Genomic DNA, 118161 nt, shown 5'->3' on the forward strand with positions numbered 1-118161 from the left:
TGTTCGCCATGTTCGAATCGCTCCACACCAGTCTCCATTCAGGTCCGACCTTAGACTCCGCCTCCTCCAGCAGAGCCAGCGCTGATTGGCCGAATTCCGTACTCTGGCCAATCAGCACTGGCTAATGCATTGTATTGGCGTGATGAAGCAGTGCTGAATGTGTGTGCTTAGCACACACATTCAGCTCTACTTCATCGGGCTAATAGAATGCATTGGCCAGCGCTGATTGGCCAGAGTACGGAATTCGGCCAATCAGCGCTGGCTCTGCTGGAGGAGGCGGAGTCTAAGGTCGGACCTGAATGGAGACTGGTGTGGAGCGATCTTAGACTCCGCCTCCTCCAGCAGAGCCAGCGCTGATTGGTCGAGTTCCGTACTCTGGCCAATCAGCACTGGCCAATGCATTTCTATGGGGAAAAGTTAGCTTGCGAAAATCGCAAACTGACAGACATGCTTCCCCTGCTGTCCCAGTGTCATTCCAGGGTGTTGGTATCATTTCCTGGGGTGTCATAGTGGACTTGGTGACCCTCCAGACACGAATTTGGGTTTCCCCCTTAACGAGTTTATGTTCCCCATAGACTATAATGGGGTTCGAAACCCATTCGAACACTCGAACAGTGAGCGGCTGTTCGAATCGAATTTCGAACCTCGAACATTTTAGTGTTCGCTCATCTCTAGTAATAACACATATGGAGTGTAATACAAGGAGAAACACTTCAAAAAGTTCTTCAGAAAATACAAATCTTTATTGAGATCAGCTGAGAAAGAACAGTTAATAAATGTAATCCTGTATTTAACCCAAATATTTCCAGCGTGTTAAACGTGACCTTGTGCCTCTCCTGACATTAGAGATGAGCAAGTACTATTCGAAAAAGCAGTTTCGAATAGCACGCACCCATAGCAATGAATGGAGCCGGCCCACAAGCCAGCGTCCTGCCGCTTAACCCCCTGCGTGCTGGCTGCATCCATTCATTCCTATGGGTGCGTGCTATTCGAAACTGCCGTTTCAAATAGTACTCGCTCATCTCTACCTGACATGTCTGTTGTAATAAATATTTCTGCTTTCTATAAAATTATTCTGGAGCAACTTTACTTTTAACCCTGTGTTGTGCCATTTCTCAGTTATTCCTGCTAGAAATGTAGGTGTTACCCAGTGGAGTAAGTAGGAATGGCTGGGCACCAAGGCAAACATTTCACATGGCCCCCCTTCCCCCCTGGGCACACACAAATCACATTCCTGCACACACTATGCCCCAGAGTGGCCCCTGCACGCACAGTGTTATGCCCCATAGTGTCCCCTTCACAAGTAGTAAGATAAAATAAGATAAGATTAATAGTCCCACCACGGGGAAATTCAGTATGATACAGCAGCATGGATAATCATACTAATATTATAAGGGCTCGTTCACATGGGGCAAGAGGGGGCGGATTTTGACACCAAATCCACCTCAAAATCCGCCCCTTGACAATAGAGGTCTATGTAGACCATTTGTCGTCCTTTTGTCCGTGAGCAGTTTGTTCCCGCTCACAGAAAAAAGAAGCGAGCTGCCCTTTCCACAAGCGAATTCCATGGCTGGAAGCTGCAACAGTCGCGGCAGGCACATTTTGGTCCTATTCTGACGCGGCTTCCCGACACTAGCCCTGTGTGAACTAGCCCTTAGGGTAAGTTCACACAGGGTTTTTTGGTCAGGAATCTGCCTCAAAATTCTGACCAAAAAACACCTCACCATACAGTCCTATGTAATCTTTTTTTTTTCCACTAGCGGAAAAAATAAGCGACATGTCCATTCTTCAGGTGGATTCCGCCTCAGGAAATCAATAGGAGGCGGAAAAACTGCCTTAAAAAATGCCAGGCGGATTTTCCACCTCCCATTGACTTGCATTAATTTTTTTCAGGCAGAAAAACGCCTCAAAAAAATGCCTCGAAAAACTCCTTCAAAAACGCCTCATGAATTTTCCTGAAGCGGATTTTTCCTGACCAAAAAACTCTGTGTGAACTTACCCTTAGGTGAAAGTTTGTGTGTTTGGATGTTTGTGTGTTTGTTCCTCCATCATGCAAAAACGGCTGAATGGATTTGAATAAAATTTGCCACATAGATAGTTTGTAATGTCGATTAACACATAGGCTACTTTTTATCCCGGTAAATGACATGGCTTCATGACTGTTATAAATTTATTTTCACATACTATATTACACTGCTATTGCAGCAGCTTATCTCAGGTTCTGATAAAGGTAGGTCTGTTATCTCTCTATGTAAACACAGAGCTAACCTCAGTTCATTCTGTACATGCATTTGCATATTATCTGATCTGCTCCAGGCAACATGCTGACACACTGGATGGAAAAACACCTTTAATCCAAATTGGCAGTTTGCTACTTTTAAACATGCCGGAAAATAAAAAATTAAATTTGTTGCAAAATTCTAAAACAACAACAGCTATGAATGTAGGCAGAAGTCAACAGAAACACTGGAGCAGGCAAACTATCGACAGCAGCAATTTGCTGACTATAGGCAGGTCATCGAGGCCAACAACACGCAGATGAAGTCACGGGCAGAGATTAGTACAGTAATATAATTAAAAAAAGAACACATACAAGCTCATAGTAGATAGAAAATATACGAGGAGTCAGAGCAACTAAGAAGAAAAAAGAAAGACTCAGGATCATTTAGTTCTCTGTGTGGAGTGATCTCCGCTTAACCTGATGTAGATTATACATCCTGACCGCAGTTGGAAGAAAGGATCTCCGATAGCGCTCCTTCTCACACTTGGGGTGAAGCAGTCGGTCACTGACAGTATTGCCAAGGGCTATCATGGTCTCCTACATGGGATGAGAGTTGTTTTCCAACATGGAGCTCATCACGGACAGTATCCTTCTGTCACCGACCACCTGTACTGAGGCCAAGAGGCTCCCAGGACAGAGCTGGCCCTTCTAACCAGCCTGTCAAGTCTGTTTCTGTCCCTGGCTGGTATGCTACTTCCCCAGCAGGCCACTCCAAGGAAGATGGCTGATGCTACCACAGGATTGAAAAAGGTCCTAAGAAGTACACCCTGAACTCCAAAGGCCCTCAGCCTCCTGAGCAGGTAGAGTCTGCCGTGACCCTTTCTGTGCAGCACATCCAGGTGATCAGCCCAGTCCAGCTTATTATTGAGAAGCACACCCAGGTACTAATGGTTCTTGCGTATTTCAATGCCTGTCCACTGGATGTCCACCGTATTCGGGGCACTCCTCCGCTTACTAAAGTCCACCACCATCTCCTTGGTCTTCCCAGCATTAATCCTGAGGTGGTTCCACTGGTTCCACAAAGTCCCGGTAAAGTCCCTGTACTCCCTGTCGTCTCCGTCAGTATGAAGCCTACTGCTGCAGTCATCGGAGTACTTCTGTAAGTAACAGCTAGATGGGTTGTGCCTAAAGTCACAAGGGGGGGGAGGGGGGGAGAGAGTGTGTGTGATCAAATCTGTTGAAGAATAGATTTAGTTTATTAAGCCATTTGGTGTTTCTTACGCCCCATAGTGGCCTTGCACACATTATTATGCCTCATAGTAGCCCCTGGACACAGTATTATGCCTCTTAGTGGCCTCTTTGCACAGTATTATGCCCCATTGTGGACCACCCATGAACAATTATTATACTCTGGGTGCTTTCCAGACCCCAGAGTATAATGATAGGTGACTCAGGGGAGGATACAAACATAAAAAACACTGTTAATTACCTCTCCCGGGCTCCCCACTGATTTCGGCCATCTTCAGTGATGGACCAGATATCACGTGAGCCGGACTTGCATCGCGACGCATAATGACGCAGGCCCAGCCCACGTGATATCTGGGACATCACCAAGTAGGTCCAAAGTCCTTTGGCAGGAGAGGAAAGCAACAGTGTTTTTTATGTTCCCTCACCTCTCACTCCCTATACTCAGGAGTCTGAAAAGACCACCGGGTATAATGATAGCAGTGTTTGTGGGTTTTGCGGACCCACGGCCTCATGTACCAATTCCGAGTCCTGCTCATAGTCGCCTCCAGAGACGGGGAAGTGTCGGTAGCTGTGAGCACAAGTGTGGATCGGTAAGTAAACAGGGCCTGTTACCTGCTGGCGTTACTCCAGCAGGTAGCAGACTATTAAAAAAAAAAAAAAAAAAGCACCAGGGGTCCACCGGACCACCTAATGTCCCGGGCCCTGTGGCAGCTGCTACTGCTCCTCACCGTGATAGTTACGCCGCCCCTGGTGTTACCAGTTGTGGGTATGTCCCTCCATACAGTGAAACTCTTCAATCATTATTGACACTACCAGAGGAATAGCTTGACATAGAGGTATTGTTATTTCACAAACAATAGAAGTATTTACTAAAAGACATGTCACATGTCAGAAAAGCACTTGTAAGCCATCGACATAGTTTTACCATATTTAAAAGGTTTTCCAGTGTATATTGATAATTGTTCCTTTGAACAGGTCAATATCAGATCAATTGGGGTCCAACATTTGTTACCCTCACGATATCAAGAGCTGCAGCCACCAGCACTAGCACAGCTCAAAACACCAAGTAGTGGTTGTGACTGGTTATTGCCGCTCAGCACCTATACATTTGAATGTAAGAAGGAAAGGCTGCAGTAACTATGAACAGCCACTATACATTTATAAAGATGCTTGCTTCAGCTGGCTGTGGCTTCTGACATCAGCTGATCAGCGAGCGTGCTGAATTTCAGAATCCACCAATCTAATAATGATAGGCTATGCCAAGGTCTATCCCCTGTTAAAGTAGTATTCCCAAAACAACGATTATGTATTATAGAAGTGCGTAGCATTAACTCTTAAATATTACAAGGCAAAGCAATACTTCCCTTAGTTTCAATACTTGCAGCTGAATGTATCTCGATGATGTAACAATGATAAAAAAAAAATGTGCAAAAAAGAAGAAAAAAAGAGACAGGAATGCAAAAACAGCAGCACATTGCACAATGAAGCATTTTCCTACATATTCAAATCCTATGTCAAGGGTGGCCTTTGGCAACAGATCAGCTTTCTATGTTCCTGTCAAGTCAGCTAATAAGAAAATGTGTTTGGAACGTTAATGGCAGATATTAGAGCAGGAAACACATTGCCTGGTGTGAGAAAACATGATATTATATCTGGTACATCATATGCGCACTAGATGAAGGGGTCAAATCTCCTTCTAATATAGAAAGCATTGGGCACCTTATTGCACGTCTGTGTGCTGCCATAGCAATTATCTGCTGCCCACGAGATTACCTTTGTTTGGGACATGAAATAGCAGTTATTAACCTACTGTTCTTACTGCATTTCTTAATCTACATTATGTGTGAACTATTACTGAGATACATTGAACTCTCTTTCTAAACTTACCTGTGCATTCTATCGCTAGGCTCACACCTGCTATCAGGTTCCCGTTTGTGGGCTCTACTTGGGGACTCCAAACCGAAACCTAATCCACTTAAAAAAGCAGTTACCCGCGGAAAGCCACAGACTCGAACCTCATAGACTATAATGCGGAGGGAAAAGCGCTATTTGCAGGACTTTTCTCTCACTATTTTTAAAGTGGAATGAGGAACAGAATCCCCAGGCGGAAAGCAGGCGCAAGTGTGAACCTAGCCTATTATCTTCTTTTATTTTAAAATTTATTGAAGCCAATGGCAAATTTGGAGCCTTTCTCTAATAACATTGCATTGTGCTGTTCCTCTTGTTACTTCTACTAGAAATTTGTGAATAAATTGACAACTAAGTGCAACCATTCCCCTTGTCAAAATGTTAGACTGTTTAGAGACACACCTTCACCTGGTATCACCAATTTATTCACATATTTCTGGGAGGAATAACAGAAATGTCACAATGTAGAAATTTAAAATATATTTCAGAATTGGTATATCAGAAGGAACAAGAGATTATGAAGATAATCTTGTTTCCCTTAGTACTAACAGCGGCACAACTGGGGGATTTTCTGCCCCTGTGTGCTGGTAGGACAGGCGGATTTTAATAAGCCAGTATCAAATTCACGTGGCTGACTCCTTAAGAGGGCACAACTTCCTCCCCCCTGCGTGTAAATACAAAAGTAATGAAAACAGCCAATAATATAAAATAGGGTGGGAAGTCTTGTGCTGCTGTTAGGACTAAAGGAAACAAGATTATCTTCATAATCTCTTCTTCCCTGATGTCTGTATCAGTGGCACAATTGTGGAGATAACAAGTAATCTTTCTAGGGCGGGACATCAGTGCAGACTGAACTTAACACTGTTCTACCGAAAGCAGTCGCTTCGGCGGAACGGGAGCCCAAGCGGTAGTGATTTACAAAGGTGGACTCCAATGACCAGGAGGCCGCTGCACAAATTTGCTCCACAGATTTAGCTCTATTCTTCGCCCAGGTGGTAGACACAGCCCTGATTGAATGAGCCCTCAGAAGGGCCGGAGGGGACAGTACTTGAACAGAAAAGGAAGCCTTTATGGTTTCTTTCACCCAGCAGGCTATAGACCCTTTAGAGGCCTTGAGGCCTTTACGAACGCCCATATAGTTGACCAGAAGATTTTCAGATCTTCTGAAGGGTCGGGTTCGACGCAAATAAATGTGGAGGCACCTGACTAATTCCAGGGTGTGAAATCTTTCTTCCTCCGGGGAGGAAGGAGAGGGGAAAAAAGGTGGATAAACAAATCAACTGATTCATGTTGGTGCAAGATGGGACCTTGGGCCTGAAGCCCGGGAGAAACCTGAGTTGCACCTGATCCTTAAAAAAGGAGAGATACGGAGCTTCCGAGGAAAGTGCTTGAGGTTCACTTACTCTCTTTGCAGATGTTATTGCAAGAAAAAAAGGTCACCTTGTGAGTCAGATCCCTCAAACTTACCTCTTCCAGAGGTTCAAAGGGAGCAGAGCAAAGTGCCGAAAGGACCGTAATAAGGTCCCATTGGTGGACAGCAGTTGAAACTGCCGGTCTCAGCCTAGTTGCCCCTTTAATAAAGGTGCTCACTAAAGGATCCTGAGACAACCGCCTCCAAAGATAAGCGGACAAGGCGGCTACATGCACCTTGAAGGTGGAAGCGGTGAGCCCCTTGTCTAGGCCGTCCTGAAGAAAATCCAGGATCACCCTCACAGGGGGATCGGAGGAGTCCACCTCATGGTCAAGACACCAGGCTTGTAATATTTACCGATTCTGCGGTAGTTCCTGTTTGTTGAGTCCGCTCTGGTGCTTGCGAGAGTCTTCAGGACACCTTGAGACAGTCCTCTATTCCTCAATAGGGACTGATCAACCTCCAGGCTGTCAGATTGAGTCTCCTTAGATCCTGGCATCTCAGCTCTCCTTGGGTCACCAGATCTGGAAGGGGGGGAAGCCTCCAATACACACCTTAACTCATCCACATGAGTTGGCCAAACCTTTTTGGCCAGAACAGGATTATGGCGATTCCCGAGACTTGGTCCTGTCTTATTTTCATCAGTACCCTTGGTATGATGGGAATTGGAGGGAAGATGTATATCAGCCTGAACCTCCATGGGATGGACAGGGCATCCACTGCTAAGGGGTTGTCCTCCTGATAGAAAGAGCAGAAGGTCCTTACCTTGGCGTTGAGTCGGGTTGCCATAAGATCGACCTCCGGGAGACCCCCATCTCTGGACGATCTGTTGAAATATGTCTTGATTGAGAGACCATTCTCCTGATACAGGGATACCCCGACTCAACTGATCTGCTACTATGTTCAGGGAGACCTTGATGTTAACAGCGGATAAATGGGATTTTCTCATGGGTTCTTCTCTGCCCATGAGAAAATCAAATTCGCCTCTCTCAGTAGGGCCGGAGATCTGGTGCCTCCCTGCTTGTTTATATAAATCACTGTGGTCATGTTGTCCAACTGCACCTTGACTGCCTTCCCATTGAGGAAGGGCACGAAGTGAAGAAGTGCCAGATAGACTGCTCTTAGCTCTCTCCAATTGGATGTTCCCTCCTCCAAATTCCTCCACCGACCCTGAACGGTTCTGTTGTCCAGGTGGGCTCCCCATCCCGTATGGGATGCATCTGTTGTCAACAGGGTCCAACGAGGTTGAACCGAGAACCTTCTGTCTTTCAGGTGTCTCCACCATCTGAGGGAGAGACAGGTATTGGGAGAAAGGCAGATCTTCTTGTGCAGTCCCTGTGGAGACTTGTTCCAGGCGCTCAACACTTCCATCTGTAGGGGACACAAATGCCATAAAGCCCACGGGACCGCCTAGGCCGAGGATGCCATCAGGCCGAGGACTCGCATGGGGGTGCGAATTGTGACCCGCCGGGTCTAAAGAAGAAATAGTGCGGCAGCCTCTATCCTGGGTTTCCTGGGGCTGGTGAGAAAGATCTGCATCTTTTGTGAATCTATGATGAAACCCAGGAACTTCTTCTGGGTGGATGGCACGATTTCCGATTTCTCCCAGTTGATTAGCCAGCCTAACTTCTGAAGGAAGGAGATGGCTATTTGGAGGTGATGATGAAGAGCTGAAATAGACTGAGCTTTTATGAGACAGTCGTCGAGGTAGGGAACAACAAATAGGCCTTGCAGTCTGAGGGTGGCAGCAACCGGTGCAACGATCTTGGTGAAGACGTACGGGGCTGAAGATATGCCAAAGGGGAGGGCTGTAAACTGAAGATGCTCTCTGTGGCCAGCTATGAGTTCGGCTATCCGAAGGTATTTTCTGTAAGGTTGATATATTGGGATATGCAGGTAGGCGTCCTTGAGGTCCAAGGTGACCATGGCTTTGTCCTGCAGAAGGAAGATTGTCACTGAATCTATGGATTCCATCCTGAAGGGCTTCCGCTTGATGTAACGATTGAGATATCTCAGGTCGATTATCATGCGCCAGCCTCCTGTAGATTTTGGGACGAGAAAAAACGGCGAATAAACCCCCCGACCTACTTCTGAGGGGGGAACTCTTTCCAGGGCCCCTTTGAGATGTATTCTGCCACAGATCTTTCTAGGCAGGCCTGTTGTGAAGCCGATAGGGACCAGGTGGTGATGAACCGGTCGCATGGAGGCTGGAAGAATTTGATAGCGTAGCCTTGGTAGATAATCTGGAGGACCCATGGATCCATGATGTTTTGACACCAATTCACAGAAAAACGAGACAGCCGACCTCCTACTGGAGGGTGAGCCACAGAGAGCCGCAACCCGTCAAAAGTTGGTCTTCCTTTTGGGCTCCTCCTTAGGGCCCCCACGACCAACTCCCCTCGGATGATACCTGCGATGCCTCTGGCTCTGCTGGGATCTATAGTAAGAGGTAGAGCCTTGACCTCTAGACCAGAGAGGTCTCCTGCCTCTGGAAGCTTACGGGAGCGAATTCCCTCTACCCTCGGCTAGCCCCTCCATAAGGTCATCCAGCCCTCGGCCAAAAACCTTCCCAGGTTCAAAGGGAAAGGAGCATAGTGCAAACTTTGAGGCGACATCCGCTCTTCAAGGCTTAAGCCATAGGGGTCTCCTGGCGGTGGTGCTTAGGGCCATTGACTTAGAAGCCAGCTTGAGCTGCTGTCTTGAAGCCTCCTTTAGGTAGTCGTAGGCTAGATGTAAATCGCCCATGGAGGCAATGATGTCGTTGCGGTTTACCCCAGCATCAATATCCCGTTCCAGTCGCTCCAGCCAGGCTCGAATGTTGTCAGCCACCTCCATAGTGGCGATGGAAACTGAAGCTTGGGCGGAGGCAGAGGCGTAAGCCTTCTTAAGGATGGAGTCGACTCTCCTGTCCAGGAGATCCTGGAGGTTAGACCCATCGTCCAGCAGAACTACGGTTTGGCGGGACAATTTAGAGACCGCTAGGTCCACCTCCGGCGGGGGCCCCCAGCGCTCCAGTTGTTCAGTGTTGATTGGATACAATGATCTAAAGGCCCTTGTGGTGACATATGCTTTTTCAGGATGTTTCCACTCCTGTTCCATTAAACTGACCATGGAGGCGTCCACATGAAAAGCCCTCTGCCCTCCAGAGGTGGACACGGAGGCCTCCCCTTCAACATCCTGGTCCCACGACCGGATTGACCTCAGCAGCCTGCGGGTCTTATCCCGATGAAACGGGTCTGCTGGAATCTGAGGATCTTTGTTCCTCTGAAGGAATGGAGTCATCTTCAACTTGGAGTCTCTCCATAGAGGGCAAGGAGACAGAGCGTCTCTTCAGCCGTTGTCTCTTACTTGCAAGCTGAGATAAGGTTGTACGTATGTCTTTTAGTGAAACCATCCTAAAAGAGAAAGGATGCATAAAGCCGAGTGAAAATACCTTCCCACGTTCAAGGCTATCGTACTCACCAAATAGTCCTTGACCCATGCCAGAACGTCTCTTGTGGAGGACCTCTACACTGTCGACAGCGCGACCAATCATAGTCTGCAAAAAACGCAATTAGAGTCCTTACTAGGAACTCCTCAGATAGGACTTGGGAGGACTAAGTCTACCACCTACCCTCAGGGAGTGGTATGTTACAGGCTAAGCAAGATGGGAGTCGCGGCGTTTTGAAGGTCTCCTCCTTCTGCCACCGTCACCCAGAGGTATAGTGGAAGATGTCATCTCCAGGCTTGAGACAATGGTTATTAACCTATAGTAGAGAATGGCATGGGTAAGGGAACCAAACAGCTGGAATAAATAATACGCTTAGTTGTATGGGCACCTAGTACTAGGTCTTTTGGAACCTGCCGCACGAATGACATGGAAGGCAAGGAGCCCAGAAGGCAGGCTCTCTTAAGGTTCCCGCCCGGAAGGGGCAGGGCTAATCCACACAGCGCCAGCGGCTTAAAATCTCCCAATAGGGAGAAAAAGCTGTTTACCCTTGAGAGGACTCTGAAATTACCCCAACCTGGGGAAAAATACTCCCTCTCATTCCGAAAGTGTGTACCCAGAGGTGGGTCCGACCGGAAACCGGCTGGAGAAGAAAAGCGGAGGAGGTGCGCCCGGCGCACATGAGAACGGAAGGCTACCGATCTGCCTGGGTAATCGACAACCTCTTGGGAGATAATCTCTTAACTGCTGTTCTCCCCCCAGAAGAAGCTTGTGAGAAGGCACAGCAATCGTCGGCGACACTGGCATGCTAGGAAGGAGCCGGGATTCAGGTAGGCTGAATCTAACCCCTAAGAGGACGCAACGTCCTCTCCACCTGTCCTGGTCCACACAGGACAGAAAAAAAACGTGCAGGGATGAGGAAGTTGTGCCCTCTTAAGGGGTCAGCCACGTGAATTTGATACTGGCTAATTAAAATCCACCTGTCCTACCAGCACACAGGGGCAGAAAAAACCCCAATTGTGCTGCTGGTACGGACGTCAGTGAATACAATGATTTACTAAAACGAACAAATTTGCGAAACACGTTACCCTTTGTTCACATCTGTGTTAAGTATTTCGTTCGGGTAGTCCACATGGGGACGCCCCGAACGGAATACCAAACGCAACTGCAAGCAGTGTGCAGTAAAAGCCCACGGACCCCATAGACTATATTGGGGTCCATGTGCTTGCCGCGCGCTGCTTGCACGAATCATGCAGGCAGGAAAGTAGATTGTGAACTACATTCCTGTCCGGATGATCCGTGCGAAGATCTGGCGGCAAGCACACGGACCCCATTATAGTCTATGGGGTCCATGTGCTTTCACTGGCACACCGCTTGCAGTTGCGTTTGGTATTCCGTTCGGGGGAGGGGGGGAACCTCATGCAGACTCCCCCAGACAGAATACCAACGCAGATGTGAACGAGGCCTTAGGCATGCAAATGACCTCTTGGTTGGCTTGTACCAAAATTGTGGTGTACATCATTAATAAAATTTGGAGCATTTTAGAACTCCTCTTAGCCTCTTATAAGGCATAATTGTCTCAAACACATAATATAGCGCAAAGCATGTATGCCAGTTATTAGTGCAACTTGCTCCAGAAATCTGCCTCACTGTTTATTGTTGAGGAATACCCTGCGGTATACAGTACATCAATGGCCTCCGTGGTATATTGGTTTTCAGTTTTATGCAGGACCAGGAATGGAAATGGAATTTGGAACAGAAGTTCACCTCAAATTTCTCTTCCATTTCCACCATGTGAACATTGCCTATCTGTATGGCGTTACATCACACCAATGTCTTGCTACAAACTTGGTGTATTGAATAAATGTGCAGTTATGGAGGTAAAAGGAAAAGGATTGTACAAACCCCTGTGATTTTTTTCTGACTACTTGCCACTGCAAAAGAAAAAATCTCCAGTAGTTTAATCCTCAGAAGCCAGCACAAACCCAAGTAAGTATATAATGACAGTAATAAAAACACGCTAATTGTTATTATTAACTACCCTGATATAGCCCTTCTTGATGTAAATATTATAATACCCACATAGTAATTTCCGTATGTATTTCATATGTTTACTTTTTATATTGGAAATTCCAATAAAAACTATAATAATACATGAATAATTGTTAATAGACAAAAGATTATATTAAAATCACTTTCAATTAAATTATTTTTTTCACGGCAGTTCTGTAAATTATTATTTTACTGCCAAGACTAAAAATCTGCTGCACAAGTTTCCCATTTCTACGTGGAGAGCAGCGCTACACAATCCATTAACATTGTGCATTTAAGGGAAATTATAAGGTTTTAAAAACTGCAGATTTGCATATTAGACTACGCTTTAGGCAAAGCTGCGCAAACATATTATACGATGCATCAGATAAGGTTTCCTATATTAAGATGGGACACTACAATTGGAACAAAACGTCAGATTGGAGCGAAAAAATTATTCCATGGAAAAGAATAAATGTATCAATACATTGGATATGATACAGATATGAAAATGATAACATCTTTTGTTTCTGCACTTTGTTCCCTGAAAGAACATACTAGAAAGATCATTCATCCTTCTCCCTTCCCACTGTCATTCACAATGTATGGCTGCTTTGAATGAAGGACGGGTTAAAAACTGTTGTGTTTTATACTCTCTGCAAAATGGATTGGATTCTGGCTAGTCTCATCCACACATTGCAGAATATAATACAAAGCAGACATGCTGCAAATTCAAAAACCATTGCATTGCTGTAAATCGCGGCAAGTCAATTATACCTAAGGAAAGTGATGCAGAAAGTCCACAAAGGCTTCTGTGAAAAGTGATGCAGGAAAAACCGCGAGTTCAGTATGATCACGCGCATTTCAGGCAAAAATTTTTAAAAAAATAAAAAATGGCCCGTATCTTTAACAATGCAGGCCAGCTCCTGCACGGCAAGATTGCAGGAGCTGATCTGTTTTTCTGACAGTTGGGAGCCTTCTGAAGGTTCCCAGGCATGCCTTAGAAATATAACTATTGTTGTGACGAAACGTGTAGGGAAGGGTTTATCTATATGTCCTATTTTGAGCCTGCTGATTCCTAACATGACTTCAGGTAAATAATTGGTTATAGTTCACTTTGACCACATTTTAGTTACTCTTTATTAGAGACTGGTTTACTTTGTAACTATTGAGTAACTTGCTCACTCTATATATTTGGAATCTGTGATCATTTGGGGCATGTGAAGAAAGCCTAAGTTTTGTGTCAAAACAACATGTGCATCCTTCTGCATGTAGTGTCCTCCTTTATGTACAAATAAAATGGCAACTCTCGGATGTGCCACAGAAAGAAACATTTTTTTTTTATATTTGCAGTTTTTACAGCCAAACACACATACATTTTTTTTACTAAAAACTCTACTTTCACTATGAAAATTCCAGCTATATCCATGTTGAGATGGACTGCAGATTAGACATGATTAAAACTGCATGTCTATAGAAGTCTGTGAAGAGGGAAGGAGTCAGTAGGAACAGAGAGACACAGTGTTTTGCAAAGTCCATTGAAGTCAATGGAAGAGACTAGAGATGAGCGAGTACTGTTCGGATCAGCCGATCCGAACAGCACGCTCGCATAGAAATGAATGGACGTAGCCGGCACGCGGGGGGGGTTAAGCGGGCGGCCGCCGTCAAAGCAGAAGTACCAGGTGCATCCATTCATTTCTATGGAGCGTGCTGTTCGGATCGGCTGATCCGAACAGTACTCGCTCATCTCTAGAAGAGACACATGGCTTAGGCTATGTTTTTAAAACACATACGTTTTAATTGTACTATTCACATGTCCTATTTTTGGCTTTCTTTCACTGATCCTTCATTGACTCAAGCCCATGAGCGATCGGTAAAAACAGAAGTTCAACTGATGCAAAATGCCTTAGAAAAATGGACCGTTTTTTCATGTTTCGATAGCACATTTTTTGTCTACATAGTTGTGTTAATATACCCGTAGTCTAATACTAGAGCTAAATATGAGCTTTCAATCACAACCAGTGTGCAATATTCACATCAAAGCAGATCAGTACTCTTCTATCCCCTTCCGCTACAATAGTATTGTAAAGTAAGGGGCAAGGGATTGTACCTAGAAGTAATACCATATCAATCAGATAAGAGATGGTATCATAATCAGTTCTGAGTGGTAAGAGCAACATCTATAGTAAAAAGAGACACCTTAAGCCACTACTGTAGCACACGTGTCTTCCTGCTCCTTTCTGACAGCACCAGAGATAGCGGAGCATTTTACTTGATTACTGTATCTTGTGTGCTCACATAGAAAATAAATGAAGCAGCATGGTACATGATCAAGTAATTGTTACCACATTTATCATGAATTTATTCATATATTCACTTGTCAAGTTTGCACCTGATGTCACAAAACAAGGTTAAGATTTCACATAACCTAGTTGTAATCTCGGCCTTGTATTCCACCAGCCCTATAATCTATGCCTGGTCATAGCTGTCTTATATTTTTTTGATGAAAAGGTTAATATTTACATGTCAGTATAAGATTATTACATTTTTATCACCAGAAAACAATTATACACAGTGGGGCAGATTTATTATGCCTTGTACAGCAGTTTTCTCACCAACTCCAGGTTTATGAAGACTGGCGTTCATAACACTAGTCTTCATAATTGTGCCTTAAGTGTGTCTTACTATCACATTTTCACACTGCTATTTCCATACACCAGTCTCTAGCATACATGGAAAAGTAAATTCACAAAATACATCCCCAAATCTACTTTTCTTATAAACTAAATTGAAAAAATTCAATAGGGGGTCCTAAGTAAATACATATTAGGTCCCACGCTGCGGAATCATTGGAGCCTTATCAGTGAGGAAAGGCCATGGAAGAAAGCCAGAGGTCCTGAAAATGAAGAGAAACCTCAGGCAGATGCCAATGTCGATCAGAAAACGCATTGATGTTATTTATTAAAAATAAATAAAAAACACAAAAAGAACAAAACAAATTAAAAAAAAAAAAAAAAAGTCCAGTGTGAGTTATTTTGAGGGCCAGAATGTGAAATGATGTTGATTGTGTGGGGGAAAATGGCCTATAGGAAGCAGTGTCAAGGAGTGGTGGACAGGTTTAATGGTCATATGAGCTTGAAGTAGGTGGACCGTAGGAAGGGCAATATACAATTTTGCTTGACTATAAATGCTTTGTGATGGCTCTAAATAGGTACGCTTTGAGAAGGTGAGCCATGACTAGTATGGTTATGTCCAAAAATCCTGTCGTCATTCTCCATTTGACATAAATTAAACGCCCTGAGTAAGGATGAGGAATTATTTGGAGGTATGGCAGCCTACACCATGGAATAGATCTCCCCACATATAATCAGGCGACAATTCTCAGGGATCTTGAGAAGGTACACAGCAAGACATTTGAAGAAGGCCTCGTCTGGACCTTTTTTCTGAATCTCTATTCAAATGGTCTGGTACCTTTGCATCATTTAAAGATTTTGTAGATGTCTTTTCTGAAAAATGGACTGTTCTTTTCCTTAAGAGAAAGCACCTTGTGCTCTGAATTGACTGATGATGGCCCAGGGTCTTCTGAAACTAGAGGTAAAGTTATTTCTGTGGAGCCTTCAATGATGTCTATAACGTCCAAGCCATCATCATAATTATCAGCAAGTTTCTTATTGGTGATGTATTGGGAAGAAAACCAATAATAAATAAAACAAAATTACTAAAATAATTTACATGAAGCCAAACAGGGTCTTTTGGTGGGTGGGATATGACCACTTCTACCCTTCTCATTCAGTAGGTATTTAACTGTGGTGGAATTTTTTTTTATTAGCTTAGGAGCATAACGTTAAAATGAATTTGAAGCAGTCTTCCACCTCAGAATTTACTCTACTTCCAGGTCTTGTGCATCCTATGGCTCTGCTTCAGCTTTTTACTGTGGGTTTGCTCACTGAGTAGCCCTTGACATAATGGCGCTGCAGGGATGGAGTGACATACTAAGTTCTGCTGACAGACTCAATTTCAGGTCTAACACATATGATATATTGAGAGTTTAAAAGAAATAAAACTACAAATTTTAGTCTATGAAGGTAGTATCAAATAAATTTATTACTTTATAAACAGATAATTTTCTGAAACAAGAGCATATAACATACTTTTTTTTTCTTAAACTAGATTGATCCTATAGACCAACATTTTATTAAACATAAAAAAATAAAGTTGATAGAATATTGGACACTAGAGGATTCATTTTGCTCTCACACCCCTACTTAACTTTAGAAGGAAAGCAGCGGGAAATTTCAGCTAAAGATGTGATGACCTAATGCATCAAAATGTGGACCAACACCAGGCAAAAAGTCAGGTCATATACTGGAGCATGGTAGCCGAAATATTAAGCATGTCTAACAGAGAGAGTTAAACCTGTACGGGGCGAGGAAGCAACAGGTTTCTAGAGTGACCCACAGGCAGAACACTCGATTTTTTTTTAGTCCTTTTAGGGAAGATTGTAAAATAAGGTGAAGTCTTTCACTGAGCGACTGCAGCTACTCTTCGACGTCTTCTGTGAAATGCTTTCAGATTCCATCTTGTGGGCTCTAGCATGTAAGGACCATTGTAGACAAACAAAACAGTCATTTTATCAGCATATGTTAGATTGTGGAGCAACTGCAGAAAAAAAAAGAAGCATTATTCTACTTTATCAATATTATATACATGGGACATACAGTACATCAATGCTAATTTATTATGAGACTCAAGTTAGCTGAATGATACATGAATGTGCTGAGTTTTCCAAGGTAATAGCTGAGGGTACTGAATAGATTGAGAGTTCAAAATTGAGTTTCTAAACCAGACAAGTGCCTTATGTTGGCCATACAGCTAGGAAATATAAAATCTAGCACTTATATATTTATCTTTTTTTTTTTTGTTTTCACTTGGACAGTTTTGCTTCATTTGCACGGTTTACATGTGGCAACTGTTAAAGTGTACCTGAGTTTTCATCAGAGGATAAATATGTGCAGGGTCCTGCTGGTAGGACTATTTACTTGAGCCTAATAAGCGGATGAGAGCAGTGACGGATGCTGAAAGGGCGGAATTGAAAGAGGAATTTGAGGCCGAAATTCCCTTTTTATTTCCACCATGTGGACTCAGAAGTACACAGAAGTAAACAGAAGCACACAGACACTGTGTGGGCAGTGGGAAACTCCAGAATGCCTTGTGCAATGTAAAGGAAAGCTGTGTTTAGACATATACAGGCTATGAAGAGAGCTCTGTACCCCCTATTATTGTATTCCCGTCTTGAGACTCCTGGTTACTAATAACAGAACTTCCCTATCGACAGGGAACAGCGAATTAGCAAGAAAGGAGACACCTAGTGGCAGGAAATTTAGAGAGGTTTTACAGGCAGAAAACAACATTTTTAAATAAAGTGCATTACATTTTGGTCAAGAATCACATGCTCTATTAAACAGGACTAAGTCTTTGTCTGAAAAGGTAGTGGCCATTTGACAAGCAGGTTAAAGGGAGCTTGTCATGTTTAAAGATGTTTTTCATTATGCACTTTCCTCTATGGAGGTTTCCAATCTGTAGGGCCTGCTTTATTTTGAACGTAACGGATCATTGGACACCACCTTGGATGACACACTCAGACGTATGCATGGAGCCTTTGACCTGGTTAATGGAGGTGTGTTACTGACAGACTCACTTTCATTTCTTTAGGGGCAAAAGATCAATCTTCATTTTTAAGGTAGACTTTTCACTAAGTCTGAAAATCCCAAAGATATACATGGCTGTCACTGTGAGCATGTTGGTGTTTTGTTCATCTACATCCGTTCATTCATTAATTCAAAAGATATAAGCCCTTTACCTTTTAGCGCTGTGAAGCAAATTAGGGTATACTATCTAAGCAGGTACTATCACGGAGGCTTTTCTGGGGTTGGGATCCCTGTATGCTGTATGTCATGCAATGATACCGCCTACTTGGCTAGTAGACCGTAACTTACATCAACACTAAAAGGGCTTATATATTTTAAACAGCTTAACAGATTTGGATAAACAAAACATCAAAATGCTCACTCCTATGAAGTGCACTCTAACCCCTTACTGTACTGTATTCTGTAAGAAGTAGCATCTATTTTTGCATTCGTTTTACTATTTGAAGTCTTGTTTTTTGTGAGACAATCTAGACATTTTTTCATGAATTATTTTTGGAGATATATATATATCCTATTAATATATTAATATATTATAAATGTGAAAGTTTGGATGTTTCTGTGATTGGATATTTGTGTGTTTCTTAGTCAATCACGCAAAAACAGCTGAACGGATCTGGATGAAATTTGGCATAGATAGTTTGTAACCTCAATTAAAACATAGGCTACTTTTTATCCTGGTAAATGACATGGCTTCACGACTATTATGACTTTATGTTCACAAACTATATTATACTGCTCTTGCAGCAGGTTATCTCAGCTTCTGATAAAGCGAGCTGCTGAGATGCCGGAACAATCATAGGCACAGTGCGAGGAACAAGTTCAGCGGCAGACCAGCTTGAGAGCTGCCGAAACGCTGGAGCATGCGGATCATCGATGTCAACAACACGCTCATTATATGGCTTCCCAGCGAGCTGCTGAAATGTCGGAACAATCACGGGCACAGCGGATACCGTACAAACGCTTATCCCAGCATTCACAATGATCAATTATGTTAAGGGTAGCCAATTTACCTACTTGGCATGTTGGAGGAAACTGGAGTGTATGTGGAAACACACACAAACACGGGGAGAGCACACAAATTCCATGCAGATGTTGCCCTTGATTCAAAAGATAATTCCAGCAAACAACCCCGTACTTAAAACTTAGCCTTTATTTTGAAGTCATCCAGAATATGGTACAATCAATCAGTTAAAAAATGTTCATGATGGCAATGACAAAAGAAAGCGTCTGGCTGACGCGTTTTGGAGCTTATCAGTAAGGGGCTATTACAAGCTCCGAAACGCGCCAGCCAGCCGCTTTCTTTTGTCATTGCCATCATGAACATTTTTTAACTGATTGATTGTACCGTATTCCGGATGACTTCACAATAAAGGCTAAGTTTTAAGTACAGGATTGTTTGTTGAAATTATCTTTTGGATGCAGTGGATTGCTATCCTCAGGCTGAGAGGTTGTTTTTTCCATGCAAACTCCCTTCCTGCCAGCAACTGCAAAATCAAGAGTACATTTATGCCCCTTCAGGACACGTGAGTGAGCTGACACACAATTGCTATTTTCTTTGGTTAGATGTTGCCCTTGGTCGGATTTGAATACAGGACCCCAGAACTGCATGGCAACAGTGCCAACCACTGAACCATTTAGTGCTTGTAGAAGGTGTCAATGTGTGACAGGAAGAGGTTATATTTACTTAAATGCAGCCCGTATCCCTAAGATATTAAAAATATATATATTTCTTTTTTTAAAAAAAAATTACAATAATTACCTTAGGTGTAATAAAAAAATACTGGGAAGTGTTTTCTCTGCATGCAGTCTTCACCACCATTTCAAATACCCTCCTTTCATTCACAGGATCCATGCCCTTAAAGCAAAATCACACAGATTATCAGTAAATCTCACAACGTAAAATATCATTATCTTAGGATAAATGACACACAGTCAGTTCTTTGTTTTTTTTTATTTAATGTGGTTTATGAAGATAAAACCAGAACTGCATAATAAAGGCAGAGAACATCTAAAGGACAGATAGTATGTCTCTCTATTTTTTTTATTTCATTAAATCCACTCCTGTTTTGGCTTCCAAAATCACATAAAAAAAAAACCTGAATTGTGTGTCCTTACCAGTAGAAAGCTTCTTATTCCATTACCTGATTGATTTCATCCACCACACGAAAAGGGCACCTGTTGAGTTCCTGAAGAGCCATTAAATAAAGCATGGTGGAAACACTTCGCTCGCCTCCACTCTGATGATGTGGGGTCAGCTCATGAAGTTGTGTGCTGCTTCTAAACTTCACGCGGATTCTTATTCCATACTTGTCATAGTCTTCCTACCAAAAGAACATAGGCGGAAATTTAGCTCAGCACTCCATATTTGCAATGTAAAACAAAAAGCAAACATACAAAAGGTGCAAAGCAGAGATTTGTGACTAATTGAGCCAATTTACACAAATATTTAGCAATATTTTTATTTCTGAAACACTCACTCCACTTTTCAAAAGTGGGTGGGAAGTTGGGTGTGGTTAGACTGTCTAGCTGTCCATACAGACTGTCTAGCTCCAGCAAAACTGATCTTTTTTCCCTAATGATAAATCTCCCCTATAAGATGTAAATAGAATTAGCTATAAAATATTTTCAGTAAATAAGGTATCTCAGCTGAGCGGTTTTTGCTTTAATGTTTTATGTGTAAAGTACTGTACATCCAATGAATTCTATTCTATAATGTCACTGCTAAATGTTCAAATGACGGTGCTATCAAACAAAATCTACTGTCCGTTTCCAACCACAGAGTAATTAAGCTATAAAGCTTTAGGCTGAGGCCACACGTTGCAGCAGCTTTTTTTTTTTGTTGCTTTTTTTTGAGCCAAAGCCAGGAGTGCATTTGGCAGAAAGTAGATTTATAAGTACTTCCTATATATTTCCCATTCCTTTTGTAGAAATTCTTGGCTCAAAAAACCATAACAAAAAAGCTGCATTTCTGCAACGTAGGGCCTTAGGTTTACAGGCAGTCTTGAAACACTAACTAATCCTTGTTGTCGACATTTATGCAAAAGTCTACAAGAAGATCAATTATATTTCTATAGGGGCATGAGATAAGAAATATAAAGTGACATCTAACCATTCACAGCCCTATTACCGTGTTTCCCCGAAAATAAGACAGTGTCTTATTTAAAATTGTCGTCCTAAATATAGGACCTGTCTTATTTCCGAGGGGTGTCTTATGACAACAGGCAGTCATGCCGTCACTTCCTTAGCGGAGCGTCAGCATGACTGCTGGTTGTAGGTAGGGGAGGGGAGGGAGGGAATCATACTTACCTTTCCATCTTCCTAGCAGCACTGGTGCTGCTGTTCGTTCCGGCAGTGGTGGGCGGGGCTTAGCGAGGCTTTGGGGGCAGGGCTTAGCGAAGCTTTCATGGGCGGGGCTTAGCAATCCCCACTTCACTGACACAGCAGGATGCCGTGCTCTGTGCTCCGTGTGCACAGCAAAGCTGGCTGCTGCCTCTGGGATGAGCTGGCAGAGTTCATCCTACATCAGCAGGGACGGTGGACACAACACCCCCCCCCCCCCCATGCCTTACTTTCGGGGGTGTCCTACTTTCGGGGAAACACGGTAGCTATGTCTGTTAATAATCTTTCTCACTTCCAAATGGTACAGGTAATATTGAATCATAATTCAGAGCTGAAACACATAGGTCATCTTAAGAGAAAGTATTTTCTTCACTTCAAAAAGTATCGACACAGTAAAGGTGGCTATATACCTTAGAAAGCTTATTTGCACGACAGCTGTCTTTCCCAACCTTCCCATACCGGTGCATACTCTAAGTGTGCAAATGTTCACAACAGAGAGAGGGGAATAATTCTCCCTTGAGAACAAAGGATTAGATATGTTGAATCTGTGGCAGTCAGAACACCCCTGTACATATTAGATGATTGCAGTGGCATAATGATCGCGGTTGCAGGGGTGTGATCGCGAACCCGGACAAGTATGATAGTAGTCGGGAAAGCCTGGTTCCCCAACCGCTATACATATTGTTAATGGAAAGGGGCCCTGGCATATCATTGGGCCCAATTCCAATAGATGCCAGCCCAGGAGAGGTGAATAAAAATAAATACTTATACTCACTTCTCCTGGGCTCAGCATGCTTTCCAGGGCCCTTTTGTCATGTGACTGAGGCCATGCTGAGGCCTGTGATCAAGCCCCTGCAGTCACATGGGGTGCGGCGGTGTAATGACATCAGCGTTCCCTATGTGACCGCTGAGGCCCATTCACAGGCCTCAGCAATAACATCTGAAGCCAAAGATGCTGAAAGCAAGGATGCCCAGGAAAGGTGAGTCAAGGTGAATATGATTGTTTGTTATTTTTAATCACCTTCCCTGGGCCTCCAATTATTATATTTTGGGAGTATAATAATAACACTGAAATGGAGGGGGGGCTGTTGGGACCATATAATACTAGGTGGGGGTCACTGTGGAGCATAAAATACTAAGAGGGGGCCAGTGTGGAGCATACAATACTGAGAGGGAGTCACTGTGGAGTATATAATACTGGGTGGGGCCCACGGTGGGAAGCATATAATACTGTGTTGGGGCCTCAGTGGGGAGCATATAATGCCGTGTGGGGGACACTGTGGGGAGCATATAATGCTGTGTGGGGGACACTGTGGGGAGCATAAAATGCTGTGTAGGGGCGACTGTAGGGAGCATATAATGCTGTGTAGGGGCCACAGTGGGGAGCATATAATGCTGTGTGGGGAGAATATAATGCTGTGTGGGGACTACTGTCGGGAGCATATAATGCTGTGTGTGGGCCATTGTGGGGAGCATATAATGCTGTGTGTGGACCACTGAGGGGAGCATATAATGCTGTGTGTGGGCCACTGTAGGAAGCATATAACACAATGTGGGGGCCACTGTGGGTACCATATAATTCTGTGTGATGGCCACTGTGGGGAGCATATAATGCTGTGTGGGGAGCATATAATGCTGTGTGGGGAGCATATAATGCTGTGTGGGGAGCATATAATGCTGTGTGGGGAGCATATAATGCTGTGTGGGGGCCACTGTGGAGCATATTTTATTGTGTAGAGCCCCAGTATCAAGAATTTACTGAAGGTAGGGGGTAGGGTGTCCCAGACAAAAGTTTGCAGCAGGACACCCACAAGACTTTACTTACCCCAATGTATGATTGGCTAGTCCCTCCAAAATCGAAGGGTAAGCCAACGATCATCTAATGTGTATGATATCAAACAAATCACAGAATAAGTTTTAGAACATAACCCAAATTATTAATTAGACAGCTTCCTGGGAACAGAACAACACAATGGTTATGGATGTCTATAAACTTAATACAGGAAAACCTGTGATTGAACCACATATATTTATTAACAGGACACAACATTTTGGAGATCTACTGTGTTAGACTTCGCTCTATACCAATATGAGCATTACCTTACCAATAACTTACCTCATTTTCAGTGTGTAGATCAACTTCACCTACACACTGCATTGATCTGAAGAAACCACTGAACTGCTCATTAATTTTTTCTACCAACTGCTTCAAAGGAATAAGCCAGTCTTCTTTAACCTAAAAAACATTCAGGCCAAGCTGTTATCACACACAAGCTTTATGGAGAGAAGATTTATTCTAATATTGTACAGTATCATTTGTTATTCTTTGCCAACATTTTGATTCTAATTTTCCAACCAAACACTTTCTATTCTGCTTTTTTTTTTTTCTTTAGCTCCCATTTCCCATAAGGCCAATAAAACGCAGGAATAACCCCCATAAACTGATCCCACCAGTGTTTGTGACCTAAAAAGATTTTTCTGATGTTATATCAACTCCAGTGCCATATGCTAAAGAACATTCAAGTGATTTCCAAGCATATCTAGACCATCAGATGCTGTCTAATCTTCACTAAGCTGACAATTGGCAGAAAAAGAGTTTCCTCTTGTGTGGGCAGGCTAGTTGTATTCACAGACCAAAATGAATTACTCTACCCATACAAAAGGCAAATAGTCTGTACATGCACCAGTTATAACTTCCAGTACCATGCATGAACCAGATTTCATGAAGCCTGTGGTTTACACTACAAAGACCAGAGGCAGGCTTAGTGAAGACTAAGACACTTCGCCGATTTAGATACACCAACGGTCACTTATGCTTTCCATCTGCAAACATCACAAAAAATTTTCAAAGTTTTTTTTAAATTATTATAAACTATGCACTGCTACAAATGACTAATGGACATAACTGTAAAAAGACCTTTCCTGGTCAAACTGGAACTAGTGGTTTACACGGGTAAATTCTGTTGACAGGTTCCCTTTAAATATGGATGGAGAAGTGCATTATGACTTATTGAGAACACAAAGAAGGCTCGGGAGACACTGGATATTGGTGGTCACTGCTAGATTCTTTTGTTCTCTATCGTGGTTAAAGTTGTTGTACACTTTCAGACCAATATTAAGACACAAATGTTATGATTTGTACAATAAAAAATAAAATTTTCTAATATACTTTCTGTATCAATTCCTCACGGTTTTCTAGATCTCTGCTTGCTGTCATTCATTCTGTTACTTCTAGTGGATTAAAGTCTGACCATGGTCATGTGATTTACGGTCCAAGGTCATGTGATGAGCACACAGGTGCCGCTCGTTACAGTCACAGCACAGTAATCAGACATCTGCCTGGTAATCAGCTGTGCACCTGTGTCCTCATCACATGATCATGGACCGTAAGTCACATGACCATGGTCAGAGTTTTCTCTTCTAGAAGTAACAGAATGAATGACAGCAAGCAGAAATCTAGAAAACCGTGAGGAATTGATGCAGAAAGTATATTGGAAAATTGTATATCTTTTTAATGTACAAACAATAACATTTGTTTCTCAATATTGGTCTGTAAGTGGCCAACCCCTTTAACAGCTATGAAAATTCTTATTGCTAATCTTATTGCCCATCTTAACACTTTGTGCACATTTACTTACCTGTAATATGTTTTGCCTAAAACTTTCCAGCTCGGTTTTCTTCCGGTGAAGCTCCTTTGTCATTACTTCTATTTCTCTTGTTCGTTTGGTGTAATCTTCTACAACCTGACATTACAAATACAGAGACGGAACAATTCAGAAAAGAAAGCTATCTAAAAGAACAAGACCCCTAGATGCATATCCAAGCACACTGCTTACTCCTATTTTCTCGTTTGCCTTTAGAAGCAAATGCAAGATGAAATGACACATGGCAACACAAACAAATGACAGTTGCCAGGTTAAGCACAGTATTTTTTGGTGCAAGGGAACAGTATGTTCTGTTCTTTCTTAAAGACTCTACTTAAAATTCTAATAGATTCAAATTCTGGCATTTCAAACATATTGTTCCTGCTGCCTAGCTTATTATTACTGAGCTTTAATACAGCGTGGGAGGGTAAGTACTATCAGAAAAACTAGACAACATACAGAAGAATTTAAGCCTATGAAGCAGGCGGCTCTGGACCGTTCTTCATTTAGCATAGCATCTATTTCATCCAGTGTAGCTGGAAGGGACTGGAAAGCCTAAAGAAAGAAAAAAAGAAACATACTTTACAACGAGCATAAAATCATCCCTAAACTTGCAAGTAATGATAACATAAGTACAGAGAACAATGTGACAGTATGTTCCATACAAACTGAGGAAATAAGTACATTCAAAAAACATGCTGCCAGCAACTATCGAGAGAAATACACGGTTCTCTAAAGGCGTACGGTACATGAATGGAGTGGCCATTAAAATTCAGTGTCGGAACAATTAATCTTTCACATTTATGACTATTTCTATTTCAATGGAAATGTGTAAAGCAAAGCATCTTTTGCTTGCATGTCCTGCATACACATTTACATGCTAAAATATTAGCATCTACTTCTGAGGCATTGTGTTTCAAAATGGCAGACATGAGCATTACATGCATTTATGAATTGTATTTTTTGTCTCGTTCACAACAGAAGTGTGTCTTACAAAGAAAAGGAAACCTCTGAATAACATCCATAATCCATAGTGAATTGTCATAGAAATTCTAAAAAAATAACACTGTCAATCAGTAAAAGCGAACAAGTAAATTGAAAGACTTCTTTTACATAGAGTTCATCAAGCAACAGAATGGAACAATAGATTTAAGACACTAAAACATTCACTGGCTTGATAGGATCCTCGTGTCCCATAATGTTCTGGAAGCTGCAGTACAAGCTGTGCTCCATAAAGTACAGACACACCCATAATAAACATACTGTACACCAAACTTGTTTGTTAAATTATGTTTAGCAAGTTTCCCTTCCAGGAAGGAAGGCATGCTAGAACGTACTCTGTTGTCATATTCAATCCTTGAAAATCCAAAAGGTAGAGTCTCTGCAGATAAAAGAATGGTTAGTCCTTATTTCCTGGACTTCTTAGCATAAAGACTACACAAAATGTAAGGCAAACAAAAAGGAAAACTACAGTCTAACTCTAGGTTCACACTAACGTATGGCTTTTCGTTTTTAACTCACTTAAAAAAACCCGTTTTCTGTGAAAACCCATGAACCCCATAGACTGAAATGGGGTCTGCCGTGGCACCGACTGAAAAAAGTGAAGAGAAAAGTCCTGCCAACATCAATTCCTGCAGTCTTGCATACGTCTATTTTTACATACATCAAGGTGGTTCAGGAATAACTCTCCAAGCTGTAAAGCTAGGAGTAATGCTCAAGATCTAACAACTTCTACAGCAACTTTACATGATGCTGTCTCGAAATCACCTGAAGATGTAATAACTGATGGTGGTAGGGATTACTAAATGTGCAAATCACCGAGAAAACCCTAACATAAAACGTAACTTACCGTATATATCGAGTATAAGCCGAGTTTTTCAGCACAGTTTTTGTGCTGAAAAAGCCCCCCCCCCCCCTCGGCTTATACTCGAGTCGCAATAGTAATGTATAGAATCTCCCATAATATGGTGAAAAAAAAAAAAGATTTAAAAAAATATAATAAAAAAATAAAAGTTCTAAATCCCTCCTTTCCATACAATACATATAAAAGTAGAAAATTACAGTGAAACACATACACATTAGGTATCTCTCTGTCTGAAAGTGCCCGGTCTACTGAATATAGGGGATCTGCAGTGCTCCTGTTCCGTCGGGAAGGGGTTAATAGGAGCACTGCAGATACCCTATATTCAGCCAGGCTGAATTCCAAGTGGGGGAGAAAAATCCCAGTTCTCAAGCTCAGGGAAGGGGCAGACAGACAACCAAAACACCCCCTCCCCTTCCCCAGCACCTACTGCATCCAAAAACTCTGACCATTTTAATTTCTGAAATTTTCCAGTAGCTGCTGCATTTCCCCCCTAGGCTTATACTCAAGTCAATAAGTTTTCCCAGTTTTTTGTGGTAAAATTAGGGGCCTCGGCTTATATTCGGGTTGGCTTATACTTGAGTATATACGGTAATTGGAATAGAAAACAATAAAGAGGTGTAACTAACTATGTGATACAAAAGCTCCTAGTAGCAGTATCATCTGGCTATTACAGCTCTTATTTTATGTGCTAGGGGACTATATAGTTGTGCCACAACTTAACATCATCCCCTTTATAGTTATGGTTTTCTTCTTACATATGAGGGAATGATTATCTACCAGCTTCTCCACCATATACACTGCTCAAAAAAATAAAGGGAACCCTCAAATAGCACATCCTAGATCTGAATGAATGAAATATTCTCATTGAATACTTTGTTCTGTACAAAGTTGAATGTAATGACAACAAAATCACAAAAAATTCACATCGTCAATGGAAATCATATTTATTAACCAATGAAGGCCTGGATTTGGAGTCCCCCAAAATTAAAAGTGGAAAAACACACTACAGGCTGATCCAACTTTGATGTAATGTCCTTAAAACATGTCAAAATGAGGCTCAGTAGTGTGTGTGGCCTCCACATGCCTGTATGACCTCCCTACAATGCCTGGGCATGTTCCTGATGAGGTTGCGGATGGTCTCCTGAGGGATCTCCTCCCAGATCTGGACTAAAGCATCTGCCAACTCCTGGACAGTCTGTGGTGCAACGTGATGTTGGATGGAGCGAGACATGATGTCCCAGATGAGCTCATTTGGATTTAGGTCTAGGGGACGGTTGGGCCAGTCCACAGCATCTGCAGACTCTGTCATGTCTGGAGATGCCATGGAGAGCAATATGCTGCCTGCAACATCCTTCAGCATGATCAGTTTGGCAGTGGGTCAGTAATGGTGTGGGGTGGCATTTCTTTGGAGGGCCGCACAGCCCTCCATGTGCTTGCCAGAGGTAGCCTTGACTGCCATTAGGTACTGAGATGAGATCCTCAGACCCCTTGTGAGACCATATGCTAGTGCGGTTGGCCCTGGGTTCCTCCTAATGCAGGACAATGCCAGACCTCATGTGGCTGGAGTGTGTATCAGCAGTTCCTGCAAGATGAAGGCATTGAAGCTATGGACTGGCCAAACCGTTCCCCAGACCTGAATCCGAATGAGCACATCTGGGACATCATGTCTCGCTCCATCCACCAATTTTGTTGTCATCACATTCAACTTTGTACAGAACAAAGTATTCAATGAGAATATTTCATTCATTCAGATCTAGGATGTGTTATTTGAGTGTTCCCTTTATTTTATTGAGCAGTGTATTTTGTTATGTACAGTCACAACTAAGTCCCATTTAGTGATTGTGGATCAGTAACTCTACTGGGTTAGGATTACTTATTTGGGTGTGTTTTTTGTATCATGCTGAGACAGTTATGGCTGTGTTTTTACCCTTGGCATCAGGGTTTTGTTCTATATTTGGCAGGGTGGGACAACGAGTACATTTCTATATGTCTGAGATTGATGCCTAGTTACAGACAGGGGTTCCACTTTTGTATTTTTCTATTCCAATAAAAGTTACGTTTTATGTTAGGGTTTTCTCAGTGATTCACTTAAAAATGCCACTAATATAACAAAGTGCCTTAGAGCAACAGTTCAGCTACTAACCCTAACTGTTGCAAATGCCTACAGTAACATTTCCTGCTCCTTTCCTACAGCTCCTTTGTGTTAGTGCTGTCCAGAGGGTAGTATCAACCAATTTACTGTAACTAGTTAAACACAGCTTAACTTCAATTGTATACATCGCTGCTGTTCTCAGATGAAACACTTTACACACAAGTGAATAGGTCCCATTTTTTGATAAAACTTTTTCTTTGTCTAGCCAGTCTAAAAGAACCTGCAATTCCAGCTGTAAGGCTTCTAAGTATGGTTTATATAGTGCCTTTTTTTATATTGTGTTTCTTTTACAACCTATTGTAAAACTCTAAGCCTAGTATGTTTCTATATAGAAATATAAATTTGGCTTAAACTTATTTTGCAAATCCCAGTGGAGGAAAGAAATGATGTACATAAATATTTTAAAAGAAGTAAAATATTTATCAGACACTTAAAGACAAAGATTTCCAAAATGTATGCTTTACGTAGAAGGTAGGAGGAGCTTGCACTGCACAGCAAACTTGTCAAATACGCTTTAAAGAAGCAGTCCAGCTTATTTTATTTTTTTCAATTGCTCCCCTTGTTTCTACGTTGGTGGTTCAGTGAGGTGGTATAAAGGATAAACTTATTAGCTGTGTTATTCAGCAAATATATTGTTGCACCCTACCTGTTTCTGCGCTGCCAGGAGTCACTGACTTATTCACGGAAGTGGAACTCTGGCATCTCAATGCATTCCTATGAAAACCCAGTTTTGAGTTACATAGAAATACAATGAAACCCAATGTACCAGTTCAGAGAATAAGACAGTAACCTTCAGCAAGAGAAGCAAGTCATGTGGGGCAGTGTGGGTCAATACATCTGTCAACAAAAGCCCAGTTCACATCTGCATTTGGTATTCAGTTTGGGGAGTCCGCTTGGGGACCCCCCAAACAGAACACTGAATGCATTAAAAAAGCGGTGCGCTAAGACTCCATATGGACCCCATAGACCAGACCCGGGTAATGTATGGCCCGCGGGCCATATCTGGCCCTCTGACTGCTTCTGTCTGGCCCGCATAGCTTGTGGGATAAAAGCATAGCTCCGAAGTGTCCTGCTTTTATACTCTGGTCCTGCGCAGCTTGCTGCATGTCCCCTTATATCTCATTAGTCTTTTAATTAAGAAACTTTTCTCCCAATCACCCCCGCCCTTAAAACAGCAGGGAGTGACCAGGAAAAACTTGTACTACTGTACTGAAAGGACCTGTGTGTGACGTCAGATGTCACGTGACTAGGGAGGCGTGTTTTAGTGCCAGCAGAACAGTGCAAGAAGATGGGGACGTGTGTCCTAAGGTACTGAGAGGGGAGGGGAATGTGAGATGCAGGATGAAGAGTGTGTGACTCTCTGTCTGTCTCTGTGTGTGTCTGTCTCTGTGTGTGTGTGTCTGTTTCTCTCAGTAACCTAGGGGCAGAGATGGAAGGGGAATGTTATACTGGGGCAGAGATGGAGGGGGAATGTTATACTGGGGGCAGAGATGGAAGGGGAATGTTATGCTGGGGCAGAGATGAAAGGGGAACATGAAACTGGGGGCAGATGGAGGGGGAGGGGACATGAAACTGGGGGCAGATGGAGGGAGGGGACATGAAACTGGGTGTAGATAAAAGGGGCATTTAAACTGGGGGGAAATTAAGCTGGGAACAACTGGAGGGGGCATTAAACTGTGGAGGTAGCTGGAGGGGGACCTGTCTGCCTCTAGTTGCCCCCAGTTTAATGTCACCATCCAGCTACCCCTACGGTTTAATGTCTGCTTCCAGCTGTCCAAGTTTAATGTCCCCCTCTAGTTGCCCCCAGTTTAATGCCCCAGTTTATCTGCCATTAATTTATTGCTCCAACTACCCCTACTGCTAACGTCCCCCTCCAGCTGCTCCAGTTCCAGTCCCTCTAGTATATACCACTTTAAACTGGGGCACCAGGAGAAGGACTTAATACTGTGGGGCAGTTGGAAGGGAACATTATAATGTGGGGACATATAATGTACGGGTGACTGTAGGAGGATTATACTTTGTGGGGGCACATGGAAAGATGATTGAGAATGGTTGGAGTCAACATAGAAGTGGGTGGAGCTAAATTTGCCATGGCGCTGCCCTCTAGAATAGTTTGAATTTCTTATGCGGCCCCATGGGAAAATTAATTGCCCACCCCTGCCATAGACTATAATGTTGTCCGTGTGGTTTCCGCTCGGTGTCCGCATGAATCATGTGGAGAGAAAACTGCTGGAAGCACTTTGTCACACTTTCCTCTTTTTGGGATAGTTATCTAGCGTGGACAGTGAAGCCTCAGCGGAAGAAATTCCCCAAAAGTTTACTCAAATGAGTCCAGCACTTTAAATCATTTAATAGGTGCTACTCCTGTGCAGTTATAATTTTTTTCAGTAACCCACCCTTACAGAGCAAACAGTGCATTTAGTTTTGATTCCCTATTTAGGCTCTGTACCATCAAGTGGGCAGTTTCTGCAACATGGGGCCACGGCCTAATTCTATAATATTAGCTTGTTCTAGACCTGATAGATCCTGCCATTTGTACAACAGCGGTGACAGGGAGTACAGTTTGTGTGGACATCTCATCCATCTCACCAATTAAAGTTATATAGCTATAGTATGCAGTAACCTATAGAAAGACTGTTGAATTGACTCAAGCTGTGATACTTCAACAGGCAATCTGTCACATAAACAGTCACTACCTGCCCTCATATGTAAAACCAGTAACAAACATAGGAAAACATTTCAAATAGATGTAGAAGCTGAGAAATGACAGTACCAGCATTGCAATGCCACTGCAAGTCGCAAAAGATTAGCTGATGTCACTCGACCTATTGCAGTTAGTTTCTATGTGATGCTTCATAATCTGGTCCTGAGGACATCAGCAATACAGAATATGTAATCTGCTACTGTGTCAAATATGTCAAGGAGAATAGCAGCAGCAAGATGAAAAAAAGTGACTAAGGCTTTATTACCAGGGACAACTACCCACTGATCTGATTAACAGAACCGATCTTGATTTTCTATACATATACTTTTGTTAAAGAGGACCTTTCACCATCTGAGGCACATGCGGTTTCATACACTGCTAGAAAGCTGACAGTGCACTGAATTCAGAGCACTGTCAGCTTTCCTGTTCTGTGCACCCAGTGAAGAGCTATTGGTGCCGGTACTGTAGCTCTTCACCGTCAGAAGGGCGTTTCTGACAGTCAGTCAGGAATGCCCTTCCTCACAGCAGCGTCTATAGCGCTGTACTGTGAGAGGGGGCATTGACGCTGAATCCCCCCCCCCCCCCCCCCCCCGTACTGGTCTATGGACGAGTACTATCAGGAGAGGAAGGGGGTGTTCCTCACCACTCTCACGGTACAGCGCTATAGACGCTGCTGTGAGGAATGCCGTTCCTGACTGACTGTCAGAAACGCCCTATTGACAGTGAAGAGCTACAGAATCGGCAACGTCGGCTTTCTAACGGTGTATTAAGCCGCATGTGCCAACAGATGGTAAAAGGTCATCTTTAAATTTTACAGTAGCATACTGTTTGTTTAAATCCTATGGTTTGTCAGGGTACATTACACACTGATAATCCATTACAATTTACAGTACAGTATATGCAGATGGGTTTTCAAAACCAGATGAACATTTTCCAAAAAAGATTAATGTGGAAACCATTCGAAAAAAAAAGCTTCATATAACGTACACAGAGTCCAATATGGATTTGTGCCCCCCAAAAAAGTAGCTATATTTGGATTACTTCAATTTAGTTTTGGTTTTCTTTTTGCTCTAATAAATACCAAATTGAAATATTAAAAGCCAAAAAACAAAAACAAACGATAAAAGGAAGGAGGATTTCCACCAAAAAATATTTTCACATAGAATAGAATGGAGTCAATCCAAATGTCACCTAATGTAATAGTGGGACTGGCCGTCATGCAATGACTTCTGTAATTTGGCATGGATTACAAGGATTATATAATGACAGTAGACTTTAGTGGCATTGCAGTAAACACAAGACATACAACTGCCTGACAAATACCTTACAGTCATCATTATTTGATTGGACAGACAGCAATTTAGCCAAAATTTCCAATCTGAAAGCCTGCAGAAGAAAGGAAAAGAAGAACACCCAGGAGAAGTTAGAGGAATTTATTCTCTCACACGTGCCACTAAGAAAATTATTTCATGGATTAATGCACCACAGCCCCCCAGCCCCCTCATACTTGTACTGAATCTTAGGTGACCACAGAGCCTTTCAATAACTGAAATATGGCTCAGTATAACTATATATATATATATATATATATATATATATATATATATATATATATATATATATATATATATATATATATATTTGCCAGTGTTGAACATTTAAGTGGACTTGTTTCTATAGGGAACAAGTAAAGGTCCTTAGTGGATGCAATTTTATCCTAATGTGCATTTGTCAATCAAGTATGAATCCACCATAAAGTAATGGCTGACTGCGGCCAAGCTTCTTTTCTGTTAAAATAGCACCAATGTAGATTTAGTCTAAAGCCACTGTTTGTGAAAGAGCAGTGGCGAAAAAACATTTTATTTCTGAATGAAAATGCTGCCCAAAACACAGCAGTTTGGTTTTTAGAAATGCATGTTAATTTTACCTGTGGAAATGTTTTTCCCCCATTGATTTCTATAGAGTAATAAACAAAAAATTGAGTTTATTAATCCATTGGAAAAGCGCTGTGGAAAATGGCAAAAAATAAACCAAGGAAACACATGTACTGTACAAGTGTGTTTTTTATGCAGCATTTTTGCAACAAGCAGCCTTAAATGGGGTTCCCCAGTTTCAGACTAATATATGTTTGTTGATGTCATTCATGGATTACTTACAGTCCACAAATCAGTCCATGGTCATGTGATGGCTCATTTCTGTGCTATGGCTGAGTGCCTATTTGTGTGCCCATCACATGACCATGGACTGACTTTTACTCATTTGAAGTAACTATAGATGAAAAAAAAAACAGATTTAGAAAACTCTGAGGACTAAAACCAGAAAATATAATGGAAAAATGAATAAGTTTTCACTATAAAAGCAATAACATTTGTCTTTCAATAACTGTCTGAATCTGGACAACCTATTTAAGATAAAAATTTTAAAATGGTTGGATATCTAGTAATATACTACTCGAGAGTTATCATCTTAATGGGGGTTTCTAAGACATCATTCACACGGGGCACAGGACCGCGTATTTTGGTCCTGATTTTGATTTGGGAAGCCACGTCAGAATAGGACCAAAATGCGCCTGCCGCGACTGTCACGGCTTCCCGTTCTGGAGTAGGCCCAAATGAATGGGCCTAGTCCGGAGGATGCTGTCACGAGGCAGACGCTGGGGCTGACTGAGCTGCGGAATCCACCTGAACAAAGGGCAGCTCACTCTCTTTTTTTTCCGTGAGCCGGAACATACCGCTCACGGAAAAAAGGAAGCTAGCAGTCTACATAGACCTCCAGTGTGAGGGCGCGGATTCTGAGGTGGATTCGGCATCAGAATCCGACCCCTCTTGTCCCATGTGAACGAGCCCTGAGACCACTTTTTATTCCCAACCCTGTATTAAGCATGGAAAATGCATGCACTTGGTAGTTTACTAGCCATTTCATATGTGGCTCTGAGCAGATGTTTGATCATGAGATATGATCACTGTAGCTTTGTGCATCTTTTGTAGTGATTTTCTGTTGCACATTGGTCACATGGTACTTTTCTTGCTATCCATGCCATGCGACTTCAGTGATACGGTTGAATCATCTACTGAGCATGCATTATTTGATCACCCATGTGGTATTCCAAGCATACTAGGTCTGAGACGCTGGAAAATATAGTTATCAGTGCCTTGCGGAAACTACTAACGTGCCCTACTTTAGGTATAAAGATGTTATTTGAGAGCCAGAAAACCTCTTAAAGGGATTCTACCATTGAAATGAATTTTTTGGCGATCACACGTCGGAATAGCCTTTAGAAAGGCTATTCGTCTCTTACCTTTAGACGTAGTCTCCGCCGCGCCGTTCCTTAGAAATACTGTTTTTACCAGTATGCAAATTAGTTCTCTCGCAGCAATGGGGGCAGTCCCCAGTGCTGAAAATGCGGTGGGGGCGTCCCCACTGCTGCTCGAGAAGACGCTCCAGCGCAGCGGAGACCACGTCTAAAGGTAAGAGACGAATAGCCTTTCTAAAGGCTATTCGACGTGTGATCGCCCAAAAAATTCATTTCAATGGTAGAATCCCTTTAATGTGTAGCAGCTAGTTTCTTTCCAGATATCGATGTTCATAGCCTTACAGCTACTGATCTGAGGTCAAAGAATAGGTAATATGGCTTGGCAAAATTTAAATCTGCAAGTTACATATTTCTTACAATTAGTTAAAGGGATTCTATCATTAAAATGTTTTTTTTTCTGACTAACATGTAGGAATAGCCTTAAGAAAGGCTATTCTTCTCCTACCTTTAGATGTCTTCTCCGTGCTGCCATTCCGTAGAAATCCCATTTTTTTTCGTTATGCAAACGAGTTCTCTCGCAGCACTGGGGGCGTTCATAAATCTCCCAGTGTCTGCACCAATCTGGCCGTATGATACGTATTAAAGGGATTCAATCATTTGAATACCATTTTTTCTCCCTAACGTAGGAATAGCCTTAAGAAAGGCTATTCTTCTCCTACCTTTAGAAGTCTACTCTGTGCCGCTGTTCCATAGATATCCTGGTTTTATTCGACATGTAAATGAGTGCCAGAAGAAGATAGAGGCTGGCGCTGGAGACTTTTCTTTTCGCAAGAAAGCTCATTTACATATCGAAGAAAACCAGGATATCTACGGAACAGCGGCACGGAGAAGACTTCTAAAGATAGGAGAACAATAGCCTTTCTTAAGGCTATTCCTACGTGTTAGGGAGAAAAATGGCCACAAGAAAATGGCCGCTTTATAAAGTAATATAAGGCAGAGTCAGGGTGGAATCTGCTGCTGATTTTGGATCAGAATCCATCACAAAATCAGTAACAGGTTTAGTCTTGTGAGTTAGGCCCCAAGTACATAGAGGAAACCAAACAAGAAAGTCTTGTCCATGCAGTGGCTGGATTTTCTTGCCGAAACTCAGTTCAGAGACCAGGACTCCCTGCGTCATAGTCAGTATAGGATTGTAGAATCATGGGGAGGCAGGGACTATCATATCATAAACTTGGACAAAATTATCGAAGCCACAAAGCAGGTGCTAGAACTCAAAACACAAAAGTAAAACTGCAACCCGTCTAGAGATCAAAGTGATATTACGCAGAATGTATGCAATCCAGTAAGCAAAGTTGATGTGGAAAAGCAGTGTTAAACCTTACAGAATCCATGATAGACCAGAGAAATGACTTTACAAAGAGTAAAGAAATAAATTAAATATTATATATTTCTGCTACACAAAACTAGCGATTTTCAAACAAAGGTTATTAAAAGAGAACCTTTCACTACTTCCACCAACTCCAGTATTTAACATCTGTGAGTAGACGCTGCTCCACTGATTCCAGCAAAGTCAGAATTTTTTCTCTAGCCCCCACCAAAAGCAATAAATGCTGTAATTATGGGTACATGATATGCTACATGCTCTGTACTGTCAGGTGGGCAGTGTCAGGCATGAACAGGCAAGGACGCATGATTCAGAGTTCCAATTAGAAGTCGACAATGTCAGATCTCAGAATCATACCCCATGCCTTCATCTGCCTGATACCTGACATTACAAAGCAGAACATAACTCTGCATTCACACAACCGAGTTTCACCCATGAAACTAGGTCTGTGTGTGCCAGATTTACTGGCCTGAACAGTGTGCAGGGAGAGGAACTCCTAGCATAATAGTCATCTATGCTAGTAGGAGTCCCTGCCTCGCAGCAACATACTGTCCCGTAGTAATTATAGCACAGGGCAGTATGGCGCTAGGAGGCAGGGACTCCTAGCAGCATAGATAACTATTATGCTAGGAGTTCCTCTTCCTGCCATGATGTTCAGGTCAGTGAATTCGGTGCAAAAACGGATCAAGCAGTTACACAAGGAGCCCAGTAGGCGCCATTGACTATAATGGCGTCCATTGGGTGTCCTTTGTGTTTGGACTGAAAGTGGCAGACGAAAAAGCTTTGTTTGCAGAACTTTTTCAACTGCCGACTTCAGACGGGCCAGTCTCTACTCTTCTCTATGCAAATGTGAGGGTAGGATGGTGTTCCTCATTGCTCTCACAGTATAGCGCTATAGATGCTGCTGTGAGGAAACGCCCTTCTGACAGTGAAGAGCTACAGTACCGGCACCGATAGCTCTTCACCAGGGGCACAGAACGGGAAAGCCAATAGTGCTCTGAGTTCAGCGCACTGTTGGCTTTCTAGCAGTGTATTAAACCGCATGTGCCCCAGGAGGTGAAAGGTTCTCTTTAAGATCAAAAAGTGAAAAGTGAAAGTGCACATAAATGTACCAATATATGTGTTCATGTTCCATAGACATCTATAATACCATTTTCTTTTAAACACAAAAGTGGTTAACCAGTGTTTCCAAAACTGAGGGGTCTAACTACCAGTATCTGGCAGATCAACTAGTTCTTCATGGTAGCGAAAGAACTCACTGGTCATATTTTTAATAGTAACTGTAGTGAGTATTGAAGCTGTTATCCCACAGAATAAAGACTCTGGGAAAAATAATAAAGTGAACTTGATACTGCTTGTATTCCATAGGTGAGCAAAATTGCTCATCCGGAATATACATTTTAATGCTGAAATCTAAAGGGTCTGGTCTACCTTATGGAATAACCAAACCTCTCTACAGTCTACAGTAGCCCAGTTTGCTTGGATTAACACTGATAGTACTGATTATTAGTACAATCGGGTTGTTCCAAAATCACAATACTGAAGAACTATGCCTTTTACAAGTAAATCTGGAATGCAATTTCCAAAATAAAATGTTATAAACATTCATTCAACAAGAATACATTCAGTTATATGAATAGTATGAGATTACTTTTACTGCCTAAAAGAAAATTGGCTAGAGTTAGTGTTTCTATTACAAGAGAAAACCACAACAGATTTCCTGAACAAAAGGACTCTGCAAACTGAGCCTGCAACCAGGGTAAAGAATATTAAACCAGCAACAAAGCTAAACAGGTCAGGCTCACCTTCATGACTCTGTTGCCGAGATATTCAAAATATGTTATAATATGCAAATAGGCAATTTGGAGCACCAATGATGACTCTGTTGCTCCAAAATGCCCCTTCCCCATCCCTTCTTTGAGCGACAGGGCCAGAGAGCTATTCTGAAATCTTGCCTGGCTCTGAGTTAGCACCGGGGTATTACAGCAATGCGAAACATAGCAGTTTAGAGCAATAGAGCTACCTTCGGTGCTCCAGACTGCTCTTTTTTATGTTGTATATCTCAGCAACAAAGCCAAGAGTTTTTATGGGAAAAAGGCGTTATATACTGTAAGTCAGGCTCACCTGAAAATAAATCAGGGGCTATGTGCACGGGAGCGAGCCTGGAGGGGGGGGGTAGTTTACCCTTTGGGGGGAAGGGGCCGCCAATACAAACCCTGCATCCGCTGTAATAGAGAGGCAGATGCCGGGGAAGGTTAGACGCCAGCACAGATGCCTGCAACATCGCTATGCTGCTATTCCATTCACTCACAGCAACCAGAAAACTTAAAACATAGTCATGACTTATTATAAATAAATTATAAATGACAAATTATATATGAAACTTCCCCAACGTCTATTATACGATGAGCAAATTTTATGTACATAAATCTAGAAGACACCTAAACTAGCTGTCGGAACATAGATACTTACAGTATGAAAGTCTTGAGGGACATCATCCTTTGGTCCAAGGTTACACGCTTGTCTCGCCTTACTCAGAAGACCTTTACAAGTTTCATATAAATAACGTTTCTTTTCTTTTGCAGCAGCAGTCTCGCTCTAAATAAAAAGTAACCAAAAGTTAACGGTACCTTTATCTAGTTTGTAGAAGTAATGAAATAAATATTTCTAATCCAGTCTTGAACATGAAGTATTTGTGTAGTTTATGGATAAGTACAAGGCAGACACTGGATACAGAATAAGAGCAATGTTGAAACGGTAAGAAATAACAGTAGACAAAAATAATAAGTGTTTATGTTTAAGACAATCTGACATAATCTACATCAGACAAATAGTGAAGATTACATATGAAGGAACACTCCAGTCAGGCATTCTCTGTACAGTGCCATCTTCGGGGTAAGGACACTCAGAACTAAAATGCTGCAGATTTTCTGCAGCAGAAAAAAAACAATGCACCAAGTGGGAGGTATTTTTGTTGTTTCAGATTTTAGACAGGAAATGTAGCACATTTTCTGCAGGTTTGCATTATAAAGAGTGAAACTCAAAAACATACAGCTTTAAATTGATGGCTGTGTATAAAATCAGTAACACACATCAGTTCCTCCTGCAGGATGTTTTTTTTTTTTTTTTAAACAAAACATTACATTTGATGCAAAATTGCATTGAGGTGGCAATAACTGTATAAAGTACATGTTTAAAATTCAGAGGTGCACAGATGGATTTTTTTTTTTTTAATCAACGATTTAGATTTTGTGTTTGTCAAACATGTGAAAACTGGCCTGGCATTGAAAGTGTTAAATATTGCAATTGACGAAGTAATTGGCTCTAGTGTAAGATTCAATATAATGCCCATGGAGCTCATGCATAAAAAAAATATTCTAAAAGAAAAAAAAATGAGGTGCAAACAAGACATAGCTTACCTTATGAGCAGATTTTTTTCATAAACCAGCCTGAAAATATGAAAGCTTGCACAATAGAACAGTGCTTTTGAAACAGTAAAAATCCATACACGGTTCAGATTCCTTATCTCAGCAGTCAGCCACATCTTCACACACGTTACATACTAAAAGTATGTACAAGGACACCTTGTCTGATCAAGGATTCTGCAGTTCTGCTAACAAACTCTGTTCCATTGCCATGCAGTGATTGAAAAAAGGTTCTTTGGGGACCTCTACTGGCCAACCACTAGAAACATTTCCAATGGAAGTTTTAAAATAACAGCAGAGGTAACTCCACCCAAAATGAAACAAACTTTTTTATGCACCTATTTTAACACCTTAAAGCGAACCGTGACATGAAATTTCAGTGTAATCTGCAACCAGCACAGTGAATAAGAGATGCTGAGCAGATTGATACTGTTGGAAAAGATTCAGTAGTTGTCAGTTCTATCTTTGCACTTTTTGTGCTTAGTCAACTAGTAACAGAGACAGTCCTATCAGTGATTGACATCCCTCCATATAAGACAGTGTATTCCAAGATAGCTTTCCATCCCTGATTGTCTTTCTTTTTTCTTTTAATGTAGATTGTGAGCCCACAATGTACATTTTTCCCTATCAGTATGTCTTTGGAGTATGGGATGGAAATCCATGCAAACACAGGGAGAACATACAAGCTCCTTGCAGATGGTTTTTTGCCCGTGGCAGGATTCGAACCGAGGAATCCAGCGCTGCAAGGCTGCAGTGCTAACCACTGAGCCACCGTGTGGCCCCCTCCCTGATTGTCTTTCTTCTCATGGGAGATGGTCTAAACACAAAAAGCTGCAAGAGCATTCTGCTAGCACCAAGAGAATTACAGACGATGCCTACTGTATATAAAAATACATGACAATTAGGTTCTTGGTTAAAATTTTGATCAAGTTATATATGCCCGTCTGCCAGCAAGGTGCACTTTTTAACTGGGACCCTACACTACAATGACTCCCCTCTTTTTGGGCCCATATTTTTATTTGCAGTAGGTATTAGCAATGATGCTCTTGGTACTAGCAGAGCGCTGTTGCAACTTTTGTATTTGCCTTCGTGACAAGCATAGAAAATGCAAAGATATCAATTTATAATCAACTTGCTCCACCATGCTATAGAGCACATTACAGTGATAAACAACATACATTTGTTATTTATGTCACTTTTGCAGATTTGAAGAAAAAACAGATTGAAATCTTACACAAATGAGGCAGTTGGTGCACTGGGGGCGGGCCTTCGGCTCCTGGAGCATTGCTCGCCACTCAGACGCCTACCATCACATGTGCAAAGAAAGTTGATTCTCCTGTTCCTATGACATCACCCATCCTACATAAGCAGCAAGAGCTGTGTTCCTGGAGATGAAGGCCCATCCCAAGTATACCAATTGCCTACTTACATAAGATTTCAAAAATTGTTTTTCTCCAAATCTACAAAAGTGACATACATAAAAAACTATGTTGTTTAGCACTGTAAAGTGCTTTGTAACATGGTGTAACAAGGTCTTTGATTTTTATGTGTTTCCCTATGTTTGTCCTATACATTGCACATATGAAAGGTAGGAGAGATAGGAGTCCTCTATTTATAGGCCTCATTACTACTGCAACTCTGACACTGCACAAAGATTCTATCCACTTTGCAACTGTGACACATGTTAAAGTAATTAAAGAATTATACAGGAAATACGGTTTTTATCTGGAGGATGGGGATGATAAAAAAAAACCAAAAAAAACCACCAGAAGCCATAGCCATCACCACAAGTGATTGTGGAGGTCAATCAGTGGCCTGGACAATCTCTTTAAGCAGACTAACATAATTGCATTAAATACCATTCATTACTGTATCAATAATTATACTATATCAAATATATCTTTAATTGGGCTTAGATGGATTTTCAAGAAACCTCTACATAGAAGAACATAGTATTAAGGAAATTAGTTTCCACATATCCATATATTTAATATATGACTAGATGATTAACTATAATGTTACATTTTAGTCATCCACTGTTTCACTACTAAACTTTCCATTAGTCATGAATGACAGCCAGCAGAGATCTAGAAAACTGTGAGGGATTGATACATGGCAAAAATATGCAAATCTGTTTTCCAAGATGTAAATAGGAAAACAGTGCCTCTGCTTGCTGCCCTCTAGAGGCAGCCCCCTTAAACATCATGCACAACTTCTTCATCAAGCCTTAATGCTATGATGCGAGGTTTAGCCAAACCAGTAAGTCTATTCCAAAAGGAACAGAATTCCAGCTGTGGACAGCACTGTTTCGATGTGTTGGACCTCTTCAGCACAGCGTAGGGATACTGGTTTGGCACAGTGAGAGACTATAGACCAAGGATCTGGGGATAATATCACTCCTTAAGGAGTAAGCATCTTCACAGGCATATGGACACTTACAAAGCCATTTTCGCTCCACTGAGCGATTATGGGAAAAATATGCAAGTCTGTTTTCCAAGATGTAAATAGGAATTGATACAGAAATTATATTGAAATATTGTACAAATTTTTATAATGCAAACAATAACATTTGTTTCTCAATATTGGTCTGAAACTGGCCAACCTATTTAACTATATAAAAGTTAAGAACACATATTGTACATAAATAGAATTACCTCCAGTTCTCTGAGTCTAGACGTAGCATCTTTGTATTCAGACTCAATTTTGTTCTTCTTCCATAGAACGGTCATATTTTCTAAGGCTAAATCTACTTTTTCTTTATTTAGAATCATGCAATTCTGGAAAAATAAATATTAAATCAAACACCGCATTAACATGGTGTAGTACTGTAATTGTTATATAAGCTTTGGTGTTTTCCTTTAGATAGACTGACGCTTTTGCAGAGTCTATACGGCACTCACACCACAATTATATAGAGAGAATTTGCTGCTTTGATTCTAAATCACCACCAAGTGTTCTAAAAAACATGCATAGAAATGAACAAAACTATGTGTAATTGATAAATCTTCTGTATAAAAATTAATAAAAGCAAAAAGTCTCATGACAATGTCACAAGATTGCCTACGTTAAGTGTAAAATTACCATCTCGATTTTCCCTTTCTTACAAAAAGATCAACGTAAATGCGATCTAATGGTGTTTAGCACTGGTCACACATTCATGCAATAAAACATGTCTGTGTAACATAATGACCACCAAAATGCTCGGGACTAGTCACCCAGAAGCAACAGCTGGGAATAGAGATCTACGACAGAGAATAGAGAGCTCCGAGATAAAGTAGATTTATATTATTTGCAGCATGAGAATCAAGGAGTCCTGAAAGGACCACCTATGGAAAGTGAAAGGGCCCTACAAAGTCAAAAAAGTTATAGCTCTTGAAAGGCAAAAAAAAAAAAAAAAAAAAAAAAAAAAAGAGCTGAATCCTAAAGGCTAAAATTAGGTTATATGTATATGCAAAAGGTGTCAACTGTGGATTTTTCCACACTGAAATCTGCAATAAGTATATATGCGAACTGTTACAGACTTTGTCGCCAAGCCACTGAAAATCTGCACCAGATGTCAATTTCACACTGATGAAATTGCATTGCAAAATGCAATGCAAGGCTAATGCAAAAGCAAAGTAGAGCAGTTGCCCATAGCAACCAATTAGATTCTACCTCTCATTTTTCATATGCTTTTTGGAAAATGAAAGCAATGACTGAATGACTTTCCTCTGCCCTAGATTTGATACTGTACAACCCTTATAATGACAACAAAGAACCAGAACCGAAAGTCCCATCAACATGAAACATTTCATTCACACCTTTATCAACTCTGTTAGCTCTATAACAATTTTCTTTTTCTGGACATTAATTGCTTTGATCTTGCCATTTGCTTGTTCTTCTGCATTCTCCAAGTTTATGTTTTCTTGCTCTAACTGCTTCAAGCTACAAAAAAGACAATTATTTGGAAGTGTTGGCACATATGTCACAAGGAATAACACCGCACAAGTCATACAAGAACTGTCACCGGATCCACTATGTCCAATTACACTCCCAATAAAGGAACAACACTCTTTATAAAATTAGGAACTTTTTTTTTTCCAATCTTCAAATGCACTGAAATATTTACAATATTTCAGGTTGGGGATATAAAAAAAAATAAAGGATATTTGTGAGGGTCAGACAAATCCATATACAGAGAGTTGCCAATGGCTGAGGAAACCATGTGGCTACAGTTTTAAAGAGTAGGGTCAGATTTAGATCATCTAGGAATCAAGTCTGACTTTAATGCAGATTTGGCGTGGAACTGCTGCAAGTTTAACCCATTCCAATGTAACAAAAGAAATCCACTGCAATCCCACAAGACATGTAGATTTTGCAGTGTATTTGCCCATGGTGAAAACAGAATACTGGTGTGAACCCAACCATACAGTCTGGAAGAAAAAAAGGAGGTAAGAAGGTTATAGGTTCAGGCATAAGAAAAAGAATAATTAGCGGGCCCTATGTTATAGGTTAGCTAACCTGTCATGCTTAGTAGAAATCTTCTGTTCCAGTTGTCTCTTTTTGCTCTTCACATCCAGAATCTCTTTCTTCCTTAATCTTAACTCATTGTCTTTTTTGTCGAGCATTTTCTGTTTGTTGATTAGCTCAACAATACGAGCATCTAATGCCATACACCTTCGTTCAATTTCCTGAAATAGAAACAGAGTAGCATTACCTTATCTCATACCAGAACATTTCTGCCTATTTTTAGCATGGTGAATGTATAAATTACTAGATGCAAAATTGAAAAGGGAACCTGTCAGGTGGATGTTCCACCATAAGCTGGCCCTATCATGTGCAGGATCAAGTAATTCCCTTCCTATTGTTACTCCTACGTAATCATTCTGTTCCAGCAAAATGAAGTTACAAATATTTGAAAGCACCGCCCACCGTGACTGTTTAGATTGAATTGCATATGACTTTTTATGCTTTGAAATGTTTATAACGTCACTTTACTGCAACTGAAAGCTTACAGAGGGGCAGCAATGCAAAGGAAATTGCTTCATCTTGCACATGATGTGGCCTTTTATGGTGGGAAATTCACCTAACAGGTTCCCTTTAGGGGGCATTCACACGGAGTAATGCCGGGCGTGTATCACAGCCGTACACGCTGGCGTTACGGCAGACTGCCGAACACTTCCCATTCACTTCAATGGGAGCGCTCGTAAACGCCGCTGTTACAAGCGCTCCCATTGAAGTGAATGGGAAGTGTTCGTCAGTCTGCCGTAACGCCGGCGTGTACGGCTGTGATACACGCTCGACATTACTCCGTGTGAATGCCCTCTTAAACTCAAAACCCAGTGTACTCCAAATTCACACAAAGTAACCCAAACACTCAGAAATACACATATGTTGTGCTTTAGTCTTTGCACTGTGAAAATGTAAAGCACATGCTCCCAGGGCACCAGCCCAAAGAACTCCCTAGTGGATTTATTATTGGAGTTGGCAAGAAAGAAAACATAAAAACAGATAACTGCTTAAAATATAAAATTAAACAATTGGCTTAACAGTATTTGGCTATACTCAAACGTCTGCCAGAGGCTTCACTTGTAGCATATACCGTAACATCGGTCTAAAATAATGGAAGTATAAATCCTTCAAGAACAACATCCTTGTCCAGCAAAGTCACAGAAAAAAAAACAACGGACACCCAGCAGTCAATGGGGTCATTCAGGATCTGATGTCTGGAAACTGATGGATCTGTGTAGTCTGTTCCTCTGTTCCTATTATGAAACTAAATAGACTAAAATACCATTCTAAACACAGCATTAAATAAAAATACCATTCTAAACACAGCATTAAATAAAAATACCATTCTAAACACAGCATTAAATTGTTATTACATCAAATGGAAAAACAACATTGACTAAGGCAATCCCTTTATCAGGACATATGATCATCAAAGGAGGGATCATTCATCATTTCCAGATAGGGTTTGAGTGATTATAGGCAATTCTCAAATTTAATCATAATTTTCTTGTTTTTGGTTTAAAAAAAAAAAAAAAAGTTCAGTGAGCTGTCATAGTAAGAAAGAGCGACAACTATAGTCAGTAGTTAGACTACCAACCAACTAGTGACTAAAGTGATGTAATTGCTATTCATAGCTTAATTTAATTAACAGCCCTTCTTTAATTCAGAGAAAATATAATGACTTCCAAATAAACTAAAATCTTTTTAGTGTTTCTTTAGTTACCTTATATTGTTCACCCGCTTGTCTTCTTTCCTCTGGATCTACTGTGACTGTGAGAAACTGGGCAGGTTTCAATGAAATATTACTAGAAATAACATTGTTAGTATATACAGATAATTTGGTTATGTATTTTTCTTCAGCAGTGTACATTTGTCTCAGACCAGTTTCTTTTATGACCTATAAGATAAGAAAAGAAACACGTTTGGAAAAAAAAAAGTAACAAAAAAAAAAATCTCTGAGGTCAATACAGTATATATCTCATAGACCTAATGTCTTATTATATATCGTATATACTCGAGTATAAGCCAACCCGAATATAAGCCGAGGCCCCTAATTTTACCACAAAAAACTGGGAAAACTTATTGACTCGAGTATAAGCCGAGGGGGGGAAATGCAGCAGCTACTGGAAAATTTCATTGTCATCTCATGCTAACTTTATAGGTCCAAGCTCCATCCACATGTTACAGGACACTACTGTTGACGGCTCATAAAGTCTTATGTTTATGTAATCACAGTAACTTCTATTACAAAAGTGTCTGACCACTGTATAAGCAGTGCCGCCCCTTCTACCTCTTGTGTCACCCCCTCTACCTCATAGATTGTAAGCTCTTGCGAGCAGGGCCCTCAGTCCCATTGTGTGAAACAACTTTCTTTGTAATGTATCTTTCTGTCTGTATTTGAACCCTACAAATTGTACAGTGCTGCGGAATATGTTGGCGCAGATACCCTACATTCAGCCTGGCTGTAGTCAGACTGAATTCCAAGTGGGGGGGGGGGGCTCAGTCTCAGGGAAGGGGCAGTTAGACAACTTTTTTTTCCCACTACGGCGTTTACCATACAGGAAAAATATTTTTATAGATTTGTAGAGCGGGCGTTTTCGGGATACCTAACGTGTATGTACTTCACAGTGTATGTACTTCACAGTGTATGTACTTCACAGTGTTAGTTTTATATGTGTTCTAGGGAAAGGGGGGGGGGGGGGTTAATTTTTAATAGTTTATTTTTTATTTAATTTTTCACTTTTTAAAAACATTTTTTTTTTTTTTTTTTGCATTTTTTAGACCCTCTTGAACCCCAGGGGGTCTGATCACTAATGCAATGCATTACAGTGCTAATGCATTGCAATATATTGCAAAAATCGTCATTTCTTTTGCAATGCAGGCCAGGGAGCCTTCACAGAAGCGCTGGCATCCCTGGAATCCCTGGCAGAAGCGCTGAGAGGCGGACCTGAAGGAGAACCTTGGCCGGCCAGTTCCTCCTCAGATCCAGAGGCCGAGGTCTTCCTTCAGGTCCGCCCTTAGCGCTTAGACACACGCCCGTTTGCGGGCCTGAGGTTACGTGGCCACGTCACCCTCTGTGTGATAGAGCGGGGGGGCTGTGTTCCGGCCCTGCTAGCAGCAGTACCGTAAGTACTTCTGCAGTTTAAAATGAACAGTATCGCCAAGTGGCGATGCTGCGGGCCCGGCACCCGCCATGGTGTCTGTATGCCGAGTCCGGATGCTGGGTCTGTAACTATAATATTGCTGAATTACTGTAATGACTCATGTATAAACTGAGGCGGACTTTTTCAGCACAAAAACTGTGCTGAAAAACTCGGCTTATACTCGAGTATATATGGTATGTTTTCTTAAAATTTCAATAAAAATTGCAACTAGAAAAAAAAAAAAAAAAAAGAAATATTCTGTGGATATGCCATAAATGTGTGACATGGGAATACCACATTCATTTAGTCTACTAAAGGACACAAGTGGCATCTTTTGTAAAAGCTTGATGGCATGTTACTTACCTTTTCAATCATATGTCTGGTCTTTTCTGTGCCAACTGGCACATTATGGACCATATATTGAGCGACCAAGTAATTCATCACTGGATGTGGAGCATCAAACAATTCTCTTAAGTAAGAGAAAAAGCCATATTGCCTGCAAGGATTAACGAAAAAGAGAAGTAAAACAACAATTCCTGCCCCAAAGACAGTAATACATATCAAATACTAAAGAGTTCTTTAACCCTTTCCTGATTTTCGTTTTTGACTCCCCACCCTCCAACCCCATAACTTTTTTTATTTTTCTATTCAGAGATATATAAGGGCTTATGTTTGTGAGACAAAATGGTACCCCTGTTCTAATTATAATGGTACCATTTATTATTCTATACAGTGTAATGGGAAACTGGAAAAGAATTCAGAATGCACTGCAAAATATTGGCACTTCTATTACAGGCCGTATACAGCAGACTGTAGTAGTAGTAATAATGAGATAAGCCTGGAAGTCTTCAATAGGCTCCCAGCTGTCATGGCAATGGATCGCCAGCCATGGCTCTCATTTTGGTCGCTGGCGATCTTAAAGGGGTATTCCCACGTCGCATACTCGCTAGTCTTCGCTGCTGTCTTCCGGCTTTGTTGTGTCATTGGTGGGCGGGGTTACATATGCAAAGCCAGCGGCGAGAAGTCGTCGCTTCTATGCCACTGGCCCTGCATGTGAGCTGCTGATGCAGCTAGGCATTGGACGTACAGCCTTCACAATGTTGACTATTCCGCTCCTCCACCCCAAACCCCCCCCCCCCCTCCGGAATATCAGCATCGCTCCTGCCGCTGCTGGCTTCATGCAGAGCAGGAGCGTAGCGATGTTGCAGGCACCTGTGCCGGCGTCTACACTCCCCGGTATCTGCCTCTCTATTACAGTGGATGCCGGGTCTGTATTGGCGGCCCCTTCCCCCCCAAAGTGTAAACTACCCCCCCCCCCCCTTCCAGGCTCGCTCCCGTGCACTTAGCCCCTCCTCCCTCCCCCCTCAGAGCAGCAGATACATCACTTGACTTACGACCAGATAAGTCAAGGGATGTGTCAACAGAGAAATGAATAAAGTAATATAGTGGACAAACAAAGCAGTTTTGCTGAAGCAGTGTATTTAGGAAAAGTCTTACGCTCACATTAACAAGCAGTATAGATAGGATCCTTGTGATGGGACAACCCCTTTAAGTTAGTTCAGTACTATTAAGGCGAAACAAATGCACATAGGCCATAAACTGTGATCCAAAAAACGGATCATAAATATGCCCACTCGACACGGTCAAAGGTCGAGTGACAGAAACACTCATGTCCCTAGGGGCAACACGGTGGCTCAGTGGTTAGCACTGTACCCTTGCAGTGCTGGAGTCCTGAGTTCAAACCCTGCCAGGAACAACATCTGCAAGGAGATCGTATGTTCTGCCTGTGTTTGCATGGATTTCTTCCCATTCTACAAAGACATACTGATAGGGGAAAAATGTACATTGCGATCCCTATATGAGGCTCAAAATCTACATTTGAGAAAAAAAAACAAAAAAACGGAAGACTAACATTGCAGTGTGTCCATGGCATAAAGCTAGATAATCATATTTATATTTGTAGATAATTAAAAGTTAAACAGGGACACTACATGTATCAGTAGATAACCCTGCCACTATAAAGGAAATCATAGCTAATTTTCTGACCTAAGAAAGGTCGTATCCACTGGCAACCTAACAAGACAACTTGTGACCACAAGATATTTAGAGAAAATCTTTAAAACTGTGCAAAATGTTGTTTGTAAACATTTGTAAAAATTTTTTACTTTTTTGTCTAAAAATTTAAAAATGGTTATGTTCGTGGGAATACCCCTTTAAAATTCGGGAACAGCAATCTCAGATAATTGCTATAGATGAGTTTGGTATAAAGCCTGTTTGGTTCTGGTGTATTCTCTCTCTAATCGACCCCCATCAGTAAAGTGGCCAGACCCTTTGTCATCAGCTTAATTTGAGTCGGTAACAATGAGATTGGATGATAAGGAATGGGTTTAACCAGATTCTTTCAAAGGTTTCGATATCAGGACTGCTATGGCCTGTCATAGAATTAGGAAGAAACTCAAGCAAATGAAGGAGTAATTTTCCCCCATACATCTTGTAGAATTCTCCTGAGTGACTAATAGCTCTGTGTGCATTCTTATTTTGTATGGTTTGTAGTGCTGTCCACAGCTCCGTTAAGATAATGTGCTTCCCCAAGGAATTCTGGGCTTCTGGTGACAGACGTGGCAATGAAATCTGATGGAGATACTTATCTAACTCTGATGTTCTATTAGTGGTCCTAGAGGAGTCAACCCTTGTAAAATACACCTTCAGGGCTTTCAAAAGGTCTTCATTGCTCATAACCATTGATCTGACTCCCTCTCTAGTCATGCAATATGGCAATCTGTGATCTAACTATAGCTGCCAGCAGATGTCCTGCACTTTCTCCCTCCTGAAAGTAGTGCTGCTTAGTAAAGAACCGCTTTTGAGTAGCCTTATCTAATAATGTCAGCAAAACGTTTCTAAATTAAACTTAGTGGATCTAGCTGGTGTGACATTGTATGTCCCCTCTGTCTCCCATTACATGCAATGTAGAGGCTGTGTTAGTTCTCTGGTTTTAGGTTATTTAAGATTTTCCCAATTTCCAGACTGCGTATACTAAATATATTACTAATATATTACTAAAGGTGACATTGACATGAAATTCTCAGCAGGGGTTGGTATCCAATCCACATCGGCAAATAAATCAAACCATAGATAAATTACGTTATGGGTAATAATGAGAAATGACACAGGAAAAAAGTATATTTAGCTGAAATATAGCAGAAATGAAAAAGCAATCCTGCCACTTAGTGACAAATAGTATCAGCTGGTTCACCATATGGCCTATATTTTGGTGTCTCATTACGAAGGTGTCCCACAAGAAACAATCATGATGGGTAAAACCAGTGAGCTGTCTCAAGAGCTTAGAAACCTTATTGTTGCAAAAGATACTGATGGCATTGGTTTACAGAACAATCCCTATAATCTGGAAGTTGAAAGAATATAATTTCACAATAAAAAGGCCACGACCAGGTGCTCCCCTGCAACATTTCAGACAGAGGAGTGAGAAAACCAAACCAAAATGTAACTCTTTGGATGCCATAATACACACCATGTTTGGAGGCCAAAAGGCACTACGAATCACCCCAAAAACACCATACCAAGAGAAAGTTTTAAGATGGGAACATCATAGTGTGGGGCTATTTTTGAGCATACGGTACTGGCAACTTCATGTGATTGAAGGAAGGATTTATAGACAAATGTACCGAGACTTTTTTGACAAAAATCTGCTGCCAACTACCAGGATAATGAAGATGAAACAAAGGTGGACTTTTCAACAAGACAATGATCCCAAAACAAAGCCAAAGAAACTCTCAAGTGGTTTCAGAGAAAGAAAATGAAGCAGCTAGAATGGGCCCACCATAACCTGACCTGAATCCAATAGAACATATTTCAGGATATGAAGAGTGTATGTGTGGAATAAGGGGCTAAAACCACACATGAGCAATACATGAAAAGCGTGTTCAATACTTTTTCCCTGTGTCATTTCTAATTATCACACATAATCTATGGATTGATTTCTTTTTCCCAAAAGAGCAACTGTAGGCTCAGAAACTGATCTTGGACATGAGAGCCTGGATTGTAATCTGTATTCTAGCTCAACCCAATGAGTTCAGGAGGATTGAGGTTAAGGCTCTGTGCATGTGAGACAAATTCTTTCAACTATTATAGCTCTTGTTTTGGGCTGGGGCACAGTCATACTAGAGCTCAAAAGGTGTGTTTACATGCTTACAACCAAGGGTGGATCATAAAGACATTGCAAGTATAGTTTACTATACTATGCTAGTATACCATTTTCAAGTATACTATTATCACTGATGGTGACAATAGGGAATACAGAGACTTAATCTGGGACTTTGTTGAATGGTGCCAGCAGAACCACCTCAGGATTAATGCTGGGAAGACCAAGGAGATGGTGGTGGACTTTAGTAAACAGAGAAGTGCACCGACCCCGGTGAAGATCCAAGGGACATACATCGAGATAGTCAGGACCTATAAGTACCTGGGTGTGCTCCTCAATAATAAACTAGACTGGGCTGATCACCTGGTGGCGCTGCACAGAAAGGGCCACAGCAGGCTCTACCTGCTCAGGAGGCTGAGGGCCTTAGGAGTCTAGGGGAGACTTCTTGGGCCTGGACCCAGTACAGGTAGTGGGTGACAAAAGGATACTGTCAGTGGTGACCTCCATGCGGGTGAACAACTCCCATCCCATGTATGAGACCTTGATGGCACTTAGCAGCACTGTAAGTGACCGTCTGCTTCACCCCAAGTATGAGAAGGAGCGCTATCGCAAGTCCTTCCTTCCAACCGCGATCAGGCTGTATAATCTACATCAGACCAAGCGAAGATCACTCCGCACAGAGAACTAATGATTATGACGTCTTCCTTCTTTCTTCTTCTGTTCCTTAGCTGCTATGGACTCCTAGTATATCTTCTCTTCTCAGCATATGTGTGTCTACTTCTGTAACATATTACTGTGTATTATCCTGTATCTGTATTACTATGCTGCTGTAACACGCTGAAATTTCCCCACTGTGGGACTATTAAAGGATTATCTTATCTTATCTTTCAAACGACGTGTAAACACGTGCAAAGGGCAGAGTGCGTGGCTTATACTCCTGTGGTAATAAGACTGAATGAAACACCTGAACTTGCTGGTCAGTATGTATAGTCAGCCATACACTTTAGATTCCAGACTGTCATCATCCAGCCATTTAATCAATGATGAAATCGTTTGTACAATTAATCCCACCAAAAACATTAAAGGGGTATTCCCATATACATAATCATATCTATATTTGTAGATAATTAAAAGTTAAACATTTTTGCAAATATAAGTAATTAAAAATTCTGCAGAGTTTTAAAGATTTTCTCTGACTATCTTAGTGGTGACAGTCTTTTATCTTGATCGCTTGCCAATGGTTACGACCACTAATGCAGAAACTTTCTATGGTCTGTGACTTGTCAGGAACCCAGTTATGATTTTCTTATTGTACCTGGGTTATCAGGCAGGGACATTACATGTATCAGAAGATATCCCGGTCACGATAAAGAAATCATGGCTGATTTTCTGACATTAGAAAGTTCCTGCATTCATGGTCGTATCCACTGGCAACCGATCAAGACAACAGACTGTGACCACAAGATATTTAGAGAACATCTTTAAAACTCTGCAAAATGTTTAATTACTTATATTTGCAAAAGTGTTTAACTTTTAATTATCTACATAATTGAAAAAAAAAACAAAAAACGATGCACATGGGAATACCCCTTTAAGGCTAAGGCCCCACTGGGTGGAAACGCAGCAAAAAATGCAGCGTAAAAAAAATGCTGAGAAAACGCTGCGTTAAATTCATATGAGTTTTCTGTTGAGTTTTTCATTGTGTTTTTGCTCGAGTTAGCCTTAGCCTCAACCAAGCAAAACAGTGAGTTTTTGTCTGCGGATTTTGATGCTTTTCCGCAGCATTTCTGCGGAGTTTCCGCAACACATTTATCATGCTGCGTTTTTGCTGCGGTTTTCACACTCTCCATAGAAATCTATGGAGGAAAAACTCAGCGTTTCCGCAACTATAATTGACATGATGCGTTTTTGAAAAACGCAGCTGTTCAGCAGCGTTTTTTTTCCGCAGTGTGGGGCTAGGATTAGACAAAATTACATTCACTATGCTGTGTACTGTAAAACGTAGCGGTTTTTTTCCCGCTGCGTTTCCGCAATGCCAAAAACGCTGCATTTCCACCCAGTGGGGCCTTAGCCTTAAAGAAGACTTCTCACCACTTCCACTAACACCTGGCTCTCTACGTCTGGTCTGCGGTCCCAGGCTGTCTGCTCCTATTTAGCATATTCTGTGATTAAACTAACTGCATGGATTGCTCAGGAATGGTGGGAGCTATACAAAAAACTCCAACTGTGTCAAAATCATGTATCAAAGAATGCAGAAAACTGGAGTTTGGTGGAAGTGGTGAAAAGTCCTCTCTAAAACCAGAACTGTCTGATCAGAGGGAGAAGTTTAATTGTTTAAATAAAAAAAAAAAAAGATAGTTGATCAACAAGTAATTGCAAATAACACTAAGGTATTGTTCACACTACCGGTGGATTCCGTTATTAAAGTATCAGTTTAAAAAAAACAAAAAAAAACAAAAACGGACACCTATCATAACAGAGATTAACTGATGCTAACTGATGTTACGCTGGGTTCACACCAGCGCCCGATTTCCATTTTCAGGTTTCTGTCTTCTGCAGACAGAAGACGGAAACCTGGCGAACAGGGTCTGGCCATGAGCGCTGGTGAGTATTTTGTGCTCTCCGCGGCAAAACCGTTTTTTTTTTTTTAACCGGACACAAAGTCCTGTATGTCCGACTTTGTGTCCGGTTAAAAAAAAAATAAAACAAACAAACAAAAAAACGGATTTCATCGCAGAGAGCACAAAACGCTCACGGCCGGACACTTAGCAAACCCATTCAAATGAATGGGTTTGAAAAATGACTGCAGGTTTCCGTCTCCTGTTCAGTTTCGGGCAGGAAACGGAAACCTACATAACGGAGGCCGGGGTGCAGATGTGAATGAGCCCTTAATGTGTCCGTTTTTTTTAACTGATACATTTGATGGGTCAGTTTATAAAATGGACACATTATCAGTTAGCATCAGTTGGTGTCCGGTTTTTTGCTGTTTATGTTTTCTGAGGACACGCAGAAAATAAACGGACTCAAAATATCAGACAGTAACTCATGGCTATCAGTTACTGTCCGTTAGACAGTTCCATTGTCCATAGACTTCAATGTTAAAAAAAATAACGGACACTCGCAGTCCGTTTTTTCAAAAACTGATATGGGTGTAAAAGGACACTAACGGACACAATATAAAATTCCATTGAAATGAATGGAAATTTCAGATGGACCAGCTAGTGTCCATTGCTAAAATCTTGTTACGGACAATAACCACGGACACCAATGAAGGAATCCAACGGTAGTGTGAAGAGCCCCTAAACAGTGATATTGTCAGCATGTCTGATTATTTTTTGGCAGTTGTTTCCAGCATCCACATACCAGATATAGAATGTGAGTGTGTGTGCATCACACACATTTTTACTATAATTATCCATTACACATACATTATATATATATATATATATATATATATATATATATCTTATTGCTTTTATACTATAAATTAGCGTCTTATAAATAATTTTAAAAAGTAATGGTAACTTACTGTAGTTCAGAGATTGGCTTTGATGGGTTCTTATTTACAAAAGACTCCTGAGGTGAACAAACTGCATTGACTCTTAATCTCTGATTGTCGCGAACCTACGTGTAGTGAAAGAAAGGTAATGAAAAAATGTGAACAATGGTGGGGGGAGTTTGTGAAAAGGGATTATCTGATAGGACACAAGTATCTGATCAGTGGGAAGTCCAGCCATCACAAGAAGGAGGGTTCCCTAGCCATTTGTGCGAATAGAGTGGTAGCGTACATGTGTGATAAGAACTGGCACCCACAGAACTAAATCATATGGTGTTGTCCATGTTAATTACTGCTCCATGGATTCAACTTGAGGATCCAGATTCTCATTATCGCTGGAGGTCTCAGGAGGGGATCAGAGAGACAGCTTGATGTGGAAATCCTCTTTATAAAAGTTTTCATGCCACTGTTATGCTATGTATTTGTTCTTTAATGTGCTTGTAATTTTCATACCTCTTGCCACTTTTTAAGAATCGAAGAAAGTAACCAACAAATGTAATATTCCTTACACCATCAGTGCCAGTCTACACCTTCTAAAAGCAGATGTACCTTTGAATTTCAGGTGCTAGTAGAGTCAATCAAATATGCACAACTTTTAATAAATCTGGCATGCTGTACAGCACTAAAGACTGCTTCTGACCCAGTCTAGCCCAATAGCTCCCAGCGCATGGAGCCAGATCAGTCAGACACCTGAATTCTGCACCAATCGGATACTAATGACCTATCATGTTGACTTGTCATCAGTATTAAAAACCACTTGCAAGCCAGAAAACAATTTAAATGTAAGTTCACATGTAGATTTTTGGATCGAAACCTGAGGCGGCGTTCCGATCCAAAAGCTGGGTCGCCGTGACTGAAAGCCGGTGCACTGCACTGGAATCCAGCCATGCGCTCCGGATTAGGCCCAATGAATGGGCCTAGTCCAGAGGTGGGAGTTTCTTCAGGCCGAATTGCGAGGCGACTCGGCCTGAAGAATGAGCATGTCGCTTCTTTTTTCTGGGAGCCGGAAGAAACGGCTCCTGGAAAAAGCTCCTGACCGGCTCCCATTGATTTTAATGGAAGCCATCTTTTTGGTCATGATTTTGAGGCAAATATGGTTTCAAAATCCTAACCAAAAAACTCTGTGTGAACTTACCCTAAGGGTCCATTCACCCATTCACACAGAGGAAAATGGTGAGGAATTTGGTGTGGAATTTCAGTGCTGAAAAAAAAAGCCTCCCATTGACTTCAATGGGCTCCTTTTTCTGCTAGCAAAAAAAGGAACCCATTGAAGTCAATGGAAGGCTTTTTTTCAGCGCTGAAATTCCATGCCAAATTCCTCACCATTTTCCTCCGTGTGAATGGACCCTTAGGGGAGAGGACACACATTGTAGAAATGCTCCGTTTTTCGCCACTGTGGAAATTTAACACAAAAACCCCCCAACTGCAACACATTTATTAAGAAGAGCATATTATATGCCAATCTTAAAACAGCCCGACTGGTGCAGGGACAGATATTTACAAAGAGCCTGCAACCTCATGGTAAATCTGTCTGAAGTCCTAATGTCAGAATGGAAAATTACACAGAAAGGAACTGTCGTATATTTCAATTCCTAATTAAACAAATTGAAAAAAGTGCAAAAAAACTGTATGTCGCCTATAGTACCAATAACAAAAAGAAAAAAAAGGAGACTAAAACTTAACCTTTAATAAATAAGATACAGTCCTATGAAAAAGTTTGGGCACCCCTATTAATCTTAATCATTTTTAGTTCTAAATATTTTGGTGTTTGCAACAGCCATTTCAGTTTGATATATCTAATAACTGATGGACACAGTAATATTTCAGGATTGAAATGAGGTTTATTGTACTAACAGAAAATGCGCAATATGCATTAAACCAAAATTTGACCGGTGCAAAAGTATGGTCACCCTTATCATTTTATTGATTTGAATTCCCCTAACTACTTTTTACTGACTTACTGAAGCACAAAATTGGTTTTGTAACCTCAGTGAGCTTTGAACTTCATAGCCAGGTGTATCCAATCATGAGAAAAGGTATTTAAGGTGGCCAATTGCAAGTTGTTCTACTATTTGAATCTCCTCTGAAGAGTGGCATCATGGGCTACTCAAAACAACTCTCAAATGATCTGAAAACAAAGATTGTTCAACATAGTTGTTCAGCGGAAGGATACAAAAAGCTGTCTCAGAGATTTAACCTGTCAGTTTCCACTGTGAGGAACATAGTAAGGAAATGGAAGACCACAGGGACAGTTCTTGTTAAGCCCAGAAGTGGCAGGCCAAGAAAAATATCAGAAAGGCAGAGAAGAAGAATGGTGAGAACAGTCAAGGACAATCCACAGACCACCTCCAAAGAGCTGCAGCATCATCTTGCTGCAGATGGTGTCACTGTGCATCGGTCAACTATACAGCGCACTTTGCACAAATAGAAGCTGTATGGGAGAGTGATGAGAAAGAAGCCGTTTCTGCACGTACGCCACAAATAGAGTTGCCTGAGGTATGAAAAAGCACATTGGACAAGGCAGCTTCATTTTGGAAACAAAAATTGAGTTGTTTGGTTATAAAAAAAGGCGTTATGCATGGCGTCCAAAAAGAAACAGCATTCCAAGAAAAACACATGCTACCCACTGTAAAATTTGGTGGAGGTTCCATCATGCTTTGGGGCTGTGTGGCCAATGCCGGCATCGGGAATCTTGTTAAAGTTGAGAGTCGCATGGATTCCACTCAGTATCAGCAGATTCTTGAGAATAATGTTCAAGAATCAGTGGCGAAGTTGAAGTTACGCCGGGGATGGATATTTCAGCAAGACAATGATCCAAAACACCGCTCCAAATCCTCAGGCATTCATGCAGAGGAACAATTACAATGTTCTGGAATGGCCATCCCAGTCCCCAGACCTGAATATCATTGAACATCTGTGGGATGATTTGAAGCGGGCTGTCCATGCTCGGCGACCATCTAACTTAACTGAACTTGAATTGTTTGTCCAAAATACCTTTATCCAGGATCCAGGAACTGATTAAAAGCTACAGGAAGAGACTAGAGGCTGTTATCTTTGCAAAAGGAGGATGTACTAAATATTAATGTCACTTTTCTGTTGAGGTGCCCATACTTTTGCACCGGTCAAATTTTGGTTTAATGCATATTGCGCATTTTCTGTTAGTACAATAAAATAAACACTTAGTACAATAAACCTCATTTCAATCCTGAAATATTACTGTGTCCATCAGTTATTAGATATATCAAACTGAAATGGCTGTTGCAAATGCCAAAATATTTAGAACTAAAAATGATTAAGATTAATAGGGGTGCCCAAACTTTTTCATAGGACTGTATGATAAAATGTGATAAATGTCTGAATAAAAACTACACATATGAGACCAAAGTAGTGATGGATACAGCTGAACAGGGAAGTACCCTTGTCTAATAGAGAACGTTTGGTGGCATGTAAAAGAGCCTGTACCTCACCTCCTGAATACTTAAACCTGACAATAATTCCCTATCACTACAATCTCACAGAAAGGATTTACCACAGTGTCAGCATCCTAAAGATAGCTTCCGACCCTGACTCCTTATCCCTACTGATAAAACTACCTAATAGGGGAGCTACCATAAAGTTGCATATGGGGTCAGCCACTACTATCACCAGGTTGCGAGTGTGTCACAACAGTAAATCTGTGTCGGCACTCAGTCAGCATTAATCCTATACCTGGCCCAGCTAGCAGCTAGTGTTAGGAAATATCACATATGCCAGTTGCTGGTACGGTCTTAATCAGTCTCCTTCAGTAAGTATTATCAGTGTTCCTCAACAAGTAATACCAGACGGTTAATATACCGTAGCAACATGTAACTACTGTGTTACATGGAGATAGATATATGCTCCTGTGGGGGGCCAACAATATCTCTTGAAAAATTAAGTATAAGAAGGTGGGGGCCGAGATTGCTCTATCTCTCCATCTCCCTCTCAGAGATGGAGCCAGTTAGGCTGGGTTCGTGTTTCTGTATACAAAAGATCAAAGAAGAGAGTCTAAGATGCCCCTTTTTAGGTTGAATGGAATATGAATCCTTATCACTCTGTTTGTCTTTAGGGCCTCACCTTTGAAGATGTACTGGATAGGTCACTTAGGGTGTGTAGAAACAGGTTCTATAGCCTATTGATCGTTAGCCCCAAGGCTGGAGTGGTCTGACCAGCATGTGATCATTATCTCTCTTGCCATGGTATATGCAACTAGACTTTGTTTCATGAGAAAGTCCATCCCGGTTTGGAAAGTAATAATGAGATGGAGATTACTTTAGGCTTTAATCATGTGCCAGGTTTATGTTACAACTCTACAACCAATCATGTTATGCCAACCATGTTATGTTATAGTCCAACCTGCTTTTGTCTGTATTATATTTAAACTACCTTTTTGCACCATTAAATTAGAACTCACTTGATACACCATCAGCTGTGTGTGTGTGTGACTTCTCCAGGCCTGATATCTAACTACGACAACATAACTCAGTGGTCTTGTGCCCCTAACACTCCATAGCCATTACTGCTATCTGTGGGGATACTAGCACCAGTATGAATATGACTGGTGTGAGAAGGTGACAGGCTGAGTGCTGGAGTCCCACTATATCAGCCCCAGATTCCTGGCTTATGTGTGGTCCAGTGCGGGTCTGGAATAGGCTTCAGCCCCAGGTGTGGGCCCAAAGGCTTGTTACTGGCCTATAAAAGGTTGCATATCCTGCACTTAAGGGCAGATTCAGGAAGTGAGGAGGTGGCTGGGTCTGTCCAGTAACCCTGAGTCCAGTGAGACCAAATTGTGTTTGTATTTTTTGTGTGGCTGATAGAAAGCCACACTTAGGGCTAGTTCACACGGGGGCAAGGAGGTGGATTTTGACAGTGGATTTCGCCTCAAAATCCGCCTCCATACAATGGTGGTCTATGCAAACCACTAGCGTTCTTTTTCCGCAATCGGCATGTTGCCGATAGTGGAAAAAAGAAGCGAGCTGCCCTTTCTTCAGGCGGAAGCAGCAACCTCTGGTGTCGGCCCATTCATTTGAGCAGACTCTGGAAGGGGATGCCGCGACCATGACGGTCGTGGCAGGCAGGTTTTGACCTGAGAGTGACGCGGTTCCCCGCGTCACTCCCGGTGCCAAAATCCGACCCACCTGCCCCCGTGTGAACTAGCCCTTATAGTTAGGTTATTACTTCTGTTCAGAAAGTTGCGCATACGAGCAGAAATTTGTTTTATTTTTGCCTGAAGTTAAGGCTGTATTTTGTTTTTGCTCATTTGTGCCTGAAGTGAAGGTTTATTTACCAGTTTTTCTAAATAAATCAGTTTGCTGCATATTTTGTGTCCCTGTCTTGACTGTTTAGGTCCGCACCACCGCTTCTACCGAACTAATACCAGGTATCAAAGACTAAATACTTGACCAACAAGGATATGACAAACAGATAAAAGCCTTCAATCTAATTTATAACTTTTGATTAACTTTAAGTTAAAAACAAGGCAATTTCTAGCAAGTATGCTAAGAAGAGGAAGATACTAGCTTCTAATATTTAAAGGGGTATTCCCATAACTCTTGTTCTGCAGCCTGCAGGCTCTGTGCTCTCTTCACTTCCTGGATTTCTCGGCACATTGGTGGGCGGGGTGTCACTTGATCTGCTACCTGCTATGTTTGCAGTCAGTAATGAGGCATTGGTTGTAAATGCATTACCACAGTATGAAGCTGATGTGGAAACTGATGTAGCAGAGCTGGATTTGAGTCAGCTTGTATTACATACAGAGGTAACAGACTCCTTATCTCAGCCCTTAGCAGCCAAATTCAATTAAACCAGCTGATAAGTGGAAAAGCTGAAGATAGACAGCACAGTAATCCCGGAGCTGTCACCTCCCCCCTCCCCTATCTGAGGAGCTCCGTTGCTTGTCAGCCCCTCCCTCCCACCCCTAAGAGCAGGCAGCTAGTTACTTGGGAAATAAGCAGATAAGCCCAGTGGCCATAGAAACGCAGTGTCAACAATGAAGTGAATAAATTAAGATAGCGGCCAAACAAAGCAGTTTTGATAAAGCAATGTATTTAGGAAAAGTCTTAAATCCACATAAACAACAGTATAGATAGGATGCTTTTCATGGGACAACCCCTTTAAGATTCAATAAAAAGAAAAGTGGACAAATTTAGGATTTACAGAAAAATAGAAATTTAAAAAAAAAAAAAAATCAGATTAAAAAAATATGTGCTATACCATAATGTGAATAAGTTTTATGCATGTGTGGGAATACGCTGCAAAAGTAAGAATGTTTTCAAAAAATAAAAGTGTTCACACTAGCATCCATCTATCTGTTGTTCTAGTTCATGGGAGGACTAAAACAGTAATAGGTCGACTGATACAGCAGTGGTCACAAACAGAGGCAGACAGACCCCAATAATCCCTTCCAGTCATCCGCCGTACTATTACGTTTACTAATGTGTTTAAACATGGTGGCTGCTCGGGAGCAGAGCGGCCGCCCATAGCCGCCGGGTACCTACTGTTTCATACAGTAGACACCTAGGCATTAACCCCTTCGGCGTCTCAGTCAAAGCTGACTGAGACGCCATTTTCCCAGTGAGCGCCAGCACCCGTAGCAAGCTATGGATTCGCAATCCTGTTGCCATGACAGCAGGGAGCCTTGTCAAGGCTCCCCGACCTGTCATTGACTGGCTTCTATTGCAGACCACGCTATGTAGCCTGCAATAGAAGCCCCAGTATTTTGCAATGCATTAGCATAGTATTGCATTAGTGATCAGACCCCTGGGGTTCAAGACCTCTAGGGGGTTTAATAAAAGCATTAATATTATATCACCCCCCTTTCCCTAGAACAAATGTAAAAGTAGTTAAATACTGTGAAACACATACATGTTAGCTATCCCTGTGTCCAAAAACGCCCGCTCTAGAAATCTATAAAAATATTTTCCCTGTATGGTAAATGCCGTAGCTGGAAAAAAGTCAAAATGCCAAACCGCCGTTTTTTTCACTGTTTTGCCTCTGATAAAAATTTTAATAAAAAGTGATCAAAGCAATACCAATTCCCCAAAATAATATAACTGAAAAGTACACCCCTCCTGCAAAGAAAGATGCCCTATGCATCCCCGTACACAGAAGTATAAAAAAGCTACGGATGTCAGAATATGGCGACTCTTAGAAAAAAAAATTGGGGCAGTTTTGGATTTCTGTTAAGGGGTTAAAATGTAAATGAAACCATATAAATTAGGTATCCTCGGGGGCAACACGGTGGCTCAGTGGTTAGCACTGCTGCATTGCAGCGCTGGAGTCCTGGGTTCGAAACTTTTTCAAATCCACCCCGTTCTGAATTTTTTTCCAGCTTCACAGTAAATTATACAGAATAATTAATGTTAGCATCATGAAGAAAAAATTGTCTCGTAAACATTAAGACCTCTTATGTTTCTGAGAGGGGAAAAATAAAAAAGTTATGAGGTTTGGAGGAGGGGGGGGGGAGCTGAAGAGTCAAAAACGAAAATCAGAAAATGCTGTCGGTGGGAAGAGGTTAAAGAGGAACTTTCAGGTCCTCGTGCATATGTGGTTTTATATACCGCTAGAAAACAGACAGTGTGCTGAATTCAGCGCATTGTCGGCTTTCCTGTTGTGTGCCCCGGGGCTGGAGATATCAGTGTTTTTAATTTCGGCACTGATCTCTCTCTACTGTCAGAATGGCATTTCTTACAGTCTAGCGTCATCGTTGGGCTCAGAGCTTAGCATAAGTGCTGGGCGGTGATGCCTCCCCTCTGACAGTATAGGGCTATGAACAAGTACTGTCAGGGAAGGGGCATTCCTCACAGCCCAGTGATGATTCTAGACAGTCAGGAACACCCTTCTGACAGTGGGGAGAGATCGGTGCAGAAACTAACAGCACCGATATCTCCAGCCCCGTGGCACATAATGGGAAAGTCAACAGTGCACTGAATTTAGCGTACTGTAGGCTTTTTATCGATATATAAAACCGCATATGCATGAAGACATGAAAGCTCCTCTAACTATAATGGGATCAGTCTGGCGTCTGTTCTTTTAAACTGAAATGGAGACTCCAAGGCAGATGTGAATGCAGCAATAATCATTCATTATGATACTTTTGGCAACTGACAAAATTAAGTGAATGAACAAAAGAGAAATCTAAATTAACATCAATATTTGGTCTTACCAATATTTGGAGGAAAAGTGCTAAATGTGATGACCGAGCTCTCACAGAGCTCTGGTCTCAACCTCATCCACTCTTTCTGGGATTACATGGAAACAAAAGGATTTGAGCAAGCTTACATCCACAGAAGATCTATGGTTGGTTCTCCTAGACCAGGGGGGTAGGGAATCTTCAGCTCTCAAGCTGTTGTAAAACTACAACTCCCAGCATGCATATTTGCTCTGCTGTTCTTGGAACTCCCATAGAAGTGAATGGAGCAGGTTGGGAGTTGTAGTTTCACAGCAGCTGGAGAGCCGAAGGTTCCCTACCCCTGTCCTAGACATGTGGCACAATTTCCCTGCCAAGTTTATTCAAAAACTGTGTACAAATGTACCAAGTAGAATTAATCTTCTTTGCAGGCAAATGGTGGTTACTAGAGATGAGCGAGTAGTATTCGATGGAGTAGGAATTCAATCAAATACTACAGTATTCGAAATACTCGTACTCGGTTAAATTCCACGCAATAAAAATTTGATTCCCTCCCACCTTCCCTGGCGCTCTTTTTTATATACCAATAACTATGCAGGGGAGGTGGGACAGGAACTAGGACAACGTAGGCTTTGGAAAAAAAACGTATACAGTCATTGGCTGGCTAAATCAGCAGCAGCAATAATAATAATAATAATAATAATACTGTGACTTGGGTGTGTTAGATGCCCCCAGACATGCTTCCCCTGCTGTCCCAGTTGCATTCCAGAGGTGTTGGCATCATTTCCTGAGGTGTCATTGTGGACTTGGTGACTCCCAATTGGTCGAATTTTGGTTTCCCTAAAACAAGAATGTTTTTCTCATAGACTATAATGGGATTTGATATTCGAACAAATAGTCAAATATTGAGGTCTACTTGAATCGAATTTTCAAATTTTTCGAATATTTCACTACTCGCTCATTCTAATGGTTACACAACAGACTAATTTGATTTACCGTATATACTCGAGTATAAGCCGACCCGAGTATAAGCCGACCCCCCTAATTTTACCACAAAAAACTGGGAAAACTTATTGACTCGAGTATAAGCCTAGGGGGGAAATGCAGCAGCTACTGGAAAATTTCAAAAATTAAAATGGTCGGAGTTTTTGGGTGCAGTAGTTGCTGGGTGCTAGGGAAGGGGAGGGGGTGTTTTGGTTGTCTGTCTGCCCCTTCCCTGAGCTTGAGGACTGGGTTTTTTCCCCCACTTGGAATTCAGCCTGGCTGAATATAGGGTATCTGCAGTGCTCCTATTAACCCCTTCCCGACGGAACAGGAGCACTGCAGATCCCCTATATTTAGCCTGGCTATAGTCAGACTGAATTCCAAGTGGGGGGAAAAAAACAGTCTCAGGGAAGAGGCAGTTAGACAACTTTTTTTTCTAGCTACAGCGTGTACCGTACAGGAAAAATATTTTTATAGATTGGTAGAGCGGGCGTTTTCGGACACAGGGATACCTAACGTGTATGTGTTTCACAGTATTACTTTTATATGTGTTCTAGGGAAAGGGGGGGGGGTGATCTGAATTTTTTATACTTTATTTTTTTACTTATTTATTTATTTTTTTTTTGCATTTATTAGACCCTCTAGGGGTCTTGAACCCCAGGGGGTCTGATCACTAATGCAATGCATTACAATGCTAATGCATTGCAATACATTGCAAAAATCGTCATTTCTTTTGCAGGCTGCAAAGAGTAGCCTGCAAAAGAAAAGCACTGCAGCCGGGGAGCCTTTACAGAGGAGCTGAGGGGAATCCCCGGCTGCCGGAGCTGAAGGGGAACTGTGTTCTGTCACCTGCAAAAGCGATGAGGGGAATCCCCGGCAGACTCGGCTGCCTGGATTTCCCCTCAGCGCTTCTGCTGGCCTTAGTTTCCCTTCAAATCCAACAGCCGAGGTCTTCAGGTCTGCGCTCCTGCCGGGGATCTCTCTTTCAGCTCCGGCGGCGGATTTCTTCCCTCAGGTACGTGCTCCTGCCGGGGATCCCCCCTTCAGCTCCGGTGCCGATTCTAATGGCGAGCGCTCTGGAACAGAGCGGTCGCCATTATAGCTACAGACTACGCAGCTACCGTAGTTACAGCCCGGCATCCAGACACCGGGGCGGGTGTCGGGCACGCAGCATCGCCATGGCGATGCTGTTATTTCAAACTACAGAAGTACTTACAGTACTTCTGCTAGAAGGCCCCGATACTTCTGCCAGGAGCGTGGGGCGATGCTGCGGCCCAGCACCCGCCTCCGTGTCTGTATGCCGGCTCTGTAACTACGGTATTACCGTAATGACCCGAATATAAGCCGAGGCAGACTTTTTCAGCCCAAAAACTGGGCTGAAAAACTCGGCTTATACTCGAGTATATACGGTAGAGTTTTCTTTTGTTCATTCACTTAATTTTTAATTATATTTGTTCAAATATCTGGAGATATGCTTTACTAGAAATCTACAGGAAGGAAAATATAATGGAAAATTCATTTACTGTTCACCTTACCTCTTTCAAAAATGTGTCCATATCTTCTTGGCTTTCAAACACAAATGCTCTCATGTCATTCATAGAAATATGATTTTCCACATATTTGGCATGCTGATGGTTCTTCACATTAATCTGTGTAAACCAAATAAATGTACTGCTCAACAATACAATAAATAAAAAGTAAAAAACCTTTAAAGTATGGTATAAAGAAAACTTTTTACATTGACTTGTGATTTTTAGTTTTGTTTTCATCAGTTCAGGACCAAAGCAATTATGTGTAAAGGACATGTAGTCAAAAACAACTCATACTTACCTCAAGCATAATGGGCAAACAAACTTTTTTCTTGAATCGCTCATTATTTTCTCGTAACCAGAGAATAGCATTATAAGTGTCAGAAAACCTCTTCTGCAGTTTTTCTTCTTTCAAATTCAACAGGTTTTCAAGCTGCTTTAACCGATTTAATTTATCTGAAGTAGAAAAGTGAGTGCATCAATTCACACATACATAGCTGTACGGTAAGAAAGTACTATGATCCTATGATACAGTATGAGTACCCATAGTACAAATCACTGAGGACAACAGCTGACAATGTCAGCTGCAATAACAGGTAGACACTAAATCACAGGTGTTAAACACAAGGCCCACAGCCATGCGTTTTGTGGCCCATGGAGGCACAGTCACTTCTGCCATAAAGCGACTTGAGGCTGAAAAAAAACTGCAATGCTCAAAATTATGTATTTTGGTTACCTTGCTTTCCCTAGAAAAAACTAAATATACAAGTAGAAGCCCAGCATCTGAAACAAAGAGCAGTATGCAGAAAAGAAGCTTTAAATATTACTGCCATTTCTTAAAAAAAAAAAAAAAAAAAACAGTAAGCAGCAAAATACCTCTCTTTTCTCTCTCCAAGTTTTGTTTCTCCATTCGCAAGTCACTCAGTTCATTTTCCACATTTGACTTCTCATCCTGGATATGACGCAACTCCCTAGCAATGGAATCCATCTCTGGCTGAAGACTGTCTTGGTTCGTCATAGACTTCAACTCATTCTGCCAGTCCTCAATCATCTTACGAATGTTACAAATTTTCTTTTGTCGGTCTAATTCTTCATCCTGTCTCATTCTCAAGTGCTGCTGAACTTCCTCTATCTGTTTTTCACACAGAAAATTAATACATTTTCATTTATATAGCACCAACATATTCTGCAGCACTTTACAAATCAATAGTGAAAAATGTCACATTCAGGACTAAAGAGAACTAATTGGAAAGCCAAATCGGAAACGGAAATGTAGTTATGAAGATACTGTAAATCTATATTCTGCACACAATGGCTAATTTGCCCCTTATTTATTTCTTCACTAATAAACACCTTAACCCCTTCCTGCCAATTTTCGTTTTTGACTCCCCCTTCCAAATCACATAACTTTTTTTTTTTTCTGCTCTCCGAGCCATATGAGGTCTTAATGTGTGCGGGACAAATTGTTCTTCATGATGTTATCATTAATTATTCTGTACACAATGTCCTGGGAAGCTGGAAAAAAAATTCAAAATGCGGTGGGGATTTGAAGAAAAAGTGCATTGGTGCGACTTTCTTACGGGCTTCGGTTTTACAGTGTTCACTGTGCAGCCATAATGACATGTCACCTGTATTCTTTATTTCGGAGCAATTCTGAGGATACCAAATTTATATGGTTTTATTTCCATTTTAACCCCTTAAATCCAAAACTGTGTCAATTTTTTTTTTTTATAAAAGTTTCCATATTCTGACACCCGTAACTTTTTTACACTTCTGTGTAAAAAACGGAGTAATTTGTAATTTAGGGTAAATTATACACAATTTTTGATATATAAAATTTTAAAGTGTTCTTTTTCTTTATAGATATATGTTTCATATTATTTACGTCAAGACACATACACTTCACCTTCCTACAACATTGAAGAGGAGAAAAGGGGACAGAACATCCATCTACTATTTTTTCCATGGATGCTTTACTTACATTCTTTTAACTTTGTTATGTATTAAAGATTTATAATATTATTATTATTATTCTTCAGTGGTGTTGAAAGCATTAATATCCTTATTTAATTTCTAATATTCTTTGTGGTCATTATCTGGAGTAGTTTTTTTCTTGTTTTTCTATTTAATTAATGGTTATTTTCTTTATTTCTATATTTTATTTTTTATATTATAATATTTAATATATTTTGTTTTGGTTTTTGCTTAATAAATTTTTTCTTTTTTCTTTTATTTAGCATTTATTTTTAATTTTTGTCTTCATTATAATTATAATTTATTGTTGCTCTGATTGGGTCAAGATCCCAAACCCTGAAAAATCATCTTGTCTGGTTAATTGATGTATATGGTAACACATTTCATGACCACTGTTCTGGTTTGAGTATGCGTCCATACTTTATAGACCCTTAAATAGGACTTTGTATATGAAATGTCCCGTGGCCATGGTTTTTGGTTTTGGTTCACTTTGTTGTTTTGTTTGTATTTATATACTTTTGTATTATCGAAAAAAAAAATATTATTTATGTTTTTTTGTATTTTTATTTTTCTTCATTTTTCTTTTTGTCAGTTTTTTGTTCTTTTTCAGTTATTGTTTTTCATTAGAATATATATATATATATATATATATATATATATATACTATATCACTGATATTCAATATGTCAGTGCACTGTGGAACCCATGTTATCCTTGTTCTATATAACCGCAATTGTGCGGTGGCCAATTAGCAGCTTCCGATATGGTTGCTCAATTCTATTCTTCTTATCTGCACATGTCCGCACATTCTCGGTTTGTTCTATGGGTATTTGGCAGTATTCAATATGACTTATCAACCTTTATGGGGGCTTTGAGCATGCACGGACATGCGCAATCGATGCATTCGGATCAAATTGATTCTTAACAGTGGTGTAGTCATGCGCATTTGTTTCCTTCACACGCTGGAACAACGTGGTTTAGCGTTTCTGTATACTGTACTTGCTTGGGTAAATGGATGTCCCTCCTACTTCAATATTTTTACACTAAGTAATTTACTACTTCATACTTGCTTATTATATTGATCCGATGAGTATTATGGTGATCATCTTATATTGTATGCACTTTTATTTATACATGTGTCGCACTGACTATTCATTTGTATGATTTGTTGTTTGTATACACATGCATCATTTTAATTGATTATTATTGTTACTTTCTCACTGTATTGACTGCTTTCTATATAAACCTGATATAACCTTCAAATTACTGCTTGAGAAAGGTTCCTGTGAGTGAGTGAGTGAGTGAGTGAGTGAGTGAGTGCTGGAGTGCTTCCATTTTTCCTTTTCTGTGAAGATACTAACCTCTTTTTCTTTTCTGTCTAAAAGATCCTGCTTCTGTTTGCACTTCTGTGAGGTTTCTCGAATTTCAGATACCTGGAAGTAAAAAGTTTCACACCTTTGAGTGTCTCCATATCACTGAACCTAAATCAAGTTTGACAAATAAAATGCTGTAATTTTTGCTAATTTTAGCATGTTGTGAAATAATTCAAATAAAGGGTCATTCTAAAAATCAAAGTGCAAGGAAATAGGATAGAGTAGTAAGAAACCGTAAAACTAATATAAAACTTCACTTTTATTTTATATAAGATAAAATCATATAGGAAAACAGATACACTAAATACCACTACATATGTCTCAATTGTGAGGGTAGACATATATCATACCAGTGCCGCACCTCCCATGAGGCGACCTGAAGCAAGCGCTTCAGGCGGCACTATGCCAGGACCTCAGGGAGGGCGGCATTTTTGCTAACCTAAGCCAGTCCAGGAAAAGTTGTCCTGGACTTAGCACGGAGCGGTGGTTTGGGGAGGCCACTGGAACAGCGCTGCTCCAGCAGCCTCCCCTCACGCTCAGGCAGAGCGCAGGCAGTCTCCGGGCCTGCTCTCTGCCGGCGAACGGCGCTAAGCCCCACCCCCTTTCGAGGTGAAACGCCCCTCGGCTAAGCCACACCCTGCTCCGCCCCCTCCTCCCGGCGGGGGGGGGGGGGGGGGGGCGGCTTTCTGTACTTCGCTCGGGCGGCGAAAGGAGCAGGTTCACCTCTGTATCATACATATCAGGTGTAACACATGTATCAGTATTATTCACGTTTATCATATATCAATGATCCATTTTACATATACCCATCTGCATTAATTCATGAAAAAGTATAGCTCAAAAAAATACATAGCCCAGAGCGTATTAAATCACCTAAACCAGGAATCAGATGTATGTGCTCTATGTGAGTTTAGAACTATATTGGAAGGCTTTTTTGGAGGCTAATTTTGAGGCAAAATCAGTGCCAAAAAACTCTGTGTGCACTGACCCTAAGGTGTTTAGCTGGTCAGAGGTCAGAATAAGGCTGTCTGGAGCAGGGTCAGGAAAGCATGGCTCAAATAGCGTATAGCTATAGACTAGATAGAGGTTCTTATTGAGTCCAACACTCTGAATTCACCCAAAAGTGACTTTTGCCAGTCCAGGAAGAATTACTTGACATGCAGTCAGTTGAACTGCATGTTACTTTATAATAGGGTCTACAAGGCAGAAAGAACAGGTCTTCTTCCCCCCCCTCTACGGTGGGGTAAGCCCTTATAAAGACGTCAGTCTCGATCCACAGTCTCATAGATAGCGCCTCACACTGATACCTAGATATATGAATAAACTCGCCCTCACACTAAGTGGTTAAAATATCAAACAAATCTCTACACGTTTCAGAAAGCATCAAAGATGCTGGATCATCAAGTGACAAAAATACAACCTCTCAGTCTGAGAGTAGTACAGTAGTGGCGCTGACGTCTCACTACATCCTTCCTTTTATAGGGAACAGGACCTTCCTATGGGAAGAGCTGGCCAACACCACAGCCAATCGGCATGCAAGGGAGGTGGAATGGTCACCGACACTCCTCCCCTAAGCACACCTCCCGGTCTGAGGCCACTCCCACAGGTCGGGACACTGTCAAAGTCATCATAGAGACATGAATTTGTATCTCCCAGTGCAAAATTTCCACAATCAAAATCAAACAAACATAGGAAAGTTGTGAAAACAGAAGAACACCGTTGTTAAAAAGGAACTACATATTCCTGATAAGAATATATAAAGATAGCTTAATTGTATACTATTTCCTTACACTTTAATATTGATTAGATAGATATTTCAGCAGGCTCTGACTTCCTGTACTCTTGAATAATTGGTCTGTGCATTATCCTTCTAAAAATCACAGACAGGGCTGTGTAGGGGAAGTCAGTTTTGGACGGTCTATTCGGACTGTCAAATCATCAACTATTATTTTTAGAACAACAAAAAAGCCACTGAGTGGCTATTAAAGGATCATCCCCTTGGAAAAAGGAAAAAAACTATAAAGTTTATGATATGGTCACTAATTCCACCATATGTATCACTAAGGCCTTAAATTCTGAGAGGTGGCTAGGAACCTTACGATCTTTGAGATCAGGAGCCCAATGTGTAGAAAAACCCAGTACTCTTCCATGTAAAACTCTATCGCTACTAATAAGTCATCATTAGAAGCCGTTAGCCAGAACCTTTCAACACGTGTTGTAACTTGAGGCAGATTAGACCTCAAACTGCCAAAACAATCCACTGGCACCCTGTAATTGAGAAAATCGGTTTACAGAGGAAGACTTCTCCCTCTGTAAAACCACTTATGCCATAGTTGCCACTGATTATGCCATCAAAAGTTAAAGCGATGCTCTAGTATTTTTTTTGTTGACACATTATATTGTCTGAAAAAAAAATCCCCCTAATAATAATAGCTTTCACCTTTTTCAATAAGACATAATCCGAGTGTATGATCTCATTTTTGAGCAAGGATTGCTGTGTTACATGGAGTATAGATTGCTGTGCTGCCTGAGAGCTACCATTTAAAAGGAGTTCGTCGGCACGAAAATCGGTATGAAACGACTGCATGTAGGGCAGAGTCCTTCTACACTTTCCAAAGATGCCTTTCTTATTCTGCATTGCTGCTCCTTTTTAAATGAAAATCAGGGTTTTATACTTACACAAATTATCTGAAAAGAGTTTTAAGGGCATCTCTTCTGCTACGGGCCTCAATTTCTGCTCTAGGTAACTGTTGCTCAGCTCCACCTTGCATAGCTTAAAGGGGTTGTCCCACATCGCATACTCACCAGTCTTCGTTGTTGAAAAATCTTCTGTCTTCCGGCTTTGTTGCGTCATTGGTGGGCGGGGTCACATATGCAAAGCCAAGCGGTGAGATGCCGCTAGCCCATAGACCAGTCTAGCCTTCACAATGCCAATACAGACCCGACATCCGCCTCTCTCTATTACAGCGGGTGCCTGTCTGTATTCGCATTGTGAATGCTAGACTGGTCTATGAGTGTGCACGCAGGGCCAGCGGCATCTCGCCGCTGGCTGTGCATATGTGAATATGTGACCCGGCATCCGCTGTAATAGAGAGGCGGATGCAGGGGAGGGTTAGACGCCGGCACAGATGCACAGACGCCGGCACAGGTGCCTGCAACATCGCCATGCTTCTGCCCTGCATGATCTAACCCTCCCCGGCATCCGCCTCTCTATTACAGCGGATGCTGGGTCTGTATTGGCGGCCCCTTCCCCCAAAGGGTAAACTACCCCCCCCCCTCCAGGCTAGCCCCCGTGCACTTAGCCCCTCCTCCCTCCCCCCTTAGAGCAGTAGCTACATCACTTGACTTATGACCAGATAAGTTAAGGGACGTGTCCTAAAAAAATGAATAAAGTAATATAGCGGCCAAATAAAGCAGTTTTGCTGAAGCAATGTATTTAGGAAAAGTCTTACATTCACATTAGCAAACAGTATAGATAGGATCCTTGTGATGGGACAACCCCTTTAAGTGACATCTTTCAGTTTGTCTTTAGTTGTGGGTGGTTAGCTGGAGAGGAAAGTGAAGCCCCAGCAGAAGAAATGCCCCTAAAGCCCTTTTCAGCTGATTTGCATACAAATAAAAAGTTGATTTTCATGAAAATGGAGCTGCAACACATAATAGGAAAGGCATCTTTGGAAAGTACACAAGAAGCCCTACAATATACTGACACTAGTTTGATACTAATTTTCCTGCTGACAGACTCCCTTTAACTTCAGATTCATCAGAGCAATGCTCCTTAATTCGTCTGTAAAAATACCTCTTTGCTCCTTCTCCCCTAACATAATCTGCTCCTTATACCCCCCCCACCCCCTCTTTTGCCTATAATCTGTCCTCACTCACATTTAGGTCATCATTACTTTCCCCAGTGTTATCAGCAGAAGTTTGTGCAGCTTTTAGGACGTGTGGTAATATGGTCCTCACAGTCTAAGGTCCTGGCAGGCATATAGTATCAGCTCTGCATTGTTTTGCAGAAACCGGAAACAGGCATGAGTACAGGAATTGAACATGGGTGACAGCATCAACAAATTTGGAATCTACTGGTACCTTCATGCATATCTTGTTCACAACTCACAGAGGAGGTTGGGGAACGTGAAACACAATAACAATAAATACTCACTTGCCCCAGGCTGCCTCTGTGAGTTGGACCCAGTGATATCAGTCACATAACCCTGAACAGAGAGTGGCGTCAGATACCAGGGACAGGTGAGTATGTGTTTTTTTGTTTTTTATACTTCACCTTCTCCAGGCTCCTCTGCTAGCTGTGCAATTCCTGGACAACTCCCTAAATTTATTTATTAAGGAAACAAAAACATATGTTTTAAAACTGCAATTAAACCTAATTTACAGCCCTTCATTTGTGATGTAATTACTTTTCCAAAAACTGATCAAATCAAAGACTGACAGGATGTTAATGGGAAAAATAAATATATCTCACTTTTTCTTTAATTCTGCCGTCAATTTGTTTATGTTGTTTGTCACAGTGTTGAAGTTGTTGAGTAAGTGGCGCTTGGGATTGCTGTCTCTGGTTTAACTCTTCTTTCAACTGATCGTGCATTTGCTTTGCTTCTTCATATTGAGGCCGCACAGTTTCATATTCCTACCAAAGGGAAAAAAAAAAAAATCACTTTAAGAAACAGGTTTAGCACTAAGAAATTATATGACAAAAATGGATTAATTGCTGAATAACAAAATGCAGAATAAAAGCAGACTTACCACCCAAGGGCGTTTCCTTTCCAGCATCTCTATTTTATCAAGATGGCGCTTCCTCTCATAGTATCGTTCAACATCTTGCTTGTATCTTTCATTGCTTTGCTTCAACTTCTCCAAAAATTCCTCTTTGCTTTTACATGAATCCTAAAAGATTTAAATAAACATAGGTATTGCATCCATTTAACATAAATCTAATGAGCATGGTCAGTTTAAAGAGGACCTTTCATGGTCTGGGCCACACACAGTTCTATATACTGCTGGAAAGCTGACAGTGTGCTGAATTCAGCTCACTATCGGCTTTCCCGATCTGTGCCCCAGGTAAAGAGCTATCGGTCCCAGTACCTAAATTCCCCTTTCCTTTCTGGGTCTGTGTAGGGTAAAGATGATGCTTTTTTTCCCCCTACTTATGACTTTTATTAAGATATGGTATATTTCATAAATCATAGTTCAGCAGTAAATTATGCCCTTTTTCCACTTTTAGCTTTAACAAAGTGGTATGCATTGTGCAAATAGTACTAAACTATGACAAAAATGTTAACAAATAAATGTGTAATGGCAGAAAAAACATTCTTTTTGTATTAAAATGTGTCAATTCCTAAATTTAGACAGGATAATGCTATACAAGAAACATCAAATTTACCATTCTGTATGCACTACACCTCTTTGTTAGCTTACTCAGTACCAGAATTTTTAAAGGGGTTGTCCATATTATTTTAATTTTTATTTAGAGTCTATCCTTAGGATTAGCTATAAATATCTGATTGTGGGGGCCGACAATATGACCCCACTGAAGTCAGTGGGGGCTAAGCTGCAGTACTAGCCACTAAACAGCACAGAGATGAGTTGCAAGATATTTTATGGTTATTAGGTTCTGGAAAATTTGCCTTGCAAAATGCAATACAGTACCTCCAATTCTTTTTCATTTTTCCTGAAGTTTTTCAATTCACAGTGATAGTTGTACATCTCTGGAGGTCCAATGGACTTCTCTGTTGCTTCAAGCAGCTCAATTTTAGATAATTTGGCAAACTCCCCAACTTTATCCTGCAAAATATTAATAAGCATCTTACACATACAGAATGATTCCTACCATTTGCTAATGCATCCTTCATATTTAATTTTATCAGTTATTGTTGATTTTTTCCACAAAAAAAGGGAGTCTGTCAGCTCTAAATGCAGTGGGGACTGCTTAATAAACAAATAAAAAACTGATCATGAAATCTTAAGTACCCAAAAAATACATGGTCTAGTAAAGCTACATTGAAATAAAATGTAAAAAGTTATGAATGTGGGAATGCAGAGAGGGATAAAATGTTACTGGTTTAAGGCTAAAATTTTAGATCGCTAAAGGGTTAAAATACATATAAGGGCTAGTTCACACGTGAACTGCCCGCGCGGGTTTTGACACAGAGAGAGACGCGGCGAGCCAACATGGAGGGTGCTGCAGCCGGGCGGAAGCCGCTAGCAGAGAAAAGAAGCCCGGCGGTCTCCATAGACCACCATTATAAGGGGAGGTTTTGGACGCGAAATCCGCTGTCAAAAACCTCCCCTTATACTCACGTGTGAACTAGCCCTAAGGCATCAGGGGCATCTCTAAGTGATATTTATTTCAGCAATAAATTCTAAATCTGCAACAAAGGTAAATGTCAATTTCAGGTGTTTTTTTTTGCAATTTTAACCCTTAGGAGACGCAGACATTTTTCATTTTTGTGTTTTTGTTTTTTTACTCCTTATATTCCAAAAGCCATAACTTTCTCAATTTTCTGTCTACGTAATCCGATGAGGGCTTGATTTTTGCGTGACCAGTTGTATTTCAAAATAGTACCATTTATTATTTTAAACAATGTATCGGGAATAAAAAAATTCAGAATGAGGTGGTAGTTTTTTCATTATTTAACAACATTACAAAAATTCTAAATTTTGAGGAAAAATAAAAATTCTTTGAATCACCATATTCTGACCCCTGTAACTTTTTTATATTTCAGTGCACGTAGCTGTGTAAGGCATCTTTTTTTGCGGGACAATATGTCGTTTTAATTGGTACCACAATGGGGAATGTTTGTTGTTTTGATCGCTGTTTACTCCATTTTTTAGGGTGGTATTTTGGCGAAAAAAGCCAAATCAGCCATTTTGATTCTTTTTCCTTCTGCGTCGTTTACCGTATGGGACAAATGTTTTTATATTTTAATGGTTTGGGCATTTTCAGACTTGGGGATGACTAATGTGTTAATGTTTACTTTTATTTATTTATATTTATATGTAATCTAGGGAAAGGGGGAGGTGATATGAATTTTTTTAATAGTTAGATTTTTTTTTTTTAGCCCCCCCCTTTCCTAAGAGGCTTGAATACGTGATCTTTAGATCAACTATGCCATAGATTGCAATACTACTGTATTGAAGTCTAAGGCAGATTTCCTATGCAGCAGTCTTCAGTAGTTACAATTCTATGGCAGCCCTGAGAGCCTTCAGAAGGCTCCAGGATGTCATGGTAAAGGGACGTCTCCCACGATCTCGCCGCAGGGGGGCCGTCCTATTACCAAAAAGAAAAGAGAAAGTGAAAGTAACCACTTAGATGCCGTGGTCAAATGCCCATCATCAGATTCCAGATCACAGGTATTGCTGCCGGGCCCCTGCTGTAGGAAACAGCGCAGACACGACAGCTAGTGTGGCCGCTCTGTTTAAGAGCAGCTGCCATGCTCTTTCAGTGCACCAGGACATAACTATACGTCCTGGTGCACCTAAGGGTTAATGTGACTATGTGTCAATTGTACTGTATTTCTCTTCTATAGGTGTCAGATGTTCCTTAACTGTAAGGAGAAAGTCCGACCTTGGCCCTCTTCCTTTACCTCCTCCTCTTTCTGTTAGAGGCAGCTTCTACCATGAGACTGACCCACCACCCACCATGGGTACCCACCACCAAAATTCTATGTAGAGTCACCAATATAGCACCTAGCCTGGGCACTTAGGTCACTTCTTTGATAGCCCATTGTGATAAGTTTGCAAGATCTACTGTTTCACATATGTACTTTTCCCCTTTTACCTGCTGTCTGTTTCCTATTTTGAATGCTACCTGATTTTTATAATGAAAAATTTAATAAACAAGAACATGACCAATGTAGAACAGTGTTGATAACTCTTCAAATTCTTAGGCTATGTTCACACAGCAGAAAAAGAAGAGGAATTCCTCTTCATTTTCAGACACTGGCATTTTCACCCGTGTTGTAGCCGCAACGGGATGCTGATGCAGTTCATCAGCATTCCGTTGTGGCTTCCTGAGGCTCATTTGGCCCAGATGAATGGGCCCAATCATCAGGGAGTCTCTAGCCGTGGGAATCTGCAGCAAGTTTAAGCAGGACACTTTTTTTCCACGTCCTGCTGTGATCTCTTCTTCATATTGAAAACAATGGCAGGCAGATTCCGGCAGGAATTTGCCCCCGATTCAGAGGCGAAATTCACCCCCAAATCCGCGGCAAATTGCTCCGTTTCAACATATCCTTACAGTGCCATTTAGATTATGTCCACAACGGACATCATAATGGAAACCATTATATTCAATGGAGTCCACTGGGATCCATTTATATCCGTCATATGACAGACCTGTGGCCATCTGAATTCCCATTTTTTTGTTCCTATAATGGGATAGAAAACGGATATACTGAAGGTGATGACAACAGTTTACACAAAAACACAATTTAAATTGTTTTACCTGTGGAAGAAACTGGCAAAGATTTCCTACTTGGATATTTAATGCTGCTACCTGCTCTTCAACCAGCTTTAAAGATGCACTCTTGCCATTAATGTACCATGTCGACTGGTTATTTGATACTTGAATTTCACGAGTTATGATCAAGTTTCCAGAAGCCCTATACCTAGATAACCACAAGACAACGTGTACATAGGAATAGCAAATCAGTTACAAATAACAAATGATGAAGATAGTGATAAAATCTAAAGTCAAAAAACACAGATCATGTCTCATATCACAATATATAATGTTCCAGGACTTTCTTTCATACTCGCTGTTGCTGAACATATGTAAAAATAGAAGCAATGTATTAGAAAAATTACCAAAATAAAACAGGCTCTGTTTACATGTTCCTTTGAACGCTCTATTCAGACTCCATCAGAAACTCGGTTATACTTGATGGAGAAAATAGCACTGTACAGTGTCAAAAAGATGGACACGAGTCAAAGCCATTATAGATCAATGAGATTCAACATGTGCCCCTGCTATTCGTCATATGACAGATTCAGCTCCTTTGATGGGGCAGAAAAAAAAAATCTAAATATATATATATATATATATATATATACATATACATTATATATATATGTATAGTGTGAACTAAGCCTTAATTGTGAAAATAATTAAAGCTTTAGCCCTTATATTCCAGATACAGCAAAAGTCACAACATTATATATATTTCTTGGACGTGAACTGGTTTAAAGGTAGAGATTTCACATAAAAGGAGGCATTTGTTAAAGGTAATGCTTACAGTTCAAGTTCAACTGCACCTTTCTGGCAACCACGCTTCACGTAAAAACCAACCTGAAAGACAATTATACTTCTAATTAAAAAGAGAGAGTACCATATATACTCGAGTATAAGCCGACCCGAATATAAGCCGAGACCCCTAATTTTACCACAAAAAACTGGGAAAACTTATTGACTCGAGTATAAGCTGAGGTCATGTGCATTGCAGCTTAGTAACTCCATGGGGATCATAGTAATAGCAGTAAACCCCATCATATCCCTCACATTAACCCCCTGTGTGCCTCGCATAAGAGTTACTGATATGTGGGACATAAGGAGGTAATAATTAGGTATCTTCATAATTAAGGTCCTTGATTAGTATCCTCATGTGTCTCACATATTAGTAACCCTTATATGGGGTACACAGGGGTTAATATGAGGGACATGATGGGGTTAACTGTTATTAATGTGAGGCACATGGAGTTACTGAAACTAAATTAATAACCCCAAATGGCTGACATTAATAGGCAGAGTAACCAAAGGAAGGTCCCTGTGTGTGTCACTTTACTGTAGCTTCCTCTCCTCCATACAACAGACATCTTCCATAAGACACAATGAATCCTGGCCACTGATCTGCAGGGTAGATGCTAAATCCTAGTGTGCTAAAGGACCTCTGGTGACGTCATGACCATGTGATCGGACTCTGGTGTGGGCGGAGCCACTAGGATTTAGTCTCAACCTTATCTGCAGATGTTACATACCAGTGGCTACAGGACCTTTGATGACATCACAGTCACGTGACCTCATGACAAACCAATCACAGAGCAGTAGACAAAAGGACCTCCCCCATCCAGGTCCTTCCAGTTTTCTGTGCTCCGTGGACCCTGACTCGTGTATAAGCCGAAGAGAGCTTTTTCAGCATGGAAAATGTGCTGAAAAAGTCGGCTTATACTTGAGTATATACGGTAATAACACAATCTTGTCTTTTTGCTGGTTTTACTCATACAAATTACTTAATGCTGATACAAATTGTTTTAGCTATTCTGAGTGCCCCAAATGTTCAGCTATGTTCGGCTATCGGAAGTGCGATCAACTGAAGAAAATAGAAGAAAAAATATAGGTGTAAATGTTTGCCTTAGATATTCATATTAGAAGGACATGCTTCATTACTTTCACATAAGACCTCTTAGGCGGAAAAGAGGAATTTGCTTTAGGAAGATAGCTGCCTATAAGATCAATGCATGGTTTTTATAAAACCTAACAGCATAATCTGGAAAAATAGCCAAGCCAGAATTCCACCAGAAGGGTATGCATGGACTAATAAGTCATATTATTGTCAGTGTCAAATTCGATGGAGAAAATAGCACTGTTATAATGATAGATACAAGACAAACCCATTATAGTTCAATGGGGTTCCCTATGTGCCCCCTCTGTTCGTCATATGACAGATCTAATGTTCAAATTTTTCCCTTTTCTGCTCCTCTGTAAAGCAGGGCAAGTTGTAGTTTTAGAGTTTTTAACCATTTGGGAATGGTCTGAAATATTGACGGTTATTCCATTTTTTTTGAAGAGGTGAAACAGAAAAAAACCAGCATGTTCACTGTATAAGATAATGTTATATATTTTTAAATATGGGAATATTTAATACTTCTATGCTTGCTTATTTTTTTGTCAATTTTTAAATGCAAACAGAAAAAGAAAAAAAGAAAAAAGGTGGAGGATTTATTTATTTATTTAAACTTAATTTTGTTCTTAAGTTTTCAAAACTCAGGGGGCATTCACACTACCGTTAGTGAGCATCAGCAGTGTCCGTGGCTATTGTCCATTGCAAGATTTTAGCAACAGGCACTAGCTGAACCGTCAGAAATTTCCATTCGTTTCAATGAGATTTTATTTTGTTTCTGTTAGTGTCGTTTACACCCAAGTCGGTTTTTTTCCGGTGGACAAAAAAATTCTACATGCAGGACTTCTGTCCATTAGAAAAAAAACGGACAGCAAAAGTCTGTTAATTTTTTATTTTCCTTTTATTTGGACCTCATATGAACCCTAGGGGATCTAATCAGCCATACAATATACTGCAACACTAGTGTAAAATTCCTAAAGGCTAAGGCTTTACAAGACTCTAGCGCTGCAGGGAAAAACCACAGAGGGAACGCATCACAGTTCTTCCCACAACACTTTAAACAGAAAGTTTGCAGAGTTTTCCTCCGCGGACTGTCTGTTACCATTATATCTACAGGAAAGCCACCAGCGTTTCCATAGATATAAATTTACATGCTGCGATTTCCAAACCCGCACAGGTTTTGGAAATCGCAGCATGTCTGCACGAATCCCATCCACTTTGCAGTTACAGTTAAACGCGGCAAATTTTCTAGCAGCATTTCACAGAAAGACATGTAAGTATTGATGGGGTTGAGGGAGGGGGGAAGAGTACGTATAACTTCTGCTATATGTTGCCTATGGCAGCATGTAAAAGAACAGTACTACTGATAGGTTTGGGAATCTTCTATAGACTCCAATCTATCAAAGTAATGGATTTCTGACCGAGATCACACTCTGAGGAGTAGAGAGCACTGTTGCAGTTTTGAAAATCACAGAGTGTCCACTGTGCATATATCTCATTAGAATCCCATCTACTTTGGTCCTGTAAAATGTAACTTGGGGCCCCAACCTCAAGCATATTTGCTGCAGTTTTTATGAACCAATGCCCATTTCTTCTCTACCCAATCCAGGGTCTTGCTAAAAAAAATTGCAGCAAAATCTGCACCAAAACTCCATTTGTGTCCTCAGCCTTAAAGCCAAGACCCCTTGTGGCATAAAGGTTGCAGTTTCCCTAAAGGTATAATTGAAGCAGAAAGTCCTTTCTGTGAAAAGCTCTGCAGGAAAAACGCTATACGTTGACCCCGCGTTTTTTCCCGCAGTGCTTTTTTGCTGTGGCCCGTTACGTGGGGCCTTGGCCTACAGAGGATTTCCTGGCAAATGATATTCATGACCTATCCCTATGATAGGTCATCAATAACAAAGAACAGAGTTGAGAAAAATAATGAACTTTCTGTTGCAAATTTTGCTGCAGTTTTTTGAGCCAAAGTCAGTAGTGGATTTAGGAAAAGGGAGACGTATACGTGCTTCCTTTATATTTTCCACTCTTTTTTTTAAGGCTTTGGCTTGGCTCCAGTATTTTACATGTGTTAAAAAATGCCTCCAACCCAACCCAGCCCATCCATACCCCTGAGAACCATCCCAATCCCTTTACGTCTCAACAGTAATATTGCATGCCTCTGTGTAACATACAGTATTAAAGCCCCCTTTAGTGCCCCAACATCATATGATGCCCCCTTAACCCATTTATGCTTAGAGTTCCATTATTAGAACTTAAAAAATACATCCTCCGGCATAAATGGGTTAAGTGTCCTCCACATGTAATAATGCCTGTTGTTTCCCTCAAACAATATAATACCGCCTTAGTTCCCATACAAAGTATAATATGCTCTTAGTTCTCTATACAGTTTATTATATCCCCCTCCCCTACACACACATTTTAACCGGTTAAGGACCAGGCCCAGAAGTACATTAAGGACCGGGCCTCTTTTTTCAAAACTGACATGTGTCACTTTAAATGGCAATAACTTTGAGACGCTTTAACTTACACAAGTGATTTTGAGATTGTTTTTTCGTAACACATTATACTTCATGTTAGTGGTAAACACTAATCAATATTTTTGTGTTTATTTATTAAAAAAACTAGCAAATTTGATGGAAATTTGGAAAAAATTGCAATTTTCAAAATGTGAAATTCTCTGCTTTTCAGGCAGATAGTCATACCATCCAAATACATGAATAAATATTATCTACCATATCTCTGCTTTATATCTGCATCATCTTTTGATTGTCTTTTAATTTATTTTGGACGTTACAAGCTTACAAGTGTAACAGCGATTTTCCAGATTTACAAGAAAATTCCTCAAACTAATTTTTTAGGGAACACTTCAGTTCTGAAAGGAATTATAAAGGCCTATATAATAGAAACCCTCATAAATCACCCCATTTTCAAAACTACACCCCTCAAATTATTCAAAACAGCATTTGGGATGTTTGTTAACCCTTTAAGCATTTCATAAGAATAAAAATAATATGGAGGTCAAATTTAGACATTTCATTTTTTTTCACTAATACATTCATTTAGACCTAAAATTAACACATTCACAAAGGGTTAAAGGAGAAAATGCATCTCACATTTTGTTATGCAATTTCTCCCGTGCACAGAAATACCCCACATGTGGGTGTAAACTGATTTTTGGGCACACGGCAGTGCACGAAAGGGAAGGAGCGACACTGGGTGTTTGAACAGCATATTTTGCTGGAATAATTTTCAGGCACCATGTCGCATTTGCAGAGCCCTTAGCGTACCAAAACAATGGAAACCCCCCAAAAGTGACCCCATTTTAGAATCTACACCCCTCACAGAATTCATCAAGGGGTATAGTGAGTATTTAGACCCTACAGTTGTTTCACAGATTTTACTAACATTGGAATGTGTACAAGAAAAATTACTAAAATGTCACTTTATCCCCAAAGTTTTCATTTTCACAAGGGGTTAAAGGAGTAAAAGCCCCCCAAAGTTTGTTAAACAATTTATCCTGAACACGGCAATACCCCATATGTGGCCATATTCTGCTGTATGGGAACATGGAGGGGCTTGGAATGGAAGGAGCGCTATTTTGCTTTTGGATGGCAGATTTTGCTGGAATAATTTTAGGTGCCATGTTGCATTAGCAGAGCCCCTAGAGAACCAATACAGTGGAAACCCCCTAAAAGTGACCCCATTTTGGAAACTACACCCCCCACAGAACATATGAAAGGGTATAGTGAGCATTTTGACCCTACAGCTGTTTCACAGATTTTATTAACATTGGGACATGGAAATGAAAATTTACTTTTTTTCCAACAAACTGTCAATTTAGCCCCAAATTTTTCATTTTCACAAGAGGATAAAGGAGAAAAAGCTCCCTAAAGTTCGTTATACAATTTCTCCTGAACACAGAAATGCCCCATATGTGGCCATAATCTACTGTATGGGAACATGGCGGGGCTCAGAATGGAAAGAGCGCTGTTCGGCTTTTGAAGGGCAGATTTTGCTGGAATATTTTTCAGGTGCCATGTCGCATTTGCAGAGCCCCTAAAGTACCAATACAGTGGAAACCCCCTAAAAGTGACCCCATTTTGGAAACTACACCCCTCATAGAATTTATCTAGGGGTTTGGTGAGCATTTTGGCCTCACAGCTGATTCACAGATTTTATTAACAATGGGACGTAAAAATGAAAAATTACTTTTTTTTCCAATTAATTATCCATTTAGCGCCATATTTTTAATTTTGCAAGTAGCTGAAGAATTAAAAGCCCCCCAGAGTTTGTTACACAATTTCTTCTTAACACGGAAATACCCAATATGTGGCCATAATCTGCTGTATGGGTACATAGTGGGGCTCAGAATGGAAAGAGCGCTATTTGGCTTTTAGAAAGCAGATGTGGCTGGAATAGTTCTCAGGTGCCATGTCGCATTAGCTGAGCCCCTAAAGTATCAATACAATGGAAACCCCCCATTGTGACCCCATTTTAGAAACTACACAGGTGACCGTAAACTGGAATTCACCAAGAAGTGACCCCATTTTGTAGGGACAATTTTAGGGCCTCTGCAAATGTGACGTGGTGTCCAAAAACAAAGAATCTAAATCTGCACTCCAAAAGCACATATCGCTCCTTCACATCTGCGTCCTGCTGGGTACCCAAATAGCAGTGTATGCCCACATGTATGACACTGGTGTACCCCGGATAACGTACTTAATGCCATATGTGGGTATAAATGGCTGTTTGGGCACAGCCGGGCACAGAAGGGAAGGAGCGCTATTTTGGTTTTTGGAGCACAGTTTGGTTTTTGGAAGTCATGCCACTTTTGCAAAGCCCCTGAATTGCCAATAAAGTGGAATCTGCAGACATGTCACCCCATTTTGGACACTACCCCACTCATGGGATTTATCAAGTGGTGTAGCGAGCATTTTTAACCCCTGAGTGTTGCATTTATTTAGTTTCCAGAAATGAAATCACAGCTGATAATGAGAAGTTAAAAATGAAAATTTTCCAGAGATTCGCCATTTCAGTATCTGATATGTTGTGCCCAACTTATGTCAGCAGAGACACTCCAAAAACTGGTAAGCGGGTATCCCGGGCACAACAGCTTTTAGAGCGTTCATCTCTGATACAAGTCGGGCACAATATATTACGCACTGAAATGACGGATTCCTGGAAAAATTGTCATTTTCACCTTTCACAATCAGCTTCGTATTTATTTATGGATAATAAGTTATAGCAACACTTGGGGGTTAAAAATGCTCTCTGTACCCCTGGATAAATCCTTCAGGGGTGTAGTTTCCAAAATAACGTCTCATATCAGGGACGTTACTGGCGTTTCAGCTCTGTAAAAGCGTCATGGCATCCAAAAACCAAACCGTCTGTGCTCCAAAAACCCAATAACCCTTCTTCCCTTCTGTGTCTGGCTGTGCCCTAATATCAGTTTATACCACATATGACATTACGTCCGATATAACGGGTACACCAGTGTCATACATGTGTCATACATGTGGCATAAACTGCAGTTTGGGCGCACAGCAGGGCGCAGAAGCGAAGGAGCGCTATGCGGCTTTTGGAGCACAGATTTGGATGTTTGGTATTTGAACGCCATGTCATGTTTGTAGAGCTTGTAAGGTACCAGAAAAGCGGATTCCCCAAAGGAGTGACCCCATTTTGAAAACTGCACCCCTCAAAGAATTTATCAGGGGGTGTAGTGAGTATTAGTATCCTGGACGTGACTGCACAGCGGATGGCGAAGAGGGAACATATAAGCAGTGCGGAGAACATTGCAGACACCAAATTCCCTACTATGTCCCAGGAGCTCCTATGATTGGTCGAGTCACTCTGGGGGTCACTTCTGGTGTTTTTTCGCTCATAAGCTGTAAATCTGGGGTGTCCCCTGATATTCGCTCGCACAGCTTATATATTCCCTACCTGCCGCAGCCAGTTGTGTTCTAATAATTTGGCGATTTTGGGGGGGTTTTGCCTTCACATTGCTAGATGCTATATTTTCTTTATTTTTCTGGTGACATGGCCATATAAGGGTTTGTTGTTTGCGGGATGAGATGCATTTTGTAATGACACCATTTTTGGGTGCCTACAACTTACTGATTACATTTTATTAACTCTTTCTTGCTGGATTAAAAAAAAAAAAATCAATCCTGCATTGAGTTTTACATTTTAAATTTTTCGCCATGCAGCGTACAGTATAAGTAACATGTGTCCTTTATTCTGCGGGTCGGTACGGTTACGGCGATACCTCATTTATGCTATTTTTTTATGCGATACTAAGTCTGCAGAACAAAAACACATATGGGGACATAAATCAATGTTTTTTGCATCGCCATCTTCTGAGAGGCGTAACATTTTTATTTTTCGGTTGACAGTGTTGGTTGAGGGCTTATTTTTTGCGGGAAAATGTGCGCTTTTTATTGGCATTGTTGTGGGGTGAATATGACTTTTTGATCACTTTTTATAGCATATTTTGTAGGATGAGATAGCAAAAAATCATTACTTCCGGCGAGTTTTTTCCGTTTTTTTTCCCCCGACGTTCACCGTGTACATTAAATATTATTTCAGTTTTATTGTACAGGTTGTTACGGACGCGGCGATACCAAATATGTATTGCTTTTTTTTAATTTTTAGTGCTTTTTTTTACATAATTCATTTTGTATAGAAAAAAGGGATTTTTGGACTTTAGAACTTTATTACTTTTTTCATACACTTTTTTTTTTTTTTTTAAACTTTTTTTTTAACTTTTTCATGTGTCCCTTTAGGACACTTGAATCAGTTGATGCTTTGATGAAAGCACCAACTGATTCTGTATAGTAGCTTGCAGGACACGAGCAGGACATGAGCCTGCTCGTGTCCTGCAAGCTGCAGAGGAAGTGAGACACATCGCTCACTTCCTCCACCGCCTGGCAGGATCACCAGGTATGTGGGGGCTCCGGTAGTCTGGGGTCACTGGCCAGACCCCAGACTACCTGTTACTGACATCGGCACCCCTCGATCTCGCCGCGGGGGGTGCCGATCACTTTCAATTGTCGGCGGATCCCTTTCGATCGCGCCGTGATGTTTGACGGCGTGATCGAAAGGGTTAACACGTCCAGTCGGACTCAGTTCCGACTGGACGTTATGGAGGAAGGGGTTAGGTGTTAGTAACACCTAACCCCTGTCCCCCCCGCACCCCTCCCCCCGCCAGAAAGGTACCTAAAGGCCGGACGTATTTCGGCAATAGTCCGGTCTTTAGGTACCAGCACATGAGGCCGTAAATTTACGTACGGCGGTCCTCATGTGGTTAATGCTCCTTAGTGGTCTCCACATGTTATATTGTTTTGTTGGTGCCCCCACACAGTATAAGGCCGCATTTGTCCCCCCACATAGTACAATGCCTCCACACTCTGCCAAATATAGATGGCAGTTGTAGAGGACTCCCAGGAATTTCTTCCTCCATGCAAATTCATAATGAAAGTTGTCAGTAGAAAGACTGATCTTCATCAGCAGGGATCGGCAATCATCCCTGCTGCCTAAACAACAGCATAGCTAAGAGCTCGTTCACATCTGCACCCGCACTCTGTTCTGCAGGTTTCAGTTTTCTGCACAAAGCATTTAAATGGGCTTGAAAAGTGTCCAGCCGTGTGCGCCGGTGAGCGTTTTATGCTCTCCGCGGCCAAACCGTTTTTTTTAAAGGGGCTCTATCACTAGGAAAAGTCATTTTTAACTAATCACATCTTTGCATAGCCTTTAGAAAGTCTATTCCACACCTAACTTTAGTATGTAAATTGCCTCAGTGGTTTCTGAATAAGTCTGTTTTATTCATATGCTAATTAGTCTGGTGCATGATACATGGTGCACTCCTCTCCTGTTGTTTCCTATGGGAGGCTGCTGCTACTGCTGACTCAGCTTCCCGTTTGCCTCACACACATAGGAGATAATAGAAGAGAGGAGGCTGCTGGGAACTTCCTGAGTGGGCTGAAAGCTCATTAGCATATGAATAAAAATGGACTTATACAGAGACCACTGAGGCAACCTACATACTAAAGGTAAGTGTGAAATAGCATTTCTAAAGCCTATGCAAGCATGTGATTAGATAAAAATGACTTTTCCCAGTGATAGAGCCCCTTTAAACCGGACACAGAGTCGGACATGCAGTACTCTGTGTCCGATTTAAAAAAAAAAAAAAAAAAAACAGTTTCGCAGTGGAGCGCATAAACGCTCACCGGCACACACAGCCGGACTCGGCATAGACAGAAGCCTGAAAACGGAGATCGAACGCTGGTGTTACTCCTGTGTAGGCAGCAGAGATGAGTGTCAATCCATATTGCCTCTACTGAAATAAAGTGTAAAAAAGGACGGGGGATCAGGTGTTCACACATCTGGTAGCTGTGGTCCAACCATGGTCCGCCAGTTGTGTACACATGCCGTGTATGAATCTACTCCGTGTTACTTGCAGATCATGCTTCATTTCCCATGTGACAGGTTCCATTGCAATATATAATTTGCTTTTGATCCCTGACAGTTGCAGGCATTATAAACAATTTTAATGTCATTCTTTTACAGCATTAATCCAAAAAATGAAATTACCTTATCAGCTCGGCCAATAAAGGAGGTCTTGCCTGCAAGCCCCAAGCAAATTGCACAAACGATGCTTGACTTGCCTGTTCCATTAGCACCCACAATCATGTTTAAGTGAGGACCAGGAAAAACCTCACACATATCGTAAGTCCTGAAATTAAAAAAAACCAACAAAAAAAAAAAACGACTGAGATAATAACTCACCACAACTAAAACAACTCTATAAAACATTGGCCAATGAACTTCCAAATCCAACCACCTACAAGACATCTACTGTCAATTAAATTTGTGATTACATGTCAAGACTCAAAAACCTGTAGGTGTATTTAGAGTCAAGGTGAGATCAGCAAAACCTTATCAGATCCCTTCCTTTGGAGTCCATCATGTCATTGCCATGTTGACATTGCATGGAACCTAAAGCACATTGCACAGGGCCTTAAAGGAGTTAATCCACACTGGAAGCTACAGTTTGTACAGCGAGAAGCACGACTTGCAGTATGTAAACAATACAGAGAGCTGCGGTTTCTCAGTACAGGTAATATGCGAGGATCCAGGATGTTGAACCCCTGCAAATCTAATATTGATGCCTTATCCTAAGGACGTGCCATTAATACTAGAAACCAGATAACCCCACTAAAGTGTTATTAAACTTTGGATCCATTCACACAGAGCTTTTTGGCACTGATTTTGACACTGAATCTGCGTCAGTATCCACGTGGAAAAAAGCCTCCTATTGACTTCAATGGGTTCCTTGCGGAAAAAGGAACCCATTGAAGTCAATGGGAGGCTTTTTTTCCACGTGGATTCTGACACGGATTCAGCATCAACATCAGCACCAAAAACTTTGTGTGAATGGACCCTTTCTGGCAGTATTTGTGTCATTAATAAATTTTGTAATATACTTTATTAACAAATCGTTGGCTCCTTAGTGTGAAATCCTCCAGTTCTTTATTACTTTCTTTGATTCTGTATTGAAAGGTGTACTCTGCATCTCATGTGTGGGGTGTACAGACTTGTTTATGTAATGAAGAGAAAATTTAGGTGGAAGGTCACGACAGATATATCTTGGGTGTCAGACCCCAATGTGGACATCAGTATCAGATTGGAGTCTGACACCCAAACCCTACACCAATCAGCTGTTTCACTTAACAACCAATCTTATACGGATGACCTCAGTGTTCATCTTTGCGGAGTCCTAAACAACCCCTATAAAGCATCTGGCAGAGTAACGTTAAAGATTTTTCTCTTCGGTAACTATAAATAAGGACACGCATACTTGGCAGATATCCTGGAAACAAGGGAATCTCCAGGAAGAGTTGGCAAACATCTGGAGTGGCACAAAATTATATTAAACCCTCCCGTACAAGTACCATGAAAGAATATCTGTGCACAGGGCCAACGTCCATTTGCACAGTGGGCTCTGACGCATCATGTAAAGGGGGGTTCTGGCCGATAGAACGGGATGTGATGACACCAAACTATCAGCCCTCCATATATCAGTTTAGAATAGTTGGCAATGAGGATATGACCGCTCTGTACAACGCAGACACAATATGGATGTGTATATTCACATACTGCAGAAATGTCTGTGACTTTCCCAGGCATGTGAATGGATCTTGCAGAATAACATATGGCACATTAAAAAAATATGGGTGGATTTTCAGTCACAGCAATTGCTGCAACAAATCTGCTGCATGTGAATATGCCTTGAATGAAGATCAAAGTATTATATATGTGATTGTTGAGTGAACTATTCACAGATGTCTCTGATAATGACCACATAAAGCATAATAGCAGGAAGCATCACACAGCTGCTGGCATGCAAAGCATCTATAGCAATGTGCCGGGGACGTACAGGAAGTTCTCCATCTTGATCCTGACGATAGTGCCATCGCCGCCCTGCTTCTGCTGCTCCTGCCGTCCAGATATCACTCTGCTGCCGTTAGATTTCCTCTTTCCAAGCGGAGTCGCCATAGTCGCTGAACTCCTATACTCCGCCAAACCTCTGCGCACTGGTTCCTGATTCGTCTCCTCACGTCACTAAACCAGCGCAGCCATACTTAGTGTGGGCAACGGCACATATTGCGCTTTCTAATCCTTATACACTAAGAAAATCGCTATAGGTTCGTTGACTGGAGCGCTGTAAAAGTCAGTTCATATAACGGCAGAAGTCTATATACACGTATCGACCTGCAAGGAGAAAGAGAATTAAAAAAAAAACTGTACACAGGCAACGCACGCGAGACTTGGGACCGGGATACGAGAGTTTGTGAAAGGTTTCTTCATACACAATGGCGGGAAATGCAGGCGCTCGTTGGTGGGCGGGAATCCATTTGTTATGTGGCCGCCTTGTATGATGAACCAGTAACAATGGTACAAAAGTTGGGTTTTTATTGGCACAAATACTAGATCATTATTAAGAACATTCCCAATTGGGTATATTCCAGGACATATTTTCAGGTTTTCAGAATATTTTTTTTCTTTCAGCTCACTCAGATAATTTTTGCGTCTTCTTTTGGTGACACATATGACTTTTTATTTTTTTGTTTTCTTTTTATTCCAACAACATATAAACTAAAAAGGAATGATTAACGTGTGTTTTTTTTTTTTTTTTTTTTTACTTTTTTCCCTCCCTAACAGTCATATAATAACTAGAGATGAGCTAGTACTGCCGTTTCGAATAGCACGCACTCATAGGAATGAATGGACGCAGCCAGCACGCAGGGGGTTAAGCCGCAGGACGCCGGCCCCGTCTGCGTGCCTTCCGGCTCCATTTATTGCTGTGGGTGCGTGCTATTCGAAAGTGCCGTTTCGAATAGTCCTCGCTCATCTCTAATAATAACACTATTTATATAGCACCAACATATTTTGCAACTCTTTATAAACCAGAGGGTACGTGAACGGATAGTATTAGGCATTACAGTGGAATAAAGAATTAACCTATCAAACAATAGGAGTGAGGAACCTTCTTACGAGACCTATGAGAATCTATGTGTTTGCGTGGGTTTCCTCCGGGTACTCTATTTTCCTCCCACACTCCAAAGACATACTGATAGGGAATGTAGATTGTGAGCCCTATTTGGGAAATTGACTGACAATGTCAGTAAAGCGCTGCGGAATTTGATGGTACTATAGAAGTAAGCATAATAAACTGTTAACTTCTGGCTACCTTCTCATTATTTTAGAATTTTGCGACAAATTAGATTTTCTTTTTCCTGGCATGTTTAAAAGTAGCAAACTGCCAATTTGGATTAAAGGTGTTTTCCATCCAGTGTGTCAGCACTGCCTGGAGCAGATCAGATAATATGCAAATGTAGGTACACAATGGACTGAGGGTTTGCTGAGTGTTTACATAGAGAGATAACAGACTTTATCAGCAATCTCCAATTAACTGAGATAAGCTGCTGTCAACAGCAGTTTAATAAAGTATGTGAACATAAATACATAACAGTCGTGAAGCCATATCAGTTACCGGGATAAAAAGTAGCCTATGTATTAATCGAGGTTACAAATTATCTATGGAGTAACAAACATCCAAACACACAAACTTTCACATTTACAAACACACATCTCTCACTGTTAAAGGGGCTCTATCACCAGATTTACGGTTATGAGCTAAAGTTATGCCTGAATAGCCTTTAAAAAGTTTATAAAAAGACCCCCCGTTTTTGTTAAATACCTTGGTAATTGATATGTAAATGACCTTGATCGTGCACGGTGGGCGTTCCGTGCACCACTTATTTTCATAGCTTCTGGACGCCCACCGCTGCCAACAAGCCCTCCTCCTCCTGCTTAGTCACGGCGGTTTCTATTGAAAGCACGCACGTGTGCAGTAAAGCTCCCTCCGATGCGCTACTGCGCATGCTTCAGCTCGCAACGTTCTCTATGGGAAAATAGCGCTGGGGCGTGCGCAGTAGCACACGTGCTTTCAATAGCTTTAAATAGAAACCGTCGTGAATAAGCGGGAGGAGGAAGGCTTGGAGACAGCGGTGGGCGACGCTAAGGGGTGTACGAAACGCCCACCGTGCACGATCAAGCTAATTTACATATCGATTACCAAGGTAATTAACAAAAACGTAGGGGGTCTTTTTACAAACTAATAGCAGCACCTGAATAGCCTTTTTAAATGCTATTCGGGCATATCTTTAGCACATAACTTTAGCTCATACCTCATCTTTAGTTCCCATCTCAGTGTTTCAGCCAGGCTCCCTGCAGTGTCTGTTTCTCACTTCCTATATCCCCCCCCCCTCCCTGGGTTTGAAAGATGTCCGGCCGTGAGCGCCAGTGAGCGTTTTATGCTCTCCGCCGTGAAACCGTTTTTTAAAAATCGGACATGCAGTACTCTGTACTACATAAAACGCTCACCGGCGCACACGGCCGGACCCAGTCTGACAGCTTTCCGTCTACTGCATGCAGAAGACGGAAAGCTCAGAACGGACTCCGGGCACTAGTGTGAACCTAGCGTCAATGGAAAAAATTTTATTATTGGGCTTTTTCCGTTATTACTGCACTAGCCAGTCTTGAGCCACTTGTTTGCTTAATAGATAAATAGGCAGTTCTAAAGGAGGAACCTATAAAACTGTGTGGACAATAATAAGTGGTTTACATATTGTGGAGAGATCAGCTAGTCTGAGTGTGCTCCCTTGTTCCATTTACCCACAAGGAATCCGTAAGAACTATATCTTTTAAGGTTTTTCTGTAATTTTTATTAAATAGATGTTTGCCTCATTGTATGTTGTCTTACACTCATTGACAAAAAAATAACACATCCAGATAGAGATGCCAGATTTCTGTAAAACTTGCTATGCATTTATGTCTCGGACAGATCTGTAAATGATTAAAGGGGTGGTCTGATAAGATGCTATGTCTTGCCACAAGACGTTTTCCCACACTGCCCTATATAAAGGCTCTCAGAAGCTACTTTTGAATAGTATACTTTTGGGTGAGAGATTGTTGATTGTGAGACATGCCTTACAACACACTTAAAGACACTTTTTCCCGAGAGAAGAAGGATAGTTATTTTGATAAACTGCCTGCCATCTACGCCATTCCGATCTAGCTTTTAGGAGATGTTCAGAGTAGGGATTACATGATGCATGTACACATAGCAAACAGGCTCCATATGGCCTAGATACACCACTAGTAAAGAAAATTGGTTGATCCACCGACAAGCATAAGCTACTCCCACAGTTTCCTTGTTCACCATCCAGGCACAGGTAGCATCTTCATTACACAGATCATTTACAGGCACTTAACAGAAGGAAATTTGATATCAAAGCACTCCCTATGTGTCGAGCCTTTGCCAGTCAGCAACCGTCAATTTTGTTTTCGGTGTCTTACCTGGGCTGTTATGGACTAGGACTATATTACAACAAACACGGGTTCTGTTTGGGATCCAAGTATGGAGGCTTCATGTTGAATGCATCAATTGTGCTTTGGCTGTGGAGTGACATACTACCCTAACTGCTGGTGTCATGATCTGGGTAGCCATCGCATACAAGAATCAGTCACACCTAATAGTGATACAGTGATATTTGTAGGACATTTTGCAGCCACATGTGTTGCCCCTGATGGCAGGGCTTTCAGCAGGATAATGCTTGCCCACACACACTAATGGTTTCCCAAGAATGTCTTTACCAGACTACAACACTTCCTTAGCTTTGGTCACGAGATTTATCACCGATCAGACATGGTTTTATGGGGCTAACTGAGCCTCTAGCTTCAGCAATCTTTAAGTGAATAGAATTTACAACAACAGGTATACGCAAACGTGCCTCAGAATGATATACAAAATCCATATGTCTTTGTCGATATTTCATCTTGTATCCAGATTAAATATTGAAATCACTTGTGTATATGCTCATTACTTGTACACATATAAATGTTAATTCAAATCAAACTCCTTCTTGGTGCATTATTTTTTTTTTTTTTTCTGAGTGTATTTTATCTTTAACCCCTTTAACCCCGTAATAGTACGGCGCGTGTCGGGTCTGTAACTATGGCGACCGCCCGGGAGCCGGGCGGCCGTCATAGCCGCCGGGTGTCTACTGCTTTAAGCAGTAGACACCCGGCTCTAATGCCTCCGATCGGTCCCCGGACCGATCGGAGGCATTAACCCCTCCGGCGCTGCTGTCAAAGGCGCCGGAGGCGCCATTTTCCCGGCGGCGCATGGGCGCCGCCATTTTGGCAGGGATCGCCGGCTCCTGGAGCATGCTCCAGGGCCGACGTCATGTTGCCATGACAGCCGGGAGCCTTGTTAAAGGCTCCCAGCCGGTCTGCAAATTCTCTCTTTTGCAGGCTGGTGTATGCAGCCTGCAAAAGAGATGATGATTTTTTGCAATGCATTGCAATGCATTAGCATTGTAATGCATTGCATTAGTGATCAGACCCCCTGGGGTTCAACACCCCTAGGGGGTATAATAAATGCAAAAAAAAAAAAAAAAAAGTAAAAAAAATATAAATAGTATTAAAAGTTCAAATCACCCCCCTTTCCCTAGAACAAATATAAAAGTAGTTAAAACTGTGAAAAATATACATGTTAGGTATCCCCGCGTCCGAAATCGCCCGCTCTACAAATCTATAAAAATATTTTTCCTGTTCGGTAAACGCCGTAGCAGGAAAAATAGTCAAAAGTGCCAAACCGCCGTTTTTTCACTGTTTTGATTCTGATAAAAATTTGAATAAAAAGTGATCAAAGCAATAACATTTCCCGAAAATGGTAGAACTAAAAAGTACACTCGGCCCCGCAAAAAAGACGCCCTATGCATCCCCGTACACCTATGTATAAAAAAGTTACGGCCGTCGGAATATGGCGACTTTTAGAAAAAAAATTTTTTAACACAGTTTTGGAATTTTTTTTAGGGGTCAAAATGTAAATAAAACCATATAAATTTGGTATCCCTGGAACCGTACCGAAACACAGAATATAGGGGACATATCATTTTAGCTGCACAGTGAACGCCGTAAAACCAAAGCCCGTAAGAAAGTCGCAGAAATGCATTTTTTCTTCAAATCCACCCCATTCTGAATTTTTTTCCTGCTTCCCAGTACATTATATAGAATAATTAATGGTAGCATCATCAAGAAAAATTTGTCCCGCAAAAATTAAGACCTCATATGGCTCTGGGAGCGGAGAAATAAAAAAGTTATGGGGTTTAGAAGGAGGGGAGTCAAAAACGAAAAACGAAAATCAAAAAATGCCATCGGCGGGAAGGGGTTAACCACTTCCAGAATGTTCATAGACTATATACATCTTGGTGGTCCACTCTTGAAGAGGACTTTTCCTCACCTACTAGTTCATCTTTTTATATCAATGAATAGGCTCTGCTTTACTAATTTTGGCACAGTTGGAATTTTATTTTCTAGCCCCCACCATTCTGAGCAGTTTTGTTAGTGTTTGTGCCTGATATACAAGTGCATCTCAATAAATTAGAATATCCTCAAAAAGTTTTTAGTTTTTTTTTAGTAATTCATTTGAAAAAGTAAACCCCATCTATTATATTGAGCCATTACAAACAGAGTGACATTATTTATTTATTATGCTTACTTGTATAGCGCCATCATATTCCACAGCGCTTTACAGACATTGACAGTCACTGTCCCATATAGGGCTCACAATCTAAACTCCCTATCAGTATGTCTTTGTTGTGCGGGAGGAAACCGGAGTACCCGGAGGAAACCCACGCAAACACGGGGAGAACATACAAACCACTGAGCCACCGTGCTGCCCATTTTTTTAGTGTTTACTGTTAATGCTGAGGATTATGGCTTACAGCCAAGTAAAACTCAAATGTCATTATCTCATAAAATAAGAATATTATATAAGACCTACTGTAAAAAAAAATTATTCAACACAGAAATGTTGGCCAAATGAAAAGCCTGTCCGGTACATGCCCTCAATACATGGTGGGGGCTCCTTTTGCACCAATGCAGCAATGTGGCATGGAGGCGATCAGCCTGTGGCACTGCAGAGGTGTTATGGGAGCCCAGGTTGTATGATAGCAGCTTTCAGCTCGTCTGCATTGTTCGGTCTGGTATCTAATCTTCCTCTTGACAATACCCCATAGAGAATCAGGCGAGTTTGCTGGCCAATCAAGCACAGTGATACTGTGGTTATTAAATCCTCTATTATCAGAACTTCCTACGCTCGTATACAAGACTTCTCACGACCTGCACCACTTCTCTGGAATGCTCTATCCCGGACAATCAGATTAACTCCCAATTTCTACAGCTTCAAGCGCAAACTGAAGACACATCTTTTCAGACAGGCCTATCACAATTCCTAATGTAAACCCTTCCGTACCGTAATTAGAATTAATACAATTTAACCCTCCTCTGTTCCAGCTCCTACATTATCCCTCATGATATGTTGCCATTTCAGGCTAACTTTATATGTCCATGTACCATTCACATGTTAAAGGACACGACTGGTGATGGCTCATTGTTAGGATGGGGTCCCGCAGGTTTCCATTGCAGCTCACAGCGCCACCTGCAGGTCAACCCAGCTCTCGCCCTTGGCGTCGTGCAGTGGGATGTGTGGAGTCTAAGTCCAGCTTTCTGCCTACTGAGCATTCTCGGACCTTTTGGAGGCGCTCAGAGGCTAAGTCCCATTCTTCCCCTACTGAGCGTCCTTAGACCTTTTGGAGGCGCTCAGAGGCTAAGTCCCATTCTCTCCCTACTGAGCAGGCTCGGACCTGTTGGAGCCGCTCGGATACTGAGTCCCATTTTCTCCCTACTGAGTAGGCTCTGACCTGTTGGAGCCGCTCTGATACTAAGTCCCATTTTGCCCATACTGAGCATGTTCAGTGAAGTTATGGTCACCGCCCTGTGGGGACTTGCCTTTTTATAGTGTGAGCTGACGCCCGCCGGGTGCTCACACTTTGACTAAACATTGTTTAAGACAGGAGTTCAGGGCTAGGTTCCAGTGTTAGGCAGGTTGCCAGACTAGGCCTCTGGGATAGTGTTCCTTGGCCCCACCTGGGCACTGCCGTTAGGGACCCGAAACCTAACCGAACTGTCTCTCCTAAAATACACTGTTATCCGTGTATTGACATGGTAGCTCCAAGCGGTGTGGAGCACTTTTGTGTTGCTGACCTGGGGTGACATTTCACCCCTGACAGCCTCTACTTAATAGCAGCTATACACAGGTGCACTTTCCCAGTGAAGATTAACTGGTGGAAGTTATTGCAGTCTGTTCACATTAAGACTGAACAAACACAGCTATCCAGTGCAGGTAACTGGTAGTTGTATTCCAGCCGCACACACTAATTCGTACCTGTGAGACAAACTGACACAGTGTGTATTGCGGCTTACTTTCTGCTGCTGTGCCCAGGCAGACGGCTGCCCTCCTGGGGCCTTCAATTGCAGTCTAAAAGGTTCTGTCTGCATTATATTTTTATTTTTAATATTTATAGACAGAACCGTAACACTCATAAAATTTTATGTTTGTGTAATGACAGTAATCTCTATTACAAATTTTTCTCAACACTGTATAAGCAATGCCGCCCCTGCTACCTCTTGTGTCACCCCCTCTACACCTCATAGATTGTAAGCTCTTGCGAGCAGGGCCCTCAGTCCTATTGTGTGAAATGACTTTCGTTGTAATGTATCTTTCTGTCTGTATTTGAACCCTACAAATTGTACAGTGCTGCGGAATATGTTGGCGCTATATAAATAAAATGTATTATTATTATTATTTCCCTTTTTTTTTAATAAACAAAAAGCCCCTCAAATTTCAAAAGCCTAACTTTTTTTCTGTTCATAAACTTGTGTGAGGGCTTATTTTTTGTGGGAAAAATAATATTTTGTAATACCATTTAATACAAATTTCCAAAAGATATACTGAAAAACTGGGGAAAAAATTCAGAATGGGGTGGATTTAGAGAAAAACTTAATCTGTGCTTATTTCTTATGAGTTTTTGGTTTTATGGCACTAATTATATGTTCTTTATATTATTGGGCTTGGCAGGAGCACAACAATACCAAATCTGTATGGTTTTTGCTGTGCTTTAATACCTTTGCAAAAATTTAAAACTTTGGAAAACGCAAAAAATTTATTAAGTTGGCATATTCTGACTTTTTTTTTTTTTTTTTTTAGAACTACAGCATTGATTGTATGGCTTAAATATTTTTATAAATTGGTCATTTTTGGACACAGAGGTGCGCAATATGTTTATCTATACTGACAAGGAAAAGAGTAACAATGTTTTGACTTTCATGCTCCATATCTCACCATCCACTACATATTTGAATGTGAAATATGTTGGCGTTTTATAAGTAAAAAAAAAATATTATTTATTATTTAATCAAGTATTGGTACTTTTGGCAGTGGGGACAGGTGCCAAGTCCTGTTGGAAAATGACAATTCCATCTCCAAAAAGCTTGTCGGCAGAGGGAAGCATGAAGTGCTCTAGAATTTCCTGATAGACACCTGTGCAGCCTTTGGTCTTGATAAAACACAGTGGACCTACAACAGCAGATGACATGGCTCCCCAAACCATCACTGATTGTGGAAAATTCACACTAGACCTCAAGCAACTTGGAATGTGTTCCTCTTCAATGTTCCTCCAGACACAAATATGCACTGGGACAATCCATGATTTGAACAGTGGTTTATTTTGGTTAAAACAATACATTTTGTGCTGAAAAGCACTTCATCAGGCTTACATTAAAGGGGCTCTATCATTGGGAAAAGTAATTTTTAACTAATCACATCCTTGCATAGCCTTTAGAAAGGCTATTCCACACCTACCTTTAGTATGTAAATTGCCTCAATGGTTTCTGTGTAAGTCCGTTTTTATCCATATGCTAATGAGCTTCCAACCAGCACAGAAAGTTCCCAGCAGCACTCGTCCCTGCTATTATCTCCTATGTGTGTGTGCAAACAGGAAGCTGAGTCATCATCAACAGCAGCCTTTGCTGTATACACCCATAGGAAACAATAGCACAGAGGGTGCACGATGGTGCACCGAGTCTAATTAGCATATGAATAAAAACGGACTTATTCAAAAACCACTGAGGCAACTAAAGGTAGAAGTGGTATAGCCTTTCTAAAGGCTATGCAAGGATGTGATTAGTTAAAAATGACTTTTCCCAGTGATAGAGCCCCTTTAAACAAACATCAAGACTAGTTTAAAAAGACAACAAAAGCAGGAAAATAGCAGTTGAAAGGTCAGTAAAAAATAAATAAGAGTGCAAATGTGTATAAACAGATAAAATGTACTATTTGTTACTACATTGCAAAAACATTTAGGCCAGTGCCCATGTTGCAATTTCGCTGCAGCGGAAATGCCATGACAATAAATACAGTATTTTACAGTACCTGCAAAATGGTTGGAATTCTGGCTAATCCCATCCACACATTGCAGAAAAATATCTGTTGCATTTTTGTAGATCACATCATGTCAATCATACCTATCACAGTATCAGTATAATAGGAATGGAATGTTTCCGTGGAAGGAAAGGAAAACTCTACAGATTTTCTGTGAAATGCTCCTCAAAAAAATGCAATGCGTTTCCACATGTTCTTTTCTGCAAAGCTTTGTGGCTATGGTTCGCTATGTGGGATAATTGTGAGGAGTGACTGATGGGTAGGATGTCCTCTATAATATATCTATATATATCTATATATATCTATATCTATATATATATATAACAATTTATAGTATAACATATATACACTACCGCTCAAAAGTTTAGGGTCACCTAGAAATGTCCTTATTTTTGAAAGAAAAGCTCAGTTTTTTTTCAATGAGGAGAACGTTAAATGTATCAGAAATACACTCTATACATTGTTAATGTGGTAAATGGCTATTCTAGCTGCAAACATCTGGTTTTTAATGCAATATGTACATAGGTGTATAGAGGCCCATTTCCAGCAACCATCACTCCAGTGTTCTAATGGTACATTGTGTTTGCTAACTGTATAAGAAGGCTAATGGATGGAAAACCATTGAAAACCCTTGTACAAGTATGTTAGCACAGCTGAGAACAGTTTCTATAAAACTGACCTTCCTTTGAGCTAGTTGAGAATTTGGAGCATTACATTTGTTGGTTCGATTAAACTCTCAAAATGGCCAGAAAAAGAGAACTTTCATGTAAAACTCGACAGTTTATTCTTGTTCTTAGAAATGAAGACTATTCCATGCAAGAAATTGCCAAGAAACTGAAGATTTCCTACAACGGTTTGTACTACTCCCTTCAGAGGACAGTACAAACAGGCTCTAGCCAGAGTAGAAAGAGAAGTGGTGGCTCTACTGCACAACTGAGCAACACTGTAGGGGATTGTAGGGTTATAGGTTGGACTTGATGGACTCATGTCTTTATCCAACCTCGTCTACTATGTAACTATGTAAGACAAGTACATTAGAGTCTCTAGTTTGAGAAATTGACGCCTCGCAGGTCCTCAACTGGCAGCTTCATTAAATAGTACCTGCAAAACACCAGTGTCAACGTCTTCAGTGATGAGGCAACTCCAGGATGCTGGCTTTCAGGGCAGAGTGACAAAGAAAAAGCCATATCTGAGACTGGCTAATAAAAGGAAAAGATTAATATGGGCAAAAGAACACAGACATTGGACAGAGGAAGATTGGAAAATAATGTTATGGACAAACAAATCGAAGTTTGAGGTATTTGGATCACACAGAAGAACATTTGTGAGACGCAGAACAACTGAAAAGATGCTGGAAGAGTGCCTGACGCCATCTGTCAAGCATGGTGGAGGTAATGTGATGGTCTGGGGTTGCTTTGGTGCTCGTAAAGTGTGAGATTTGTACATGGTAAATGGGATTTTGAATAAGGAAGGCTCTCACTCCATTTTTCAACGCCATGCCATACCCTGTGGACAGTGCTTGATTGGAGCCAATTTCCCAAAGCCACCTCCAAATTATACAAGAACTATTTAGGGAAGAAGCAGACAGATGGTATTCTATCTGTAATGGAGTGGCCAGCGTAGTCACCAGATCTCAACCCCATTGAGCTGTTGTGCGAGCAGCTTGACCGTATGGTGCGCAAAAAGTGGCCATCAAGCCAATCCAACTTGTGGGAGGGGCTTCTGGAAGCATGGGGTGAAATTTCTCCAGATTACCTCAGCAAATTAAGGGCTAGTTCACACGTGGGCAAAGGGGCGGATTTTGACAGCGGATTTTGCTTCAAAATCTGCCCCTTTACAATGGTGGTCTATGTAGACCGCCAGGCTTTTTTTTTCCGCTAGCGGCGGGCTGCTGCTAGCGGAGAAAAGAAGCGACCTGTCCTATCTTCAGGCGGAAGCCGCGCGGGCTTCCGCCCCCAGCAGCACCATCCTATGTCGGCTCATTCATTTGAGCCAACAGCGGAGGGGAAAGCCGCGACCGCGATGGTCGCGGCAGGCGGGTTTTGACAAGAGAGAGACGCGGCTCTCTCGGTGTCAAAACCCGTGCGGGCAGTTCACGTGTGAACTGACCCTAACAGTTAGAATGTTAGAATTTGTGTATGGTTCATGTGCTACCAACAAATGTCCACTAGTTAGTGCCAGAGGACCTATAACCACCATAGCACAGAAAGAGATTTTCTAAACCAGCATAGCCAACTCTTATCTGAAGTAACAAGTACTGCAAGTAACTTGCTCCTTTATCCACAACAGCAAAATATCAGCATAATATACAGATCTAATATTACACATATGGCAGCTTAACAGTTATTGATGTTTTAAAAGCGCTAATGCAAAAACATAAATATTGCTAAAATAATCTAATATTCAAATAAATGTAAGAAATATCGGGAAGTAGCTTACAGTAACACGGGCTAGCGCTATTATCTCCTGCGGATGCTCACGTTACTATAAGATGCTTCCTGATATTTCTTAACCCTTTGTGGTCAACTGACCTACAATTTGTTCACTGTAATATGGAGTCAGAAAGTCTGAGGAAGACCATACTCTGGCTGAAAACATTCATAAGTCTCTACTTTGTTTGTCTATACATAGTTTTCTTTACAGTGGATCAGTGATAAATAAAGGAACTATTGTTTCACTTGCAACTGGAGTTTGAAGTCTGTTATCATTACATGGCATAATGTTAAATTTACTGGTTCCTACTAGAGATGAGCGAACACCAAAATGTTCGAAATTCGATTTGAACAGCCGCTCAATGTTCGTGTGTTCGAACGGGTTTCGAACCCCATTATAGTCTATGGGGAACATATACTCGTTAAGGTGGAAACCCAAATCCGTGTCTGGAGGGTCACCAAGTCCACTATGACACCACAGGAAATGATGCCAACACCTCTGGAATGACACTGGGACAGCAGGGGAAGCATGTCTGGGGGCATCTAACACACCAAAGACCCTCTATTACCCCAACATCACAGCCTAACAACTACACACTTTACACACTCAATACCACCTCTCTGACAGTAGGAAAACACCTTGAAACATGTGTATTTGGCACTTGCAGTGAGGAGAGCTTGTCACCAGCAGTGAATTTGGCCCTTGTAGTAAGTTGAGGTTGGCACCAACATTTGTTTTGAAAATCAGGGTGGATTGAGCCTCTAACCAGCAGAGTTTGGGCAAATTCATGGTGGAGGGAGCCTCTAAAAACCCCAGTTTGGACCAATTCGTGGTGGAGGGAGCCTCTAAAACCCCAGTTTGGACCAATTCATGATGGAGGGAGCCTCTAAACAGCCCAGTTTGGGCAAATTCATGGTGGAGGGAGCCTCTAAACAGCCCAGTTTGGCCCAATTCATGATGGAGGGAGCCTCTAAACAGCCCAGTTTGGACCAATTAATGGTGGAGGGAGCCTCTAAACAGCCAAGTTTTGGGAAATTCATGGTGGAGGGAGCCTCTAAAAAACCCAGTTTGGACCAATTCATGGTGGAGGGAGCCTCTAAACAGCCCAGTTTGGGCAAATTCATGGTGGAGGGAGCCTCTAAAAACCCCAGTTTGGACCAATTCATGGTGGAGAGAGGCTCTAAAAAACCCAGTTTGGGCAAATTCATGGTGGAGGGAGCCTCTAAAAACCCCAATTTGGACCAATTCATGGTGGAGGGAGCCTCTAAACAGCCCAGTTTGGGCAAATTCATGGTGGAGGGAGCCTCTAAAAACCCCAGTTTGGACCAATTCATGGTGGAGGGAGCCTCTAAAAAACCCAGTTTGGACCAATTCATGGTGGAGGGAGCCTCTAACCAGCCCAGTTTGGACCAATTCATGGTGGAGGGAGTCTCTAAAAAAACCCAATTTGGACCAATTCATGGTGGAGGGAGCCTCTAAACAGCCCAGTTTGGGCAAATTCATGGTGGAGGGAGCCTCTAAAAACCCCAGTTTGGACCAATTCATGGTGGAGGGAGCCTCTAAAAAACCCAGTTTGGACCAATTCATGGTGGAGGGAGCCTCTAAACAGCCCAGTTTGGGCAAATTCATGGTGGAGGGAGCCTCTAAAAACCCCAATATGGACCAATTCATGGTGGAGGGAGCCTCTAAACAGCCCAGTTTGGGCAAATTCATGGTGGAGGGAGCCACTAAAAACCCCAGTTTGGACCAATTCATGGTGGAGGGAGCCTCTAAACAGCCCAGTGTGGGCAAATTCATGGTGGAGGGAGCCTCTAAAAACCCCAATTTGGACCAATTCATGGTGGAGGGAGCCTCTAAACAGCCCAGTTTGGGCAAATTCATGGTGGAGGGAGCCTCTAAAAACCCCAGTTTGGACCAATTCATGGTGGAGGGAGCCTCTAAAAACTCCAGTTTGGACCAATTCATGGTGGAGGGAGCCTCTAAACAGCCCAGTTTGGGCAAATTCATGGTGGAGGGAGCCTCTAAAAACCCCAATTTGGACCAATTCATGGTGGAGGGAGCCTCTAAACAGCCCAGTTTGGACCAATTCATGGTGGAGGGAGCCTCTAAACAGCCAAGTTTTGGGAAATTCATGGTGGAGGGAGCCTCTAAAAAACCCAGTTTGGACCAATTCATGGTGGAGGGAGCCTCTAAACAGCCCAGTTTGGGCAAATACATGGTGGAGGGAGCCTCTAACCAGCCCAGTTTGGGCAAATTCATGGTGGAGGGAACCTCTAAACAGCCCAGTTTGGGCAAATTCATGGTGGAGGGAGCATCTAAAAACCCCAGTTTGGACCAATTCATGGTGGAGGGAGCCTCTAAAAAACCCAGTTTGGACCAATTCATGGTGGAGGGAGCCTCTAAACAGCCCAGTTTGGACCAATTCATGGTGGAGGGAGCCTCTAACCAGCCCAGTTTGGGCAAATTCATGGTGGAGGGAGCCTCTAAACAGCCCAGTTTGGGCAAATTCATGGTGGAGGGAGCCTCTAAAAACCCCAATTTGGACCAATTCATGGTGGAGGGAGCCTCTAAACAGCCCAGTTTGGGCAAATTCATGGTGGAGGGAGCCTCTAAAAAACCCAGTTTGGACCAATTCATGGTGGAGGGAGCCTCTAACCAGCCCAGTTTGGACCAATTCATGGTGGAGGGAGCCTCTAAACAGCCAAGTTTTGGGAAATTCATGGTGGAGGGAGCCTCTAAAAACCCCAGTTTGGACCAATTCATGGTGGAGGGAGCCTCTAAAAAACCCAGTTTTGACCAATTCATGGTGGAGGGAGCCTCTAAAAAACCCAGTTTGGACCAATTCATAATGGAGGGAGCCTCTAAACAGCCCAGTTTGGGCAAATTCATAGTGGAGGGAGCCTCTAAAAACCCCAATTTGGACCAATTCATGGTGGAGGGAGCCTCTAAAAACCCCAGTTTGGGCAAATTCATGGTGGAGGGAGCCTCTAAAACCCCCAGTTTGGACCAATTCATGGTGGAGGGAGCCTCTAAAAACCCAGTTTGGACCAATTCATGGTGGAGGGAGCCTCTAAACAGCCCAGTTTGGGCAAATTCATGGTGGAGGGAGCCTCTAAAAACCCCAGTTTGGACCAATTCATGATGGAGGGAGCCTCTAAAAAACCCAGTTTGGACCAATTCATGGTGGAGGGAGCCTCTAAAAACCCCAATTTGGACCAATTCATGGTGGAGGGAGCCTCTAAACAGCCCAGTTTGGACCAATTTATGGTGGAGGGAGCCTCTAAACAGCCAAGTTTTGGGAAATTCATGGTGGAGGGAGCCTCTAAAAAACCCAGTTTGGACCAATTCATGGTGGAGGGAGCCTCTAAACAGCCCAGTTTGGACCAATTCATGGTGGAGGGAGCCTCTAAACAGCCCAGTTTGGGCAAATTCATGGTGGAGGGAGCCTCTAACCAGCCCAGTTTGGGCAAATTCATGGTGGAGGGAGCCTCTAAACAGCCCAGTTTGGGCAAATTCATGGTGGAGGGAGCCTCTAAAAACCCCAGTTTGGACCAATTCATGGTGGAGGGAGCCTCTAAAAAACCCAGTTTGGACCAATTCATGGTGGAGGGAGCCTCTAAACAACCCAGTTTGGACCAATTCATGGTGGAGGGAGCCTCTAACCAGCCCAGTTTGGGCAAATTCATGGTGGAGGGAGCCTCTAAACAGCCCAGTTTGGGCAAATTCATAATGGAGGGAGCCTCTAAAAACCCCAGTTTGGACCAATTCATGGTGGAGGGAGCCTCTAAAAAACCCAGTTTGGACCAATTCATGGTGGAGGGAGCCTCTAAACAGCCCAGTTTGGGCAAATTCATGGTGGAGGGAGCCTCTAAAAACCCCAATTTGGACCAATTCATGGTGGAGGGAGCCTCTAAACAGCCCAGTTTGGGCAAATTCATGGTGGAGGGAGCCTCTAAAAAACCCAGTTTGGACCAATTCATGGTGGAGGGAGCCTCTAACCAGCCCAGTTTGGACCAATTCATGGTGGAGGGAGCCTCTAAACAGCCAAGTTTTGGGAAATTCATGGTGGAGGGAGCCTCTAAAAACCCCAGTTTGGACCAATTCATGGTGGAGGGAGCCTCTAAAAAACCCAGTTTTGACCAATTCATGGTGGAGGGAGCCTCTAAAAAACCCAGTTTGGACCAATTCATGATGGAGGGAGCCTCTAAACAGCCCAGTTTGGGCAAATTCATGGTGGAGGGAGCCTCTAAAAACCCCAATTTGGACCAATTCATGGTGGAGGGAGCCTCTAAAAACCCCAGTTTGGGCAAATTCATGGTGGAGGGAGCCTCTAAAACCCCCAGTTTGGACCAATTCATGGTGGAGTAAGCCTCTAAAAACCCAGTTTGGACCAATTCATGGTGGAGGGAGCCTCTAAACAGCCCAGTTTGGGCAAATTCATGGTGGAGGGAGCCTCTAAAAACCCCAGTTTGGACCAATTCATGGTGGAGGGAGCCTCTAAAAAACCCAGTTTGGACCAATTCATGGTGGAGGGAGCCTCTAAAAACCCCAATTTGGACCAATTCATGGTGGAGGGAGCCTCTAAACAGCCCAGTTTGGGCAAATTCATGGTGGAGGGAGCCTCTAAAAACCCCAGTTTGGACCAATTCATGGTGGAGGGAGCCTCTAAAAAAACCCAGTTTGGACCAATTCATGGTGGAGGGAGCCTCTAAAAACCCCAATTTGGACCAATTCATGGTGGAGGGAGCCTCTAAACAGCCCAGTTTGGGCAAATTCATGGTGGAGGGAGCCTCTAAAAACCCCAGTTTGGACCAATTCATGGTGGAGGGAGCCTCTAAAAAAACCCAGTTTGGACCAATTCATGGTGGAGGGAGCCTCTAACCAGCCCAGTTTGGACCAATTCATGGTGGAGGGAGCCTCTAACCAGCCCAGTTTGGGCAAATTCATGGTGGAGGGAGCCTCTAAACAGCCCAGTTTGGGCAAATTCATGGTGGAGGGAGCCTCTAAAAACCCCAATTTGGACCAATTCATGGTGGAGGGAGCCTCTAAACAGCCCAGTTTGGACCAATTCATGGTGGAGGGAGCCTCTAAACAGCCAAGTTTTGGGAAATTCATGGTGGAGGGAGCCTCTAAAAAACCCAGTTTGGACCAATTCATGGTGGAGGGAGCCTCTAAACAGCCCAGTTTGGGCAAATACATGGTGGAGGGAGCCTCTAACCAGCCCAGTTTGGGCAAATTCATGGTGGAGGGAGCCTCTAAACAGCCCAGTTTGGGCAAATTCATGGTGGAGGGAGCCTCTAAAAACCCCAGTTTGGACCAATTCATGGTGGAGGGAGCCTCTAAAAAACCCAGTTTGGACCAATTCATTGTGGAGGGAGCCTCTAACCAGCCCAGTTTGGACCAATTCATGGTGGAGGGAGTCTCTAAAAAAACCCAATTTGGACCAATTCATGGTGGAGGGAGCCTCTAAACAGCCCAGTTTGGGCAAATTCATGGTGGAGGGAGCCTCTAAAAACCCCAGTTTGGACCAATTCATGGTGGAGGGAGCCTCTAAAAAACCCAGTTTGGACCAATTCATGGTGGAGGGAGCCTCTAAACAGCCCAGTTTGGGCAAATTCATGGTGGAGGGAGCCTCTAAAAACCCCAATTTGGACCAATTCATGGTGGAGGGAGCCTCTAAACAGCACAGTTTGGGCAAATTCATGGTGGAGGGAGCCTCTAAAAAACCCAGTTTGGACCAATTCATGGTGGAGGGAGCCTCTAACCAGCCCAGTTTGGACCAATTCATGGTGGAGGGAGCCTCTAAACAGCCAAGTTTTGGGAAATTCATGGTGGAGGGAGCCTCTAAAAACCCCAGTTTGGACAAATTCATGGTGGAGGGAGCCTCTAAAAAACCCAGTTTTGACCAATTCATGGTGGAGGGAGCCTCTAAAAAACCCAGTTCCCTGTCGTCCGTACCAGCGGCACAATGTGGGGTATTTCTGCCCCTGTGTGCTGGTAGGACAGGCGGATTTTTAATTAGCCAATCAAAAAAGCGTGGCTGGCCCTATAAGAGGTCTCAAGAACCTCCCCTCTGCGTGTTTTTTTCTGTCCTGTGTGGTCAAAGGACAGGTGGGGAGGACTTGTGTCCTCTTATTTTGGGCTCTATAGGGTTACTTACCTTTGGAGCATAATTCTTCTTTTCTTTCAACTTCAGACCTTCTTGATTGAAGGATCCCTTGCCCTGTAGGGGGAAAAAGTTTGTTAGCCTGCGTTGGCTCTCCTTTCCCTCCCTCCTCCCTCCCCTCCTCTGTTCTCCTTCTGGCTCACCTGTCAGCGTGTCGCCACATACCCGACCTCCTCCTATATCTTAGGCGCCGCTCGCTATGCGCTCACGGACGCTGCGGCAGCCGGAACTAGGCTCCCGGCGGAGGTTCGCAGCGTCCGCATTAGCCGGGCGCACACTTCCGGTTGTGACCGGAAGTATAGCGGCGCCATTATGAGTCCTGGCGCCGGCGTTATATATTTACTCCGGCCACTCTGCAGATTTTCGGGCCGGGAATTGGCCTTTGAGGTAGGGATAGGTGCCCCTGGTCGGGGCTTGCTGGGGAGGGGGGGGGAACTTTTTTCTTTCTTTGGGACGGAGCATGTGAGCTATGGCCCCTCCCATTTCCGGCCGGCCGGGTTAAAGGTCAGGCCGGCCGGTTATTGGTTACCTTCTCCTTTCCTAAGGCGGAAGGCTGTGCATTAGGGGTTGTTGCCTAGCTTCAAGACTCCATTTTGCCTCCAAACCAAACTTTCAGGTTTCTTGTCACCTTGCTGTCCGGTCTGGACACGGTAAGATCTACCCTTTTTATACTTGGTAGGATGTTTTGGTGACAGTATTGCATGGTCTATGGTCTCTCTCTGTAGGATATGTCATCCTCTACTACCCCCCCGGGGGATTATAGGAGGAAATCTACTGCCAAAAGGAAGCATCTTTCCTGTTTTGACTGCGACACTCCGCTCCCTGATGGTAGGTAGCGGCTCAAAGAGTTATCCCCTCCGGGGTACTACCGGTCCTATAACCCGCCTATTATTTTTAGGCTATGAATGGGCTCGTTGTCGCGGTTGCAGAGGCCCTCCACCTGAGGAGCCCTCTCCTAGAGATATGATGGCCTGGGTCAAGGAGAGGGTGAGTTGGGCATCGCTTGGGTAAAAATAATTCCCTTGCTTGTACTCTCCTTTTATTTTGCAGGATGATTCCCTTAAAGGCATACAGTCTACCTTGTCTCAGCTCACCAAGAGACCATGCACTGAGCATCGTTCCTCGTCCCTCCCTCCCCTGGAACATCTACGGGTGGCAGAGGATGTTTCCTCCGAGGACGACTCTGTAGTTTCCAGCAGACCTGTGTTCCACTATGAACAAACAGGCAGGCTGCTGAAGTCCATCCGGTCTACAGTGGGCCGAGATGTTGACGGGGAAGCCTCCACGTCTGCCTCTGGGGGACATATTGCCTTCCATGCGGACGCCACGCTGACCGACCTCATGGTGCAGCAGTGGAAGCAGCCAGAAAAGGGACATTCACTGTCCAGGATCTTTAAGAACCTGTTCCCTATGGATTCGGCTCAGTGGGATTCCTGGGGGCCTCCCCCGAAGGTGGATCTAGCCGTGGCGAAGTTGTCTCGTAGAACCCTGGTGCCCCTTGAAGATGGATCAAATCTTCAGGATCCTCTGGATCGTAGGGCTGACGCCACATTAAAGAAGGTTTACTCTGCTTCCTCTGCCCAAGCTTCAGTAGCCATAGCCTCTACCACTGTGGGCGATTTTCTTCGTAACCGCCTAGCCACCTTGGAGCGGGATATTGATTCCGGCGTGGACAGGGATGACATCTTGGCTTCCATGAAGAATATTCATAGGGCTGCAGATTTTTTGGCAGAGTCTTCCCGCCATCAGTTAAGAATTTCAGCCAAATCGATGGCGTTGTCCACTGCGGCCCGTAGACCCCTGTGGCTAAAGCCTTGGCGTGCAGACTTCGCATCCAAAGCTGCTCTCTGCGCGCTCCCTTTTGAGCCAGGAAGAGTGTTTGGCCAAGGCTTGGATACCATCATAGAGCGATTAGCAGAAGGTAAGGGGAAGTCCTTACCTCAAGCATCCAGGGGCAGACGTGCCCCCTCTAGAGGCAGAGGTTCTGCCTCTAATTATAGACGCCCGGCTCAGCAAAGGCGTTCCAGATATCGTCCTAGGGGAACTGGACGAGGCGCTTCCAGGGAAGACACCAAGAGGAAGCCGGAGTTTTGACGCGGGGCAGCTCCCTGTGGCCCCCCTTCCTGTGGGAGGACGTCTTTCGGCTTTCTTCAGAACTTGGGTCACCCATATTCAAGATCCATGGGTGTTAAGAATTATACAGCACGGGTATCTTATCAAATTCCACCTTCCACCTCCAGATCGGTTTGTTGCCACCAGAACCCTTCCACCTTCTCAACAGGCCAGTCTAGAGGCCTTGGTCGCCGAGGATGTTATCAAAGGCGCCCTGGAGAAGGTCCCAGCCTCAGATCTCGGTCAGGGAGTTTACTCCCCCGTCTTTCTGGTCCCCAAAGTCACCGGGGGCTGGAGAATGATAATAGACCTGAGGTACCTCAATCGCTTTATCAGGAAGAGGTCATTCCGTATGGAAACCGTGGATTCCGTGACTGTTTTTCTCTAGCCAGGAGACGTGATGGTTACCCTCGACCTGAAGGACGCCTACCTTCATGTCCCTATTGCTCACTCCCACAGGAAATTCCTCAGAATTGCCGTTTCTATGGCCGGCCACAGGGAGCACTTTCAATTTACAGCTCTGCCGTTCGGCATCACATCCGCCCCCCTGGTATTTACCAAGGTGATCGCTCCGGTCGCTGCGGCCCTCAGACTGCAGGGCCTCTTCATCGTTCCTTACCTAGACGACTGGCTACTGAAAGCTCAGTCTCCTGCTGCTCTCCTCCAGCAGCTCAACCTTGCCATCAGCTTCCTACAAGAGTTAGGATGGATCATCAACTGGGAGAAGTCCGAAATCGTTCCATCCACACGGAGGAAATTCCTCGGGTTCATAGTGGATTCAGAAGCGATGCAGATCTTCCTCTCCAGCCCAAGGAAGGAAAGGATCCAGGCCGGTGCACGTTTTCTATTGCACACCCGGCGGGTAACTATCCGCACCGCCATGAGAGTCCTCGGCCTAATGTCATCCTCGGCCAGAGCAGTCCCTTGGGCTTTATGGCATTTGCGTCCCCTGCAGATGGAAGTGTTGACAACCTGGAACAGGTCTCCACGGGGACTGCACAAGAAGATCTGCCTTTCTCCCGCTACCCGTCTTTCCCTCAGATGGTGGATACACCTGAAAGACGGAAGGTCCACGGTCCCGACATTGTGGACCCTGTTGACAACAGATGCATCCCAGTGGGGATGGGGAGCCCATTGCCAGGACAAGACTGTACAAGGACGATGGAGATGTCCGGAGCTGGGATCTTCCAATCTCAAGGAACTCAGAGCTGTGTACTTGGCCCTAGTACACTTTGCCCCGGAGTTGAAAGGCAAGTCTGTCAAGATCAGGTCAGACAACATGACGGTGGTAGTCTACATAAACAAACAAGGGGGCACCAGGTCACCAACCTTACTGAGAGAGACGAATCTCATATTCACCTGGGCAGAGAAGAATCTAGCCCAGTTATCCGCTGTTCACATAAAGGGCTCCCTGAACATAGTAGCGGATCGTCTGAGTCGGGGTATTACCGTATCAGGAGAATGGTCTCTCAATCCAGACGTATTCCAACAGATCGTCCAGAGATGGGGTCTCCCGGAGGTCGATCTTATGGCTACCCGACTCAATGCCAAGGTAGGGACCTTTTGCTCTCTATACCAGGAGGACAATCCCTTGGCAGTGGATGCCCTGTCCATCCCATGGAGGTTCAGGCTGTTTTACATTTTCCCTCCAATTCCAATCATACCGAAGGTATTGATCAAAATAAGACAGGACCAAGCCTCGGGAATAGCCATAATCCCGTTCTGGCCAAAAAGGGCTTGGTTTGCTCAGCTCATACTAATGAGTCAGGGCATATATTGGAGGCTTCCCCTCTCCCAGACCTGGTAACCCAAGGAGAGCTGAGATGCCAGGATCTGAGGAGACTCAACCTGACAGCCTGGAGGTTGACCAGTCCCTATTGAGGAATAGAGGACTGTCACAAGCCGTCTTGAAGACCCTATCCAGCGCCAGAGCGGATTCGACTAACAGGAATTACCGTCGAATTGGTAACATCTTTAATGCCTGGTGTCTGCAGCATCAAGTGGACTCCACTGATCCCCCGACGGAGGCGATCCTGGACTTCCTTCAAGACGGACTAGACAGAGGTCTTGCTGCGGCCACACTCAAAGTACACGTAGCGGCCCTGTCCGCCTATCTGGGGAGGCGTTTGTCTCAGGATCCTTTAGTGAGCACCTTTATTAAAGGAGCAACTAGGCTGAGACCGGTGGTGAACACCCCTGTCCACCAATGGGACCTTATTCCGGTCCTGAACGCTCTTTGTGACCAACCATTCGAACCCCTGGAGGAAGTCTCCCTTAAGTTACTGACCGGCAAAATGGCACTGCTATTGGCAGTTACAACTGCCAAAAGAGTTAGTGAGCTACAAGCCTTATCTGCCGAAGAGCCATATACTATATTTTTTTCGGACCATGTGCAGCTTAGGTTCCTCCCAGGGTTTCGTCCCAAGATTCCATCCGCTGCAAATAGGAACCAAACAATTTCCCTTTCAGCATTTTGTCCTTTCCCCTCTTCACCTGAAGAGGAAAGATGGCACAGGCTGGATGTAGTCAGATGCCTGCAAATTTACCTGCAGCGCACTCGCCCTTTTAGGCAGGCCGAAAACCTGTTAATCAGCTATACGGGGAAGAATAAGGGCGCCAAGGCCGCCAAGGCTACGATATCCCGCTGGGTTTCCGAAACCATAAAAGTCGCCTACACCGCCCAAGGGCGTCCGGCCCCATCTTTTCTTCATGCCCATTCAACCAGGGCAGTGTCCACCTCTCGGGCAGAGAGGAGTGCGTTGTCCTTAGATCAGATATGTGCAGCTGCCTCCTGGGCATCTGAGTCCACGTTCATTCGGCATTACCGCCTGAAGGACCGGGTGACAGATTCCTCTGCCTTTGCCCAGACCATTTTAAGCTCTGTCATGGAATAATCCCGCCCATCTTTGGGCCTACTTGCTATATCCCCACATTGTGCCGCTGGTACGGACGACAGGGAACAAGTGATTATGAAGATAATCTTGTTTCCCTTAGTCCTAACAGCGGCACAAGATTTCCCACCCTGGGAATCATATCTTATGTATAAAACTGTGTATAAATATGGAGGTACTTTTGTATTAACACGCAGAGGGGAGGTTCTTGTGTCCTCTTATAGGGCCAGCCACGCTTTTTTGATTGGCTAATTAAAAATCCGCCTGTCCTACCAGCACACAGGGGCAGAAATACCCCACATTGTGCCGCTGTTAGGACTAAGGGAAACAAGATTATCTTCATAATCACTTGTTTGGACCAATTCATGATGGAGGGAGCCTCTAAACAGCCCAGTTTGGGCAAATTCATGGTGGAGGGAGCCTCTAAAAACCCCAATTTGGACCAATTCATGGTGGAGGGAGCCTCTAAAAACCCCAGTTTGGGCAAATTCATGGTGGAGGGAGCCTCTAAAAACCCCAGTTTGGACCAATTCATGGTGGAGGGAGCCGCTAAAAAACCCAGTTTGGACCAATTCATGGTGGAGGGAGCCTCTAAAAACCCCAGTTTGGACCAATTCATGGTGGAGGGAGCCTCTAAAAACCCCAGTTTGGACCAATTCATGGTCGAGGGAGCCTCTAAAAAACCCAGTTTGGACCAATTCATGGTGGAGGGAGCCTCTAAACAGCCCAGTTTGGGCAAATTCATGGTGGAGGGAGCCTCTAAAAACCCCAATTTGGACCAATTCATGGTGGAGGGAGCCTCTAAACAGCCCAGTTTGGGCAAATTCATGGTGGAGGGAGCCTCTAAAAACCCCAGTTTGGACCAATTCATGGTGGAGGGAGCCTCTAAACAGCCCAGTTTGGACCAATTCATGGTGGAGGGAGCCTCTAACCAGCCCAGTTTGGGCAAATTCATGGTGGAGGGAGCCTCTAAAAACCCCAGTTTGGGCAAATTCATGGTGGAGGGAGCCTCTAAAAACCCTAGTTTGGACCAATTCATGGTGGAGGGAGCCGCTAAAAAACCCAGTTTGGACCAATTCATGGTGGAGGGAGCCTCTAAACAGCCCAGTTTGGGCAAATTCATGGTGGAGGGAGCCTCTAAAAACCCCAGTTTGGACCAATTCATGGTGGAGGGAGCCTCTAAAAAACCCAGTTTGGACCAATTCATGGTGGAGGGAGCCTCTAAACAGCCCAGTTTGGGCAAATTCATGGTGGAGGGAGCCTCTAAAAACCCCAATTTGGACCAATTCATGGTGGAGGGAGCCTCTAAACAGCCCAGTTTGGGCAAATTCATGGTGGAGGGAGCCTCTAAAAACCCCAGTTTGGACCAATTCATGGTGGAGGGAGCCTCTAAAAAACCCAGTTTGGACCAATTCATGGTGGAGGGAGCCTCTAAACAGCCCAGTTTGGACCAATTCATGGTGGAGGGAGCCTCTAACCAGCCCAGTTTGGGCAAATTCATGGTGGAGGGAGCCTCTAAACAGCCCAGTTTGGGCAAATTCATAATGGAGGGAGCCTCTAAAAACCCCAGTTTGGACCAATTCATGGTAAAGGGAGCCTCTAAAAAACCCAGTTTGGACCAATTCATGGTGGAGGGAGCCTCTAAACAGCCCAGTTTGGGCAAATTCATGGTGGAGGGAGCCTCTAAAAACCCCAATTTGGACCAATTCATGGTGGAGGGAGCCTCTAAAAACCCCAGTTTGGGCAAATTCATGGTGGAGGGAGCCTCTAAAAACCCCAGTTTGGACCAATTCATGGTGGAGGGAGCCGCTAAAAAACCCAGTTTGGACCAATTCATGGTGGAGGGAGCCTCTAAAAACCCCAGTTTGGACCAATTCATGGTGGAGGGAGCCTCTAAAAACCCCAGTTTGGACCAATTCATGGTCGAGAGAGCCTCTAAAAAACCCAGTTTGGACCAATTCATGGTGGAGGGAGCCTCTAAACAGCCCAGTTTGGGCAAATTCATGGTGGAGGGAGCCTCTAAAAACCCCAATTTGGACCAATTCATGGTGGAGGGAGCCTCTAAACAGCCCAGTTTGGGCAAATTCATGGTGGAGGGAGCCTCTAAAAACCCCAGTTTGGACCAATTCATGGTGGAGGGAGCCTCTAAACAGCCCAGTTTGGACCAATTCATGGTGGAGGGAGCCTCTAACCAGCCCAGTTTGGGCAAATTCATGGTGGAGGGAGCCTCTAAAAACCCCAGTTTGGGCAAATTCATGGTGGAGGGAGCCTCTAAAAACCCTAGTTTGGACCAATTCATGGTGGAGGGAGCCGCTAAAAAACCCAGTTTGGACCAATTCATGGTGGAGGGAGCCTCTAAACAGCCCAGTTTGGGCAAATTCATGGTGGAGGGAGCCTCTAAAAACCCCAGTTTGGACCAATTCATGGTGGAGGGAGCCTCTAAAAAACCCAGTTTGGACCAATTCATGGTGGAGGGAGCCTCTAAACAGCCCAGTTTGGGCAAATTCATGGTGGAGGGAGCCTCTAAAAACCCCAATTTGGACCAATTCATGGTGGAGGGAGCCTCTAAACAGCCCAGTTTGGGCAAATTCATGGTGGAGGGAGCCTCTAAAAACCCCAGTTTGGACCAATTCATGGTGGAGGGAGCCTCTAAACAGCCCAGTTTGGACCAATTCATGGTGGAGGGAGCCTCTAACCAGCCCAGTTTGGGCAAATTCATGGTGGAGGGAGCCTCTAAACAGCCCAGTTTGGGCAAATTCATAATGGAGGGAGCCTCTAAAAACCCCAGTTTGGACCAATTCATGGTAAAGGGAGCCTCTAAAAAACCCAGTTTGGACCAATTCATGGTGGAGGGAGCCTCTAAACAGCCCAGTTTGGGCAAATTCATGGTGGAGGGAGCCTCTAAAAAACCCAATTTGGACCAATTCATGGTGGAGGGAGCCTCTAAACAGCCCAGTTTGGGCAAATTCATGGTGGAGGGAGCCTCTAAAAAACCCAGTTTGGACCAATTCATGGTGGAGGGAGCCTCTAACCAGCCCAGTTTGGACCAATTCATGGTGGAGGGAGCCTCTAAACAGCCAAGTTTTGGGAAATTCATGGTGGAGGGAGCCTCTAAAAACCCCAGTTTGGACCAATTCATGGTGGAGGGAGCCTCTAAAAAACCCAGTTTTGACCAATTCATGGTGGAGGGAGCCTCTAAAAAACCCAGTTTGGACCAATTCATGCTGGAGGGAGCCTCTAAACAGCCCAGTTTGGGCAAATTCATGGTGGAGGGAGCCTCTAAAAACCCCAATTTGGACCAATTCATGGTGGAGGGAGCCTCTAAAAACCCCAGTTTGGGCAAATTCATGGTGGAGGGAGCCTCTAAAAACCCCAGTTTGTACCAATTCATGGTGGAGGGAGCCTCTAAACAACCCAGTTTGGGCAAATTCATGGTGGAGGGAGCCTCTAAAAACCCCAATTTGGACCAATTCATGGTGGAGGGAGCCTCTAAACAGCCCAGTTTGGGCAAATTCATGGTGGAGGGAGCCTCTAAAAACCCCAGTTTGGACCAATTCATGGTGGAGGGAGCCTCTAAAAAACCCAGTTTGGACCAATTCATGGTGGAGGGAGCCTCTAAACAGCCCAGTTTGGGCAAATTCATGGTGGAGGGAGCCTCTAAAACCCCAGTTTGGACCAATTCATGGTGGAGGGAGCCTCTAAAAAACCCAGTTTGGACCAATTCATGGTGGAAGGGGCCTCTAAACAGCCCAGTTTGGGCAAATTCATAATGGAGGGAGCCTCTAAAAACCCCAGTTTGGACCAATTCATGGTGGAGGGAGCCTCTAAAAAACCCAGTTTGGACCAATTCATGGTGGAGAGAGCCTCTAAACAGCCCAGTTTGGGCAAATTCATGGTGGAGGGAGCCTCTAAAAACCCCAATTTGGACCAATTCATGGTGGAGGGAGCCTCTAACCAGCAGAGTTGGTGGAAATCAGGGTGGAGGGAGCCTCTAACCAGCAGAGTTGGTGGAAATCAGGGTGGAGGGAGCCTCTAACCAGCCCAGTTTGGGCAAATTCATGGTGGAGGGAGCCTCTAACCAGCAGAGTTGTGGGAAAGCAGGGTGGAGGGAGCCTCTAACCAGCAGAGTTGGGGGAAATCAGGGTGAAGGGAGCCTCTAACCAGCAGAGTTGGTGGAAATCAGGGTGGAGGGAGCCTCTAACCAACAGAGTTGTGGGAAAGCAGGGTGGAGGGAGCCTCTAACCAGCAGAGTTGTGGGAAAGCAGGGTGGAGGGAGCCTCTAACCAGCAGAGTTGTGGGAAAGCAGGGTGGAGGGAGCCTCTAACCAGCAGAGTTGTGGGAAAGCAGGGTGGAGGGAGCCTCTAACCAGCAGAGTTGGTGGGAAAGCAGGGTGGAGGGAGCCTCTAACCAGCAGAGTTGGTGGAAATCAGGGTGGAGGGAGCCTCTAACCAGCAGAGTTGGGGGAATTCAGGGTGGAGGGAGCCTAGTATTAGCAGAATTGTGCAACGCTTATGGTGGATGAGTATGAGGATACGGAGGAATTGGAGAGGTTGAGTACAGACATGGAGTTTCATGTTGGGGTGCTTTACACAGGTGGGCACAAAAATGAAGGCTCTATCCAGTGGTGGTTCATTTTTATCAAAGTGAGCCGGTCGGCACTCTCAGCTGACAGACGGGTGCGCTTGTCAGTGATGATGCCACCGGCTGCACTGAACACCCTCTCAGATAGGACGCTGGCGGCAGGACAGGACAGCACCTCCAAGGCATATAGGGCAAGTTCAAGCCACAGGTCCAACTTCGACACCCAATACGTGTAGGGCGCAGAGGGGTCGGAGAGGACAGGGCTGTGGTCGGAAAGGTATTCCCGCAACATGCGCCTATACTTCTCACGCCTGGTGACACTAGGACCCTCCGTGGCGGCACTTTGGTGAGGGGGTGCCATCAAGGTGTCCCAGACCTTAGACAGTGTGCCCCTCGTTTGTGTGGACCGGTGAGAACTTGGTCGCCTACTGGAGGAACTGCCCTCCCTGCCGCCAACGTCACATGCTGGAAACATCTCCATCATATTCTGCACCAATTGCCTGTGGCAAGCATTGATGCGATTGGCCCTCCCCTCTACCGGAATAAAAGACGAGATGTTGTTTTTATACCGGGGGTCAATGATAACAAAGATCCAGTACTGGTTGTCCTCCATGATTTTGACAATACGCTTGTCGGTTGTAAAGCACCCCAACAT

At 42.5% G+C, this 118161-nt stretch overlaps 1 protein-coding gene across 3 annotated transcripts; it reads right to left on the minus strand.

The window, feature by feature from the left end:
- Positions 1–16420: 16420 nt before the first annotated feature.
- SMC5 (structural maintenance of chromosomes 5) lies at positions 16421–90148 on the minus strand. Of its 3 annotated transcripts, XM_075278871.1 has the most exons (25): positions 89850–90148; positions 88004–88145; positions 78317–78369; positions 77527–77689; positions 74730–74864; positions 73827–73967; positions 73549–73710; positions 69063–69134; positions 66604–66859; positions 66029–66183; positions 65734–65847; positions 55042–55136; positions 47717–47849; positions 45934–46107; positions 44220–44389; positions 43520–43643; positions 42374–42496; positions 38767–38892; positions 32981–33043; positions 25397–25492; positions 24932–25036; positions 23410–23529; positions 20096–20275; positions 19714–19809; positions 16421–16905 (listed from the first exon to the last, which is right to left on the minus strand). In XM_075278871.1, exons 1-25 carry the CDS (start codon positions 89966–89968, stop codon positions 16768–16770), a joined length of 3255 nt encoding a protein of 1084 aa, XP_075134972.1. In that variant the 5' UTR covers positions 89969–90148; the 3' UTR covers positions 16421–16767. The 3 variants fall into 3 exon arrangements, with proteins under 3 accessions (XP_075134972.1, XP_075134976.1, XP_075134983.1); XM_075278875.1 differs by lacking the exon at positions 32981–33043 and having other exon boundaries at positions 16422–16905; XM_075278882.1 differs by lacking the exons at positions 16421–16905; positions 19714–19809; positions 20096–20275; positions 23410–23529; positions 24932–25036 and having other exon boundaries at positions 25469–25989.
- Between the last annotated feature and the right edge of the window lie 28013 nt (positions 90149–118161).

The sequence above is a fragment of the Leptodactylus fuscus genome, chromosome 1 (assembly GCF_031893055.1).
Source record: "Leptodactylus fuscus isolate aLepFus1 chromosome 1, aLepFus1.hap2, whole genome shotgun sequence".
Taxonomy (NCBI): Eukaryota; Metazoa; Chordata; class Amphibia; order Anura; family Leptodactylidae; genus Leptodactylus; species Leptodactylus fuscus.

Coding starts and splice junctions, on each gene's coding strand:
- SMC5 (XM_075278871.1), bottom strand. CDS start 89,968: ATGGCGACTCCGCTTGGAAAGAGGAAATCTAACGGCAGCAGAGTGATA. Junction 44,390..45,933: donor AAGCGGGTGAACAATATAAG/GTAACTAAAGAA, acceptor TTTCTATTTCAG/GAAATTGAACGAAGGTGTAT. Junction 19,810..20,095: donor TGGTGGATGAAATCAATCAG/GTAATGGAATAA, acceptor TTTTGCTTTAAG/GGCATGGATCCTGTGAATGA.